Below are 144,179 nucleotides of genomic sequence, written 5' to 3' on the forward strand. Positions count from 1 at the left end.
ATGGTGTATGGGTGTCTGCATTAGTGCTAGGCAGCAGTTGCTACAATAAGGGTACTACCTGTGTTGTGCTGTGTGTCAAATCAAATACTGAGTCCGACTTCCAGTGTCTAAAGTATTGATAAAGGTCAATACATTACTCTAATATGAGGAAGACCTACAGTTGTCCAGAGAAGTCTGACAATGCAACATTTTCCTATTTATTCTCTGGACTATTTGAACATCATGTACTCACCTAACAGAATGCAAGGAACTTAAAACAAATAATAATATTTACTTACGGAACAATTATTAACTATTTTAATGGAAAATCTAAAATCTAAAAACTACCTACCCCATCTAATCTATACTAACTATCATTAGAAATATCCTATATGGTTGTATGACAGAGGCATGCATGGCTAAACCACGCGTGCCTCTACTATGCTGCCTAAACCACAAATGCGTCTGCAACACATTTCTTTACCACGCATGCCTTCACCGTACAATTCCGTGGTAAAGACATGACTGGTATAGAAATGTGTGGTAAAGATCACACCCTATGCCACCTGCCTTTAGCCCTAACAAGTACCTCAACCTCCCCTCTGAGCCCAAACATGTACCCCGGCCCCACCCTGAACCCTTACAACTAAACCAACCTCCCGAGCTGTAAAAACTTCTACGACCCCCCCAGCGGCCTAAACACTACCTCAACCCCCAAACCCTAACAACTACCCGACCCCAAGGCCTAAAAACTACCCAAGCCCTAAACACTACCCCAACCCTTAAAAACTCTCCCCACAAAACGCAGCCCCATTTACCTCACCCTGTCCTCTCGCTATTCTTTGTGGGCCGGCCCATCTCAGCATCTAGACCGCACATTGCCTTAACCACACATATGTGTGGTTAAGGCATATGCATGGTTAAGGCAATCATGGCTACGCTTGTGTTATAATGAAACTCATGGCTCTGCCTGCATTGTTCAGGCTGTTTTCCATTCTACACTACCTAATCTAACACTTACTCTATCTTGATACTGTTAATACATGACAAGATAAACATCAACCCCCCCCCCCACTCTGCTTAATACACATAGGTCAGTAAAATACAAACATAAACTACATCCTAAACATAAACCAAAAAGTAGGTCTTTTAATACTTTACACATTCCAATTGAGCTAACTTGATTAGCTCTGGGCTTATATGCAATACAATTGCTTTCTTTTCTGAAATTAAAGATGGATTAGCAGCCCCTAAAGGGCAGATTTCCCTTTGACTCTAACCATGCAGGAAATTCAAACCAATCTTCCTATAGTGGACGTTCACAGCCATATCCATTATCCTTGTGAGAGGGACCACCACATTAAGGCCACAGTCCTCACCATGCTTTAGTGCTGCTTCTAGGTCTTTTCTGTGAAACCTTCCAACCTTAACTAGATAACAAATAAAATCAGGCTCCAAGTCCATTGTTAGACATGCCTTGTTTTCCACCACAGGTCTAGATCACTGAGTTTTGAATACACCTCTATCATCCCTCTCCAAAGGTCTCCTTACCCAGTAAGTTAAATAATCATTCACATGGTCAAATGGCCACCACTCTGCACTAAGAGGATGTATAATTGCAGAGGAATGAAACAATAATTCACCTGATTGATCTCTCAGATTCTTTTTTCCAACAGAAGTCGAATTTTCCTTCACAAAAGACGTCTTCTTTCAGACTATCAATCCAAACTTCACTCTAATCTATTTCCTCAGGATTACTTAGAAAATCATGTGTGGACACTGTAATTGTGCCACCAAGGACAACAACCCTCTCTGTGGTGCTCAGACAATTCAAATCTAATAAACCCATTCACTACCTCATCATGGCTATTTCAATATTTTTCTCTTACCTGAGTCTCTTGTTCCCCTTTCTGAACTCTTCATACTCATCTTCAATCAAGGACTCGCACTCCTCATCATAAAAACATTCTGATCATTACTTATTCATTACAGTGTGTATTGCCCCCTTCACAGACATTTATACCTTATTGGCAATTAACCTCTTTATAATTTCCTTTTGGCGTCTTTCATTTGTCTCACCAGATGTGCCTTCTTTTGCTCCTGACATGTAAGATAACAAAAAAAATTCAAAATGAAAGGCCAACACTTCTCATTACACCTGTAGTCATGACAGTTATGCAAACGTCTTCCTATTATGCAAGATAAACTGCTAATCGCACTTGAGAAATTAATGTTAATAATATCAAGGATTTAATTGCAATCTTAGAAAATGACCTTTGTATGATAACTGAAAATATATATTTGTTATGCTATTTGGTTTTATATAAGGGCTTGAATACATACCCAAAGGTGTCTTGGTGCTGCTTTGATGGGTAAACTGTTTAAGACTGTGGTTGTTCCTTGAGAGTTTCAATTTGGATGGATTATTGAATGAAAAGCCATGTTATAAGAGCTTTTCTGAACTGCAGAAGGTTGTTGCTGTTCAGTCTTTTTCAGTTCAAGAGGGAGAGAATTCCATAGCTTAACTGTGCTGACCACAAAGCTACTGCCTACCCAGTGGGATTTTCTACCTTTGGGAACTACAAAATATTTGGTGGCCATGGTGCATAGAGATCTAGTGGGGATGTACCAGGGAAAGCTTTGAATGAATTAAATAATCTGGTCCTGTATTGTGCAGTGCCTTAAAGGCGATGCATAAAGCCTGAAAGGCAAATCTTTTTTTATAGGAAGCCAGTGCAATTTGTTTAGTGCTTGGGTTGCTAAATGTTGTTTGGGTAGTACAAACACCAGACATGCTGCTGGATTTTGCAGTGTATGCAATTTGGTTAGCAGCTTGTGTTGCATGTTTATATACCGTTCATTGCAGTGGTCCAGTTTAGGCAGGACTAGAGCAGTAATGACTGCTTTTTAGAGGTTGTAAGGTACGAAGGGTAACATTTTCCTAATTGTTTTTAAGATGTAAAAAACCAAGGAGGTAATTTGATTGACCTGGCAGGTGAAAGTCAGACAGTTGTCAAAGATGATGCCCAAGTTTCTTACTTTTATGACTAGTTTTGGTAAGGCACCCATATCCTGGGGTCATCAGCTGAAAGACCAAAAAGATGTATTATATCTGAAAAGAAGAATTTCTGTTTTTCCTGAATTGAGTCTCAAGCAATTGTCATTCATCCCTCTCTCCAATGCTTTTCATGCAGTTGTGGAATTTGGCGGCTGCATGACCTGAGTTGCCTGAGACTGAGACCGCGATTTGGGTATTAACGGCATAGAATATAACTGAGAATCTAAATGATTTTATTTTTGGTCAGGGGGTGATATAAAAAGAGTAGGTCTTAAAGAATCACCTTGTGGAAAACAACATGGAAGGGTGAAGGAGTGGGAAACAAAATAATCAATTGCTATATACTGCTCTCTTTCAGAAAAGAAAGATGTTAAAAGGGCAAGGACTCAACAACATAGATTGGGCTCCAAAAACCTTGCGTCAAACTTCAGGTAAGAATTCTTCTTGTACTATCCTCCACCCACAGGACGACCTTGGTTACATTAAATGTCCGAAGTGTAAGTATTCACTTATCAACCTGAAAGCCAAAGACATCTCCTTACTAGATTCAAGGACAAGAAAAAATGTAAAACACACAAAACCTGTGGAATGTACATTGATAAATGCAAGATCTTTGCATTCTCTTTCTCACTTCATCTGGATTTAAAATTCTAAAAGATACATTAGAGTCTTATAAAAAATGAACAAGAGGATTGCATGGCTATTTTTGTACTGCAATCTACTTTACAAATATTGAAGATACACCATTTTCCATGGACTCTTCTTAAAGATACATCATTATTTGAGCAGTATTGACTGGGCGCTCCGTAGCTTGCAATGAATAAGAAAGATGAAATGTATTCATAACTCTCTGTACAAACGTTTGAATTGTGCCCACCATTGCTATTTACAAGCCTGACCCTTCTGGGGTAATACAAAGCATAACATGGAAATTTTTAGTATTGTTGAAGACTAAACACAATGCCATTTTGTAGTTAAAGAAACAGTGCAATTATGTATCAATCACCCATTGTTCATGAATTCCATAGATCACTTAGTAATTTCAATGTGTTATTAAGCACATCTGAGACTACTAAGGGGAACTTTACTTATATTTGAGCAGGTTACCTTAAATTCTAAATGTAACTTTACTTTTCCACGAAGCAAATATTCACTTTCTGTAACACTGAAACCCGCTATTTTTCAGGTTTCTATTCTTATTACAAATTGATCTTCTTCAGTTTACTTTTCTTTTACATTTTGTTGATTATATGCGGGGTTCAATTACATGATTACTTATTGTGGTTTTGAATTTCTTCAGCCACCTCAAAAGCAACTATAGTGTTTCATTGTCTTAATATCAGCAGGTTTTCACATTTTGACACAGCAGTAAATGTAATTTCATCATTACTGAAACAAAACAGGCAGCTTCCAATTGACTCTATACTGCACACAGCTGAGACTGCAACATGAGTGACTCAGTCATCATAAACAAGGAATCCATCTGAGTTAATTGCTATTCTAAGCGCTATACTTCATATCTCCAACAATACGGGCATGAATACAATCTCATATCAAGTTTACAGAACAAATAAGTACTTTTCACTACACCATTGTCATTTGTTGTGGCACTTTGATTTTTCATTTCTAAAATTTTTTAATGCGTGACTCATGTCTTTATCATGGGTATGGGTGATTTTACTTCTGTTGCTTTCATAACATATGCTAAGGACAGTCGTGCTTAAACCTGAACTTTATCTCATAAATTGAACTTGGTTTGTACATGAGTCTGGAGTGATTGACTTTCGGCATGCTCATGGCATCCTCAACATGTGCCATTGAGGATGCCCCTAAAGGATCAGCTAAAAGCCCAATGTTTCTGAGCAAATCCTCAGCTGTGCAGAAAGAAGTGTGTGACGTTGGTTACCCTGTGGGCCTGATTCACACAGGTAGATTACACTTTTGAGTAAGTTTACACTTTTGAGTAAGTTTCCAACTTTTTGGTATTTACAAACAGTTCTGTTCTAATAACTTACTTTTGTAGTAACTTATAAGTCCAGCACTATACATGGCTCACCACTGGTACTGCAACACCCTGCCATAGAAAATAATGGAGGTATGAACCTACAATAAAATCCAATAGAAGGTAATGTTAAATTAAATTAAATTATTTGTAGTAGTTAAAATATAAATATACATTAATGTGTGTGTGTATATATATATATCTGTGTGTGTGTATATATATATATATATTTATATATATATATGTGTGTGAGTATATATATATTCACTGAAGTTACTGTTAGGAAACAAAATTTAAAAGACCGTAGACATTTAGTGAAAAAAATCTAAGGTTACAGGGATGTTATAGTTAGGCTGATATTTCACTCGTACAAAAACAGAGAAATTCAGCAATAATAGTTAGCTGACCTAACTATTACTCACGCCCCGTAATGCATTGCTTAAGACTTCACATATTACATCACTCAGGACATGGTCAGTGACTTCACTGATGACATTTCAAATGACATCATCACTGATGACAACGTCCAGTGACTGTGAGTGTTTTTAAAATATTTATGAGTGTTAAATATATATAACGAGGTGTATTGAGGAATCAGTGGCTATATGAGTGCCTGTATGGATGATTCAGTGGGTGTGTGACTGACTGTATATGTGAGTGATTAGGTGTCTCAGTGAATGTATGGATGACTGACTAGGTTTTGAGAATGTCTGTGTCTGTCTGTCAGTGGCTGTATGGGTTGGTGAGTGGGTACCTGAGTGGCTGTATGGGTGATTGATTGGGTGTCTGAGTACCTGTATGGGTGTATGAGTGTCTGTGTGGCTGGGTGAGATGGTGTGTGACTGCCTGCATGAATTAGTGAGTAGGCGGGTCAGTGACTGTATGGGTTAGTGAATGTGTAATTAAGGTGCTGCATATGTGACTGAGTGTGTATATGGGTGTGTCAGTGAGGGAATGTATGTGTCAGTCTTATATGGGTGAGTAACTGGATATGTGAAAGGCAGTATAAATGAGTGTTGGAGTATATGAGTGACTGTGTGTGTGTGTGTGAGTGAGGGACTGTGATTGGCTGTATAGGAGAGTGTGTGCTTGTCTCAGTGACTCTATAGGTGAGTGAGTATATGTTAGTATCTCTATGAATAAGTGAGTGAGTGTGTATAACTTTAAAGGTGAGTAAATGGCTGTGTGAGTGAATCTCTAGGTGTGTGAGTAACTCTATGAGTGACTGATAGTGTCTCTATAAGAGGTATTTTTATAAGCTTGTATTTTATTCAGTGGATTAATAGGCATTGGTTTTTTTCTTTCCATTTTTTATACTCGCGATGATGTCGCGATCCCCGTGGAGATGTTGTGAAAACGGGAAAGTTAATGACCGCCAAGACATCCAAAAATCATATCTAAAAAAATCCATTCTAAACATTGCCCTACACATATTACTATATACATACTTCTTTCAAACCATGATTCAACTAATATTTTTCTACTAAGTTTCTTGATACACCATCTTTTAGACCTATTTTCTATTTTCGCAGTTATTCAGGATGTCCCAATGACATCATTAAGCGTGACAATTGCGCAGTTTCCATTAAGTGAAAACACGTATGTGAACATATATTACAGTATTTTACACACTGGGAGTTGAATACTGTACACTTCACACTCATGTTTTTCTAGTGTATTTCTAGAACAACCTTCTCAAAAACTTATTTTACGTTTTCGTGGTGACTTCAGAGACCGGGATGACGTAGGTAATCGTGATTCCCCCAGACACGTCTTGAAAGCATAAATAAAATCAGGCATTCAATGGCCACCAACACATCCAAAAATAATATGTAAAAAAATCCATTCCAAACATTGCACTCCACATAATATACATACTTCTTTGAAAGCATGTTTAAACTGATAGTATGGCACTCATTTTTAAAAAGCAAAAAACATCTTTCAGACCTGTTTCTAGCTGTTGGGGTTATCACAAAGACGTCGTTAACCACAACAATCGAGTCTTTTCCAGAAAGTCTAAAATACATATATACACACTTACTATGGTATTTTACACACTAAGGGTTTCTTACAGTATTTGATAAACTCATGTTTTCCTGAGAGTTTCTATAAAAACAATCTCTAAAACCTATTTTATATTTTCGCGGTGACTCTGGAGATCGCAATGATGTCAGTAATGAATTTTTCTTTATCTTCATCTATTTATTTTGTTAGCCTATAATTTTCTATCATTTCTTCTTGTCATTGCTGTGGAAGATCAAACATTCTGCTGTAGAATGAAAGGATAGCCCATCTGACGCAGTGATTTCCATATCCCCAGCTGACACAGAAGAGCAGAGTGATTCCTAGGAATTATCTGGTTTTGGTGGGCTCTCTACCTGTATAACAATGAACAAACAAGATTTACAAATACTCAATGGATGCCTCAATGCTAATTGAGGAATGAATCAGCCATCATGAGGAAGAAGAAAGTCTGGAAGGGGAGTAGGGTTTACTGAAGAGCTTAGTTTTGAAAGGTTCCATGAACTTCTCATGATCCTGGGTGGTTTCCAGGTGCAGAGGTATCAAATTCCACTACACGATAGCCATATAGGAGGAAGACTTTCCCTCAGATCTACAGCACTTGATTTTTTGAATTGTCACTTTTTGTAGTGCAGAAAAAGCCAATTCACTCCCTGGAGTTTAGGGAATTATATTTTTTCTTGATGTACATTGGGCATGTCTTCCACACTCCTCTTTCAGCAAGACATGGTGTTTTATAAGATCATTTGTTTGCTCGTAGGTTGCCACAGTAGGTCCTTTAAATGTCTGAAAGCAGACTCTCCTGGAGGTGTATTAAGAACAAGCTAAGCCACAGAGTTCTGGATATTCTAAAGGCTTTGGATAAAATATTGTGAAACTCCAAGGAACTAGGATGTGTAATAATCCAATTGGGACATAACGAGGGGCTGCACCACCGTCTTATGAGATTTCAAAGGGACAAAAGAAAAGATGTTTATTAGCATTCTCATAATCAAGAGCCGTGAGGCAGGAATCCAATTTTCATGGGTTTCTAAACTCAATTGCTGGTCGAACCAAATACTAAGATTCTTGGCAGAGGAGAATGACATGGCTATGGTAACAACAATTTGAGTGTTCTCCACATGTGACAGGAACTTAAAGCCAAAAGACTTGACAACGGCAGCAAAGATGTCCATATAGGCCTTAATCAACCTAGACAGAGTGCAGACTCTGGGGAACACTACACTCTATGGAGAAAGGCTGAGATTGAAAACTTGGAAAACTGACAGCTGGCCTTCTGCCTGCTAAGGATTAGCGGAGCTGGCTCACAGATTTCTGACAAAACCCCACCTCCGCGAACTTGGGTATTAGGGTGGTATGGCAGACAGTGTCAAATGCTGCAGAGACTTCTAAAAGGACCTGAGCAGCCTGAGCTGTTGGTTTCAAATCGTTCAGATACAGAAATCACACTAATGGGCTTGTACAACTGTAGTGCGAAAAGTTCTGAGGTAACCTTGCCCTTGAAATTAGCACCAGGTATGGTATTTCTTAGATGCGGTATAACTGCACTAATTTGCCCCTGAGGTATGAGAATAACTGCAGTTATATGAGATTTGCAAATCCGAGCACACATATCATATGTTGCATGGCCGTTACAAAATTGTTATGTTAATTTTGGTGTAAGAATAGTTTTTATTGGCAAACGTAGATACCTGTATCATTCCAGTGAATCAGCCTGTGAGCTTTCATAGTGTATTTAATAATTGTCCTAGTGATACAGTAGTTGATGTGCGTAGAACTTTGTCTTATTAGTCAGTCACTGTAAGTTGTCTGATCTGGGTTTCAAATCATGCAAACTTGACCTAAAACCCGACAGAACAAACACTTTACATTGACTGCTCTCATTATACTTTTCTTCCCTGGGCTGTAGGCTCACACCCAGTGGAATGCAGCTCCCACACGCTCCAGTTTAAAAACACAACTTTGGGGTAGTGCCATCTTCCTATGTCAGCTTTGCAGCCCTGCCAAGTACCACGTACCAGGTTAGACTAACGCATTTTAGTGTTGGTGTCTGCATCACAGAACTGAAGTGCGTTAGTCATGCATATTATAGCTCCCAGAGGACCTTCAAGGTTCTGCATAAAATAACAAACCATAATGCCCTGCTTGCTGCCCAGGTTAGTAATCATGAACTCACTGTCAAATAAGGAGTGTTGAGCTATGGGTTGTGTCAAAGCTGTTAACGCTGTAATATTTTACGTAATTATCCGGTGTCAATGAATAGCTGGGTAGGATCCGGAGCCAACCAGGTGGGTCGATACAGCGCCTTTTGTTTTATGTCAGTGCACCCGCAGTGATTGGCCCAGGAGAGAGCACTTTGTGCATTTCTCATGTTGCCGCTCCTGCTTGGAGAAGGTGAGGTTGCATGACCCTCATATACTGTTCTGTGTGATGGTTGTGGTGTCACGATTCTGCTACGGAATCTGACGCCAGGATCATGCGGTGTCTTAATTACGCTTGGAAGCGCAGCATCAATTAAAGAATGCTCGGACACAGGGGTTCGTGTGTTGAAGCCGTCGCTGTACGTGAACAACCCCGTCACATCTGGCCGGCTGCCCTTTATTAATGGAGGTCACGTGAGGCAGTAGGGACCACCCTCAGGAAAACATGATGGAGGGGGCTAGTACGCCAGCTCTTTGTCCCTTGATGGAAAGCCTAAGGGATCACAGAAGTTGCCTAGTTCCATCACAGGGAGCCACATTACATTCCTCCCCAAAACTGATCCTAAAAAAACACAAGACAAATAACAATAATGTGCCAGCTAGGAATTAGACCCATCCTCTCAGGAGCCATGGCACTTCAGTCCTGGCAGCCAGATACATAACATGGGCATAGCTAGATAACAACAAGGAAAAGTCTTAACTGAAATGGGCCTTCAATCTGCAGGACAGTTCAGGATTCTGTCGAGTCCATACCAGGTGTAGGAACGATGCCCTGATGAGTTGCTGGAACGCACCTCCACAGAATCTCCCACCAGGAGACCACGGGTATCTGGAACCTCTGGCTCACTGATGGGTGTCACTGGTCAGTCACTTACAGAGCAGTCTCTCTCTCCAGGGTCCAGAGGGTCACTCAACATGGGTCGACTGACGCCCCCATCCGGAGACAGCTCCCTGGAAGGGTGAAATCTCTTGAAGAAGGACACGTTCCTGGTGACAGTCTCTTGACCTTGCTGAACGGTAAGTCTTGTACCATTTTGATGAGTGATGATCCAAGGCTCTCGTTCAAATGGCAGGTGAAACTTGCTGCTAGCACGATGATTCCACATTAACACGGTGTCACCCGCTTGGAGACTAGACACCCACGCTCCGCTCTGATGACTTGCCTGATATATTCGGCGCAGACCACGAGCCTGAACTCGGCCTTCGTCCACCCCATTGGGTTGCCATCGTGGATGATGCGAGATAGCATCCATGATCACTCGGAGCATGGACAGATACCCGGGGGCTCTGCCGGTTGTGGATTTGGGAGTCTGGCGAAATATTCAGAGGAAAGAAAGGATAGCTAGTTCACCTGCTGGCGGGCATGTGCAATGCGAATGACTTTGTTTAATATTGGCATGAACCTTTCAGCCTCGCCATTGGCTTGAGGCCATCGGGCGTGATCCTTTTGTGAGTGATGCTGAGCGAAGATAGATAACTGGCCAGTTCCTGGCTCTGGATTGGGGCCCATTGTCGGTTCTCAGTTATTCTATTAGTCCATGGGTGGCCATTACCTTCTCTAGCGTCAGGATCAAATCTCCAGCACTCAGTGACGGAATAACTTCTACTTCTGGAAATTTTGAGTGGTCATCGATTAATACAAACATGTACTTTCCGTCAGGGAGGCTCCCGAAATCAAGGCTGGCGCATGCCCACAGGTGCTACGGCCTGGGTTCAGTTGTCACTGGCACTGGTGGGCTGGGTTCCCCAGTGGCTTGACACCACTAGCTTGATCTCACTGCTTACTCCACTTTCTCATCCATAAGAGGAAACCACACCTTGGTCCTCAACCTGCTATTTGTTTCATTATCGGCTGGCGCCCCATACAGGCAAATTTTATTACTCGGGAACGTTAGGACAGTGGGGATGACCAGGCGATGGCCTCAGAGGAGACATCCTGTGGCATCCTCATTTAGATCTTCTCAAACGTGATATAAGCCTTCCAGTATCCCATGAGGCTCTGGCGTGAGAGTGTTCCATCCCTTCTTGGCCTTTTGCCATTGGTTGTGTCTCATGATTATCACGGCCCTCTGGAGGCATTCGTCCCACTGAGTTTCTTCTCTCAAGACATACAGGGACAGTGGAAGAGGACATGATCGGACCGTCACATAGTGGACATATGCCTCAGTGTCTTCAGCATCCTCTTCTTCCTCCTGTGTGGCGCCTGGGTGCCTTGAAAAGTAATCTGCAGTATTCTGCGACCCTGCATTGTATTCCACCGGACAGTTGTACTCCTGCAACTGAAGCGCCCATTTTTCAATCGTTGGGGCGGTTTACTGGCAGTGCCGGTGAACAATGGGAGAAGGGGCTTGTGGTCCGTTGCTACGACAAAAGGAGGTCCATACCCATACAGATGGTACTGTTGACAGCCCCAATGGATGGCAATGGCCTCTTTTTCAATCTGGGAATACCTCTGCTCAGTCTCAGTTAGAGAGCAACTGGCAAATGCCACCGGGATTCAATCTTCCTCTCCTTCTCCTCTCCGTAGTAAGACAGCAACTTATTCCTTCGGGCCAGCATCTCCGGCAATCATGGTGGTCTTCGGGGGGTCGGAGTAGGCCTAGGTCGTGGTGGACGATAGGGCATCCTTGATCGCCTGAAACGCTGCATCTTGTTCGGGACCCTAGGATCAAGGGACTGACACCTTAGTGAGCTCTCTTAAGGGCTGGGTGAGTATGGTGAGGTCTCGGATGAACCGGCCACAGTAGTTGACCATTCCTACAAAAATGTCTGACCTCTGTCACAGTGGTAGGAGCGGGCGCTCCCTTTTTGTCTTGCACCTTCCCCGAGTTGGGGGTCACACCAGATGTCAAGAAGACATATCTAAAGAACTGGAGCTTCTGTTTCAGGAATTCACACTTGTTTCAGTGTAAGGTAAGTACTGCCTCTTGAATACTTTGGAGCACCTTGGTCCTTTGAAGATTATGCTCGGCAATGGTCTTTGTGTGAATCAGGATGTCGTCACTTATGTTGACGACTCCTGGTAGATCTGTCAACAGTTCCTGAATGGTGTTTTGGAACACCTCGGAGGCGCTCGATACACCGAAGCAGAAACGGATGCAACTCTGCATGTCTACATGGGTGGAGAAAGTCGTGATGTATCTCGACTCATCATTGAGCACTAGCTGGTGGTATCCCGACCGGAGGTCAAGTTTCGAGAATCAGCGTGCTCTGCTCAGCTCCTCTATGAGGTCATCTATCGTGGGCGTTAGATGTCGTTCTCTCTTTATGGCAGCGTTGGGCAGCCGCATATCGACACAGATTCTCACCGCTCCTGGTTGCTTCAGTTTCCAGGTGATGACGATGGGGGACACCCACGGTGTTGGTCCAGTCACTTTCTCAATTATTGCTGCTGCTTCCAGCTTGGCCAGTTCCTTCTCCACCAAAGGCCTCAGGTGGACTGCGATCCGCCTGTGTCATAAGACAACTTGTTACACCTTGGGGTCAATGTGCAGGTGTATTTCCTTCCCCTTCAGCTTTCCAATGCCCTCAAAGACAGTTGGGGAATTCGGCCAGGATGTGCTGCACAGTTTCTTGGTGTATTCCCAAGGCTAAAATCCCAAGGTCTTCCTCCGCTCGACATCCCAACAGCATGCCATGCCCTTCCTCCATGATGTAGATCTGGGGCACTATGGAGTTGGAACCCTATGAGAGGTTTATTTGAAACTTTCCTAGCATGGCTTGTGGCTGATTTAGGCCGTATGCAAATACCTTGATGTTTGTGGTGGCTAGGGGTGGAACCGGCTTCAAGCTCTCATAGGTTTTAGCTGACATGAAGTTAATGGTTGCTCCCATGTCCACAACGTGTTGATTGGGCTGCCATGCCTATGGTGAAGGCTGAGTGGACAGTGTGCTTTTCTAACTCATCATTGTCCATGTCACTGTTTCTGCCCCTGACTTCCGGATCATGTTGACTGTAGGCCGGGAACCCCGACGTCTCCTAGATCGGTATACGTGCACGAAGTGGTTCATCTTGCCACATCCTGTGCACTTCTTCCCCTGCAATGGGCATTTTGTTGGGCCATGAGGGCTTCCTCCACAATATCCACACATCTGGACGCTCACGTTGGTCTTCCTGTGGGATTTGATCCCTGATTAGGAAGTGACGGTGTTGGCCTACTCTGTCTTTACCGAAACGTGTAAGGCATCTTCCATGTGGGCTGCTCGGGCCCACGATAACTCCTTTGTGCGACCTAGCGTAAGAATGTTTGCAAGGGGCTTTCGGTACTCTTCTAGGATTCTCTCCCAGAATTTGGCAGAGACGCACCCTTGTATAATTTGCCCATGTATCTCCTCATTTGAATCATGACACTCGCAGGTGCTTGGAAGGTCCTTGAGGCAAGCATGAAATGCATGTATTGACTCCTCCGCTTATTGGCGCGCTTGGCGAAATGCCAAGCGTTCGTAATCTTGGTTCTCCATGGGCTCAAAATGTGCAGAGAGTGCTGCGATTAAGGTACGATGGGTCTTGGGGGCTGCTTCCATGATGAATTTTGAAATCTTGTAGATGTCTTGTCCCCCTAGATGCAGGAGCATTGCTCTCTTCTGGTCACTGGCTACATTGGTGGCTTCGAAGAACAGAATAAGCCTCTCTACCCACATCTTCCATCTGGGCGCTTCCGCTGAGGGGGCCCCTTTCACTATGAAAGGTTCAATGGGCGGTATTGTAGCCATTTTCTGTTCACCTTGGGTGCCTTTGATATCCGACTGGTCTGTCCCTTAGGTGCTGGGTCTTCGCTGTGGTCTTGCTCCATTGTAGGGGTACAGCTGTGGTGGTATCTTGTTGTCCACCCCCCATGTCCACTGACAGCTGTCGGTGTCAGGCTGTAGTTGTCTCCTTCCCTTGCAGCAGTGAGCCCTGTGGGGCTAGTATCTCTCCCCGGTGTGTGAGAGGTGCCCTTGTTGTAGTGAGGCGCAGCACCCTACCAGCTGGCACTCACCTCTTCGCACTGTTATGCCCTGCTTCTTCTGGTGTCCTGTAGGAGACCCGCCTGCAGCAGCTGCTCAGCGTGCTGAGTGCTAGACTCGTTGGGGCAGAGGCACTTCCACAAGCCCCATTGCACGAGCACCGCATGCAGCGAATGCGCACTTGCTGCCACCACGGAGCCGGCGTGGTGGTTGGAAATACACACCTTCGTTGCCAATGTGGTGTTGCGATCCGCTCTGGAATCTGACGGCAGGATCATTCAGTGTCTTAATTACCGCATGGAAGTACAGAGTCAATTAAAGAATGCTTGAAGGTGCTGCCACTGGGTCCCTTCTCTCTTGCCACCCCTGGACAGATTTGGACCAGGCCAGATAAGATGGAAAGACATTGTCAATCCTTTCTACACCCTCCTCCCTCCACCTTCACACCTATTCTCCCTCATGCCTGTGGCCCTCATCCTACCAGTGAGTATGCCTTTGTTTCCTAGTGTCATGATAGACCCTCTGTAGTCTGCTGCGGTGGTGAGCATGGCACACACTCTAAAGTGCCTGCTCACCCTGCACTTCCTAACATCAGCTAGAAGTCCTCACAAGGAAGGGGCCTTTATCCCGAGATATCCCGAGATAAAGCGAGCCTGCCAGCAACGCGACAGTGCCAGAGCAGCTGCCATCACTGCAGTCAGCACAAGTGAGAGCGAAACCACCACCGTCCTCCAAGACCAAGAGGCTTGCTTGCCTGCAATCAGCACACAAGTGTGGCATCTGCTACCCGGTGGCACCAAGCACAGCCACAGATTTAAATACGCTGTCTGCTGCCTGGCAATCACTTCACATTAGGACAGGTGAGTCCAGACTCCACAAACTCGTGCGCTGCATTGGAGTAGTGTGTCAGAGTGGATGGGGAGGGGTGATTGACATGGCTAGAAATTATAACATAATTTTCTTATCTGCTGTATATTTTCTACTTTGGATAACTTATCAGTAAAACAACGGCACATGTACCTTAAAATGAAAGATACAATCAAATTAAAATAATCTGTAGGAAATGCGTCTTTTGACATCACACAAGCACAGTATGTGAAATTGACCTTTCATTTTAGGGGCAGTTTTAAGCCCTTTTTAGACCTTCATAATTCTTAAAGGGGACTCATTTCCACTACTTATCTCTTTACATGGCCTTCATTGCTTCATTTTCCTCATGATAAAATGTCATTCTAAGTGTCACACATTTGGCATTGAATCATCACTCCTACAGACACTGAAACTATGGAAACACATAAGCTATCTGAAAACTTGGCAGCTATGGATTTGGACCATACAAAATAAGGATTCAAAGTTTGTCCACCTGTTGTTGCATGTTTCCCCTCAATCCAGAAATTGGAAAAAACACGGAAGTTCATTCTTAGCAATTCTATCGGCATGTAATTTGGCACTCATTATGAGGACCAGAGTGATCTCTTATAAAGATCTCTCGTAGTAGATACTCTAACACTGGCTTTGTCAAATCAGATTATGCGGCATGAAAATCGCTCTTGATACGGCTGGCACATGTTCTAATGACGACAAAAAAATGGTCACAGCTCATCTTTGCATCATGCAAAGCAGTGTTTAAGATAAATGGGAGAAACTGTTGGGTGCCTGGCAGGAATATAGGGATTTTAAGAAGCACTGTACACATATTGGGGGACCAACAGCTGGATTGTTCCCAGGGATAGATGTTGAATGATAGGTACACAGAAGATGGGCCGTGATAGAGCCCCGGTCAATTGTATTCAAGATATGGCAAGCGGAGATGTGCACTTTGTAACTGCCATGTATGGTATGTATCATGAGACAACAGATGTTTTATCGTGTGTACTATTTAATGACCATGGTTTCAATAAAAAGAGTTCAAAAAAAGATATAAATTATTTTACTAGAAACTACATCCAGTGGCATATTTACAAGCCCCATCCACCACCGGAGCGTCGCTTTTTTTTATGCTCCTGTGGCATACAGTGTAAGCCCATATCTACAAGGCCACCCTGCGTGGCTTTTCATAGCCTTGTTGATAAGGTGTAAGGCCATGCAGTGCAAGTCTCCACGTTGCCTTACATTATGGCAGAGAGGCGTGCCATGGGTGTTGCTGTGGATGTTCCTACGCAACACCTATGGATTTTGACACTGCCCCAGATCTACAACATAGCATCAATCTGGGGCAGCACCAAAAACGTACGCCTCCCCAGAGCATTCTGAATCACACTTAGAATGAGGAAAACACCTCTTGTGATTGTCCCCTTCCTGCACAAAACAATCATGCCAACAACACAGACACCCTTGCACCATGGTTGGCACACAGCTGCAATTTTTAAGCCGGCTAAAAGGACAGAAATGCACTGTATCTTGTAAATATGGTGCATTTCTGTCTTTTTTGAGTTGGTGTAGGGCAGCACAGCAAAATGACTTGCGGCACTGCCCTACGCCAATTCATTGTATATATGCCCCTCAGTTTCTTTCTTTTGGGATGGAAACCAAATTTGCTTATTTAAATATTGACATTTTTTATTTTTCTATTTTTTTGAGTCCTTGAAACGGACGTGCATTTTTCTATGAAAGATACATGAGGACATTGCCAAGTTATTCTATTATTTTCATTTGGCAAAATGCCTTGTTTTTTCCTCATGGATGAAAATCCACTTAACCAAAAGTGGAATCATTACCTTCACTTATTTTGGTACACTTCATGAGCAACATCTGCACACAGCATATGTGCTTTGCTGGGAAACTCACCGTCTGTGTTATGAATTCTTCCTTAGGTCTGATAAAATGCATGGTCTAGCAGGTGCTGCTTTTCGGGCCCTTCTGTCTAATAGAAAAAAAGTGAAAATATCTTAAGAGGTGACAAGTAATGTAATGATATAAGTAGTGCTTATCAATTCTATAAGGCAGAAAGAAATATTTTGCCTTGGTTTTGCCATGCTGAAAGACAGGAGGAGAGGCCTTAACAACATAAACCAAATCACTGAGCTTGGGGCAACCCGCCAAAAAAATGATAATCACTGGAAGCATCCCTATGGGGAAGTCAAAATAGCGGCCTGTCAGAAATCTTTCGGTAAGAAACAAGCAAAATTGCAGGATTTATATCATACATTATCCATGTATGTAAACATATGAGTGTGAACTTGCAATGCCCAGGAACTCCTTTGTTAAATTATAAGAGGAAGCAAATCTGATCATTGTATAACTAAACTATATTTAAAATGGTTGACTTGCAATATCCTTTTAATGTAAAGCAAATGGAGCCACATTTCTCAAACAGTTGTGTTGCCCTTGTGACACGGAACAGGATGCAAGAGCGGCGCAACTCTTTAAGTTATATTTATCAAGTGACTCAAGACCATGCGTGGCCCTAATGGCTTGATAAATCTAGAGTAACTCAAGGCAAAGCAAATCGCTGCGTTGAGTTACTCTGCCCCAGGGAGGCTTTCCATGGGTGGAGCGTGTGTGTTCCCATGCATCCACTGGTGCATTCCCAGATTTACCATTACTTGTAGACCTGGGAATGCATCAAAATTCTGTGCATCCCCAGGGGAGGCATAACATAGAGAAATTCTTTATTTCTCCTCGTTTTTTGCTATTTCTATGTGTGATGCATTCTGCGGCATACACAGAGAGAGGAAAATGCCCCTAGGGGATTGTTTTTGTGCAGGAAGGTATCCGTTTCTGCACAAAAAAGAATCCTACTTACAATGCAGGCAACTTACATCACAGTGTCTGCATTGGCTCTAGGCAGCACATTGTGCATCAGCGCAAGAAAAAGACAGGAATGCACTGCATTATGTTAAAAATGGAGCAATCCCACCCTTTCCCTATTACGCAACACACGCTGCATGATTTGTTGCCATAAATGCCACCTTCCTGCTGATCGCTTTCCGTTTTAGAGAAATATATTGGAAGATGGTATAGCCAGTTCCCATTTCCTATTTTAAACAGCAGCTGTAATTATGCTGCATGGCCTGTCTTCCACCCTAGCTGTTGGCACTGGCAGCAGGCATTGTGAGGTGAGAAGTCAAATTTAATAACTTACTAATGTTGAGCAGCTACCTCATTTCTTTATTATAGGTGACTAGAGACTTCCAGACTTGACTGTAATAAGGAAATTAGAGACTATTGTTTAGACATAGTTTGCAGGTTCCCATGTATTATATTGTGCATTATGTACAAGCACACCATGTGAGTAAATATACTTTTTTGGTTCGTACGGAAATGGTTGTAAATTAGCAAAAATTTCACTCAGCATATTTTAGATATTTTTTTTGTCAGAGATGTGAATTTGGCCCACTTCCATGGCAACTTTAATGACCACTTCTGCAACATAATTTCTAACTTGGAATAGTATGCTGCTGAAGCAAGCGTGACTTGCTTTCGGATGAAAATGAGGGTCCGATTCACAGAACTAATCTGAGATAAAATCCTAAACTTACTACTTTTGGTTTTCACAGAAGGCATTTAGTAGTAGTAAAGTTAGGACTCCTACTATTTTTTTGCTTATAGTAAATAAGCCAATTTTGTAGCCAAGCCTCAGCCTGTCACACTAATTTCACAGTTGCAAGATGGTGATCCATGCCAGCAAAATCATATCCACCACAGCTGCAGAAACCACTTCTGAAATCAGCACATGGTTGTCCTTAAACAGAGAAATATTCCACAAATCAGTCAGTGGTTCAGGCGAATACAGCTTACGCCATCTGTTAGACACATAACAATGAGGACATCCCAGTTCTACCATCCACATGAGATTTTGCAAAGCCCCAAATGCTTTTGGTTTTATCAGTGACACTGCGCTGCTCTTTCATGAGGTAAAAGAGAGGGACACCTAACTGTTCCACAACGGGACAGGGAGAAGCCTGGCCTGGTTGGGGCCGAAATCTACTGTGCAAGTGTGGAGTCTGGTGGATGGGACCTGGGCCTGCCCATAACCCACTATGAATGGCCAAAGTCTGTGTAGTGCTGAGCTGGGTATGACAGGGTATGGGGAGGAATTTGCAATAGTCCAGGCCCTGTGCAGGTGACCATGAGAGCCATTGCATAACAGAACAACAAATGTGTGCCCATTGCTTTGCTATGCCTAGAGTACCCGTGTAGAAGTGTGGGTGCAGACTCATCACTCACTGCACAGTCAACTCACAGATCAGGATTGTGAATAGACACCTGCATTTTTTGAAACAGTGGCCACATATGTAAATGTGGCTATATTGCATCATAACTGTGAGGCCACAGCTTTATGAAGACAAATCCAATAATTTATTTTGTAGGATTCTGTCCTTATCAACAAGTCTTAAAATAGTCTTAGAAATGGCATTATGGCTGTCATTGCTGTGACTAATAAATGACTAATACTTTTATTTACCTTAAAGAGTTTTCCTTCCAGTAAAGTTAAAAGTACATATAAACCACACATTTTTATGTATGAATTGGTTTACCGTGCTCTGAGTCAGTAATTTCCCTTACCAAAGTCAGTTTCCTGCACACTGTATTTACAAATAAATAATTTTATAAAATTCCCACTACACCCAATCTGTCCGTTCTAAGCACTGTAAATAGCATGTTTGCCATTATGTCTTTTATTCATATCAGTGGATAGACCTCGGAAGGATGATAAACTGAGTTTTGCTCTTAGCTTGTTGCAGTGGTATATTTGTAGGTATATGGGCGCCACTAAGAAGAAATCCACTAATGAGTAATAAGGATATCTATATCTGGGTGACGGTGCTCGCAGGGTAGGGAGAACCACTGACCTCCTCAAAGTTAAATCTTTGTGACCAAGGTCAACAAAAAAAAAATCAAAATTTATATGCAAATCCCCAGCACTCGTCAAGACAGTAACTTCATAAGTGATAGATCAAAGTACAACAATAAGTACAAATGTCAGCAATGTAGGTGATGTTTCCTGTTGTTTATTCCTGTATGTCTCCAGGCTGAAAGATCTCTTAAAACAATGGCAGCCGACACGTGTTTCGTCGCAACATGGGTAGTATCCCGCGACTTTTTCAAGGCTGCAATGTACAAACACATCAATGTATCCCCTTACAACATCCGGAGAACATTAATCTAAATCACAGGTGTATGAGAGGCCATCTTGCGAAGAAACAGAAAAGATTCAAAATACATAGTTAAATTCAAATGCAGGGACTAAATAGTCCTGAGTAGAGATGTAGTATAAGGAACAGTATTTAAGTAAAAAGACGTGAGTAGCGACAATCGTGGATTGAGATTGGGATAATATATCAGTGAAAGTGAAAGAAGAATACTAATTTGCGAAAGAGGGGGTGAACAAGGCCAACGAAGGATTTGTGTGACCAATACGAATAGTGAAATTGTATCATTCACCAAACCTGACATGCATTGGTGCTGATATGAAGTGTCATGCAGATCATATATACAAGTGTCATCAGCAAATGTTTCACACACTGAGCTTTGCTGAGCTACAAATAGTTCTTTTTCCAACCTTCAACTTGTTTTCTACATTTTAATTCACTCTGTAGGTTATTCTGCATGAAACAGTTTATTGTTTAATTTATGTCATGTTTGTCAAAATAAACTTTACACAAATCTTAAAATATAATATAAACATCCCCTATAGAACCTCCCCTTTTTCTTAATTCTCTCTACAAATTGTAAGATGCTTTCCTATTTTAAAATACTATTGAAAATCTTTATAATTCATCGCATAGAATACAGTTTCCTGAAACCTCAGAATTTGTAGTTTTCTAAAAGTAGGCAAAGTACTACTTTGCTTGAATTAGCTTAGGAAATAATAATAATGCATCCGATATTGGGTGGACTCCTGGTTTAGAGGGAATGGTAAGTCTGCTCCCATTTGACATTTCCATTCACTTCTGATACTGGTAACAATTTCAATCTAGATATAGATGAGGTTTTCCTGAGCTCTTCTGATTCACTATCCAGTCATACTTTTCTTTTGACTGCACAAAACTCAAGGTCCTTCAAGTAGCTCTCCTGACTTATTGGAGCTTTCATTATTATTTGGGATTGTTATCATCTCTGATCTTTTTATACCTAGGTTATTGAGGGCTGAGACTGAGGTCTAGAGCTATAAGACATGCTTTTTTCATCATTAATAGGTTGTTTCGTGGTATCCTCTTTACATAAAAAAATGGCCATTTATGTGGTAATATAAAGGCTTAGGGGTATATTACAAGACCCTTCAGCCACCGGAGCGTTAATTTTTTTGGACGCTCCATAGGCACACAGTGCAGGCCCATATCTACAAGGCCACATAAAGCCACCCTGCATGGCCTTGTAGTTAAGGTGTAAGGCCAAGCTGCACAAGTCGTTGCGTTGCCTTTCATTGCGGCAGGGAGGCTTGCCATGGGCGTTGGTTTGGGTATTGCCATGTACAACATAGCTGAATTCTGGGGCAGCGCCAAACATGTATTCCCCCCAGCGCAGGTGTAACAAGGAGAAGTGTTGACCTTTCTCGTCATTTTTTCATCTTTCCACATGTGCTGCATTCTTCAGCATACATAGAACGAGGAAAACGCCTCTCGTGATTGTTGTTGTGCAAGAAGGTGCCCATTCCTGCACAAAAATAATCATGCCAACAACACAGACACCCTTGCACCAAGACTGGTTGAGCATTAGTATTTTTCATGGAGACCGAGTCATTATCTTTTAAAACTGCTTTTTCATCTGTAAGGCAGTCCAAAATCTTTCCTAAGAAATAATTGTTGATTCTTTTTAGGATTTTACAGAATATATTCCTGTGCTGACTTTTACGACTTTACTTTAGTTACTTCTATTAACTTTTTTCGAAGTTCAGTCATTTCTTAATTTCACACATGCCTACCACTCACTGCCAGTTTCCCATGGCTCCAGATTTAGAGTCTGGCAGACAGGCATCTTTATTTAGAATTGGACAGATCGTCAAGTTTCTGCTGGTGGGACCCCCTCCTGCTCTGCAAGTGTAAATCTTCCAATGACATCCGAAAGGACTTGGCGCCGTTTGCGTAAATACATCAGGCCCTCCCTCCACCCAATTAAAGCAGATGATCTGATGAAGTTTTCTTCCTTTTTGAGACCACCAGTAAATGCCTGGATGTATTGAACAAAGATAAATAAATGATCCCCTGTCCTGTGAGAAAATTCAAAGGTTGTAAGAGTTATTAGTTAGGAGAATGTTTTTGTAAAACAAAAAAGTTTACTGAGCGACAGTAGGAAACGTGGCTGTTGCACAACTAAAATGTTGTGCCGTCCGAGGAGCTGCTGTAGTTGGGTACAGAGGTAACCTAGTTACGTTACATATTGAATGACTGTAATGTAAGATTTCTGGTATATTTATCTCTGTTTCTATCACTACAAATCGATGTAGTGGAGGTGAGAGTTACCATATTTTTCGCGGGTAGCTGGATTTTTGAGAGAACAAGAAGGGGACATCTTGGCATTCCTGCAGGAATTGTAAACATTCAATTGTGGCAGCGCCTCTAAAATCCTTTAGGCTGGCTTCCTCCACCCATAAGTTTGTATTTTGTCTGTCATGCTCCTGAGCTCTGGTGGTTCTGAAGAGCAGTGGACCCCCTTCCCTGCATTCCCTGCATTCCCTGCATACCTTGCCAAACTTAGTAGAAGTGGGTGTGGTGTTACAGGACCACGCAGGACCGGCTTCTGAAGCCTGTACAGGGGCGCAAGTGGGAGTGCGCAGGAGTGGCAGTGTGGCATTGGCGGCAGGGAAAGAGTAGGTATGTGACGCCAGTGGAGATACATGCACTGAAGCAAGCAAAGCGTGCATGATTAGGGCATGGGAGAGCCACAAGCATGCCTGAATCACGTGTGAATAGTTCCAATCAAGTATTTTCTGACTTACCCGCTGGATTAAACATTAGCATCTATAATATAATCTAGAATGGGGAGCAATGCAATTAAGTGGGTCTTTAAGCTCAGAATCCTAATTCCATGTATTTATTAGCTGATTTTCTTTGGCCTATTTCTTAGGGGCTGTTTGGGAGTATGTTTGGAAGTATGTTAGTTGTAAATTGACCTATTTTAGAAAAAGCTTGAGTGCAGTGCGTAAGATAGTAATGTAGGATCGACATATTGTGTGCAGCTTCAATAGAGCATCCCCATGGATGCTGCAAAAAGTGTGAGAGACATATGCAGCCAGGTGTCAGGGTTTCACCAAACTGCATGCTGATGATGGCCCATACTTTTTTCACACTCCTGTCCTGATATTTTATTGATAAAAGCGGTTAGGCAGGATGTAGGGAAAATAAGGGAAGATTTTGGGAGAGGTACAGCACAGTGCCTCCTTCAGAATGGATAGAGGCTCCGTCATTAGGTCAGATAATCATGGTAGGTATACTTATACCCCCTCAGAAGGTCTTAAAGGTACAAGAAAAACATCTAACAGGGACAATTGTTTTGGACAAGTTATAGTTAATAACACATACACAAAAATAACATACCAGTCTCCACAGAAACAATAATGGTGACAAGTCAGTAGGGAGTACATGGATCCTGAACCTGCAGTTTGGGAATCTGGTAACTGAAGGGAAGACAGGAGCCAGTGCAGACAGCAGAAACTGAAGACTGGGGAGTGCCCAAATTGGAACACCTGCAGAAACTGGAACTGAAGGAAGGATAAAGGAGGGAAAATTGAAGAAACAAAGGTTTGGCTTGGGAGGCCAGGTGAAAACTTGTTTGCCCACAAAATGCCTGAGATAAGAATGATTTTTTGCCAGGCACCGTGTTTTTACCTTGAAGCATTCTCATTTTGCTTCTGCCAGTTTTGCCCCTAAAGGGCATGTGGTGACCAAGAAGTGACACTACTCTTTCCTCTGGTGGTGACCATGATTGTAGTTGTTATCACTGCAATTTAACCACACTCTCTCTCCTTTCTCTATAGCCATCAAGTTATTTCTACAGAAAGACAAGTTGTATGCCTGACTTACTGCAAATGGACCCTGAACGTGCCCCTCTCCTGAAAGCCCCCTTTTTAATGGCAAAAACCCGGAACCAAGTTTCTGTGGTTGTCTGTGATGAAATCTGGACATGTAGAAGGAAGGAGTTTGTACAAAATCAGCATGTTTTCACAATCTCTCTGAGATGTGATACCCTTTAAAGGCCACTGAATATGGAAGATATGGAAGTTGACCATGTTGTATATGGGATTCCAGGATCACAAGAGAAGGAGGAGTACTACTCAATCAAGACAGAGCTGGTTTTATCCTGGATACTTGGAACACTCGTTTTACTCTTCAAAGAGATGAGAAGGGGAGTCATAGGACTGGATAAATGTGACCTATTTGAAAATGTTAAAGGGGACCACAAACTTGGGCATCACCTAGGGTGGGAACTAGTTATGGACTGGAACCTTGTGGAAAGCCAAACTTTGTCTACAATGTTGTAAGAAGGAATAGGTACACGGTGCCTGTCAGAAAAAAATGTTTGGACTGTGCATTGCCATTTAGTAGATGCTGATGGAATTGCATAACTGCTTTGATCCTTGATAATAAGCTTGTCACAAAAAGTGTAATCAGCAGCAAAAGGGCAAGCACCCAAAGAGCTATGCAACATAGGAAACATTGTTCAGTGGTGTTATATAACCTTTCTCTCTGTCAATGTGTTTGTGACAGATACCTGCTGGATTTGAAGCTTACCATTGCTAGACTTTTCAAAGGAATGTTCCAAAATGGTAATGTAAACAGGGTTTCTCTTTTTGTAATGATTACAAAATGGAGTTTGAGTATATTGTTCAAAGAGAGTCTTGCAATTTCAGGTGCTGTGATAGTCCTTGGGAGATATATAATGTGGCCTGCTTTTGTTAAGTAGTACACTACAATTAACAAAGTATCGTACCTCTGAGATTCTGGAGGTTCAACAACGAAATACATAGCAACTATGGTCCAAATTGTGCAGGTTTTGGTAGAGGTTGAGAAGGCAAGGTAATGTTCTGGCTCAGCGTGTGCCACAGCTACACAATTAGATACATAGCTTATGAATTGATTTGGCTTCTAGCAAATCAACAGTCTAAGAGTTCCTTCATCTTCTACGGGTATTTTGGGGGAATTGTGACACCACCAATTTACTTTTGTGGTAGCTATTGTTCTGGCAAGTACTGTACTTTTTTGTGATACAGAAAATATCCTCCTTTACTTATGTCCCTTGACTTGACATTGATCCATTCATTCACATCTACATTACAGTGGCCTGAACGGCAATCAAGTGCTGTGGCAATCCTTATGACTGGTTTGACAGAGTGGTGAGAATTTATGGGAAAGAAATAGGCTTTATGAACCTTAGCCTTTTGATTAGCTTTACAGAGTGTTTGTTGTAATGAAAGTCTGGTAGCCGAGGTTTAGTCTTAGAAGATTTATTTATTTTAGTTGCAGGTAAGTACATCCATAGCTAGAACAGCCCCACCAGGAGCAGTCTCCCTGCTGCTCAGCCCATACTCCAACTGACACTTCTCACCTCACAAGTGTTCAAACATTCCATTGTATCACCACCACTCCAACATTCCACACAGCACATTCACATTGGCTCAACCTCAAGGGCCAAAGCACCAGGGAAGAGGTATAGATAAGTACGCAAGATATAACACATCCTCCCCCTTTAGAAAACACATAAAAATATACGAATGCAAGATGGAAATAAAGCATTTACATGAGGGAACATGCATAGTGAAATTACACCCAATGTAACACACCTTCCCCCTTTATAGAACACATACAAATATATGAATGCAAGAAGAAATAACACATTTACATGAGGAAACATGCATAGGGGAAATACATTCATTGTAACACCTTACCCCTTTATACAACACATGAAAATATAGCAGATGCAAGCTGGTCACCAAGCATTTAGTTTAAAACCACAGGTTGTTGAAAAAAAAACTGAGGAAGGAGTTAATCAGTCCTACTTCACCATACAACATAAAAAAGAATGCCACTCCTATTACCACCGCCAACCACCCCAACTGGCCAGACAAGCATGACAGGTGGCATAACACAGCACAGCACACCAACGAACAGTAGCAAACACACACACAATAAAAAACCTCTTCAAGTCAAATACTCAATCAAAGAACACACGTCCTCACACAGAAGTAATGGGTGAGTTTCACTCCACACAAGCAACCCCAATAAATAGCATCAAGAGTTAAACATAGAAATGGGTGACTTCTACCCGTGCAGCCATCCTTAATGTAAGGGCATCTAGTGTAAAATGTAGAAATGGGTAACTTCCACCCATACAGACATCCCTCATGTCAGGCATCTAGTGTAAAATGTAGAAATGGGTGACCTCCACCCATACAGCCATCCCTCATGTAAAGGCAACTAGTGTAAAATGTTGGAATGTAGCAATCCAACATAACAGTAAAATAAGTGGTGATTCCCATGTAATGGAAACTTGCACACCAGAAGGAATACACCACACCAGAAATGAAAATGTGACCACAGAACCTCAGAGGTGACATCAACGCAAAGGAAACTTGTGCACAGTAGGAAGTTACATATACACTGTAAATAAACTATCACAGCAGAACTGCAGTAAACATACTCATGCACAGGAAAACTCCACCTATAAGTAATACTGGGTATCTTTGAACCACCATATTCCCAGGCACGGCCGGCACAGTTAAGAGCTGTGGGTGGTAGGGCGATGCAGGGGCAGGGTGGGGGGAGTTAACAGATGACAGGATAGGTAAAATAAAATACAAAAATTAAGTAAAACAGTGAATAAAACCTCTTACCTTACACAAGCATAAGGCAAGTGGTTTTGTTTATTTTTCATTTAATTTTACCTATCCAGTTGTCTCTAGACTTCCCTGCCACCCCACTCCAACGCTCTTACCTGTGCCAGCTGCACCTGAACATTCCCACTCACAGGGAGTTTTAGAAAAATTTGGAAAAGTTAGCTTTCAAGCCACGTGCCTCACACTCCCTCAAACAATGCACCGGTATGAAATCACACACACTCAGGAACTCATATCTCAAGATTAAATGGCACAGTAAGCAAAATATTGAGGAAAACAAAGTTGCAAGAAAAGGTAGCAAATATGAATAGTATGTTAGTATGGAACAGGGCAAACATGCCCCCAAAAGTCACTGATGAAGGACATCTCACCCAAACTGCATACAACATCACTCAACCACCCTTAAGCAGATAACATACACTAAGCATAGTATGAATGTAAAACACGCAGCACTACTGCATAACTTGGCAAGGCACGTAAAATAAAACTCTACAACAGGAAAATCCTCGCCGGTGAGGGACTTCTCACCCAATTGAAAACAACACAATGACCAAAATTATCAGTTAAGTGCCTCAAACTGCCACGTTGCTGATGACAGGTGCAATCTAATATGCATTCCATGTTTTAAATTTTTTTTTGTCTCAAATGACAATGGATGTCAACCGGCAATGGGGTCAAAAACTGAGTGCATACCGTAATAGTATTCAGAGAAACTTCTCCACACCAAGTGACAGAAAGGCTCGAAAGCTTATCGTCGATCCACTTAGAATGTGTAGTTGATGCCAAATCATAATGCCAAGGCGTTGTCTTGATAAATACATGTTCACTAAAAGTTCTAATGAATACGCTCATTCCCAGATGGCGGACAAGAGATATCAACAGGGATCAGCACGTCAGCCGATCACCGAGCATTTACTTGTCACAAAATGATGGAAGCACGATAACAACGGAGCAACTCTATCATTAATGTTGGGCCAATACGTCGGACCCCATGCCCTAAAGAATAAGTTGTTGCAACTCCAGACAAGCTCACTAAGCGTTCACCGGCACATTGATGAGGCACCAAGGGTAAGAGACGCTCGATACATGGCCTGAACGGAAGACATACTACGTCAGAAAGTGAGGAATGGAAACAAAGTCTACATGCCAGTTCTCAGTATGATGTCACTACATTGACTTAAGTTCTGAAAATCCCAGTGATGCACATGCTATGGCTCCACAGAAACTGACAGTATCCTGGTGCATATATTCAAATGCCATCAAGTCCTTGCACAGTAACGGCAACCAATGTTGGGGTAAGGCAAAAAAAAAATCACTCATCACTGTTACTTGTTTTACCGAATGGTGCCCCCTACGGTCACCGGTTCCGTGCTCATCGGTATTTTCTAAAGTATGGTGCTGTTCAGATTGTGCAAGTTGTCTTCTTCACCGCACATGCAAAGTTGACTGCACACCCACCAATGTGCCAACATAACATGCTGTGAGCATAGTCCATCGTGTCAGCACTGCCAGGTTCCATGAAGCAAAAGCTGCCAGTTTTGTGTGATCCAAGTGCTGACAGATCCTTGAAAACACAAGCTTTCTTGTAATGCACAGAGAACTGTATATTGTCTTCATTCACATGAATGCCAGTTCATGTAACTAACAGATGCATGCCCTGGCTGGGGTAGTCCAATGTAAAGGCCACTGGTGGGGCTCCGGAGCATTCTGTTACTGTAAGATTTCATATTTCTCTGGGCACTTAGTTAAATCAGAACATGCTAGAAATAAATAGCACGAAAACAAAAACAATGGTCATAACGCGACGTCACAAACCATCACCAACCTTCTTAATAGATAATGTTAAACTGGAAGCGGTTGGAAGTTACAAGTATCTTGGGATACTGTTGGACAAGCACCTTAATTTCCAGGTACAATTCACTAGCATGGAAAAGAAGGGCATGGCCCTAATGCACGCCTTCATGAGTCTAGCAACTGAACTCTAAGGTCCTTTGGTTTCGCCTCTGCTAACAATAATGAAAGCTAAACTAATCCCAACTATAGCTTACGGGAGCGTACTGCATCATGGCAAGAGTGCACAACTTTTGGACAAAGTGCAAATGAAAATCTACAAATGCGTCTTTGCGCTACCAACTAACGCATCACCGGCCCAAGTAAGATTGGAATTCGGCCTGAAATCCCAAGTGCTGTTGAGAAAGTATGAGACCATAAAATTCTGGTATTATGTCTGTATGAACCAAGAGATCATGCTCTATCGAGCTATGTGGGAAACTATCTCCAAAAATCCAAACTTAAATCACGCCAAGTACTTCAAAACGTCAATGGAGTCAACAAATCTGGCCGGCCTCTGGGAATCTAAGCACCCAGTACCTTCATTCAAACAGTTGGTCAGGAAGGCAGCCATGAGACACTCATTGCTGGACGACAAAACAGCTTTTAGCCGCCGGTCACATGCCTGGATGACAATCCATTCCTACAAAAAACTAATCCCAGCGCTCTTCTTGGACCTTGCGTTTTCGCCTTTTATCAAACGCAAATACCTTAACATAAGGCTGGGCAATCTGCCAACTAACACTGAGCAACCAAAGTGGAAGCCCCAAGAAAGTGAAGGGTGCGGGTTATGTGGCGCAGCAAGGCAAGATTTCATCCACCTGATTTGTATATGCCCGGCTCTTATACAAGAACGTCGGAATTGGTTGAAAAACAAATTCAAGGAGTATGGACCACGTACATGTCGGTCCGCTGTCATACAAACCCTATGTACAGTAGACCCACAATTCATCTGCAGGACAATCAAATTCATTGAACACTTTGAGAAAAAGCAAAAAACATTAGCAAATTGCTGAACTTGGAATATGTTACTTCTACAGTAGAAAGACATCTGTTTTTATCTTCATTTTTTTAGCTTTTATCATATGCACGGTAGTGTAAATTTCTTGTTTTAACATATCGTCATATTTATATTTTGTAATGGTTTTTATTATCTATACAATAAAGCGTTTATCAGTAGTTCTATCTTCAGTTTCCTTAAAATGTCTTCAGTGGTTACACTCCTTATTCTTTCTCAGATCATCACCAAAATGTTGTAATGAAGGTCTGGTAGCCAAGGAGTAGTTTTAGAAGATTTATTTGTTTTAGTTACAGATAAGTACACCCATAGCTAGAACAGCACGCCAGTAGCAGCTTCCCTGCTGCTCAGCCCATACTCCCATTGACACTTCTCACCTCACAGACACCCAAACATTCCAATGCATCACCAGCACTCCAACATTCTACACAACACATTCACATTGGCTGCACATCAAGGGCCAAAGCACCAGGAAGATGTATAGATAAGTACACATGATATAACAGCGTTGATAGTTGATGTTACAGCTAAATGGAGAGAAGAATAATACCCAATTGTGTGACACTAGTTGACTCACTTCATGCCGTACCTCTTTAATCAAGCAGCTTTTTTTATTCTTCCACTACCACCAAAAGGGCAATTTCTATTCTGTGTTTTGGACTTAACCAGGTCTGGGTGAGATGGAGGACATTGTTTTCTTCTAAGAAGTCTGATAAGTATCGGTTTACATGTTTTCCTAGTACTTTACTCAGTCCAGGAAAAAGCAAGATGGGTCTATAATTTCCTGGACAAAGGGGATACAGGTTGGGTTTGGTCAGGTGGGATTTTACCATGGAATGTTTCCATGAATGGTGTACTATTCCCTTTGCAAGGGAAAGATTGACCAGTTCTAACATCCTGGGTAGAATAGAATCAGCTGCTCTATCTGGGTCAAGAAGGGAACCAGATTTGACTTTGAGGAAAAGGATTGCAAAGCTGTCTGGAATCAGGTGGGAGAAGTCTGCTTACCTCCATTCCCTGCTTACCATTAGTTAAACTGGGGCCTGAGTCTCTATCTGACTTGTGAAATACTGATGAATGTCATACCTTTTAAAGAAAAAATTATGCTAATTCATTACAGTGAGTTTGTGTGAGTTCAGGGGAGAAACTGGCTGAGGCGGGCTCCAGCAGTGATTTTATGGGGAATTGGATGCACCATTAATTTTAGATTCATAATATGCTGCTTGGTATTTTCAATTTCAGGTTGTTAACTCCTCAGGGATTCTCGATAGCGCAGTTTACTTGATTTACCAAAGTCTTTCCTCCACTTCCTCTAGGCTTTTTTGCACTCTTTTTTTTAGCATCAGGAGGTGTGGAGTGTACCTTGGCGTAGATTTATTTTTTGTATGTAAAGTTAGGGTTTTTATGGGAATAGCCATGCCTAATGATTGTTTGATCCACTGATTGATCTTATTATTTGCCACTTGAGGGTCCGAAGGGCAAGTTAGATCTTGTTGCACTACGGGTGAATGTCCATTCTTGGCTACTTAATTTTGACCAGCTGCTGTCTCTCCGAGTGGTTGGTCTGGGAAGAATACTAGGACTTGGAGCATTCAGGGTCTTTGGGAGTAATGAAGTGGCATGACCATACTTCAAGAAGCGGGACCAGCATGTTTGCTTGGGGGTCTTTATAAATGATAGGGTCTAGCAAGTGACCTTTTCATGTGTGGCTACATGTACATTTTGAAACATTTGTATAGCAGAGAGCTCTTGCAGAGCGCAGAGGCTTGCAAGCCTACTGGATCTTCCAAATGTAAATTGAAGTCACCCAATATGGTAAAGTTTGATTTTTTAACTGCCCAGCTGACAGTTGCGTCAGGGAGGGACTGGATTAACTGGGTGCATGGACCAGGGGTCTGTAAATCAGCACCCCTGAGAAGGTGAACGTCAGAGTCAGAGAGATAGCGAAAACCATGCTTTCGCATTCTGGGAGCTGCAGGGGTTCATGGAAGCATTTAAATTCTTTGTGTAAGGAAGCATTTAAATACAGCTAAGTGCTAACAGAGAAATACCTAATGTGAACAAGAAATGGTGCCATTTTGACCCCTATTTCTGCTTCCTATACACGTCTCGATAGGTGATGGCTCATTCCAGCAGGGTGCATAGGCCTTCACTCACTGAAGCTGCAAATACTGGAATATTTCCTGCACTCTGGTTAGGAGATCTACCTCTCTTGTTGTGTACTCTTGTTGACTCAGGGAGAGCTATTGGTGCATGAATGAAAAGACACATAAAGATGATTTGAAGTTTTTGACCCAGAGACAGCTCGTTCAGTTCAATTCAAATTTCTGAAAGTGCAGAATTTTACCCAATAACAGGTTCAATAAAAAATCTCTCTAAATTTTACCAAGCTAATTGATCTCTATAGTTGATTAAAAAATTAATTTAAAAAATCCTTCCAAACCCTTGTATGTTTCCTATACTTTCACTGGAGGATATCACTGTGATGTAAAGCACATTTTCAACTGATGTCCCCGGTGCTCTTTTTCCCCAGTCAGTTGGAGAAAGATAAGTACTTAGTCATGGCCAGTGCAGGTAAGAGTGGTGGGGTCGGGTTGGGGGGGTATTCAACAGACAACCACGAGGGGAAATTAAATAAATAATTCATTTTCCCTTGTCGTCTGTCAAAATCACCCCCCGACCCATCCCCAGCGCGCTTACCTGCACGGGCCGTGGCTGTAAGAACTCACACGTTTCCAAGAAAATTCTTCAGCTCAAGACACAAAATGGCCTCTTTGAGGCCTGCACTTAGAAACTGACTTCTTCAACTGACACTCCTTCATTCCTTGGCAGAACAAATGCCCGGTCTGTCCCACTAAAGTGAACATAAGAATTTCTTGCTTTTATTAGGGTGTCTCAAACGTTAGATTGTAAAATAAGAATCTGTATGGGTCAAAAGTATTCTTAAACAGGACTTCATTCTATAAGAAATTTTCCAACTGTGATTAAAAGGTTACAGGAAACTTGTCACCCTGGTAGAGAGCTGACACCATATTCTCAATTGCCAGTCTAATCTGATCTGTGGCATGTCATAATGTCTCTAAGTTTCAGGACAGCTGCTCCAACGTACACATTTCATCTATGGTGGAGGTAAAATGCTAAGTTTTAAAACTGGTACTATATAAGTATTCATTGGCTGCACTTTAAAGGAAGAAATCATAGCTCCTATTAGAATTGCAGGTCAAGAGGAAGCAAAAATTCCCAGACTAGAGAAAACCGCACTGTGCACTTATGATAGCAAGTGAATATAAAGTTACTTCTCTTACAGAACAAACTGTTTTCAAGTTGCATGCAGTTTCCTTATATGCGTAAACATTTCCAAGAAATTCTCAAACTACGCCAGCAATAGCAGTTGATAGCCAGACCAACCACATCTAACCACTTCTGAAGTTCACAGATGTATTTTTCAGTACTTGTTTCTGACTTTTCACTGTTTTCAGCTCATTCTCCAAATATGCACTTGCACTCAATGCATCAAATTATAGTCGCTGTTGAAAAAACATAACTTGCTGTTTTTCTTTCTTCCAATATTCCATATTGCTTTCAAACTCCACCCCGCTTCGCTTTGCAGCTTTAGCCTGTCTTGCGAGATTTGTTTTTTCCCAAACACTCATACATAGTATTCCCACAAAGTGCGTTTTTTGGTCAGCAGGCTTCCTCTATTGGTCTTTAAAATTGTCATTCACATTTTGCTTCTGGTTCTGGCCACCACTTCGTACATCATGGGGCAGTGGATCGGTCTTATTTATCCAATGGCTCACTTCACTTTGAGTGACTGCACAAAGCCTTTTCATATGGTACTCATCTGCTGAAAAATTGTATAGTAATTTTAAATACCAGCTATTAATTTATCCTGCACTAATTTTTAAAGCGTATATTATACATTGATTAAGTAAAGTAGTATTTGAGCTGCCTGCAACTGGAGTGCTTGGTTAGGAGGTGATGTAGTCTTGTCTCCTTCACAAACAATAGTAATAACATGTATGAGGCAATTGAAAAACTTGTTATATAAAACACATCACTAGTAAAACAGCTGCATTGGTGAAAGTTTTTTTTTTATTTAAGATGTTTATTCCGGGCATGAGGTGGCCACATTTAGTTGAAGGCTTTTTATTTCTGTGTCATAAGCATGCAAAAAAAAAACAAATCACAGCAGCTTGTCAAGGCAAGGCCTATTGACTTTGCCAGTGTTTTTTTAATTTAAAGTGCCAGTTTGAGATTTTATGAGCATTTGCTTCTCAATTCAGTCTATAGTGTTGTTAGAAATGGAGGTCTCTAGTTGGCAGAGGTAGGTACCTTTGTACAAATAGGGACCCGTCTTCCTAATCAGGGCAAGGGAGTTACGTGCTAAAGATAACCCCTGCTTACCCACTTGGTAGCTTGGCACGAGCAGTCAGGCTTATCCCAGAGGCAATGTGTAAAGCATTTGTGCAACACACACACAGCAGCGACACACTAGGCATACTACAAAAGAAACTCCACACAAGGTTATATCGAAAAAAGACTAGGAGGAAGGCAACAAGTTCAGGGATGACCCTGCAAAAAGGGCCAAGTCCAACAAGTCTGAGTTACATCTCGACTGCAAGGCTTTGTTCATGAAGCATTTTCTGTGAGTAGTTGTGACTCTTTCCAGCTTCGGTGGGCCATTCTCGTGTATACTTTAGAGTAGACTATACTAAACCACAGAAAAAATCTTTCCAAATGTTAAAACCCTCCATAGATGTGTTACACAAGCTCTCCACACTCGTGTAGGAGGCGCTCGTTGACTCAGTGCTGAAGCAGCAGGTGTGATAGTGTGTTGAACTCGTATCATGATGCAGGACTTTCAATAAACTTTTCAGAAGCTAATATAGGCTGTTAGCTTTAGCCACTACCATGTGCCATTAAAACAAACAGTGGGGTGTGGCTGTAATGAAATAATTAAGCTCAATGTACACACAGTGATGAATCCATGGCTTCAATAAGCACAGCAACATATTATAGCTGGCCATCTAGTTTTCCTGTACTTTTTACACAAGACCTCCTCTTAGATCAACTGCCTGTAAGCAGTTACTCCAAATTCAGAGTGCAGAAATATACGTTGCATAATACTGTGTTAGCTAATCACTTTTCAGTCAATAGCGTAGTATGCAGAAGATTATATAACATATTTAGGGTACCTCTTCATTGCATAACATTTACCCCAAATATACCATGAATCATTTCACTGCTATTTCAGATCTACCTGACTCTGATTTGAATGTATGCAGCACTACGGCCAACCTATATCCAACTCAACCAATAGCTTTATGCCCACAGCCTTTACATTGATCTGCAGAATAGATTTTCCACGCTTCAAAACCTGGCCGAATTGTCACCCACTGACTTGATTCCCCAGCAACCGATTTTTGTCCGGTTACTGACTCTTCTTGCTTTGACGAAACAATGATGATAAAGGAGGTTTGTGGCATTACGCTACATCCTAACTCCTGTAATATTATTAGTTTGATTATTGCGGGGTGTAAAGTTGAACCAACTTGAGTGGCTCTCTTTGATCAATGACTTTGAAGTAATCCCCCACCGGAGACATGGGCCACCTCCTCAGTAGTTTGTGATTGTTTCACAAGTTTTTCCAATTTGGTCACTTGGTCAAATTCAGGCAGAGACATAGGGGATCTTACATATTGGTTTAAGCTTATAAATATAAATATAAAATGTAAAAAATTTCTCTATCTGGATCAATTGTAGTAAGTGTTCTAGTGAGTGATCTGAATAACTTTGCCTTTTAATTAATTACTTTTTATAATTTTAATGATACCAATTTGAACAACCCAAATCTTTTAATGTTATTCAGACTTGTTGATGAACTGTTAGACTCTAAGGCCCTCATTTACAAGAAATGACGTATCGCTGTGCTTAGTCAGTGATGCCTCATAATGGCTTGACAAAGTAATTTTTAAATGCACCATATTTACAGTATGATGCACCATGGTTTAAGGATCAGTCAGCATAACGCTGGCGCCTGTGTGATGTAATAACGAAAACTGACACAGCGGCAGAAAAACTGAGGTAAGGCTGTTTAGATGCATGCTAAGTGACACTAACCACCCTAACATCACCTTTCATTGTGTCACGCTTAAAAAATATTTTAAAAAATTACGCCGTGGGAAAAAAACGTTGCTGCACTTCACAGAAGGCAGCCATGGAGTGAGGATAACAGAGCAGCAGCCAGGAAAACAACCCCAGCATGAGCGAGGATGTCCAGGCAGACTCCCAGGGAAAGAGGAGGTGCATCTACATCAAATTAACTTCTTGATCACTGATGTGACAGAGCATCAACATCAGCTGTTTGTCACCCAAAAATTGGCATTAGGAAAGAAAGAGGCAGTGCATAGTGGCCCAGATCAACAGTGTGGGACAAGTCAAGAGGACAGTTACAGACTGCAAGAAATTCTAAGCAGGAATAATGAGAAACTGACCAACAATTTGAAGGCAACCTTGCAGACCAGAGCTGGAAGGCTGACAAAATAGGAGAAGCTGGATGCCTTGGAGGGGTAGGTGGTAGCTGTCATCCCAGCGGAATCGGTGGCAGGAGTACCGGGAGAAGACAGTGCAGACTAGGACGAACAACAAGATTTACAGTGGGAGTCCCAACAAGGGGCAATGAGGGAATAAAGGTCATGTTGTGCAGTCAGCTAGCTAAGTCTGAGTGCCCCACTGCGCTATGTGCAGGGCAAAGGGCAGGAACTGGGTCATGTACCATTAAATATCACATAAGTGTAGGTTACACTGCCAAGTCACATGTGGCACAGCCCAATCACACTCCCTGACGTTTATAATGTCAGGGAGGCACATGAGAGTCAATTTATTATCCAGGCACAAACAGTGTGTGACAGTAAGTTGAGTGCCTGGGCCAAAATCAGGTCTGGCAGAAGAGGTATTTACATGTACAAGTGAGGGGGCAATAATGGAATGGCTTGAGTGTCAGTGTTAGCCATCCATTCCCTCAGGGGTGCTAAACAATGCCCACTGTCCACAAATATGGAGGCAACTGTATGTGCTATGGAATTACTGAGAATAGACAAATAAGAAACTCATGGCAAGTACATGCCCTCACACATTCCTGCGGTGTGGCAAGGTTGGAAGCAGTCTAGAGGTATGCAGGATATTTGTGAAAAACTGATCCCTTGGCCACATGAAAGCACAGTGTGCATTGAAGACAGCACAACAAGGCCTGGTGCCGTGGTATACTGTGTGAAGGCAGACTGCAGGATCATCACTAATTCATGAGCAAACCCACTTCACCTTCACATGAGCTGTGGGTGGGCTGAGTACTGGTTACAGGGAATGCAGGCACCCTGGGGACTAGGTGCAATGTGCACAGTAGTGGTGTCAATATGTTAAACCACTATTAGTATAGACATCATGAAAAAGAAAGCTAATCACCAAGGCAGAGGTGGACTGTACCTCATATCACAAATCCAGCAATGCAGGCCAGTGAACTATATAACTGTTGCCACATGTGTCCGTCCTGTCACACAGTAGTTCTGTGAACAATGCAGGGATACTGCCATCTGAAAAACAGTTACACTGCAAATTGTCCTCTAAATCTATGAGGAACAGATGTCCTAAGCATCAATGCTGACAGGTAATGAGCAGGAAGCCAGAGTGTAAACCAGATTACTCATGTCACCATCTAACATAGATTAACAACAACTTTTCTCTATGTCATTGTAGAGGATGTACCAACTACTCCCGCTGGGTGTCCCAGATGAGGATCCTGCTGACAGCCTGCCAACCCTCAAACAAGACACCTTCCAGGAAATCCTGTACTCCATTCAAACAGCATCTCCAGTCACAAGTAGGACCAACGGTGTTGCACCATCTCCAGAGTTTCGACCTGTCACCCAACAACACCACCAGCCAGCCCACCCCCAGCCCTGGACTCCGAGGACCCCCAAACTGAATTCCAATGTTGTGCAGTAGGAGTCTGGCGGGAGCTGGTAGATGCAGTGCGGGTGGGGATAGATAACATTGTGGGTACCCTAGAGTGAGTCTGAAGGTGACTCAATCCCAATAAGAACAACTCGGAGGCCATAAGAGGCACTGAGCTGCCGCTCCATGGCTTGGAACAGTCCCTGGCAGACATCGCTGGTGTCTTGAGGCAGAGGCATGACCAACTGCCCTGCCAAAGTGGCACCAGCAAGGTTGCCAACACGCTGGAGGTGATCTACCGCATTATGGAGTCCATCAACATATATAGCGACAATTGGTGCCTTACACCACAACGTTGTTGTTGTGCTGGCAAACCAGCAGGCCCTTCTAATTGCTGTGCTGCCTTGCTTGTTGGCACAGAGAAATGCTGCTGTGGACAGGGGATGTACATTTTCAGCCCCTGATGTGTTTGTGCCTCCATCACCACTGGCACCGACAACTTCCCAAGTTGGATGGTAGCATTTCTCTGTGACACATGGCCAGTTTCCCAATTTACCTCTGCTTATGGTCATGCCAGTGTCCTTCTCAACTGATACTGTTCTCCCTCTGCTTTCCCACCTGTTGATCTCACCCATTTGCATACTGGTTATGTGGGCTGTCTATGTGGGCTATCTAATAGCAATTTGCTCCTCCTCCTCACTGGAACACTCCTCTACTCCATATGTCCTATGACATGTATCCCCCATGGACACTGTCTGGACATCCAATGGCTCCCAAACTATGTTGGGGTTGTTGCGCCAAGGGCTGCTACTTTCTCCTTGGTTCACTTGCCAATAAAACCACTTACCAGAACAAGCGAGTTCTATTTCTGGTCATGATTGGACTAAGTAGACAATGGTAGATGTGCTGAGACTAAAGACACTATCTAACATCGAAAGGAAATTGTGTTTCATCGTCCCAGGGGCAAATCTGCACAGTCCATGTGGAATAGTTAATATAATTCTTATGCGCATCTAAACAAGTAAGTACTTACCAAAAGTCACATGCATGAAGTGCTACAATTAGCAATCAGTCAATGGTAGTACTAAAACTCTTTTCTGCCAAGGTGGGGATACTTCCATGCATGCTAGCCAGCAAACAACAGTGATGTCTCAACAAAATGGTGCTAGAGAGATTGTGTAATTGGCTGCCATTAGTGTGGCACCAAAACACATTATAGATTAGTCAAAATGGTTTGACTTGATCATCCATACAAAACATGCAGCATCATGTACACACACAGTACAACAGTGGGTTAATACATGTTTTGGGCTGTGTGTTCATTCTCAGCAGGAGTACCAATTACAGTGCACTATCACATTTGAAGATCGCTTAAGTGTCTCCATTGCAAACTTTACATGATCTACTGCTTAGGTGTTTCACCTAGAAACACATGTATTCAAACAGTGACAGAAAATCCTACACTGCCACACAGTTCGGAAGTAGGCAGTTGTGAAAGTGCAAAAGATAATTTAATGAACAAACCATAAATACCTCAACATCTAAAAATCTATGACCTACACTAGCTATTTCTTTCTAAACTATGCCTACACTAACCTAAACTAACTTACTCACACTATCCTGACTGAAAACTAACCTTACCTACCTAACCTTAACTAACCCTATACCCTACCCTACACATATACCCCAAAAAACAGATTAAACATAACCCCATTTAATACACATTTGCACATGAGACAAACATGAACTACACCTATACACAAACTAACTAAACGTTCAGACCTGAAAAAATATATATATATATTTTTTTAATTTTAAAAAAATGTTGTTTGTTATTTTTATAGCACAAACTAAACATTAACCCCCATCCCCTTCACAACCTACCCACCCATATTTCCACCTAAAAACGAATACAAAAAAAATGAAAACACAGAAAGTAACCTAACCATGTCAGTATCCTAGGACCTATCCTAACCAACCAATGACAACAAGCAATATGATATGTGGGTGCCGGAATGTTGGAGGGAGGGCCTAAATGTATTGGTCGATGTGGTCCACAGTCCGTTGTAAGCTGTGCACCTTTGCAGAAAGGGTTGCCACCTGCAATTGCACTCTTTCCAGCTTCAGATTTGTCTACTGCTGTGCCTTAGGCAACTGCCTCTCAAGCTCAGTGGGCTGATGAGAAGTACTGTCAACCACCTGTGGTGCCACTGCTCGTGGAGCTGTGGGGTACCGGAACTAGAGCAGGGTGACCACTATGGGGATCTTCCACTTGTGGCCTGGTGCTTGCCCAATCCATTCTTTTCTGTCCCTGTTAATGTAGTCTCCGTGCGCCTGAATGCATTGGCAACGTGCTGTATGTATCTGTACCTCTCTAGATGGCTACAACAGGACTTTTTCTGCCCAGAGGTCATGTTGTCTGTTGGAGAGGGAAGCCATATCTATCAGACTAAGCTGAATTGTCCAAATGACAATCAATGACATGCATGAATTACTATTAGCAGCTCAAGTGGCATGTCCAGGCCACAAATGACATCTATGGAACGAATCATAACCAATCGTCATAAAAAGAATATACTTTCCCTAAAATTGCAATGCTAAAGTACTCAGGGCTTGACCTTGTAGGTGCACAAAATGGCAGTGTGTGGTCTCAAAAACATATAACTGTGTGCATATGAATGCGGATTCTGAACAATGATGTTGTGAACACATGGAATGGTACACATGGTCCACCTAGTTACTCCCTGGAGATTGTCATGCAACATGCTAGAGGATTACATCTTTGGCCAATCACCTATGTTTAATGAGTGATGTGTAGCGGTACTCATATTGTTCCTTAGTCATTCTTCACTGTTATGGAATATACACAAGGCCACACACATTGCAGCATAGATTGACTCTGTGCCAGGTGGTTGAAACATAGACGGAGTGTTGCTCGCTACCTCCGATTCAACAGGCCTGTTGGACACTTTTCCAAGAATGAACATGGACATACCTGGAGCACTTTAACATGGATCATGTAATAATAATAAATCCAGAGCATGTGCTCCTTTACATACCCAATAGTCTGTCCATACATTTCCGTACAGATTCTTACCGAGATGTACATCACTAATACCTACTCCATGTGATGAGTATGTGCATGCATGCTGTAGATGTCAGGTAATTCCCCAAAAATGTTCAATGGTGAAAAAACCTGGGAATACAGTATGGGTAACGATAGAAGTTGGTGGAATGTGAAATGGCCTGAAAGCTGACAACACAGTGCATACATGCCAGTGGTACTTAACCCCTTCGCTGCGGCGGGAATTCCGCCGCAGCGCTGGGGGGGGTTTGGGGGCAGCGCGGTGGCGCTGTGCTCATGACGGAGCCACTCCGTCATGAGCCACGGTTGAGCTGTGCTCATGACGGAGTGGTTCCATCATGACTCCGCCCACTGCGCTAATCACCCGCACAGGCGGGGAATCAGCGCAGAAGGAGCGGCGGCCAACGGCTGCGGCATGACGGAACCACTCCGTCATGAGCACACGGCACCCGTGGCTCACGACGGAGTGGCTCCGTCATGAGCGCTGAAGGGGTTAATACATTGGTCTTATTCCTCACAAAACACTACAAAGGTATGGGAACGTGTCTATTATTGGGCATTGGGTATATGAGGGCATGAGTCAGGCATGTAACAGGATTGGCATATGTGGACTGATGATATGTCCCACATTGACAAATTTTTATTTAGTCTGCACTGAGGTAGGAATGATCACAGCTTGTGTGGACCAGCCCCACAAAATTCGCCATACATTGCCATGCGGCATGTGCATGGTGCATCAGACAGAAAAATTGAACTTCATCCCTCCAAATCTATGTGCACATTGAGTTTCATGACAACATCCTTAATACCATCATGCCATTTTGGCCAATGCTCCTCTGTCACCTATCTAGCATGTCCCCAATATGCAGTGCTCTAAGGGATACGCATATACCCATGATGCTGGATGACAGTTCCCACATATCATGATAAATGTGGGCTAGGGGGTGAACCCAAGTACGTCACTGGTTTGGACATGGACTGACAAATTGACTGCAAAATTGTAGATATGTAACTTGACCACTGGTTTTGTTCGTATGGATTGTACATTTGAACTACGGCACATCACAAATACATCTATAGCATTTATACTATTAAGGAATCATGTTTTGGTATGCCAGGCCTGCTCATGTGGTCAACCGAGTCCATTGGAGTCCAAACTTTGCCTAATCGCTGAACAACAGATACATGTATTGATCCCTGAACAATTTACAGTTTAAGTTGCATTAGTGTCTGACATACCTTCAAACATTTAGACTTTATTAAGTTTGGTAGGGTGGAGAAACGTATTCTGCAGGCATGTGCATGGTATGATGTGAAAAAACAAAAGGAGGACAAATAATTTTGAAAAGCTGTTCACTGTGCACATGCAACATTATATGTGCTGTTGACAATTGTTAGTGTTTTTACACTCCAACGACACCTGTGTCCTGCAAAAACTTGGATTTGGGATACTAATCGTGTCAGGAAAATCACGGCCTATGCCATGCAACACTGTTGTCACATATTCGGGGTAACATGTTGACACTTTCTGTTCATATTATATGTGAGAGGGACATTTGAACTAATGATCCATCATTTGGGTTTGGGTCAATTTTCATATTGTTGAAATTGCACTTGCTATCCATATATATATATATATATTCCCTGCATTAGAGTCAAGCCCTCCACACAAGAGTAGTTCCAAACATCTTTTAATCAAGCAGGTAGGTCAGCAGCAAAGCATGCATAACGCGTTTCAATCCGATGGGCCCTTAATCATATGCAAATTCGAGGAACAGGTGCTGGAGGAGTTTTAAATGCACTTTAAAGTCAGACAGAGATGAAGGACAAAGTATTTGTGCTTTTTCCATTTTGTGAATTACACTAAAATTCAATGCGTGCAGTCCACTGATTTCTCATATTTGGGTCTTCACAAGACATTAATACAAGTCCATAGTCTATTAAATGTTCTGCAATTGCACTCTTTAACACAGTGTTCGAGTTGGACAGTCCATGACCATATTTTCTAATTTACCAGAACTCCAATATCCACAATGCTTTGCACCCGTGATTCAAAATCACTGCAGGTTTCCCCCAAGTCCAAAGTACTTATTTGCCTTGTTTATTATCCTGAAAAGAACAGTACCTTCATATGCCTCATGTGGAGTGATTTCCATGTACGGCTGAATGGTATAGTTTAATTCAGATAATTTCCCAGGCATTCATCCCCGTGTGTTTATTTCTTTCATTACCAGTATTTATCTGCTTGCTTCAGAGATTGTTAGTCGATCACTCCCATCGTGCAAGAGTCAATACACCTGCAAACCCTGGCTGCTTTTAAATTCTTGTCAAACAATTAGCAGGCAGGCCTATATATATAAAATGATCTAGAACTGCTCAAACGCCGTAAGCCTGCCTTTATGTGCCAGTGCCAGCAGTGGCTGCAGAAGCCACTCAATTTCAAAGCAAATCTTGTCATGAACGGAGTTAAAGCAGCACACCAATTCTGTCCACAAGTGTTTTATTCATGCAAAACAACACGACTCAGCCGGAACGGCCTTTGTCAAGTTTGCATAAGAAATCCAACATAGCCAATAAATACTCATGATGTCACTAAAAACATAGAAAAAAATCTCTGCATGAACGTAGACTGATTACTATTGCTACAATTCCATGTTCAAATCTTTACAATTCTCATTATGTGTCATGATTCTCTTGTAAGTAATCTTTACTAAAAATGAAACAATTTCTTGTGCTAATTCATCACTCCGTACAGCAATAGATATAGAGGAAAGACTTAACGTATGGTCCAAACCAATGTTATTTATATCTATTTATTTTGTCAATAACTTTGCCATCATTTGATGGATCTTCACGAAATTTCCAGAACTCGTTTACCACTCATTCCAGTGACTTTCTTGAAAGACTCCAGGTGATTCATCAAGCGAGGGGGCCAGAAAAAAGGAGTGATTCCAAAACACGTTTTTCCTATGCAATTTCCCATAGGGATTTTATACACAATTACAGCTAGAACCGCTGAACAGAATTACACCAAATTTGGCAGAAAGCTAGAACCTGGTCCAAAAGCCTGCTTTTTGTGATTTGGTGTAAATTGTTTAGTAGTTTTTGGGCTCTGAAAGAAAAAACTAATTTGTATATCTAGAGGCGCGTACCCTACACAAATCCTTAATAGTGCTTTCCAAAACCGCGACCCCACAGAACTGCTGTGGCTGTCTGGCCGGAACCTCATTAGAAAGTTGCGGTCACTATTTTAGACATCAGGGTGCAGTTTTTGGCAGCAAAACTAAACATGAAATGTAGTGAAAGGGGGCAGGGTAGAGGTACCCTGACCCCCTGAATGCAATATAGGGGTCTATGAGGGACGCCTGATGGGCAAGAAACTGGCCAGAAATGTTTTTTACTATGTGCAAGGATTCACTAACCTGTTGCGATGTTCAGCAAAGCTGCCATGTAGCTTCACAATGGATTTGCAAATACCTACTGAAAAAACTATATTCACTCACTTACTCATGCACCCACTAAGACACTCTCACACCCACTGATATACCCACTAAGACACTCTCACACTCATTGACAGACCCAATCAGGCACTCACACATCCACTCGAAGACCCACTCAGACACTCTCACACTCACTGACTGAACCACTCAGTCACTCATACATCCACTCACAGACCTACTCAGACACCTATGCAGCCACTCACAGATGCACTCAGATACTCCCACACCCACTCACAGATCTACTAAGACACTCACACACACACTCACAGAGCCACTTGGACACTTATGTGCCCACTCAGGCACTTACTCATCTACTCATAGTTCTACACAGACACTCATGCACCCACTCAAACACTCTCACACTCACTGATAGATCCACTCAGACACTCACACAGCCAGACACAGACCCACATAGACACTCACACACCCACGCAAATGCCTACTCAGACACTCTTACTCACAGACCAACTCAAACACTGACACCCACTCTCAGACAGACTCAGACACATATGCACCCACTCACAGAACCACTCAGACACGTATGCATCCACTCACTGATTCACACAGGCACTCATACACCCACTCACAGCCCCATTCAGACACCCACTCAAACCCACTCAGACACTTATGCACCCACTCACTCATGCACGCACTCAAAAAACCACTCAGATACTCTCACACCCATTGACGGACCGACTCAGATACTCCTACACCCACTGACTGACCTATAAAGCCAGTCACACACCCACTCCCAAAGGTTACAAGTTACAGTTAGGAAAGACAATTTAAAAATCCTTCAAAACTCACGAAAAAAACTAAGGTAACAGGGATTTTATAGTTAGAAAACAGCTTAAAAATGGAATTTCACTGAAAAAAGTAAAGGTTACAGGGACGTTATAATTGGGCTTCGATTTTACATGCAAAACACTCAGAAATTCTGCTGTTATAGTTATGTGAGCTAACAATATCTTATGCACCCTCAATGCACTGCTTATGATCACACATATTACATCACTCATGACATAATCAGTGACATCACTGATGACATCATTGATGACATCTGAGGTGTGAGGGTATGTGAGTGACTGTATGGGTATGTGAGTCAGAGTGTGTGTGCCAGGGGTTGTGAGGGACTGTGAGTCATTTTGTGGGTATATAAGTGCTTGTGTGAATGTTTGTGTGGATCTCTGAGTGTGTGACTGGGTATGTGAGTGGGTGTGGGATTATCTGTGTGGGTCTGTAGGTGGGTGTGTGAGCATCTGTGTGGATCTATGAGTAGGTCTTTGAGTGGGTGATGCATCTGTGAGTGAGTATGCTTACCCCTGCACCAAGGAACTTTTTCTAAATAGGCATTTACATAGCTGTAAGGATTTTCTGGAAACAAACATGCTTCAGCTAAGGAACACATGTGAGACTTGTAGAAATTGTCTGTCCTTTTTTGTAGGTCACATAGGAATCCCCATGGTGTTTAGGTATGACTATGATAACTATGTTAGTTTTATTATCCCTAGTCTGAAAATATTTAGTCTCAAACATGTCTGCTTGTAAAGCATGCAAAATATCATTGTGAGCGCTCATCCTTTGTTTAGATAAAAATGTGGGAGAAATCAGGTCATGCAAGGGCTTTACACTTTCAGCATAGTGAGGCAAATAAGTATGTCCAAAGTTGAGAAACTGCAGCAGGTACTGCAAATTTCAGTGTATCGGGGGGCTGCGAGATAGTACGATTCTGAAGGAAGTCTGAAGCTAAACTCTTGCCCTCACTGGATAACTTGTATCCTGACAAGGTCATCGCCAGGTAGATAATTTTTGATTTCTTTAAATTGGTTTTGTAACCATGTGATATTATTAAGGTCACCGCTCTGTTCACCCTAGTTAGGTGTAGATCCAAATCATCGAGATAGATATATTCAATGTATGACAATAGCTTGGGATCCGGTTGTAAGATCTACATGATGCATGCAGAAAAAAAGCCAGGATTGTTTTATATTGCCTACAGGCACGTTTCCAAATGAGTATTACACCCAGTTGAAACTGAAGGCTATTAGACAGTCACTTTCAGGTGCTATATTTTGACTAAAACAACCATTGGAAATATCCAGGGACATTTTCTTTTTTTCAGCACCATTTTGTTCATGAAACCCGTGCTATGTGCATTTTGTAGCACCTATTTTCACACATGCAAATTCAGATTTCTATAGTCTAAATGTATTCTACAGGATTCATCTGGTTTGGAAACAAGAAAAAGGGGTGTGTTCACTAGTGAAAGACAAGGTGCTATTATGCCCTGCTATTGTAATTGAGCTAATATTGCTTTTATACCATGTTTGCTTCTGGTTTTATAGGGTATTGTGCTTGTGGTTGAGGCTTGCTGCGTCAGGGAATGACATGTGGACTTGAGTATTTGTCCCATCCAGCTTGATTTCTGTAGAAGGCTGGAACCTGTCTTACAAACCATTCACTGATGTAAATTTACCTGACATCTTCTGAAAGTATGGGAGAAAAAATTACCATTATGACTTTAAAGGATCTGATGCACTACTGTGACTTCTTCTGCACTGCTTAGCAGTTCTCTCACCCAAGTCCTGTTTCACAGGAAGACCGTTGCTGTATTTTCATGTTTTTTAGAAAGTCCTGCTACTTTTTTCTTCTTTACTGCGGTTTTAGAGTCCATTTCTTTCTCCTCCCTCTTAACGCTGACATCAGTCTCCCATCCTGCTTAACTTTTCCTACTGTAATCCTCTGTTCTTCGATACTCGTATCAATTCCCCCTCTCTGTTCTTTTACCGTCAGTGTCCTGAATAGAATGTGAAAAGCGACTATCAGCCTACTGATAAAATTAAGGTTTTCTAAACAAAATGTATCTCCTAAATTGTAACCACACTACCAGATTACAGAGACGCAGACGATCCAGGCTGTCTTTTTTCTTTGTCCTTCAGTTTCTTCTTCCATTCAATTGAATTCCATTTCTCCTTAACAGAACTCTTGGTGTCAACTTAAGGTTTTAAGCGTGGTTTAATGGCTTGACTCCCCAAGGTATCTTTAGCCACAGAGCTATAAACCTCCACAATTATTTTTGTAGCTCCCTGAACTGGAATTGCTTCCACTCTTTGACGTATAGCCAGAACCAAAGCTTCTCCCTTAACATTGCTGAGGAAGATAGAGGAGACTATAAGTTTCCCATTTTAGCTTCATTCCTACATCTAGAGCTGGTGCTACTGTATGTTGATTTTGTACTTGCTTAAGTTCATCAGGGAGAACTGCCAATGAAGGAATGCCATTTGTGCTAGAGTAAATGCATGCAAAGATGCTTCCCCAGGTAATACATGTATTTACAGGACCACTATCCCAGGAGGAAGACACATGGTCATACTTCTATGTTTGTCTTGGGGCTTAGTGTACGGGTACACTGTTTCTAAGTGGTTGGTCTTGTGAACTATACAGAACGGCATTTTATCACGTTTCATGGATGCCTTTTCCATGATGGCAATAATAGCCTGCGGACTTCTGCTTTGTACTTGGATAAAAATGGCTGGTCCTGCTGCGAGAGCAGACCTGGAGCTCAAACTATGTTGTACAAACTGTATGAGCCTTCTGTATAAGGTGACTGTAATGGTTAAAACCTTGACCAACACAGCTGTATTAGGTTTTCGGTGTGAGGAACAGGTGTGTAGCCAGCCAAGACTGGCCATGTAGCCCCTTCATTGCTCAGAGGCTCCACATGGACATTTCTGTGAATATGTGGTAATTGACCACCAAACCAGTTATGGTGTTCCTGGTAAGTCAAAGGTATTTCAAAATCTTTGTAAGCCCTGTAATGTGCTGGCAGGTCTATGGCTGTATATACACAAAACTGCCCTGAGGCAGTATCAGTAATTTCAAACTCTACTCATAAGTAAAATGTCTCAAAGGCTTACACCACATGTGCAGCTATTATAAAAGTAACTGCCCTGCCCTCATCAAGTACTCCTCGAGTTTTGAGATGCTGTGTAACTGCTTCCCTGCAATTGACTTATTACAAAATGCTGCTCCCATAGTGAATGGATTCAATTGAATTTGGAATCAAAAAGTAAGAAAACCCACAAAATGAGGAATAACCTTTTATGAGTCAAGCTAGAAAAACCTACAGAAATAGGTGCACTCTTTCTCCAGTAGGCGGTAACCTTAATAATGACATAACAATGATTTATGTGTGTGTGCATAGTGAAAAACTACTCAAGGTGTAACCGTAAGATATGAGCCGTACCTCGGGTGCCACCTATTGCATAAGCGACAACTTTGGTGTAGTCCTACAAGGTGTGCTTTCCCACCTACGGGTGACACAAGTGAACTTAGTTCAATGCACCAGCGCTGAATATGAAGGACAGGTTAATATAGCTCCCCGGACCACTACCCAATACATTGTTGAAGTGGAGTTATTACTTTTGGGTTACAAACAATCCCTATTAAGGCATCACGGGCACCGTGGTAACAGAAAGACACCAATGTCATGATTCACAATATGGCACAAACACTGCACTAAGAAGAATAGACACATAAAAACAGCAAGAATGTAAGTTGTTAGCAACAAGAATAAAATTAACATTTCTAACATGATTAAAATGTAATCTAAAATCTAACACCCTCAAACCTACTTCTATGCACTGCACTGAGGGATCATGGAAAGCAGAGCTATTTGTAGTTCAGCGTTTCTTAGGGAGAAGCAACGCACTGCATACCTTGTTGACAGCAAGAGCTATCATTATCAGCAGAGGCATGAAAGCAATGTCCCCAACGAACGGCAAACACGCACTGCGGTAGAGGCCTTCATCCGGTACGCAGCTTTATTAGCACTGGATAAACTATTCAAAATGCTGCAACAAGAGCTCTGCTCAGTATCTCAGAAAGATCAAGCATTAAACAACATCTACAGGACCTACACTGGCTCCCTGAGGCGCAACGTGTCCAGTTTAAAGCCCTCACTCTTGCCCAAGGAGCTCTTCGCAAATCTGGGCCGCCTTATCTTAGGAGACACTTTGGTTTTTACTCCCCTCGAAGACAATTGCGTTCAGCCTCACAGCGCCTAGCAGTGATTCCCCGTTTTCATCTTACTCAAATGGGGGCAGCTTTTTATCTTTTAAGGCAGCTGAAGCCTGGAATTCCCTTCCATATGAACTGCGAAATACTCAAGACCCTAGGCTGTTTAAGAAGCAACTTAAGACTCTGCTTTTTAATTAATCCACAGCTGCTCTTAGCTCTGTTACATTGGCAGTTGGTTCACGCGCCTGGGACACTCTTGAGTATCCGTGCGCGATATAAGTGTTAATAACATAACATAACATAAGATGTAGCATCTTCGAAGTGCACTGCCAGTTGGTGAGACCGCCTACTGCAAAAGGACTTCTCCTGATGAGTGGTCAAGTGGCTGTTCTTATATACTAAATCTTATCAGAGATTGGAGTTTCCGACATAAGTTTGGGAATGTCTGACTTAGATTATGTGCTTCATGGTGTGCGTCCCAAACGTTTCCATATGAACATGTAAGGTGAAAGGACGTCAATTCAGACTATACTCTTTTGGTTTTATATCTGTACTTGTTTTTATTTGACCATGACATGGTGATAAGTAGACACTTATCCCAGACTGATATCCCACCAGGAGGTGTATCTATGTCATTAGCCGAAAGACAGGACACTTTAATGGTTATTTCACAGTTCTTCCAAAGATAAGGTCGGACCACATCCGCGTCATGCAGTGAACATGACAATGAATAAATACATTGAGAAAGATATTGACCTCCATTGTCTAAAGATGATGACTTCCATTGTCTAAAACGGCAACCTCAATTATCTACAATGGCATCATCCATTGTCTAAAGATGGCGACAGGGGCTGCTAAAAATTAAATCAGACTAGTAAGATCTTAGGGGCTTAACGCCACCTATTGTTACACATGGGACAGCATATGGGGCAATGCTATCTGTCTATCTTTACAGTTTGAAGAAAATTGTTTCTGCAGGTGTCTTGTCTCTCTGCCTCCTTGTACTTTGCACTGTGTGTCACGAGGAGCTTTGCCTGACAAATCACCATTAAGCTAGCACTGTTAATGGTATGGAATTCTATTTTGCTAACTCCGCATCCCATCTTACATTATGCTATCATCATGGACTGCTTTACTTGTGATAAGGGACTGACTGGTCCCTGGTTGCTGTATTTTAACTTAAATCTAATAAAGTTGGGCCTCTCATTGCCCTTTGAAGATCGCACATCATTCTCAATAAAAAGATCATTTATGGTTTAAAAGAACTTTCTTGAACACTTGGTCAGAGCAGAGAAGAAATTGAACTTCAAAAGTCATCTGTTAAACAATAGGTGATGCTTCAGTACTGTAAAGGCATGGAACCCTCCTTGTCACTGGTTTCCGGGGTATTGGGAACATCTCTTCTCTTTCGTTTCAGGTCTGTCACCATACAGAGACTATTATTTCTTCCCTTAAGTCAATTCTATCTTTCCAATATGTGCACATGTCCCTGCGATGGCATGTCCAGCCGAACTCTGTTACATTTTACTTGTTTTTGTTAATTTTTATAGTATTTTCACTCAACACTTTTTAATACAACTATTAAGAAGTATAATTTATTGATTGAATGTATTTTGAATACCTATGTCCAAAATAGGTTCAGGTGAGCTGGATCCATGCTAGATTGTTAGGATTGTCACTGTGTATATGAGTGCTGAATCATTACAAGTGAATGTGGGTAGCCTGAAAATATGGCATGTATCTGGCCATCCTGGATCAAAGTTGGATACCAGTGGAGATGAAAAATTAAAGAATTAATTTAGAAACTAGTGCTAAAGCTCAAGCACATTTCTTAAGAAATCTGTAAAGAAAAGAGAATGGGTGAGCTAAATCAATAGCTTTTTTGAGGAGGAATTTGAATGCAAAAATGAAAAAAATGCAGTAACATTACAAGATTTGATGAAGCGTACTAAGACTGAATAATTACCTAAATAATATTATCCTCCACTTTTTTTCAAAATTTGTTTTTTTTACAGAGTTTTACATAGCGCAAACTTGACCCGAAGGTATCGGGTATCAGAGTGCTTTACATAGCACCAGTTGCGTTACATTAGGACTCATTCATTTTTGTTAGGCAGGGGGAGATTAAGTCATTTGCCCTCTGTTGTTTGCAAAAACACTTGGGATGTTATTGGCTAAGGTATCAAAGAGGTATTAGTCAAAAGAGATGAGCTCCTTGTAAAAATATAAAGGTCTGCCAACAAGGACAGGTATTTGGAAAAAATATTGAGTTGGAAATAACGGGAGACAGAAATATCGGGGAAAAACATGATACAAAAATATCATGATGCAAAAATATTGTTGGCAAGAATATTGGGCCTTATTAGGATGACGGCAGGACCACTACCGACATCCAGCAGAGTGGTCTGGCTGCTGCATTATGATGCAGTCGGTTATACTGCATCAGTCGGAGGGACTGACTCAAGGAGCCCATTGGGGCTTCCATCACATCGTAATCTCTACATTAGAGCCTGTGCCGGTGTAGGCACCACCGTAGGGATTGCATGTCCATTTCTGACAGCCTTTCCATGGTGTTATGACCGCCATGGAAAGGCTATCAGAAAGGGACTTTGGAGGCCCCTAGCAGGGCCCCGTGGGCATCTGTATGAGGTCTGTATGAGGTCACCTGTGATGCCCTCCTAAACATCCATACCCTGTGTGCCAGGCACGACATGGTGCCTGGCACTCGGTGCATGAATGTTTAAAAACATCCCTTTTTCTATTGCGGCTTGTGCTGTGGCACTTTTGGGCTACAGTACAAGCCGCAATGGAAAAAGTCATTATTCCGACCGCCTACATGGCAGTTGCATCATCATTTGGTGGCTGGTACTGCTGACTACTTGTCATCGGTCCCAATGCCACTCTAATGTCAGTCGGACGCTTGTCCTACCGCCATCATAATGGGACCATTGTGTTTTCAGGTAAGTTATATCGTTGTTAAGAATATAGTTGTTGTAAATATCATTTTAAATAATATAGTTGTAAAGAATATCATTTATCAGTTAATTTAATGTGTTTTACTATATACCTTAATTTTATGTGTTAGTATTGGTTGTATAATAAATATTAAGTTTTGTTTAAATATAGCATGTAATTTTAAGTGCGTAAGAATTTTCATGCAACTGTTAGTAGTAATTTATAGCGTTGTAATGGGTAGTCGGGTTTGTAGGGGAATAGGGTGGGAAGTTAATTAAATAATAATTCATTAATAATGAATCAATCATTGTTAAGTAAGTATGTGAATGATATTTATTATGTGTATTGATGTATTTTACTTATAAAGTAGATGCAGGTTGCAATGTTTGTAGGGTGGGAAGTTAATGCAGTAATAGTTTATTAACAATTAATATATGATTTATCTTTAATTATTTAATAGATTAGTATTATGTAAATTGGGCAATAATCATATTTTAGTTATATTTTAGGTGCAGGGTGTTGGGTTTGTTGGGGTATAGGGTCGGATGTTAATTAAGTATTAATAATTAACAAATAAATATTACATTATTATTAATTATTTAATTGATTAATAATTATATACATCATGTGATATTGATTTATTTTAGTTATATTTTGGTTGCTAGGTTTATAGAAGTATTGGGTGGGAAATAATTATTAATGTATAATTAAATATTATGCGGATTAAAAATATGCAAATTGTGTAATAATAATATTAATATTAATATTTTTCGGTTATAATTTAGGTGTATACTGCTGAGTTTGTAAGGATGAAGGATGGAAAGTTAAATAAGTAATAATTAATAATTAACTATTAATAGTTATTTAATTATGTAATTGATTATCAATGATGTAGATTGTGTTATACTTAGTTATTTTCATGATATTTTAGGTGTGAGTTGCTGGGTTTATAGGAGCATAGTGCAGAAATTAGGTAAAAAGTAAATAACCATTATTTATGATTGAAAAATAATAATTCTATTGTTTATGAATTGTGTATATTGGATAAAAATGCTTTTTTAAAATTCATATTTGTATGTTAGGTAATAATGTTTCTATTTAGAGTTTTATATTTTGTGTAACTTAATAGGGTTATTTAAATATGTAATGTGTTTAAAGTGAAGTAGTTTACTGATGCCTGATCTGGAGTGGTAATAGTAAATGGTATCCCTCTAAAGTCCAGCGCTTTCCATACTGTTGCACATACTGGAGTGGGAATAGTAAATTTAACCTGTCTGAAGTCTAAAAGATTCCCTACTGTTACATGTATTGGAGAGGGAATAGTAAATCTTATCCCTCCGAAGTCCAATGTTTTTCGTACATACTGAAGTGGGAATAGTAAATTTAACCCCTCTAAAGTCAAGCACTTTCCCTACTGTTGCACAGACTGGAGTGAGAATAGTAAATTAAACCGCTCTGAAGTCCAATGTTTTCCCTACTATTGCTTAGACTGGAGTGGGACTAGTCAATTTAACCCCTCTGAAGTCCACCTCTTTCCCTACTGTTGGAGTAGGAATAGTAAATGTAACCCCTCAGTCCAACGCTATACCTACTATTCCACAGACTGGAGTGGGAATAGTAAATTAAACCCATATGAAGTCCAATGCTTTCTATACTTTTGCGCTGTTTGGTGTGGTAATAATATATTTAACCCCTTTGAAGACCTATAATTATACTATTCCTAGATGCCAATACATTTCCTAATATTGGTTAAGTATATTTTGATTAACATTTGTTTATAATTTTAATCTTACAGTATTTGTTTATATTATTATTTTGTTTAAAAAATGTTTGATATTTTTTTAATGTGTTTTTTTCAATTTTTGTTGTATTATGTCCTTGTTAATTTATTCAATGTTTTGGAATTGAATTGCTGATATTTTTTGAGTTTCACCACCTCCATGGGGCTATCTTAAATATGGAGCATGGGGGCTTTCGTTTTTTTTTTAAAGAAGGAGGGAGACAGTGCATCCCCATCCCAGGCCATTTGCAGACCCAGGGACCACCACCTCCTTGTGTCAGGCCCATGAAAGTGAAAAGAAGGGGTCTGCACGGATCCAATAATGTTCCTGGGCCCCGCTGCCCCCAGGGCTGCCTCATTCTATGTCCTGGGGTGCCCACCCGTAGGACATAGCTGTTTGCTATTGCTTAACAAGAGCTGACAAAATTCTCTCGCTTGCTGGAACAGATGAAATAATTACTCTTACAGTCAGGGAGCTGCATTTTTAGGAGCAATAGAGCTGGCAGGGACCAGGGGTCCTTGAGTCTTCCCTCTTGGTCCCTGGGGAAAAAAGCAGAATGAGGCAAAATAAAGGTAAGAAAAGAGCAGAAAGAGGCAGAATATAGGTCAGAAACAAGCAGAAAAGGCAAAGTAGAGGTAAAAAATAAGCAACAAGAGGCAGAATAATGGTGAGAAACGTTCAGAAAGAGGCAAAATAAAGGTCATAAATGAGCAGAAAGATGCAAAATAAAGGTGAGAAACATGCAGAAAGAGACTGAATACAGGTGAGAAAGGAGCAGAATACAAGTCAACAATGAGCAGAATGAGCCAAGAAAAAGGTGAGAAATGAGCAGAAAGTGGCAGACTAAAGTTCAGAAATTAGCAGAGAGAGGCACAATAGAGATCAGAACTAGCAGAAATAAGCAAAATAAAGGGCAGCAATGAGCAGAAAGATGCAAAATGAAGATCAGAAATGATCAGAAAGAGGCAAAATAAAGGTCAGAAGTGAACAGAAAAAATGCAGACAATGATAAGAACCCACTCAGGCACTCATGCAGCCACTCACAGAACAGCTCAGACACGTACACCCACTCATAGACACTCATACATCCACTCAGAGATCAACTCAGATACATACACCCACTCACAGATACTCATGCATCCACTTACAGAATCACTCATACTCTCTCTCACCCACTCATAGACGTACTCAGAGACTCACGCACCCACTCATAGACTTACTCAGAGACTCATGCACTCACTCAGCACCCACTCAGACACTCACACTCCTACTTACAGTCCCCCTCAGACACTCACCCACCCACTCACATACCACCTGAGACACTCATGCACTCACTCACACACTCACTCTCAAAGGTTCCAGGTTACAGTTCGGAAATATCATGAAAAAAACCAAAGGTTACAGAGATGTTATAGTTAAGAAATGTAGTTTAAAAAATCTTAGAAATTCACTAAAAAAAACAAAGGTTACAGGGACGCTATAGTTAGGAAATAGAATTAAAAAAACCTTAGAAATTCAGTGAAAAAAACCAAAGGTCACAGGGACGTTATCCTTAGGCTCAGACTTCACTTGTACAAAACCATTGAAATTCAGCAGTTATAGTTATGGGAGCTAACTGTTAGTTACGCCCCCACAATGCACTGCTCATGATCTCACATATTAAATCACTCATGACATGGTCAGTGAAACCACTATAACATCACTGATATCATATAGAATGACATCACTGATGACATCATCCACAGAACCACTCACACACCCCAACAAGACACGTTTCATCCAATACGGAGGACTTGGTCACATGGACAAATTAGGATAAAACAATTGTGTTAAATAAACGAAAATATAAAGAACGGACTATCAGATAGTGATCAGTGCAACTGAAAAGATAAGCACCATCATAGAACAATCAGTAAAAGCATACACCACTAACATAGTAGTCACCTGAGCAGTATAGTAATGAATGGATAATGATGTGGTGGGGCACTAGACAAATACCACTGAGATTACTGACATCTTTCAAACAGCCGTAAGTAGAGAAGTGCGTCCAAGAGAGATCATGCCCCTGGTTAACCAATTGGGTGTGATGCAGGCTGAGAAAGTATGATCACCAATCACTGGTAAAGACAAAAAGTGCCTCATGACATGCTGCGGCCACAGATGTGACTTGGAAGCTGAGCAAATGCCCAGGTAGCAACATGTATCAGTAAATGCCCCACAAAAAATGACCAAGTGCCACAGAGCCACGTCACAATACACATACACCAGAGAGTAAAGAGGCACACATCAATACATAAAGGCTGCATGAAAATGTACCTATGTAGTTGTGACGGACACCACTTCATGCAGATAAAGTATCACCAAAATGATAAAATAATTGTAACTTAAAGAATATTTTGCATCGTGAAAACACTTCACTGATTGTCTCAGTGTGATGCTTACAGGATAGCCTACAGGGTACATGCCCCCGACAACCATTGCACCTGTGACCGCGCTCACCATCAGGCCCAAGTGGGCAAAGAACACATGGTGTAATTGTTCATGCCATCAAATGCACACATATACAGAAAAAGGGAATACATAAAACATCAGATGAATTCTCTGTTATATAGAATCTATGTGGGATCCAAATATGTATCATCACACACCAATCTGTACAGATTCCTCTGTGAGTACAGACTAAAACAGAAGTGCAAAGGGTATATCACAATCATCATTTAAGTGAGTACTGTTCATGGGCTGTTGGGCAAATGCAGGTGATGATAGGAGTAGGGGACACCTTCAGAAATTATCATCAAACATAGTAAGATACAACAAAAGTAGCACTACGTTGTTGTGCAAAATAACTAAACAAATTACAAAATAGAAAATAATTGCAGATTCTTATCTGATGTGCAGAAATGCCACAATGTGATATGAAGAAAAGGATGGGGGAACCAAACTACCCTAACTGCAGAAATAAACAAAAAAAACAGGTTATAATGATATCAATGCACCAACACAGAAAAGTAATACAGTGACATATACTTGCTCAGTGAGGTAAAACAGAGTAAATGTCACTGTAATACTTTTTTATGTTGGGTGCAAAGTAGTCCTCCCAGCATGAAAAAAGAATATTTTTTTTCTATGAGATTGTGCCAGCTCCCTGTCCATGATATAGAAATACAATTAGGGGATGCTCTAAATTGGCTGATCTATTTTTGTGCTGGGAGGACTACTTTGCACCCGTTGTTTATGTTGATGGTTTTTTCCATCTAAATACCAGCTAATAACAAAATATGCCCATATGGATCAGGCCTTGGTGATGCCGAAACACGTTGGGATGTTTTGGCATGTCTGCATGAATAAATCAAGCATTTGTTCTATAAAGTAACTTTGGAGTTAATTTATATACCAGAGTAGGTGTTTCTGATAGTTGAAGATGATTGGAAGAGGATTTATGTTGAAATCGGATTCCTCATCCTAGCACACACCACTGTTGAAAGGGTCCCGGCTGCGAGGAACGGTGAGGCTGTTGATATATCTATATCTATATAGATAAATATATATATTACTCCAAATTGGTTCCTGAAACAGAGCGCTCGCTCAAAAGGTGCAGGTGTTCAGGGCGGAACCATGCCCTGCAAATACTCATCCCCATGAAGTTATATACCGCACTCCAAGAGTAAATTGCAAAAAAATATTTATCCAGAGGCCATCTGTTGCCACATAGCACACCAACAGCACCACATTTCAACTACCACGTCTTGTTCATGGTTAGGTTAGTCCCTTTTCAGTTTTTCTTTTTATACAGAATTCACACTTTTGCTCATGATGAAGCATTGTGGGATATGTAGTTTGACAGTATAAAAACAATAGTATAAATATTCAACACAGTGATATAATCATTTCATACAATACAATTTGATATACACAGTTATTGGCGTTCCTTTTTCCTATTTTTCAAGCCTTATGTGTGTTATTGTCTTATTTTTTCAGAAAAATATTGATATTATTTAGGGAGATGATGTATATGCTGATAGTTTGAAATTATACCGTCATTATGTACATTGAGGAGTTTATTCCTCATTGTTAAGCCGTACGCCCATTGTATGTTTTTTGTGGCCCTTAAATCTCCTGCATGGCTCTACTGTCCTGTTACTGAGATATCAGTGACTATGACTCATGGGCTTTCATATGTGGTTATACTGTACTTCTCTCTTGTCACTCGGTTTTCACTGTGTTATCATTTTTAGGGTTTTATATTGGATTGTACTAATTTGAATTTGTATGTGTTACACACCCTTGACGTGTCATTATTTTACATGTGGCAGCTCATTGTAGTTGTCTTTCAGGTTGCTCATATTACTATTACCAGGAGTTAAGCTTATTTCATTCCATATCAATTCACAAATAGACATAAAGTTCTTCATCTCCGTTTAACCCATGAGGATGCTTAGTCCTGAATCTTATGATGAGACAAGACTCTAAACGTCTCAATTTTAATGTTCTGTCCCCTCCTCTCTCACTTCTAGGTATACTGGCTATGACATAGAATCTCATCTGTTGTCAATCATATCCTGAGTGTATTTCCAAATGCTTGGTCATGGCATAGTTCATGTCCTTGTTTTGTACTGCACGAATGTGTTCCAGCATTCTCTCTTTCAAAGGTCAGATGGTACTGCCTATGTATTTTAGTCCGCACTGTCATTCAATCATGTATACTACATAGGTGGTTTCACATGTTATCCTTTAATTAATGATGAACAATTTCCCTTTAAAATCTGGAATCTTTCGTGCGTTTTAGCCTATCCGGCATATTTTGCATTTGTCACATTGCATGAATACTATTTGCTGTTTTGTCAACCACGATTTTGGTTTGGTATTCTCTAAGTGGCTTCTCCCTAGTTGATCTTTGAGTGAGGGAGCTTTACAGTACGTTATGTCAGGTCTATTTCCCATCATGTCCCCAATATCTGTATCTTTCTTCAGTATGTACCTATAATTTTTCAATATATGAATAATCTGTTGGTTCTCTTTGCTGAAATTGAATATCATTCTGATTGTGGGATCTTCTTTGTCTGAGATTTAGCCTGACTTCTTACTTATCAATGTCTATACCCGTTTCTGTCATTCTTTGATGGCTATTGATTCATATCCTCTTTGTAGGAAATTCTGTTCTGTTTCTTCCAATTTGATTTCCAGTACCTTTCTGTCAGAGCCCTCTAAAAAAAGTATCCCCTATGGAGACTATTATAATGCATTGCGGTGACATTTTTTGACACACTACCAGTTGTCTTGGGCCACCGAATGGACCCGCAAATATTGGTGTTGTCATGACAAGTGCTGAATCAGTGAGCCCACAGACTGCAGGTTGGGAAGAGTTAGTAGAGGAATGGTGTGTGGAGGGGGTGAGGACTCTGCGTGGGAAAGCCGTGCGACTTTCAGCGCGGGCACCCCGTCCTCCACCCATGGACCTGTAACCTCACTCAGAAGGCCGGCTGTAATTTGGTGACTGGGCACCGTGTGAGTATGACTTGTGCGGTGGGGTCTAAGGACAGACAAATTATTGTCATTTTCCGGCAGGCACCTCTCGACTCTGCAATAATAGTATTAACTGTGCTGCAAACAATGGAGAACTGTAAAGATCCAGGTAACTCACTTGTGAATTATGGGACTGGTAGTACGAAATCAATAAAGGTGATTAAAGAGGCATGATCCCAGATTTTACACTGCCGGTCAGCCAAAATGGTGTCATTAGGCAGAATTGTGGAGTCATCTGGCATGAGCTGTAAAATCAGAGAATGAAAGGAAGCACAGGTTGTGTAGTTTAGCTATGTGTCCGTGCAACGTTAGTGGACAAAAGAACACAGGAAATTGACTCTGCTATTGCAGTCCTGATAGGTGAGTCCCGGTTTTCAATAGAACAAAGAAGAAATTAATTGATATGAATGATTGGGCCAACAAAAGAACAATATTCATGTGTTTGTATTTTTCTATTCAGGGCTGATATATTGATTAAATCTTTACATACCTGCAGTACATGAGAAAATGTGGTGTGACTACCCAATGGGACGGACTGCAAGCAAAATGACAAAATGAGAGAGTGCATATTCTATGTTCGTTGTTTTTAAGTATTTAAGTGAAGGACTTACATGGTGGTTTTAGATTGACAAAGGCAGTTGAACTGCCGAAATGCGTCTCTCTTCTTTTAATTGCTGGGTCAAGGGAGGCCCAACACAATAAAGACATTGAAGTATTCTGCAGACTTCGGATGTGTGCCCTCTTATATCTGGGAGTAGGCTGTGAGTGGATTTATAAAGCATTGCAGTGACGCTTTTTGACACACCACCAGTTGTCTTGCGCTACAAAATGAGACTGCAAAAATTGGAGTTGGGGCGGCAAGTGCTGAATCGGTGAGCCTGCAGACTGGAGATTGGGGTGAGTCAGTGAAAGAATGGTGTGTGCAGGGGGCGAGGACCCTGTGCGGGTAAGCCATGCGACTTTCAGCGTGGGCACCCTGTCCTCAAGCCATGGACGTGAGGCCTCACTCAGAAGGCTGGCTGTAATTTGATGAACAGGGCACCATGTGAGTATGACTTGTGCGGTGGGGTCTAAGGACAGACAGATTAATGTCATTTACGGGCCGGAACCCCTACGCTCTGCAATAATAGTATTAACTGTGCTGTAAACGATGGAGACCTGTAAAGTTCCAGGTAACTCACTGGTGGATTATGGGACTGGTAGTACAAAAGCAATCAAGGTGATTAAAGGTAATGTTGCGTCCATTGATATATTGGAAGGGACTATGGTCAAATGATGAGTTGGGATTCTACCGTGAGGAATTCAAGGGAGTCTGGTCCCAACTAAAGAGCAAGAATATCCCCTGGCTGAGATTCGTCAGGGATTCTTGCACTAAGATTGGCCTTCCTGAATTATGGACCACTCCGGAGGTCTCATGCCTGGTCCTACCCAAAGCAAAATTGGTTGAACAGTTCAAAAACTACCATCTTGCGCGATTGTATTCCAAATTAAAGATAATTACAGTAAAGAGGAGTTTTTAGACCTGGTCAGTCCACCGGCCGCGAGGAAGCTTTATTGCCAACTGAGAATGGGTTGTCTCCCGCTCAGGTCATTTACAGCTGGATGGGATGCCAACAAAATCACTGCTTGCCCGGCCTGTAGCTATATATTGGAGGATGAAAAACATTTCTTCTTTTTCTGCCCAATATATCTACCCCAAAGGAAACGCTGGATTAAGCCCCTATGCAATAATCTTGGTTTCAGAGAATGCGAAAAAGCAATGAGAGTCTTAAAGTATGACACTAAACCCCCGATAGTTTTTGCAGTCTCCCGGTTCCTCAACTCTGTTTGGTTATTACGTAGGAAATTTTTATAATCAACCATCCTGTCAAATACTTTTCTGTTTTACTTGAATGTACTGCAATATCTTTGAAAATGATTGGATTGGTTGTGTTTTCTATCTTTTCTTTTATTGTATTATCTATTGTGAAATTGCATGTTGCTTTTATGGTCATTGAACCGAAATAAAGTTTAATGATGATGATGATGATGATTAAAGAGGCATGATGCCAGATTTTCCACTATCGGTCAGCAATATGGTGTAATTAGGCAGAATTGTGGAGTCATCTGCCATACAAAGGAGCTGTAAAATCAGAGACTGAAAGCCAGCACAAGTTGTGTAGTTTAGCTATGTGTTCATGGAACATCAGTGGACATAAGAACACAGGAAATTGACTCTGCCATTGCAGTCCCAATAGATGAATCCCGGTGATCAATGGAACAAAGCAGAAATTAATGGATACTGACAGCATGATTGATTGGGCCAAGAACAATATTCATGTGTTTGTATTTTCACATTCAGGCTGATATATTGATTAAGGGCCAGATGTACAACCCATTTTTGAATGTGCAAATGAGTTTGCAAACCCGTTTGCGTGTGCAAAAACATCATAGGCCATGTACAAAGCCTATTTAGTGAGTCGCAATTTATTTGCGACTCGCTAAATAGGTTTTGCGACTCGCTATTTGGAAGGGGTGTTCCATTCCAAATAGTAAATCTCAAAACCATGTCCTAATGTTTTGCGACCACAATTGTGATCGCAAAACACTTGCAGTCACCACCTACTTCATGTAGGTGGTAATGCATTTGCAAATGGGAAGGGGTATTCAAATGTGTGCGAAAATATTTTTTAAGGGCAGGCAGTGGCCCCAGGGACCACTGCCTGCCCTTAAAAAATGAAACGAAAACGTTTCTTTTTTTTTAAACATGCTTCCCGTTTTCCTGCTTCCCGTTTTCCTTCAAGGAAAACAGGCTGCATTTTTTTAAAAGAACTGCTTTATTGAAAAGCAGTCCCAGATATGGTGGTCTGCTGAGTCCAGCAGGTCACCATCCCTGGGAGGGCCTGTCATTCCCAATAGGCTCACACATTGCGAGAGGCTCATTAATATTAATGAGCCTCGCAATTAGTGACCCCATTGGGAATCGCAAGTAGTGTTAAACAAACTGTTGTACATTTTATTTTGCGTCTCGCAAATTGCGACTCGCAATTAGTCACAAAATAAAATGGTCGTACATCGGGCCCTATCGGGCCCTAAATCATTACATACCGGCAGGACATGAGAAAACATGGAGTAAATTCCCAATAGGACTGACTGCAAGCAAAATGACAAAATGAGAGAGTGCATTTTCCATATTCATTGTTTTTCGTTATTTAAATGAAGCTTTTTCATGGCGGTTTTAGATTGAAAAAGGCAGTTGAACTGACAAAACGCGTCTCTCTTCTTTAAATTGCTGGGTCGTGGGAGGCCCAACACAATAAAGACATTGAAGGATTCCGCAGACTTCGGGTGTGTGTCCTCTTCCTTCTGGGAGTAGGCTAGACAGACAGACAGACAGATATAGATAGATAGATAGATAGATAGATAGATAGATAGATAGATAGATAGATAGATAGATAGATAGATAGATAGATAGATAGATGGATGGATGGATGGATGGATGGATGGATGGATGGATGGATGGATGGATGGATGGATGGATGGATGGATGGATGGATGGATGGATGGATGGATGGATGGATGGATAGATAGATAGATAGATAGATAGATAGATAGATAGATAGATAGATAGATAGATAGATAGATAGATAGATAGATAGATAGATAGATAGATAGATAGATAGATAGATAGATAGATAGATAGATAGATAGATAGATAGATAGATAGATAGATAGATAGATAGATAGATAGATAGATAGATAGAGATGTATTACCTACTGGCAGTCACCAGTAGGTAGTTATAGTTAGGACCTATTATCTATAGGAAATCCGCAACATTCTATTTCGAATAACTTTGGCGCCGGTTGACAAATCTTCGTGAAATTTTCAAAACTGGTGGGGCGGTCCGGTCTGCTTCTATCCTGAAAGGCTCGGGGTGATTCATCAAGCGGTGGCTGAGAAAAAAGGGGGGTTCCAAAATGTGTTCTCCCCATGCAATTTTCCATAAGAACCTTTAATCGCAGCTACAGCCCGAACTGCTGAACGGAATTACACCACATTTGTCAAAGGGGTAGCCCTTGGTTCACACTCGTGCCTTTTGGTTACATGGTGTAAATCCGTTCAGTAGTTGCTGAGAAAATCAAAAGTAAAATCACATATATATCTATGGCCTCGGAGGATCAGCGCACCCTATGCGCACCCAGCACGGACCCTCCCGATCATGAGCTGCATGCTAATTGGCTGTCAACTGGCTGTCAACACTCCAAACCAGGAAGTGTTGGCAGCAATTTTGTGCCTCGGTAGAAGCGAGGCTAAAGAAATCGGTGGATCAAGTGTGCAAAACGTGTAAAGGGGGCAGGGTAGAAATACCCTGACCCTCTAGACCTGCTGAGGGGGTCCCACAAGGACCCCCAGGGCCCCCCCAATTTTTTGGGGTTTTGAACAAATGGCAAAATGCACGCTTCTTTAATAATTAGCCCCCGGGGGGCCAAATCCCAGGTGCAAAAATATTAAATTTGATGGGACCGCCACCCCCGGGGCTACAAAATAAATGGGTGGGGTGGCTCAAAGGCCCCCCAAGCCCTGGGGATGGAGACCCCCAGGGCTACAAAATAAATAGGTGGGGGACTCAAAGGCCCCCTAAGCCCTGGGGACCACCACCCCCGGGGCTTTCTATATTGTGGGAGGGGGGCCAAGTTGTCCCCCTCCTGGAACTGTTTATGGTCTTGGGGTGCCCACCCCGGGGACACTGCTGTTTGCTACGGCAGGGTGTGAGCCGAGGCCCCCGCCCTGTCATAGCAAACTTGGTTTGGATTTTCAAAGAGAGAGCAGGAAACCTGCTCTCTCTTTCAAAATGCAAACCATATTGCTTTTCCACACGGGGATCTGTATGTTAGCACCTCCCCGTGTGGAAAAGCAATGCCGGCTCCCAAAGGATGTGGGGAGACGACAGGGACCGTGGGGGCATTGGGGCTCCCCCCATGGTCCCCAACATGGTATATAGGCCCCGGGGGATGGGGTCCCCGTGGAGAATAGAAATAAGTGATAGGTGCTAAAAAAAAAATTACAGGCAAATTAGGAGTCGCGCACCCAGCGTGGTGCTCAGCGTGGCCCCCTGGTGTGCACGCGTTGGGTGCACAACTCCTATCGCGGCCCCCTGGTGTGCACGCGTTAGGTGCACGACTCCTCTCGCATTGGGTGCGCGATTCCTAACGTGTCAGGTGCGCGACTCCAAGCAAAAAAATAGTGATATTTTTCAGATATACATCAAGCTTATGCGTTTAGATCTTGAGTGGCTCTAAAAATAGCCATTGTGATTATTGAGAGATTTTGGTACTTATAAGTAAGTACCTATGCAGAGTCTAAAGTTGATGAGGAAGACTCGGTTACCCTCATCTGTAAAATGTACACCATCTCTCCTATAGATGCCATACATATTTAAATGCAGATTGTTGTGGTAAATGGACCCCATCCTATAATCTCGGAGAAAAGCAGAAACAGCTTTTTTGACATGTTTTCTAGCTTTCTAAAAATGTAGACACAATTGATTGGATCAGTTCCATTTCTGTCTTTGGCATATATTGGAATAGTCAAAGGCAGATTGGGGGAAAAGTGACATCAATTCTCCAAAGGTGTCCTTCATAAGCATTTCCAGACCTACCCCAGTCAAAGTGCCTAGGTCATTGCCACAACAGTGCACAACTATGAGGTCGGGGTGCTGGAGATGCAAAAAGGATTTAACCAATGGCATCAATTGGTGCCACTCTAATCCTCTCTGACCAATCCATTTAATGTCTACATTTGGCAAAGCTAGGTATTTGTCAATACCTCTGCTTTCAGCATACGTTTGGCTCCAGAAAATATAGCTGTATCCCACAAGCCACACTTTAAGCATCTTGAAAGGAGGTCTGGATGCACTCAGAAGGTGTTTGTGAAATGGCAGTTTGAAAAGTAAGATTTTTCTAAAATGGTGGATAAGATGCAGTTTTGAAAAAAGAAAAGAAATGATTGGCTGATTGAGAACATTCTAGACTGAAAAGTAGGGTGCGTGTTTGTATTTGTTAAAAGCATGTTTCCTATTGGTTAACGAAAACTATTTGAAAGGAACATTACATTGGATAAGCTGATATTTTGTAAAGTCAAGCACACTTGCTGTTTGGATTAGCAACATTGTGTGCTGAAATTCTGACCTGTGTGCTCAGTTGACTGTTCCATGAACTATTACTGTGGTAACAGGCAGTAAGCAGATTGGGGGTAGGGTTCAAACTAATGTCAATTGGAAAGGGTTGAAATGTGTAACCAATAGAAATGTGTGTTATCTTTTGAACTAATGTGGGAAGCAATGTGATTTGATATTTACATGTATATGTGTGCAGAATGAGAGGGAAAGTTTGCCATTTTTTGGTTTTGCTGAGAGCATTGCTGTACAGACATTCTGTATAAGAAAATCTTGTGTGTGACAAACATACTTCTTAATCTACAATCAATTTGAAAGGTGAGTTATTAATTTGTGAGGGCTTATATGTGGTGCCTTTGTTTTTAATATAGTATACACATAACTGCTTAAAAACCTATCCTGTTCTCAAGTTTTGGTAGAATTAGAAGCCAGTCATTGCTTATGCATTCGGAAAATGAGTCAGGCTTTGACACTAAAGTGCAGTACTGAAATATGTAGAATGTGTGCAGTTACCTTATCCCTTCCAGACTAGTGAATGTGTCTTGGTAAAGTACAAGGGATAGTGTTGCTTGTCTAGAATCACACTGTGAGTCTGTGTGCATTTGGGCAACCATTGTGAGAGAAGCATTTGGTTACATCAGGTATTTGCTGACAGATAACTGCTTTAAAACCTGTCATGTTGTGAAGTTTTAGTAGCTTTAGAAGCCAGTCATTGGTTATGCAATCGCAAAATGAGTCAGGCTTTCACAGTAGTGTGCAGTATTGAAATATGTAGAATTTGTGCAGTCACCTTACCCCTTCCAGACTAGTGAATGTGTCTTTGTAAAGTACAAGGGATAGTGTTGCTGCTCTAGAATCACACTGGGAGTCTGTCTGCATTTGGGAACCATTGTGAGAGAAGCATTTGGGTACTTCATGCCTTTGCATACACATAACTGCTTAAAAACCTTTCCTGTCTCAATTTTTGGTAGAATTAGAAGCCAGTCATTGCTTATGTGTTTGGAAGATGAGTCAGGCTTTGACACTAAAGTGCAGTACTGAAATATGTAGAATGTGTGCAGTCACCTTACCCCTTCCAGACTAGTGAATGTGTCTTGGTAAAGTACAAGGGGTAGTGTTGCTTGTCTAGAATCACACTGTGAGTGTGTGCATTTGGGCAACCATTGTGAGAGAAGCATTTGGTTACATCATGTATTTGCTGACAGATAACTGCTTTAAAACCTGTCATGTTGTCACGTTTTACTAGCATTAGAAGCCAGTCATTGATTATGCAATCGCAAAATGAGTCAGGCTTTCACAGTAGTGTGCAGTATTGAAATATGTAGAATGTGTGCAGTCACCTTATCCCTTCCAGACTGGTGAATGTGTCTTGGTAAAGTACAAGGGATAGTGTTGCTTGTCTAGAATCACACTGTGAGCCTGTGTGCATTTGGGAACCATTGTGAGAGAAGCATTTGGGTACTTCATGTCTTTGTATACACATAACTGCTTAAAAACCTATCCTGTTCTCAAGTTTTGGTAGAATTAAAAACCAGTCATTGCTTATGCATTTGGATAATGAGTCAGGCTTTGACACTAAAGTGTAGTACTGAAATATGTAGAATGTGTACAGTTACCTTACCCCTTCCAGACTAGTGAATGTGTTCTAGTAAAGTCCAAGGGATAGGGTTGCTTGTCTAGAATCACACTGTGAGTCTGTGTGCATTTGGGCAACAATTGTGAGAGCAGCATTTGGGTACTTCATGTCTTTGTATACACATAACAGCTTAAAAACCTATCCTGTTCTCAAGTTTTGGTAGAATTAGAAGACAGTCATTGCTCATGCATTCAGAAAATGAGTCAGGCTTTGACACTTAAGTGCAGTACTGAAATATGTAGAATGTGTGCAGTTATCTTACCCCTTCCAGACTAGTGAATGTGTCTTGGTAAAGTACAAGGGGTAGTGTTGCTTGTCTAGAATCACAATGTGAGTCTGTCTGCATTTGGGAACCATTGTGAGAGCAGCATTTGGGTACTTCATGTCTTTGCAGACAGATATCTGCTTTAAAACCTGTCATGTTGTCAGATTTTAGTAGCATTAGAAGCCAGTCATTACTTCTGCATTCACAAAATGAGTCAGGCTTTGACACTAAAGTGCAGTACTGAAATATGAAGATTGTGTGTAGTCCCCTTACCCCTTCCAGCATAGTGAATGTGTTTTGGTAAAGTCCAAGGGATAGTTTTGCTTGTCTAGAATCACACTGTGAGTGTGTGCATTTGGGCAACCATTGTGAGAGAAGCATTTGGTTACATCATGTATTTGCTGACAGATAACTGCTTTAAAACCTGTCATGTTGTCAAGTTTTACTAGCATTAGAAGCCAGTCATTGATTATGCAATCGCAAAATGAGTCAGGCTTTCACAGTAGTGTGCAGTATTGAAATATGTAGAATGTGTGCAGTCACCTTATCCCTTCCAGACTAGTGAATGTGTCTTGGTAAAGTACAAGGGATAGTGTTGCTTGTCTAGAATCACACTGTGAGCCTGTGTGCATTTGGGAACCATTGTGAGAGAAGCATTTGGGTACTTCATGTCTTTGTATACACATAACTGCTTAAAAACCTATCCTGTTCTCAAGTTTTGGTAGAATTAAAAACCAGTCATTGCTTATGCATTTGGATAATGAGTCAGGCTTTGACACTAAAGTGTAGTACTGAAATATGTAGAATGTGTACAGTTACCTTACCCCTTCCAGACTAGTGAATGTGTTCTGGTAAAGTCCAAGGGATAGTGTTGCTTGTCTAGAATCACACTGTGAGTCTGTGTGCATTTGGGCAACAATTGTGAGAGCAGCATTTGGGTACTTCATGTCTTTGTATACACATAACAGCTTAAAAACCTATCCTGTTCTCAAGTTTTGGTAGAATTAGAAGACAGTCATTGCTCATGCATTCAGAAATTGAGTCAGGCTTTGACACTTAAGTGCAGTACTGAAATATGTAGAATGTGTGCAGTTATCTTACCCCTTCCAGACTTGTGAATGTGTTTTGGTAAAGCCCAAGGGATAGTGTTGCTTGTCTAGAATCACACTGTGAGTCTGTGTGCATTTGGGCAACCATTGTGAGAGAAGCATTTGGTTACATCAGGTATTTGCTGACAGATAACTGCTTTAAAACCTGTCATGTTGTGAAGTTTTAGTAGCTTTAGAAGCCAATCATTTGTTATGCAATCGCAAAATGAGTCAGGCTTTCACAGTAGTGTGCAGTATTGAAATATGTAGAATTTGTGCAGTCACCTTACCCCTTCCAGACTAGTGAATGTGTCTTGGTAAAGTACAAGGGATAGTGTTGCTCGTCTAGAATCACACTGTGAGCCTGTGTGCATTTGGGAACCATTGTGAGAGAAGCATTTGGGTACTTCATGTCTTTGTATACACATAACTGCTTAAAAACCTATCCTGTTCTCAAGTTTTGGTAGAATTAGAAGCCAGTCATTGCTCATGCATTCGGAAAATGAGTCAGGCTTTGACACTAAAGTGCAGTACTGAAATATGTATAACGTGTGCAATTATCTTACCCCTTCCAGACTAGTGAATGTGTTTTGGTAAAGTCCAAGGGATATTTTTGCTTGTCTAGAATCACACTGTGAGTCTGTGTGCATTTGGGCAACCATTGTGAGAGAAGCATTTGGTTACATCAGGTATTTGCTGTCAGATAACTGCTTTAAAACCTGTCATGTTGTGAACTTTTAGTAGCATTAGAAGCCAGTCATTGGTTATGCAATCGCAAAATGAGTCAGGATTTCACAGTAGTGTGCAGTTATGAAATATGTAGACTGTGTGCAGTCACCTTACCCCTTCCAGACTAGTGAATGTGTCTTGGTAAAGTACAAGGGGTAGTGTTGCTTGTCTAGAATCATAATGTGAGTCTGTCTGCATTTGAGAACCATTGTGAGAGCAGCATTTGGGTACTTCATGTCTTTGCAGACAGATATCTGCTTTAAAACCTGTCATGTTGTCAGATTTTAGTAGCATTAGAAGCCAGTCATTACTTCTGCATTCACAAAATGAGTCAGACTTTGACACTAAAGTGCAGTACTGAAATATGTAGATTGTGTGTAGTCCCCTTACCCCTTCCAGCGTAGTGAATGTGTTTTGGTAAAGTCCAAGGGATAGTTTTGCTTGTCTAGAATCACACTGTGAGTGTGTGCATTTGGGCAACCATTGTGAGAGAAGCATTTGGTTACATCATGTATTTGCTGACAGTTAACTGCTTTAAAACCTGTCATGTTGTCAAGTTTTACTAGCATTAGAAGCCAGTCATTGATTATGCAATCGCAAAATGAGTCAGGCTTTCACAGTAGTGTGCAGTATTGAAATATGTAGAATGTGTGCAGTCACCTTATCCCTTCCAGACTAGTGAATGTGTCTTGGTAAAGTACAAGGGATAGTGTTGCTTGTCTAGAATCACACTGTGAGCCTGTGTGCATTTGGGAACCATTGTGAGAGAAGCATTTGGGTACTTCATGTCTTTGTATACACATAACTGCTTAAAAACCTATCCTGTTCTCAAGTTTTGGTAGAATTAAAAACCAGTCATTGCTTATGCATTTGGATAATGAGTCAGGCTTTGACACTAAAGTGTAGTACTGAAATATGTAGAATGTGTACAGTTACCTTACCCCTTCCAGACTAGTGAATGTGTTCTGGTAAAGTCCAAGGGATAGTGTTGCTTGTCTAGAATCACACCGTGAGCCTGTGTGCATTTGGGCAACAATTGTGAGAGCCGCATTTGGGTAATTCATGTCTTTGTATACACATAACAGCTTAAAAACCTATCCTGTTCTCAAGTTTTGGTAGAATTAGAAGACAGTCATTGCTCATGCATTCAGAAAATGAGTCAGGCTTTGACACTTAAGTGCAGTACTGAAATATGTAGAATGTGTGCAGTTATCTTACCCCTTCCAGACTTGTGAATGTGTTTTGGTAAAGCCCAAGGGATAGTGTTGCTTGTCTAGAATCACAATGTGAGTCTGTGTGCATTTGGGCAACCATTGTGAGAGAAGCATTTGGTTACATCAGGTATTTGCTGACAGATAACTGCTTTAAAACCTGTCATGTTGTGAAGTTTTAGTAGCTTTAGAAGCCAATCATTTGTTATGCAATCGCAAAATGAGTCAGGCTTTCACAGTAGTGTGCAGTATTGAAATATGTAGAATTTGTGCAGTCACCTTACCCCTTCCAGACTAGTGAATGTGTCTTGGTAAAGTACAAGGGGTAGTGTTGCTTGTCTAGAATCACAATGTGAGTCTGTCTGCATTTGGGAACCATTGTGAGAGCAGCATTTGGGTACTTCATGTCTTTGCAGACAGATATCTGCTTTAAAACCTGTCATGTTGTCAGATTTTAGAAGCATTAGAAGCCAGTCATTACTTCTGCATTCACAAAATGAGTCAGGCTTTGACACTAAAGTGCAGTACTGAAATATGTAGATTGTGTGTAGTCCCCTTACCCCTTCCAGCGTAGTGAATGTGTTTTGGTAAAGTCCAAGGGATAGTTTTGCTTGTCTAGAATCACACTGTGAGCCTGTGTGCATTTGGGAACCATTGTGAGAGAAGCATTTGGGTACTTCATGTCTTTGTATACACATAACTGCTTAAAAACCTATCCTGTTCTCAAGTTTTGGTAGAATTAAAAACCAGTCATTGCTTATGCATTTGGATAATGAGTCAGGCTTTGACACTAAAGTGTAGTACTGAAATATGTAGAATGTGTACAGTTACCTTACCCCTTCCAGACTAGTGAATGTGTTCTGGTAAAGTCCAAGGGATAGTGTTGCTTGTCTAGAATCACACTGTGAGTCTGTGTGCATTTGGGCAACAATTGTGAGAGCAGCATTTGGGTACTTCATGTCTTTGTAAACACATAACAGCTTAAAAACCTATCCTGTTCTCAAGTTTTGGTAGAATTAGAAGACAGTCATTGCTCATGCATTCAGAAAATGAGTCAGGCTTTGACACTTAAGTGCAGTACTGAAATATGTAGAATGTGTGCAGTTATCTTACCCCTTCCAGACTAGTGAATGTGTCTTGGTAAAGTACAAGGGGTAGTGTTGCTTGTCTAGAATCACAATGTGAGTCTGTCTGCATTTGGGAACCATTGTGAGAGCAGCATTTGGGTACTTCATGTCTTTGCAGACAGATATCTGCTTTAAAACCTGTCATGTTGTCAGATTTTAGTAGCATTAGAAGCCAGTCATTACTTCTGTATTCACAAAATGAGTCAGGCTTTGACACTAAAGTGCAGTACTGAAATATGTAGATTGTGTGTAGTCCCCTTACCCCTTCCAGCGTAGTGAATGTGTTTTGGTAAAGTCCAAGGGATAGTTTTGCTTGTCTAGAATCACACTGTGAGTGTGTGCGTTTGGGCAACCATAGTGAGAGAAGCATTTGGTTACATCATGTATTTGCTGACAGATAACTGCTTTAAAACCTGTCATGTTGTCAAGTTTTACTAGCATTAGAAGCCAGTCATTGATTATGCAATCGCAAAATGAGTCAGGCTTTCACAGTAGTGTGCAGTATTGAAATATGTAGAATGTGTGCAGTCACCTTATCCCTTCCAGACTAGTGAATGTGTCTTGGTAAAGTACAAGGGATAGTGTTGCTTGTCTAGAATCACACTGTGAGCCTGTGTGCATTTGGGCAACAATTGTGAGAGCAGCATTTGGGTACTTCATGTCTTTGTATACACATAACAGCTTAAAAACCTATCCTGTTCTCAAGTTTTGGTAGAATTAGAAGACAGTCATTGCTCATGCATTCAGAAAATGAGTCAGGCTTTGACACTTAAGTGCAGTACTGAAATATGTAGAATGTGTGCAGTTATCTTACCCCTTCCAGACTTGTGAATGTGTTTTGGTAAAGCCCAAGGGATAGTGTTGCTTGTCTAGAATCACACTGTGAGTCTGTGTGCATTTGGGCAACCATTGTGAGAGAAGCATTTGGTTACATCAGGTATTTGCTGACAGATAACTGCTTTAAAACCTGTCATGTTGTGAAGTTTTAGTAGCTTTAGAAGCCAATCATTTGTTATGCAATCGCAAAATGAGTCAGGCTTTCACAGTAGTGTGCAGTATTGAAATATGTAGAATTTGTGCAGTCACCTTACCCCTTCCAGACTAGTGAATGTGTCTTGGTAAAGTACAAGGGATAGTGTTGCTCGTCTAGAATCACACTGTGAGCCTGTGTGCATTTGGGAACCATTGTGAGAGAAGCATTTGGGTACTTCATGTCTTTGTATACACATAACTGCTTAAAAACCTGTCCTGTTCTCAAGTTTTGGTAGAATTAGAAGCCAGTCATTGCTCATGCATTCGGAAAATGAGTCAGGCTTTGACACTAAAGTGCAGTACTGAAATATGTATAACGTTTGCAGTTATCTTACCCCTTCCAGACTAGTGAATGTGTTTTGGTAAAGTCCAAGGGATATTTTTGCTTGTCTAGAATCACACTGTGAGTCTGTGTGCATCTGGGCAACCATTGTGAGAGAAGCATTTGGTTACATCAGGTATTTGCTGTCAGATAACTGCTTTAAAACCTGTCATGTTGTGAACTTTTAGTAGCATTAGAAGCCAGTCATTGGTTATGCAATCGCAAAATGAGTCAGGATTTCACAGTAGTGTGCAGTTATGAAATATGTAGACTATGTGCAGTCACCTTACCCCTTCCAGACTAGTGAATGTGTCTTGGTAAAGTACAAGGGGTAGTGTTGCTTGTCTAGAATCACAATGTGAGTCTGTCTGCATTTGGGAACCATTGTGAGAGCAGCATTTGGGTACTTCATGTCTTTGCAGACAGATATCTGCTTTAAAACCTGTCATGTTGTCAGATTTTAGAAGCATTAGAAGCCAGTCATTACTTCTGCATTCACAAAATGAGTCAGGCTTTGACACTAAAGTGCAGTAGTGAAATATGTAGATTGTGTGTAGTCCCCTTACCCCTTCCAGCATAGTGAATGTGTCTTGGTAAAGTACAAGGGATAGTGTTGCTTGTCTAGAATAACACTGTGAGCCTGTGTGCATTTGGGAACCATTGTGAGAGAAGCATTTGGGTACTTCATGTCTTTGTATACACATACCTGCTTAAAAACCTATCCTGTTCTCAAGTTTTGGTAGAATTAAAAACCAGTCATTGCTTATGCATTTGGATAATGAGTCAGGCTTTGACACTAAAGTGTAGTACTGAAATATGTAGAATGTGTACAGTTACCTTACCCCTTCCAGACTAGTGAATGTGTTCTGGTAAAGTCCAAGGGATAGTGTTGCTTGTCTAGAATCACACTGTGAGTCTGTGTGCATTTGGGCAACAATTGTGAGAGCAGCATTTGGGTACTTCATGTCTTTGTAAACACATACCAGCTTAAAAACCTATCCTGTTCTCAAGTTTTGGTAGAATTAGAAGACAGTCATTGCTCATGCATTCAGAAAATGAGTCAGGCTTTGACACTTAAGTGCAGTACTGAAATATGTAGAATGTGTGCAGTTATCTCACCCCTTCCAGACTAGTGAATGTGTCTTGGTAAAGTACAAGGGGTAGTGTTGCTTGTCTAGAATCACAATGTGAGTCTGTCTGCATTTGGGAACCATTGTGAGAGCAGCATTTGGGTACTTCATGTCTTTGCAGACAGATATGTGCTTTAAAACCTGTCATGTTGTCAGATTTTAGTAGCATTAGAAGCCAGTCATTACTTCTGCATTCACAAAATGAGTCAGGCTTTGACACTAAAGTGCAGTACTGAAATATGTAGATTGTGTGTAGTCCCCTTACCCCTGCCAGCGTAGTGAATGTGTTTTGGTAAAGTCCAAGGGATAGTTTTGCTTGTCTAGAATCACACTGTGAGTGTGTGCATTTGGGCAACCATTGTGAGAGAAGCATTTGGTTACATCATGTATTTGCTGACAGATAACTCCTTTAAAACCTGTCATGTTGTCAAGTTTTACTAGCATTAGAAGCCAGTCATTGATTATGCAATCGCAAAATGAGTCAGGCTTTCACAGTAGTGTGCAGTATTGAAATATGTAGAATGTGTGCAGTCACCTTATCCCTTCCAGACTAGTGAATGTGTCTTGGTAAAGTACAAGGGATAGTGTTGCTTGTCTAGAATCACACTGTGAGCCTGTGTGCATTTGGGAACCATTGTGAGAGAAGCATTTGGGTACTTCATGTCTTTGTATACACATAACTGCTTAAAAACCTATCCTGTTCTCAAGTTTTGGTAGAATTAAAAACCAGTCATTGCTTATGCATTTGGATAATGAGTCAGGCTTTGACACTAAAGTGTAGTACTGAAATATGTAGAATGTGTACAGTTACCTTACCCATTCCAGACTAGTGAATGTGTTCTGGTAACGTCCAAGGGATAGTGTTGCTTGTCTAGAATCACACTGTGAGTCGGCGTGCATTTGGGCAACAATTGTGAGAGCAGCATTTGGGTACTTCATGTCTTTGTATACACATAACAGCTTAAAAACCTATCCTGTTCTCAAGTTTTGGTAGAATTAGAAGACAGTCATTGCTCATGCATTCAGAAAATGTGTCAGGCTTTGACACTTAAGTGCAGTACTGAAATATGTAGAATGTGTGCAGTTATCTTACCCCTTCCAGACTTGTGAATGTGTTTTGGTAAAGCCCAAGGGATAGTGTTGCTTGTCTAGAATCACACTGTGAGTCTGTGTGCATTTGGGCAACCATTGTGAGAGAAGCATTTGGTTACATCAGGTATTTGCTGACAGATAACTGCTTTAAAACCTGTCATGTTGTGAAGTTTTAGTAGCTTTAGAAGCCAATCATTTGTTATGCAATCGCAAAATGAGTCAGGCTTTCACAGTAGTGTGCAGTATTGAAATATGTAGAATTTGTGCAGTCACCTTACCCCTTCCAGACTAGTGAATGTGTCTTGGTAAAGTACAAGGGATAGTGTTGCTCGTCTAGAATCACACTGTGAGCCTGTGTGCATTTGGGAACCATTGTGAGAGAAGCATTTGGGTACTTCATGTCTTTGTATACACATAACTGCTTAAAAACCTATCCTGTTCTCAAGTTTTGGTAGAATTAGAAGCCAGTCGGTGCTCATGCATTCGGAAAATGAGTCAGGCTTTGACACTAAAGTGCAGTACTGAAATATGTATAACGTGTGCAATTATCTTACCCCTACCAGACTAGTGAATGTGTTTTGGTAAAGTCCAAGGGATATTTTTGCTTGTCTAGAATCACACTGTGAGTCTGTGTGCCTTTGGGCAACCATTGTGAGAGAAGCATTTGGTTACATCAGGTATTTGCTGTCAGATAACTGCTTTAAAACCTGTCATGTTGTGAACTTTTAGTAGCATTAGAAGCCAGTCATTGGTTATGCAATCGCAAAATGAGTCAGGATTTCACAGTAGTGTGCAGTTATGAAATATGTAGACTGTGTGCAGTCACCTTACCCCTTCCAGACTAGTGAATGTGTCTTGGTAAAGTACAAGGGGTAGTGTTGCTTGTCTAGAATCACAATGTGAGTCTGTCTGCATTTGAGAACCATTGTGAGAGCAGCATTTGGGTACTTCATGTCTTTGCAGACAGATATCTGCTTTAAAACCTGTCATGTTGTCAGATTTTAGTAGCATTAGAAGCCAGTCATTACTTCTGTATTCACAAAATGAGTCAGGCTTTGACACTAAAGTGCAGTACTGAAATATGTAGATTGTGTGTAGTCCCCTTACCCCTTCCAGCGTAGTGAATGTGTTTTGGTAAAGTCCAAGGGATAGTTTTGCTTGTCTAGAATCACACTGTGGGTGTGTGCATTTGGGCAACCATTGTGAGAGAAGCATTTGGTTACATCATGTATTTGCTGACAGATAACTGCTTTAAAACCTGTCATGTTGTCAAGTTTTACTAGCATTAGAAGCCAGTCATTGATTATGCAATCGCAAAATGAGTCAGGCTTTCACAGTAGTGTGCAGTATTGAAATATGTAGAATGTGTGCAGTCACCTTATCCCTTCCAGACTAGTGAATGTGTCTTGGTAAAGTACAAGGGATAGTGTTGCTCGTCTAGAATCACACTGTGAGCCTGTGTGCATTTGGGAACCATTGTGAGAGAAGCATTTGGGTACTTCATGTCTTTGTATACACATAACTGCTTAAAAACCTATCCTGTTCTCAAGTTTTGGTAGAATTAGAAGACAGTCATTGCTCATGCATTCAGAAAATGAGTCAGGCTTTGACACTTAAGTGCAGTACTGAAATATGTAGAATGTGCGCAGTTATCTTACCCCTTCCAGACTTGTGAATGTGTTTTGGTAAAGCCCAAGGGATAGTGTTGCTTGTCTAGAATCACAATGTGAGTCTGTGTGCATTTGGGCAACCATTGTGAGAGAAGCATTTGGTTACATCAGGTATTTGCTGACAGATAACTGCTTTAAAACCTGTCATGTTGTGAAGTTTTAGTAGCTTTAGAAGCCAATCATTTGTTATGCAATCGCAAAATGAGTCAGGCTTTCACAGTAGTGTGCAGTATTGAAATATGTAGAATTTGTGCAGTCACCTTACCCCTTCCAGACTAGTGAATGTGTCTTGGTAAAGTACAAGGGAAAGTGTTGCTCGTCTAGAATCACACTGTGAGCCTGTTTGCATTTGGGAACCATTGTGAGAGAAGCATTTGGGTACTTCATGTCTTTGTATACACATAACTGCTTAAAAACCTATCCTGTTCTCAAGTTTTGGTAGAATTAGAAGCCAGTCGATGCTTATGCATTCGGAAAATGAGTCAGGCTTTGACACTAAAGTGCAGTACTGAAATATGTATAACGTGTGCAATTATCTTACCCCTACCAGACTAGTGAATGTGTTTTGGTAAAGTCCAAGGGATATTTTTGCTTGTCTAGAATCACACTGTGAGTCTGTGTGCATTTGGGCAACCATTGTGAGAGAAGCATTTGGTTACATCAGGTATTTGCTGTCAGATAACTGCTTTAACACCTGTCATGTTGTGAACTTTTAGTAGCATTAGAAGCCAGTCATTGGTTATGCAATCGCAAAATGAGTCAGGATTTCACAGTAGTGTGCAGTTATGAAATATGTAGACTGTGTGCAGTCACCTTACCCCTTCCAGACTAGTGAATGTGTCTTGGTAAAGTACAAGGGGTAGTGTTGCCTGTCTAGAATCACAATGTGAGTCTGTCTGCATTTGAGAACCATTGTGAGAGCAGCATTTGGGTACTTCATGTCTTTGCAGACAGATATCTGCTTTAAAACCTGTCATGTTGTCAGATTTTAGTAGCATTAGAAGCCAGTCATTACTTCTGTATTCACAAAATGAGTCAGGCTTTGACACTAAAGTGCAGTACTGAAATATGTAGATTGTGTGTAGTCCCCTTACCCCTTCCAGCGTAGTGAATGTGTTTTGGTAAAGTCCAAGGGATAGTTTTGCTTGTCTAGAATCACACTGTGAGTGTGTGCATTTGGGCAACCATTGTGAGAGAAGCATTTGGTTACATCATGTATTTGCTGACAGATAACTGCTTTAAAACCTGTCATGTTGTCAAGTTTTACTAGCATTAGAAGCCAGTCATTGATTATGCAATCGCAAAATGAGTCAGGCTTTCACAGTAGTGTGCAGTATTGAAATATGTAGAATGTGTGCAGTCACCTTATCCCTTCCAGACTAGTGAATGTGTCTTGGTAAAGTACAAGGGATAGTGTTGCTTGTCTAGAATCACACTGTGAGCCTGTGTGCATTTGGGAACCATTGTGAGAGAAGCATTTGGGTACTTCATGTCTTTGTATACACATAACTGCTTAAAAACCTATCCTGTTCTCAAGTTTTGGTAGAATTAAAAACCAGTCATTGCTTATGCATTTGGATAATGAGTCAGGCTTTGACACTAAAGTGTAGTACTGAAATATGTAGAATGTGTACAGTTACCTTACCCCTTCCAGACTAGTGAATGTGTTCTGGTAAAGTCCAAGGGATAGTGTTGCTTGTCTAGAATCACACCGTGAGTCTGTGTGCATTTGGGCAACAATTGTGAGAGCCGCATTTGGGTAATTCATGTCTTTGTATACACATAACAGCTTAAAAACCTATCCTGTTCTCAAGTTTTGGTAGAATTAGAAGACAGTCATTGCTCATGCATTCAGAAAATGAGTCAGGCTTTGACACTTAAGTGCAGTACTGAAATATGTAGAATGTGTGCAGTTATCTTACCCCTTCCAGACTTGTGAATGTGTTTTGGTAAAGCCCAAGGGATAGTGTTGCTTGTCTAGAATCACAATGTGAGTCTGTGTGCATTTGGGCAACCATTGTGAGAGAAGCATTTGGTTACATCAGGTATTTGCTGACAGATAACTGCTTTAAAACCTGTCATGTTGTGAAGTTTTAGTAGCTTTAGAAGCCAATCATTTGTTATGCAATCGCAAAATGAGTCAGGCTTTCACAGTAGTGTGCAGTATTGAAATATGTAGAATTTGTGCAGTCACCTTACCCCTTCCAGACTAGTGAATGTGTCTTGGTAAAGTACAAGGGGTAGTGTTGCTTGTCTAGAATCACAATGTGAGTCTGTCTGCATTTGGGAACCATTGTGAGAGCAGCATTTGGGTACTTCATGTCTTTGCAGACAGATATCTGCTTTAAAACCTGTCATGTTGTCAGATTTTAGAAGCATTAGAAGCCAGTCATTACTTCTGCATTCACAAAATGAGTCAGGCTTTGACACTAAAGTGCAGTACTGAAATATGTAGATTGTGTGTAGTCCCCTTACCCCTTCCAGCGTAGTGAATGTGTTTTGGTAAAGTCCAAGGGATAGTTTTGCTTGTCTAGAATCACACTGTGAGCCTGTGTGCATTTGGGAACCATTGTGAGAGAAGCATTTGGGTACTTCATGTCTTTGTATACACATAACTGCTTAAAAACCTATCCTGTTCTCAAGTTTTGGTAGAATTAAAAACCAGTCATTGCTTATGCATTTGGATAATGAGTCAGGCTTTGACACTAAAGTGTAGTACTGAAATATGTAGAATGTGTACAGTTACCTTACCCCTTCCAGACTAGTGAATGTGTTCTGGTAAAGTCCAAGGGATAGTGTTGCTTGTCTAGAATCACACTGTGAGTCTGTGTGCATTTGGGCAACAATTGTGAGAGCAGCATTTGGGTACTTCATGTCTTTGTAAACACATAACAGCTTAAAAACCTATCCTGTTCTCAAGTTTTGGTAGAATTAGAAGACAGTCATTGCTCATGCATTCAGAAAATGAGTCAGGCTTTGACACTTAAGTGCAGTACTGAAATATGTAGAATGTGTGCAGTTATCTTACCCCTTCCAGACTAGTGAATGTGTCTTGGTAAAGTACAAGGGGTAGTGTTGCTTGTCTAGAATCACAATGTGAGTCTGTCTGCATTTGGGAACCATTGTGAGAGCAGCATTTGGGTACTTCATGTCTTTGCAGACAGATATCTGCTTTAAAACCTGTCATGTTGTCAGATTTTAGTAGCATTAGAAGCCAGTCATTACTTCTGTATTCACAAAATGAGTCAGGCTTTGACACTAAAGTGCAGTACTGAAATATGTAGATTGTGTGTAGTCCCCTTACCCCTTCCAGCGTAGTGAATGTGTTTTGGTAAAGTCCAAGGGATAGTTTTGCTTGTCTAGAATCACACTGTGAGTGTGTGCGTTTGGGCAACCATAGTGAGAGAAGCATTTGGTTACATCATGTATTTGCTGACAGATAACTGCTTTAAAACCTGTCATGTTGTCAAGTTTTACTAGCATTAGAAGCCAGTCATTGATTATGCAATCGCAAAATGAGTCAGGCTTTCACAGTAGTGTGCAGTATTGAAATATGTAGAATGTGTGCAGTCACCTTATCCCTTCCAGACTAGTGAATGTGTCTTGGTAAAGTACAAGGGATAGTGTTGCTTGTCTAGAATCACACTGTGAGCCTGTGTGCATTTGGGAACCATTGTGAGAGAAGCATTTGGGTACTTCATGTCTTTGTATACACATAACTGCTTAAAAACCTATCCTGTTCTCAAGTTTTGGTAGAATTAAAAAACAGTCATTGCTTATGCATTTGGATAATGAGTCAGGCTTTGACACGAAAGTGTAGTACTGAAATATGTAGAATGTGTACAGTTACCTTACCCCTTCCAGACTAGTGAATGTGTTCTGGTAAAGTCCAAGGGATAGTGTTGCTTGTCTAGAATCACACTGTGAGTCTGTGTGCATTTGGGCAACAATTGTGAGAGCAGCATTTGGGTACTTCATGTCTTTGTATACACATAACAGCTTAAAAACCTATCCTGTTCTCAAGTTTTGGTAGAATTAGAAGACAGTCATTGCTCATGCATTCAGAAAATGAGTCAGGCTTTGACACTTAAGTGCAGTACTGAAATATGTAGAATGTGTGCAGTTATCTTACCCCTTCCAGACTTGTGAATGTGTTTTGGTAAAGCCCAAGGGATAGTGTTGCTTGTCTAGAATCACACTGTGAGTCTGTGTGCATTTGGGCAACCATTGTGAGAGAAGCATTTGGTTACATCAGGTATTTGCTGACAGATAACTGCTTTAAAACCTGTCATGTTGTGAAGTTTTAGTAGCTTTAGAAGCCAATCATTTGTTATGCAATCGCAAAATGAGTCAGGCTTTCACAGTAGTGTGCAGTATTGAAATATGTAGAATTTGTGCAGTCACCTTACCCCTTCCAGACTAGTGAATGTGTCTTGGTAAAGTACAAGGGATAGTGTTGCTCGTCTAGAATCACACTGTGAGCCTGTGTGCATTTGGGAACCATTGTGAGAGAAGCATTTGGGTACTTCATGTCTTTGTATACACATAACTGCTTAAAAACCTGTCCTGTTCTCAAGTTTTGGTAGAATTAGAAGCCAGTCATTGCTCATGCATTCGGAAAATGAGTCAGGCTTTGACACTAAAGTGCAGTACTGAAATATGTATAACGTTTGCAGTTATCTTACCCCTTCCAGACTAGTGAATGTGTTTTGGTAAAGTCCAAGGGATATTTTTGCTTGTCTAGAATCACACTGTGAGTCTGTGTGCATCTGGGCAACCATTGTGAGAGAAGCATTTGGTTACATCAGGTATTTGCTGTCAGATAACTGCTTTAAAACCTGTCATGTTGTGAACTTTTAGTAGCATTAGAAGCCAGTCATTGGTTATGCAATCGCAAAATGAGTCAGGATTTCACAGTAGTGTGCAGTTATGAAATATGTAGACTATGTGCAGTCACCTTACCCCTTCCAGACTAGTGAATGTGTCTTGGTAAAGTACAAGGGGTAGTGTTGCTTGTCTAGAATCACAATGTGAGTCTGTCTGCATTTGGGAACCATTGTGAGAGCAGCATTTGGGTACTTCATGTCTTTGCAGACAGATATCTGCTTTAAAACCTGTCATGTTGTCAGATTTTAGAAGCATTAGAAGCCAGTCATTACTTCTGCATTCACAAAATGAGTCAGGCTTTGACACTAAAGTGCAGTAGTGAAATATGTAGATTGTGTGTAGTCCCCTTACCCCTTCCAGCATAGTGAATGTGTCTTGGTAAAGTACAAGGGATAGTGTTGCTTGTCTAGAATAACACTGTGAGCCTGTGTGCATTTGGGAACCATTGTGAGAGAAGCATTTGGGTACTTCATGTCTTTGTATACACATACCTGCTTAAAAACCTATCCTGTTCTCAAGTTTTGGTAGAATTAAAAACCAGTCATTGCTTATGCATTTGGATAATGAGTCAGGCTTTGACACTAAAGTGTAGTACTGAAATATGTAGAATGTGTACAGTTACCTTACCCCTTCCAGACTAGTGAATGTGTTCTGGTAAAGTCCAAGGGATAGTGTTGCTTGTCTAGAATCACACTGTGAGTCTGTGTGCATTTGGGCAACAATTGTGAGAGCAGCATTTGGGTACTTCATGTCTTTGTAAACACATACCAGCTTAAAAACCTATCCTGTTCTCAAGTTTTGGTAGAATTAGAAGACAGTCATTGCTCATGCATTCAGAAAATGAGTCAGGCTTTGACACTTAAGTGCAGTACTGAAATATGTAGAATGTGTGCAGTTATCTCACCCCTTCCATACTAGTGAATGTGTCTTGGTAAAGTACAAGGGGTAGTGTTGCTTGTCTAGAATCACAATGTGAGTCTGTCTGCATTTGGGAACCATTGTGAGAGCAGCATTTGGGTACTTCATGTCTTTGCAGACAGATATGTGCTTTAAAACCTGTCATGTTGTCAGATTTTAGTAGCATTAGAAGCCAGTCATTACTTCTGCATTCACAAAATGAGTCAGGCTTTGACACTAAAGTGCAGTACTGAAATATGTAGATTGTGTGTAGTCCCCTTACCCCTGCCAGCGTAGTGAATGTGTTTTGGTAAAGTCCAAGGGATAGTTTTGCTTGTCTAGAATCACACTGTGAGTGTGTGCATTTGGGCAACCATTGTGAGAGAAGCATTTGGTTACATCATGTATTTGCTGACAGATAACTGCTTTAAAACCTGTCATGTTGTCAAGTTTTACTAGCATTAGAAGCCAGTCATTGATTATGCAATCGCAAAATGAGTCAGGCTTTCACAGTAGTGTGCAGTATTGAAATATGTAGAATGTGTGCAGTCACCTTATCCCTTCCAGACTAGTGAATGTGTCTTGGTAAAGTACAAGGGATAGTGTTGCTTGTCTAGAATCACACTGTGAGCCTGTGTGCATTTGGGAACCATTGTGAGAGAAGCATTTGGGTACTTCATGTCTTTGTATACACATAACTGCTTAAAAACCTATCCTGTTCTCAAGTTTTGGTAGAATTAAAAACCAGTCATTGCTTATGCATTTGGATAATGAGTCAGGCTTTGACACTAAAGTGTAGTACTGAAATATGTAGAATGTGTACAGTTACCTTACCCATTCCAGACTAGTGAATGTGTTCTGGTAACGTCCAAGGGATAGTGTTGCTTGTCTAGAATCACACTGTGAGTCTGCGTGCATTTGGGCAACAATTGTGAGAGCAGCATTTGGGTACTTCATGTCTTTGTATACACATAACAGCTTAAAAACCTATCCTGTTCTCAAGTTTTGGTAGAATTAGAAGACAGTCATTGCTCATGCATTCAGAAAATGAGTCAGGCTTTGACACTTAAGTGCAGTACTGAAATATGTAGAATGTGTGCAGTTATCTTACCCCTTCCAGACTTGTGAATGTGTTTTGGTAAAGCCCAAGGGATAGTGTTGCTTGTCTAGAATCACACTGTGAGTCTGTGTGCATTTGGGCAACCATTGTGAGAGAAGCATTTGGTTACATCAGGTATTTGCTGACAGATAACTGCTTTAAAACCTGTCATGTTGTGAAGTTTTAGTAGCTTTAGAAGCCAATCATTTGTTATGCAATCGCAAAATGAGTCAGGCTTTCACAGTAGTGTGCAGTATTGAAATATGTAGAATTTGTGCAGTCACCTTACCCCTTCCAGACTAGTGAATGTGTCTTGGTAAAGTACAAGGGATAGTGTTGCTCGTCTAGAATCACACTGTGAGCCTGTGTGCATTTGGGAACCATTGTGAGAGAAGCATTTGGGTACTTCATGTCTTTGTATACACATAACTGCTTAAAAACCTATCCTGTTCTCAAGTTTTGGTAGAATTAGAAGCCAGTCGATGCTCATGCATTCGGAAAATGAGTCAGGCTTTGACACTAAAGTGCAGTACTGAAATATGTATAACGTGTGCAATTATCTTACCCCTACCAGACTAGTGAATGTGTTTTGGTAAAGTCCAAGGGATATTTTTGCTTGTCTAGAATCACACTGTGAGTCTGTGTGCATTTGGGCAACCATTGTGAGAGAAGCATTTGGTTACATCAGGTATTTGCTGTCAGATAACTGCTTTAAAACCTGTCATGTTGTGAACTTTTAGTAGCATTAGAAGCCAGTCATTGGTTATGCAATCGCAAAATGAGTCAGGATTTCACAGTAGTGTGCAGTTATGAAATATGTAGACTGTGTGCAGTCACCTTACCCCTTCCAGACTAGTGAATGTGTCTTGGTAAAGTACAAGGGGTAGTGTTGCTTGTCTAGAATCACAATGTGAGTCTGTCTGCATTTGAGAACCATTGTGAGAGCAGCATTTGGGTACTTCATGTCTTTGCAGACAGATATCTGCTTTAAAACCTGTCATGTTGTCAGATTTTAGTAGCATTAGAAGCCAGTCATTACTTCTGTATTCACAAAATGAGTCAGGCTTTGACACTAATGTGCAGTACTGAAATATGTAGATTGTGTGTAGTCCCCTTACCCCTTCCAGCGTAGTGAATGTGTTTTGGTAAAGTCCAAGGGATAGTTTTGCTTGTCTAGAATCACACTGTGTGTGTGTGCATTTGGGCAACCATTGTGAGAGAAGCATTTGGTTACATCATGTATTTGCTGACAGATAACTGCTTTAAAACCTGTCATGTTGTCAAGTTTTACTAGCATTAGAAGCCAGTCATTGATTATGCAATCGCAAAATGAGTCAGGCTTTCACAGTAGTGTGCAGTATTGAAATATGTAGAATGTGTGCAGTCACCTTATCCCTTCCAGACTAGTGAATGTGTCTTGGTAAAGTACAAGGGATAGTGTTGCTCGTCTAGAATCACACTGTGAGCCTGTGTGCATTTGGGAACCATTGTGAGAGAAGCATTTGGGTACTTCATGTCTTTGTATACACATAACTGCTTAAAAACCTATCCTGTTCTCAAGTTTTGGTAGAATTAGAAGACAGACATTGCTCATGCATTCAGAAAATGAGTCAGGCTTTGACACTTAAGTGCAGTACTGAAATATGTAGAATGTGTGCAGTTATCTTACCCCTTCCAGACTTGTGAATGTGTTTTGGTAAAGCCCAAGGGATAGTGTTGCTTGTCTAGAATCACAATGTGAGTCTGTGTGCATTTGGGCAACCATTGTGAGAGAAGCATTTGGTTACATCAGGTATTTGCTGACAGATAACTGCTTTAAAACCTGTCATGTTGTGAAGTTTTAGTAGCTTTAGAAGCCAATCATTTGTTATGCAATCGCAAAATGAGTCAGGCTTTCACAGTAGTGTGCAGTATTGAAATATGTAGAATTTGTGCAGTCACCTTACCCCTTCCAGACTAGTGAATGTGTCTTGGTAAAGTACAAGGGAAAGTGTTGCTCGTCTAGAATCACACTGTGAGCCTGTTTGCATTTGGGAACCATTGTGAGAGAAGCATTTGGGTACTTCATGTCTTTGTATACACATAACTGCTTAAAAACCTATCCTGTTCTCAAGTTTTGGTAGAATTAGAAGCCAGTCGATGCTTATGCATTCGGAAAATGAGTCAGGCTTTGACACTAAAGTGCAGTACTGAAATATGTATAACGTGTGCAATTATCTTACCCCTACCAGACTAGTGAATGTGTTTTGGTAAAGTCCAAGGGATATTTTTGCTTGTCTAGAATCACACTGTGAGTCTGTGTGCATTTGGGCAACCATTGTGAGAGAAGCATTTGGTTACATCAGGTATTTGCTGTCAGATAACTGCTTTAACACCTGTCATGTTGTGAACTTTTAGTAGCATTAGAAGCCAGTCATTGGTTATGCAATCGCAAAATGAGTCAGGATTTCACAGTAGTGTGCAGTTATGAAATATGTAGACTGTGTGCAGTCACCTTACCCCTTCCAGACTAGTGAATGTGTCTTGGTAAAGTACAAGGGGTAGTGTTGCTTGTCTAGAATCACAATGTGAGTCTGTCTGCATTTGAGAACCATTGTGAGAGCAGCATTTGGGTACTTCATGTCTTTGCAGACAGATATCTGCTTTAAAACCTGTCATGTTGTCAGATTTTAGTAGCATTAGAAGCCAGTCATTACTTCTGTATTCACAAAATGAGTCAGGCTTTGACACTAAAGTGCAGTACTGAAATATGTAGATTGTGTGTAGTCCCCTTACCCCTTCCAGCGTAGTGAATGTGTTTTGGTAAAGTCCAAGGGATAGTTTTGCTTGTCTAGAATCACACTGTGAGTGTGTGCATTTGGGCAACCATTGTGAGAGAAGCATTTGGTTACATCATGTATTTGCTGACAGATAACTGCTTTAAAACCTGTCATGTTGTCAAGTTTTACTAGCATTAGAAGCCAGTCATTGATTATGCAATCGCAAAATGAGTCAGGCTTTCACAGTAGTGTGCAGTATTGAAATATGTAGAATGTGTGCAGTCACCTTATCCCTTCCAGACTAGTGAATGTGTCTTGGTAAAGTACAAGGGATAGTGTTGCTTGTCTAGAATCACACTGTGAGCCTGTGTGCATTTGGGAACCATTGTGAGAGAAGCATTTGGGTACTTCATGTCTTTGTATACACATAACTGCTTAAAAACCTATCCTGTTCTCAAGTTTTGGTAGAATTAAAAACCAGTCATTGCTTATGCATTTGGATAATGAGTCAGGCTTTGACACTAAAGTGTAGTACTGAAATATGTAGAATGTGTACAGTTACCTTACCCCTTCCAGACTAGTGAATGTGTTCTGGTAAAGTCCAAGGGATAGTGTTGCTTGTCTAGAATCACACCGTGAGTCTGTGTGCATTTGGGCAACAATTGTGAGAGCCGCATTTGGGTAATTCATGTCTTTGTATACACATAACAGCTTAAAAACCTATCCTGTTCTCAAGTTTTGGTAGAATTAGAAGACAGTCATTGCTCATGCATTCAGAAAATGAGTCAGGCTTTGACACTTAAGTGCAGTACTGAAATATGTAGAATGTGTGCAGTTATCTTACCCCTTCCAGACTTGTGAATGTGTTTTGGTAAAGCCCAAGGGATAGTGTTGCTTGTCTAGAATCACAATGTGAGTCTGTGTGCATTTGGGCAACCATTGTGAGAGAAGCATTTGGTTACATCAGGTACTTGCTGACAGATAACTGCTTTAAAACCTGTCATGTTGTGAAGTTTTAGTAGCTTTAGAAGCCAATCATTTGTTATGCAATCGCAAAATGAGTCAGGCTTTCACAGTAGTGTGCAGTATTGAAATATGTAGAATTTGTGCAGTCACCTTACCCCTTCCAGACTAGTGAATGTGTCTTGGTAAAGTACAAGGGGTAGTGTTGCTTGTCTAGAATCACAATGTGAGTCTGTCTGCATTTGGGAACCATTGTGAGAGCAGCATTTGGGTACTTCATGTCTTTGCAGACAGATATCTGCTTTAAAACCTGTCATGTTGTCAGATTTTAGAAGCATTAGAAGCCAGTCATTACTTCTGCATTCACAAAATGAGTCAGGCTTTGACACTAAAGTGCAGTACTGAAATATGTAGATTGTGTGTAGTCCCCTTACCCCTTCCAGCGTAGTGAATGTGTTTTGGTAAAGTCCAAGGGATAGTTTTGCTTGTCTAGAATCACACTGTGAGCCTGTGTGCATTTGGGAACCATTGTGAGAGAAGCATTTGGGTACTTCGTGTCTTTGTATACACATAACTGCTTAAAAACCTATCCTGTTCTCAAGTTTTGGTAGAATTAAAAACCAGTCATTGCTTATGCATTTGGATAATGAGTCAGGCTTTGACACTAAAGTGTAGTACTGAAATATGTAGAATGTGTACAGTTACCTAACCCCTTCCAGACTAGTGAATGTGTTCTGGTAAAGTCCAAGGGATAGTGTTGCTTGTCTAGAATCACACTGTGAGTCTGTGTGCATTTGGGCAACAATTGTGAGAGCAGCATTTGGGTACTTCATGTCTTTGTAAACACATAACAGCTTAAAACCTATCCTGTTCTCAAGTTTTGGTAGAATTAGAAGACAGTCATTGCTCATGCATTCAGAAAATGAGTCAGGCTTTGACACTTAAGTGCAGTACTGAAATATGTAGAATGTGTGCAGTTATCTTACCCCTTCCAGACTAGTGAATGTGTCTTGGTAAAGTACAAGGGGTAGTGTTGCTTGTCTAGAATCACAATGTGAGTCTGTCTGCATTTGGGAACCATTGTGAGAGCAGCATTTGGGTACTTCATGTCTTTGCAGACAGATATCTGCTTTAAAACCTGTCATGTTGTCAGATTTTAGTAGCATTAGAAGCCAGTCATTACTTCTGTATTCACAAAATGAGTCAGGCTTTGACACTAAAGTGCAGTACTGAAATATGTAGATTGTGTGTAGTCCCCTTACCCCTTCCAGCGTAGTGAATGTGTTTTGGTAAAGTCCAAGGGATAGTTTTGCTTGTCTAGAATCACACTGTGAGTGTGTGCGTTTGGGCAACCATAGTGAGAGAAGCATTTGGTTACATCATGTATTTGCTGACAGATAACTGCTTTAAAACCTGTCATGTTGTCAAGTTTTACTAGCATTAGAAGCCAGTCATTGATTATGCAATCGCAAAATGAGTCAGGCTTTCACAGTAGTGTGCAGTATTGAAATATGTAGAATGTGTGCAGTCACCTTATCCCTTCCAGACTAGTGAATGTGTCTTGGTAAAGTACAAGGGATAGTGTTGCTTGTCTAGAATCACACTGTGAGCCTGTGTGCATTTGGGAACCATTGTGAGAGAAGCATTTGGGTACTTCATGTCTTTGTATACACATAACTGCTTAAAAACCTATCCTGTTCTCAAGTTTTGGTAGAATTAAAAAACAGTCATTGCTTATGCATTTGGATAATGAGTCAGGCTTTGACACGAAAGTGTAGTACTGAAATATGTAGAATGTGTACAGTTACCTTACCCCTTCCAGACTAGTGAATGTGTTCTGGTAAAGTCCAAGGGATAGTGTTGCTTGTCTAGAATCACACTGTGAGTCTGTGTGCATTTGGGCAACAATTGTGAGAGCAGCATTTGGGTACTTCATGTCTTTGTATACACATAACAGCTTAAAAACCTATCCTGTTCTCAAGTTTTGGTAGAATTAGAAGACAGTCATTGCTCATGCATTCAGAAAATGAGTCAGGCTTTGACACTTAAGTGCAGTACTGAAATATGTAGAATGTGTGCAGTTATCTTACCCCTTCCAGACTTGTGAATGTGTTTTGGTAAAGCCCAAGGGATAGTGTTGCTTGTCTAGAATCACACTGTGAGTCTGTGTGCATTTGGGCAACCATTGTGAGAGAAGCATTTGGTTACATCAGGTATTTGCTGACAGATAACTGCTTTAAAACCTGTCATGTTGTGAAGTTTTAGTAGCTTTAGAAGCCAATCATTTGTTATGCAATCGCAAAATGAGTCAGGCTTTCACAGTAGTGTGCAGTATTGAAATATGTAGAATTTGTGCAGTCACCTTACCCCTTCCAGACTAGTGAATGTGTCTTGGTAAAGTACAAGGGATAGTGTTGCTCGTCTAGAATCACACTGTGAGCCTGTGTGCATTTGGGAACCATTGTGAGAGAAGCATTTGGGTACTTCATGTCTTTGTATACACATAACTGCTTAAAAACCTGTCCTGTTCTCAAGTTTTGGTAGAATTAGAAGCCAGTCATTGCTCATGCATTCGGAAAATGAGTCAGGCTTTGACACTAAAGTGCAGTATTGAAATATGTATAACGTTTGCAGTTATCTTACCCCTTCCAGACTAGTGAATGTGTTTTGGTAAAGTCCAAGGGATATTTTTGCTTGTCTAGAATCACACTGTGAGTCTGTGTGCATCTGGGCAACCATTGTGAGAGAAGCATTTGGTTACATCAGGTATTTGCTGTCAGATAACTGCTTTAAAACCTGTCATGTTGTGAACTTTTAGTAGCATTAGAAGCCAGTCATTGGTTATGCAATCGCAAAATGAGTCAGGATTTCACAGTAGTGTGCAGTTATGAAATATGTAGACTATGTGCAGTCACCTTACCCCTTCCAGACTAGTGAATGTGTCTTGGTAAAGTACAAGGGGTAGTGTTGCTTGTCTAGAATCACAATGTGAGTCTGTCTGCATTTGGGAACCATTGTGAGAGCAGCATTTGGGTACTTCATGTCTTTGCAGACAGATATCTGCTTTAAAACCTGTCATGTTGTCAGATTTTAGAAGCATTAGAAGCCAGTCATTACTTCTGCATTCACAAAATGAGTCAGGCTTTGACACTAAAGTGCAGTAGTGAAATATGTAGATTGTGTGTAGTCCCCTTACCCCTTCCAGCATAGTGAATGTGTCTTGGTAAAGTACAAGGGATAGTGTTGCTTGTCTAGAATAACACTGTGAGCCTGTGTGCATTTGGGAACCATTGTGAGAGAAGCATTTGGGTACTTCATGTCTTTGTATACACATACCTGCTTAAAAACCTATCCTGTTCTCAAGTTTTGGTAGAATTAAAAACCAGTCATTGCTTATGCATTTGGATAATGAGTCAGGCTTTGACACTAAAGTGTAGTACTGAAATATGTAGAATGTGTACAGTTACCTTACCCCTTCCAGACTAGTGAATGTGTTCTGGTAAAGTCCAAGGGATAGTGTTGCTTGTCTAGAATCACACTGTGAGTCTGTGTGCATTTGGGCAACAATTGTGAGAGCAGCATTTGGGTACTTCATGTCTTTGTAAACACATACCAGCTTAAAAACCTATCCTGTTCTCAAGTTTTGGTAGAATTAGAAGACAGTCATTGCTCATGCATTCAGAAAATGAGTCAGGCTTTGACACTTAAGTGCAGTACTGAAATATGTAGAATGTGTGCAGTTATCTCACCCCTTCCAGACTAGTGAATGTGTCTTGGTAAAGTACAAGGGGTAGTGTTGCTTGTCTAGAATTACAATGTGAGTCTGTCTGCATTTGGGAACCATTGTGAGAGCAGCATTTGGGTACTTCATGTCTTTGCAGACAGATATGTGCTTTAAAACCTGTCATGTTGTCAGATTTTAGTAGCATTAGAAGCCAGTCATTACTTCTGCATTCACAAAATGAGTCAGGCTTTGACACTAAAGTGCAGTACTGAAATATGTAGATTGTGTGTAGTCCCCTTACCCCTGCCAGCGTAGTGAATGTGTTTTGGTAAAGTCCAAGGGATAGTTTTGCTTGTCTAGAATCACACTGTGAGTGTGTGCATTTGGGCAACCATTGTGAGAGAAGCATTTGGTTACATCATGTATTTGCTGACAGATAACTGCTTTAAAACCTGTCATGTTGTCAAGTTTTACTAGCATTAGAAGCCAGTCATTGATTATGCAATCGCAAAATGAGTCAGGCTTTCACAGTAGTGTGCAGTATTGAAATATGTAGAATGTGTGCAGTCACCTTATCCCTTCCAGACTAGTGAATGTGTCTTGGTAAAGTACAAGGGATAGTGTTGCTTGTCTAGAATCACACTGTGAGCCTGTGTGCATTTGGGAACCATTGTGAGAGAAGCATTTGGGTACTTCATGTCTTTGTATACACATAACTGCTTAAAAACCTATCCTGTTCTCAAGTTTTGGTAGAATTAAAAACCAGTCATTGCTTATGCATTTGGATAATGAGTCAGGCTTTGACACTAAAGTGTAGTACTGAAATATGTAGAATGTGTACAGTTACCTTACCCATTCCAGACTAGTGAATGTGTTCTGGTAACGTCCAAGGGATAGTGTTGCTTGTCTAGAATCACACTGTGAGTCTGCGTGCATTTGGGCAACAATTGTGAGAGCAGCATTTGGGTACTTCATGTCTTTGTATACACATAACAGCTTAAAAACCTATCCTGTTCTCAAGTTTTGGTAGAATTAGAAGACAGTCATTGCTCATGCATTCAGAAAATGAGTCAGGCTTTGACACTTAAGTGCAGTACTGAAATATGTAGAATGTGTGCAGTTATCTTACCCCTTCCAGACTTGTGAATGTGTTTTGGTAAAGCCCAAGGGATAGTGTTGCTTGTCTAGAATCACACTGTGAGTCTGTGTGCATTTGGGCAACCATTGTGAGAGAAGCATTTGGTTACATCAGGTATTTGCTGACAGATAACTGCTTTAAAACCTGTCATGTTGTGAAGTTTTAGTAGCTTTAGAAGCCAATCATTTGTTATGCAATCGCAAAATGAGTCAGGCTTTCACAGTAGTGTGCAGTATTGAAATATGTAGAATTTGTGCAGTCACCTTACCCCTTCCAGACTAGTGAATGTGTCTTGGTAAAGTACAAGGGATAGTGTTGCTCGTCTAGAATCACACTGTGAGCCTGTGTGCATTTGGGAACCATTGTGAGAGAAGCATTTGGGTACTTCATGTCTTTGTATACACATAACTGCTTAAAAACCTATCCTGTTCTCAAGTTTTGGTAGAATTAGAAGCCAGTCGATGCTCATGCATTCGGAAAATGAGTCAGGCTTTGACACTAAAGTGCAGTACTGAAATATGTATAACGTGTGCAATTATCTTACCCCTACCAGACTAGTGAATGTGTTTTGGTAAAGTCCAAGGGATATTTTTGCTTGTCTAGAATCACACTGTGAGTCTGTGTGCATTTGGGCAACCATTGTGAGAGAAGCATTTGGTTACATCAGGTATTTGCTGTCAGATAACTGCTTTAAAACCTGTCATGTTGTGAACTTTTAGTAGCATTAGAAGCCAGTCATTGGTTATGCAATCGCAAAATGAGTCAGGATTTCACAGTAGTGTGCAGTTATGAAATATGTAGACTGTGTGCAGTCACCTTACCCCTTCCAGACTAGTGAATGTGTCTTGGTAAAGTACAAGGGGTAGTGTTGCTTGTCTAGAATCACAATGTGAGTCTGTCTGCATTTGAGAACCATTGTGAGAGCAGCATTTGGGTACTTCATGTCTTTGCAGACAGATATCTGCTTTAAAACCTGTCATGTTGTCAGATTTTAGTAGCATTAGAAGCCAGTCATTACTTCTGTATTCACAAAATGAGTCAGGCTTTGACACTAAAGTGCAGTACTGAAATATGTAGATTGTGTGTAGTCCCCTTACCCCTTCCAGCGTAGTGAATGTGTTTTGGTAAAGTCCAAGGGATAGTTTTGCTTGTCTAGAATCACACTGTGTGTGTGTGCATTTGGGCAACCATTGTGAGAGAAGCATTTGGTTACATCATGTATTTGCTGACAGATAACTGCTTTAAAACCTGTCATGTTGTCAAGTTTTACTAGCATTAGAAGCCAGTCATTGATTATGCAATCGCAAAATGAGTCAGGCTTTCACAGTAGTGTGCAGTATTGAAATATGTAGAATGTGTGCAGTCACCTTATCCCTTCCAGACTAGTGAATGTGTCTTGGTAAAGTACAAGGGATAGTGTTGCTCGTCTAGAATCACACTGTGAGCCTGTGTGCATTTGGGAACCATTGTGAGAGAAGCATTTGGGTACTTCATGTCTTTGTATACACATAACTGCTTAAAAACCTATCCTGTTCTCAAGTTTTGGTAGAATTAGAAGACAGTCATTGCTCATGCATTCAGAAAATGAGTCAGGCTTTGACACTTAAGTGCAGTACTGAAATATGTAGAATGTGTGCAGTTATCTTACCCCTTCCAGACTTGTGAATGTGTTTTGGTAAAGCCCAAGGGATAGTGTTGCTTGTCTAGAATCACAATGTGAGTCTGTGTGCATTTGGGCAACCATTGTGAGAGAAGCATTTGGTTACATCAGGTATTTGCTGACAGATAACTGCTTTAAAACCTGTCATGTTGTGAAGTTTTAGTAGCTTTAGAAGCCAATCATTTGTTATGCAATCGCAAAATGAGTCAGGCTTTCACAGTAGTGTGCAGTATTGAAATATGTAGAATTTGTGCAGTCACCTTACCCCTTCCAGACTAGTGAATGTGTCTTGGTAAAGTACAAGGGAAAGTGTTGCTCGTCTAGAATCACACTGTGAGCCTGTTTGCATTTGGGAACCATTGTGAGAGAAGCATTTGGGTACTTCATGTCTTTGTATACACATAACTGCTTAAAAACCTATCCTGTTCTCAAGTTTTGGTAGAATTAGAAGCCAGTCGATGCTTATGCATTCGGAAAATGAGTCAGGCTTTGACACTAAAGTGCAGTACTGAAATATGTATAACGTGTGCAATTATCTTACCCCTACCAGACTAGTGAATGTGTTTTGGTAAAGTCCAAGGGATATTTTTGCTTGTCTAGAATCACACTGTGAGTCTGTGTGCATTTGGGCAACCATTGTGAGAGAAGCATTTGGTTACATCAGGTATTTGCTGTCAGATAACTGCTTTAACACCTGTCATGTTGTGAACTTTTAGTAGCATTAGAAGCCAGTCATTGGGTATGCAATCGCAAAATGAGTCAGGATTTCACAGTAGTGTGCAGTTATGAAATATGTAGACTGTGTGCAGTCACCTTACCCCTTCCAGACTAGTGAATGTGTCTTGGTAAAGTACAAGGGGTAGTGTTGCTTGTCTAGAATCACAATGTGAGTCTGTCTGCATTTGAGAACCATTGTGAGAGCAGCATTTGGGTACTTCATGTCTTTGCAGACAGATATCTGCTTTAAAACCTGTCATGTTGTCAGATTTTAGTAGCATTAGAAGCCAGTCATTACTTCTGTATTCACAAAATGAGTCAGGCTTTGACACTAAAGTGCAGTACTGAAATATGTAGATTGTGTGTAGTCCCCTTACCCCTTCCAGCGTAGTGAATGTGTTTTGGTAAAGTCCAAGGGATAGTTTTGCTTGTCTAGAATCACACTGTGAGTGTGTGCATTTGGGCAACCATTGTGAGAGAAGCATTTGGTTACATCATGTATTTGCTGACAGATAACTGCTTTAAAACCTGTCATGTTGTCAAGTTTTACTAGCATTAGAAGCCAGTCATTGATTATGCAATCGCAAAATGAGTCAGGCTTTCACAGTAGTGTGCAGTATTGAAATATGTAGAATGTGTGCAGTCACCTTATCCCTTCCAGACTAGTGAATGTGTCTTGGTAAAGTACAAGGGATAGTGTTGCTTGTCTAGAATCACACTGTGAGCCTGTGTGCATTTGGGAACCATTGTGAGAGAAGCATTTGGGTACTTCATGTCTTTGTATACACATAACTGCTTAAAAACCTATCCTGTTCTCAAGTTTTGGTAGAATTAAAAACCAGTCATTGCTTATGCATTTGGATAATGACTCAGGCTTTGACACTAAAGTGTAGTACTGAAATATGTAGAATGTGTACAGTTACCTTACCCCTTCCAGACTAGTGAATGGGTTCTGGTAAAGTCCAAGGGATAGTGTTGCTTGTCTAGAATCACACTGTGAGTCTGTGTGCATTTGGGCAACAATTGTGAGAGCAGCATTTGGGTACTTCATGTCTTTGTATACACATAACAGCTTAAAAACCTATCCTGTTCTCAAGTTTTGGTAGAATTAGAAGACAGTCATTGCTCATGCATTCAGAAAATGAGTCAGGCTTTGACACTTAAGTGCAGTACTGAAATATGTAGAATGTGTGCAGTTATCTTACCCCTTCCAGACTTGTGAATGTGTTTTGGTAAAGCCCAAGGGATAGTGTTGCTTGTCTAGAATCACACTGTGAGTCTGTGTGCATTTGGGCAACCATTGTGAGAGAAGCATTTGGTTACATCAGGTATTTGCTGACAGATAACTGCTTTAAAACCTGTCATGTTGTGAAGTTTTAGTAGCTTTAGAAGCCAATCATTTGTTATGCAATCGCAAAATGAGTCAGGCTTTCACAGTAGTGTGCAGTATTGAAATATGTAGAATTTGTGCAGTCACCTTACCCCTTCCAGACTAGTGAATGTGTCTTGGTAAAGTACAAGGGATAGTGTTGCTCGTCTAGAATCACACTGTGAGCCTGTGTGCATTTGGGAACCATTGTGAGAGAAGCATTTGGGTACTTCATGTCTTTGTATACACATAACTGCTTAAAAACCTATCCTGTTCTCAAGTTTTGGTAGAATTAGAAGCCAGTCATTGCTCATGCATTCGGAAAATGAGTCAGGCTTTGACACTAAAGTGCAGTACTGAAATATGTATAACGTGTGCAGTTATCTTACCCCTTCCAGACTAGTGAATGTGTTTTGGTAAAGTCCAAGGGATGTTTTTGCTTGTCTAGAATCACACTGTGAGTCTGTGTGCATTTGGGCAACCATTGTGAGAGAAGCATTTGGTTACATCAGGTATTTGCTGTCAGATAACTGCTTTAAAACCTGTCATGTTGTGAACTTTTAGTAGCATTAGAAGCCAGTCATTGGTTATGCAATCGCAAAATGAGTCAGGATTTCACAGTAGTGTGCAGTTATGAAATATGTAGACTGTGTGCAGTCACCTTACCCCTTCCAGACTAGTGAATGTGTCTTGGTAAAGTACAAGGGGTAGTGTTGCTTGTCTAGAACCACAATGTGAGTCTGTCTGCATTTGGGAACCATTGTGAGAGCAGCATTTGGGTACTTCATGTCTTTGCAGACAGATATCTGCTTTAAAACCTGTCATGTTGTCAGATTTTAGAAGCATTAGAAGCCAGTCATTACTTCTGCATTCACAAAATGAGTCGGGCTTTGACACTAAAGTGCAGTACTGAAATATGTAGATTGTGTGTAGTCCCCTTACCCCTTCCAGCGTAGTGAATGTGTTTTGGTAAAGTCCAAGGGATAGTTTTGCTTGTCTAGAATCACACTGTGAGTGTGTGCATTTGGGCAACCATTGTGAGAGAAGCATTTGTTTACATCATGTATTTGCTGACAGATAACTGCTTTAAAACCTGTCATGTTGTCAAGTTTTACTAGCATTAGAAGCCAGTCATTGATTATGCAATCGCAAAATGAGTCAGGCTTTCACAGTAGTGTGCAGTATTGAAATATGTAGAATGTGTGCAGTCACCTTATCCCTTCCAGACTAGTGAATGTGTCTTGGTAAAGTACAAGGGATAGTGTTGCTTGTCTAGAATCACACTGTGAGCCTGTGTGCATTTGGGAACCATTGTGAGAGAAGCATTTGAGTACTTCATGTCTTTGTATACACATAACTGCTTAAAAACCTATCCTGTTCTCAAGTTTTGGTAGAATTAAAAACCATTCATTGCTTATGCATTTGGATAATGAGTCAGGCTTTGACACTAAAGTGTAGTACTGAAATATGTAGAATGTGTACAGTTACCTTACCCCTTCCAGACTAGTGAATGTGTTCTGGTAAAGTCCAAGGGATAGTGTTGCTTGTCTAGAATCACACTGTGAGTCTGTGTGCATTTGGGCAACAATTGTGAGAGCAGCATTTGGGTACTTCATGTCTTTGTATACACATAACAGCTTAAAAACCTATCCTGTTCTCAAGTTTTGGTAGAATTAGAAGACAGTCATTGCTCATGCATTCAGAAAATGAGTCAGGCTTTGACACTTAAGTGCAGTACTGAAATATGTAGAATGTGTGCAGTTATCTTACCCCTTCCAGACTTGTGAAAGTGTTTTGGTAAAGCCCAAGGGATAGTGTTGCTTGTCTAGAATCACACTGTGAGTCTGCGTGCATTTGGGCAACCATTGTGAGAGAAGCATTTGGTTACATCAGGTATTTGCTGTCAGATAACTGCTTTAAAACCTGTCATGTTGTGAACTTTTAGTGGCATTAGAAGCCAGTCATTGGTTATGCAATCGCAAAATGAGTCAGGATTTCACAGTAGTGTGCAGTTATGAAATATGTAGACTGTGTGCAGTCACCTTACCCCTTCCAGACTAGTGAATGTGTCTTGGTAAAGTCCAAGTGATAGTTTTGCTTGTCTGGAATCACACTGTGAGTGTGTGCATTTGGGCAACCATTGTGAGAGAAGCATTTGGTTACATCATGTATTTTCTGACAGATAACTGCTTTAAAACCTGTCATGTTGTCAAGTTTTAGTAGCATTAGAAGCCAGTCATTGATTATGCATTCGCAAAATGAGTCAGGCTTTCACAGTTGTGTGCAGTATTGAAATATGTAGAATGTGTGCAGTCACCTTATCCCTTCCAGACTAGTGAATGTGTCTTGGTAAAGTACAATGGATAGTGTTGCTTGTCTAGAATCACACTGTGAGCCTGTGTGCATTTGGGAACCATTGTGAGAGAAGCATTTGGGTACTTCATGTCTTTGTATACACATAACTGCTTAAAAACCTATCCTGTTCTCAAGTTTTGGGAGAATTAGAAGCCAGTCATTGCTCATGCATTCGAAAAATGAGTCAGGATTTGACACTAAAGTGCAGTACTGAAATATGTAGAACGTGTGCAGTTATTTTACCCCTTCAAGACTAGTAAATGTGTTTTGGTAGAGTCCAAGGGATAGTGTTGCTTGTCTAGAATCACACTGTGAGTCTGTCTGCATTTGGGAACCATTGTGAGAGCAGCATTTGGGTACTTCATGTCTTTGCTGTCAGATAACTGCTTTAAAACCTGTCATGTTGTGAAGTTTTAGTAGAATTAGAAGCCAGTCATTAGTTATGCAATCGCAAAATGAGTCAGGATTTCACAGTAGTGTGCAGTATTGCAATATGTAGAATGTGTGCAGTCACCTTACCCCTTCCAGACTAGTGAATGTGACTTGGTAAAGTACAAGGTATAGTGTTGCTTGTCTAGAATCACAATGTGAGTCTGTCTGCATTTGGGAACCATTGTGAGAGCAGCATTTGGGTACTTCATGTCTTTGCATACACATAACTGCTTAAAAACCTTTCCTGTCTCAATTTTGGTAGAATTAGAAGCCAGTCATTGCTTATGTATTTGGAAGATGAGTCAGGCTTTGACACTAAACTGCAGTACTGAAATATGTAGAATGTGTGCAGTTACCTTACCCCTTCCAGAGTAGTGAATGTGTTTTGGTACAATAATTGATAAGTATAATTCATAAATGTATTAAAATACATTTATTTATGTTTATTTTTTACAGATATTGTTTATCATAATTAAAATAAAGTTATCATGCCTGAAAAATCAAGAAAGAGAAAAGAACAGCTAAAGGACAATTATTCGAAGAAAATTCAACAACAAGAATTGGATGACCAACATCATGTGGGTAAAAAGAAAAAGTCTTCCGGTAAGACAACAAAAGCATTCATTAAAAAACTTTCAAAGCCTAGAAGCAGTTTGCAGAATATGCAAACTACTGAGAATGGTTCGACCACAAAAAAGAGAATGAATAACAGGAAAGTAAAAAAAGAACATTTAAATTCAAAAGATTCGATGTATGGTAAAAGAAGGCAAAATCAGTATAAAGAAATCCGTAATTTTTTTTGTATAATAAGTGGTTTTTAACTTGCTCAAAGATTTGAAAAAATATAGAAAAAGAGCACTATTTCATAAAAAGAAGAAGCATATTGAATCCATTGTTCAAAAGGCTTTTGACGTAAAAAGGAAACTATTCATTTTAGTTTTAAACAGAATTTGATCATTGGATAAACCAATCCATTTAATGAAGGCCAAAAGTAAGAGGAAAAGAGTAATTAACAGAACTAATTTTTGTGATTTTTTTTGGGTGAATGGAAAAAAAGTTCAAGTTCAAAGCCTTTCTTTAATGAAGAGAGTTATTTTCAGACCAATAATTTATTGCATGCAGTTGATACCAGTGGTCGAGCTTATGAGGTTAGAAATGGTTGTCCAATTGAGAAAGAGAAGATGGTTCCCAGAAATGTAGAAGAAGTGTTAGCTGGTGAAGTTCTAGGGTGACGTCCTAAAGCCCCAGTGTACACTTGGGATTCCAGTAGTATTTGTAGTGTACAACAAGAATCTATTGATATTTTACGCAATTTCTTACGAGAATATAGTAAAAAAAAGTGTTAAACAAAAGATTAAGATGTTGCAAGGACTAGACCCTTGCAGAGTGAGAAAAAATACTGGTCTGCAAGGTCATTCTCTGGCTTGTCTTTCTAGGAAAGTATATCAAAGTGTTTTTCGCCATTTCAGGATGTCAGCAGTACATCATTCTCAGATGCGGAAGTTAGTCAGAAGATTGTATTATGCAGAAAGTCCAGCACTAATGTTAAATGAGTTGAACAGTGCTCTTTTGCATGGATCAGTATCAGATGTTAAGAAGGTTTGTGATGAAATTGAGTTTTGTTACTTTGAACCTGAAAAAGACAGTGCAGAAACTGACACATTAGTAGAAGAAAATGTTGAAGAGAATGTGAAACATAGTACTACAAAAAATTACAAAGTTTAAGGTGATTTCAGGTGAAAGGCCAAATTATTATGGTATTTGTTGTCGGCGAACTCACTATAAAAATCAGACTACGACTGTTGATCTAAATTTAAAACGTGAAAGAGAAAATAATGATAAGTGGAAGGAATTTGCAACGTATTTGTTGGTAGAGAATTGTTTTGATTTGGGTTCTGATCAGCGTATTTGTAAATATTTTTATAATAAATTAGATGAGAATAAAAGGCCTGCTAGAGCTGTGCATAATAATCTAGAGTTGGTAACTATTCCTCCAGAACTGATAGATTTAAATACCTATGAGTCTATTCTCATTCAATGTGTGCACCCATCTCAGGATATTGTTCGTATGGAGCCTAAAACAGGTAAATTGCCTCCTTCAGATTTACACAGAGGATTAAAAGGAAGAGTTGTATATTTACTTCTAGATTTAAAGAAAAATATTGAAACAATTGGTGTAGAGAATGTAGAAAATGAACCACTAGTTATTCTAGTTAATGGCGTTCCTACTAAGAGTAGGAAAATCTGGCAATAATTAGTGGATGTTAGGAAATTGCAGAAGGCAACATTGTATCTGATTAAAAACAATGAGTACTATAAAAGTGTGTATGTGGGAGAAGAAGAAATACTTTCAGCAGAAGATACTGAAATGTCAAGTGGACAAATTGAAAAAGTGGACATGTCCAGAAGTGAAGAAATCTATGAACATTACAGTGTACATCCACTTCATTCCAAAGAAGTGATGGGGAATACTATTGAGTTATTCCAAAAAAAAAAAAAGCAAAGGGAACTCCCATGAAAAAAGCCTGGAAGCTCGTTGTTTTCCGCAGTGGTTCCCAACAGGAAAACGTGGACGATATGATGAACGACCTGTGCAGATACCTGTATCTGAATATCGCACAACAAGATTTTATGCAGAAGATCCAAGATTTCGACAATGTATCCCATATATATTTCATCTTTTGTTTGAGAGTGACTTGTCTGGACTTTCATATGCAGTGAATCACATATTGAGAACAGGAGTACATCTTCAAAATGTTTCTGCAAAGGAATTTATTGATAAAGTACATTAGAGAGATGATCATTTAGAATCTCAGCTGATTAATCTGATGGCATGTCAGCGTGCCACTAATGAGTATTGGTACCGTCGTCATGCAGAATTTAAATGTATGCTAAGGAACTTAGCAACTCCTACGTGGTTTCTTACCCTAAGCTGTGCTGAATACGCTTGGGATGATTTACTTGAATTTCTTTGAGAGGCAAATTCGAATATAAAAAATATTGAATACAAGACACCTGGAGAATTGTGCTCTTTGGATCCTGTTAATGTATGCAGGTATTTCAATCATAGATTTGAAGCTATGATGTCTTTTATCTGCAATAAAAAGAATCCTCCTCTTGGAGAAGTTCTGGATTTCTTTTGGAGAAAGGAGTATCAAGCTTGAGGTGCTCCTCACATACATATGCTCATATGGATCAAGGATGCCCCCAAATTCGGAACTGATTCCGATGATACTGTTTTGTCTTTCATTGAAGAATATGCCACATGTGCCATGCCCAAAAGCACAGAAGAAAACAACTTAAGACAACAAGTCTTACGATTCCAAAGACATCGATGTGGAAAATGCTGTCGATGAAAGTACAAGTCTAAGGAAAAGTTTTATACCAAATGTCATTCTGGATTTCCACGTCCTGTAATATCAAAAGGAAGAGTAAACAGTTTTATGTCAGCTATGAGACATACCATCACTAGAAATTCTCCAAAAAATTCCATCAATTTGAGAAGATGTGAAGAATCTAAATACATAAATGATTACAATCTGGTTATTTTCTCTATGTGGAATGCTAACATGGATATTCAGTACGTAGTGGATAATTCCATTGCTGTCGCTCGGTATGTAACATCCTACATTACAAAATCAGAAAAGACGGAATTGAAAGAAACATGGGAAGAGATTTCTCATGAGAAGAGTCTAAGTAAGAAATGATACAGTTCCAGTTTGAAGATGTTTTCCCATCGAGAAATTGGAGCGTATGAATGCTCAGATCGGTTATCATCTGCAAGTTTATACTCCAAATCTAGAAGAATCATTTGGGTGAGTCTAGGTCTTGCTGCAACACGAAATCGAGTACTTAAATCTGTACAAGAAATTGAATATTTAGCATTAAATGAACCAGAAAGTAGAGATATTCTGAAAACAAATATTTTGAACACATATTATCCAAATAGAAGTCATCATCTTGAGAACATATGTCTCTATGAAGTGCTGCAAAACTACACTTTTAAGCAGAATACTACAGAAAACATCAATGATGGAAAATATGCAGTTATTGGTTCCGAAGGATGTTTGGTGAAACAAAGGAAAAGAAATTTAATGAATCACAGGAAACTGAGTTGCGACACTCCTGATTAAAGGGAATTTTACTATTTAGTACTTTTGCAACTGTTCAAACCGTGGCGTTCAGAATTGGAATTACTTGGAGGTTTTCACAGCTATGAAGATTCCTTCAATGCTTTTAAAGATACCATAGAATGTACTGTTTTTGCAAATTATGTGAAAATGTTGAACGATGAAATTGATCAAGAAGCTACTATTGCAGCTGAGATTGATAGAGACAGTTCTCAAGACAGTCAAAGCTCTGCTCCACTGAGTCAAGATCCACTCGGACAACCAATTGTTGAAAATAAAGCAGCAATCGCCATGAATGAGGTGGAAACAGCAATGCATCAAGCTCAAGAAGATATTATGGACTTAGCCAACTTGGAAGAACAACTAAATGTTGAACAGAAAGAAATATATCAGCTAGTGAGACAGCAGATTGACCATGGATTTCTTCATGAAAAGAAAGAATGCACATGCACCTAATTTCTACCTATATGAATGTATGTGAGTGGACAAGATGGAACAGGAAAAAGTTTCTTAATTAAAGTAATCACCAGTTATCTGCAGAAAACAACTGACTCACATTTGTCTTGTGTTGTAACTGCTCCAACTGGGTTGGCAGCACACAACATTAAAGGAATTACATTGCATCGTTTACTTATGCTACCTGTGGAGCATGGAAACAAATTTGAATATCGCAAGCTATCTGGAGAAGCTTGTTATGAAGTTTCAAGAGTGCTAAAGAAAATGAAACTTATGATTATTGATGAGGTAAGCATGGTCTCAAACTTAATGCTTGCTTTTGTGCATTTAAGAATGCAGCAAATTCTTAAAACAGAGTACGATCTCTTATTTGGAGGAAAACATGTCATAGTTTTTGGAGATCTACTGCAACTTACTCCCGTAAAAGGACAACCAATATTTAAAACACTTGCGCATGAAGACACCAGAAAGTCCTTGGGAAGTGTTGGAAATGTTAACATTTGGTCATATTTTGAGTACAAAGAACTCACTAAAAATATGTGACAGGCAAATGATGCTGAATATGGAAGTATTCTTCAAGATATTAGAATTGGAGTACTGACAGAACACGGCAAAAAAGCTTTGCAAAGTCGACTACTTACAAACTTGTTTCCAAATGAAAATAAAGTTCCTGAAAAAATATATTAAAAAACTGCAGAAAATAAATCTATAATCTGCTTAATGCCAACAGTGTGCGAGTGTTCTATTTTCAATGAAGAACTTTTGAAGCTAGAAAATGAACACATAATAAAAATGGAAGCCATTGATAAAATAGAGCATGAAGGAATCACTCTTATTTTGACAGAAAAATTGAAAACAAAATTGGATTCTTTAGAAAAATCTATTTCTAAAACTGCAGGTTTAGAAAATAATTTTTATGTATGTGCAAACTGTCGGGTTATTTTGCGGCGTGATTTGGATGTGGAAAAATGTTTAGTGAATGGGAAAAGTTGTTGATTTTGTGAATTGTCAAAAAAAAGATGGAATTGAATGTTTAAAAATCAAATTTGATCAGATTGAAGAAGTGAAACAAATTGCTTGTTGTTCTGTTCGTTTTTTGCTTGTTAAAGATTTGTATGTACGTAGAAAACAGTTTTCTTTGGCATATGCAGTGACTATTCATAAATCTCAATGATTAAGTGTAGACAGTGCTTTGGTGAACATTGGAAGTACCGTGTATAAAGAGGGTATGGCATATGTTGCTTTGTCCCGAGTCAGAACTTTATGTGGTTTGTTTTTGATTGATTTTGATGAGTCAAAGATTACTGCAGATGCAAACTGTGTAAAAGAGTATATTAGGTTAAGAAGAGCGTATGCTCCCAATTTAGGTCAATATCCTGTATTTGAAAAGCGTGTGATAGGTCGAAAAAGAAGATATGAGAATATCTGTAGTGAAGTTATAGAGAAGGAAAAAAATCAAGATAATGTTAAGATTGCAAGCAAAAAGAAAAAGGACACTGTTGAAGAGATTGTTGGTTATCAGTTTGAAAATAGTTCAGGTATCAACTGCTATGCTAATGTAATGGTCAATGTTGTTTTTTTTCTACAAATTTTGCAACAGCAAATTATGGAGAATCAGGAAAAAAGATTTTGTTCCTTGTTGCATTCTCTTTATGAAAAATTGAGAACTGATAAAACTAAAATGCAAAGCGTTTCTGATATTCGTAATATTTTGGATATATATTCTGGTTCTACACAATTTACGCAGAATATCCAACAAGAGGCTCAGGAATTTCTAAAGTATATACTTACTGTATTGGAAAATGAAGGCAGAGAAATTGAAAATCATTTTGGCCTTCGTTATAAATGGGAACATCAATGTGAAAATTGTATGTTTACATGTACCACTGACATAGACACTGAAAGATTTATATATTTGACATTACCAGACTGTAAATCAGTGTCTTTCAACAAACTAGTTAAAGCAGCAAATCAAAACATGGAGTGTAGCCAATGCAAATCAGAAATGTTATCAACATAATTTATATAAAGATATGGACAATATATAATTTTAATGATGGAACGTTGCACAGCTGATGGAAGAAAATTGGTAACTTTAATAAAACATTTTGTATTAAGTCAACTATCAATATCAGGAAGAACTTTTGTAGTAGTAGCAATAATTTTCCATGATGGTCCTTCTACAACATCTGGACATTACACTGCCTATTTAAAATGTGATAAAGGATGGACATATTGTAATGATACTCAATTGGTTTTTAAACAACGTTTGCCTAGCGAATTACCAAATTCCTACCTAATATTTTTAAAGCCAAAGTTTTAGGAACATAATTCAGGGTATTAGTTAAAATGTCTTAATATGATTACTATTGGACAATTTCAGTTTAAAGAATTTCAGTAGTATAATTTGGCCCAGAGGAAAGGTATACATTTGAATTATGGACTTTTTGTTGCACATTCTCACAGCATATATTTTTTTTAAAACATCATTTACAGTGTACAGAAATTATAAAAATAATTCTTTATTGAATCATTATTTGAGTATTTTCATATTCAAGTAAACAAATTCGCTTAGAAGGAACCATTTTATATATGTGTGATTTGTATTATATGGTTTGTTATTGACGATGTATGAATAATTGTTCATCGTATTATTTGATTTCTTTCATATTCAAGTAAGAAATTTCTCTTAGAAGAAAGCATTTCACATATGGGTAATTTGTATTATATGGTTTGTTATTGAAGATGTAGTTTTTGTGGAATGTTCAAAAATAGTTGGATATATGATAAATATGTTAGATATTGTTTTTTTTTTAAACAATCTAATTGATTGGTTTTATTTTGCCCGCTGTTATGTGATGAGTACGATTGAAATCACTGTTTGTAGTGAAATTCAATATATTCTGAGAACAGCAAAAAAGGCAAAGAAAATAATTTATAAAATGTTAAAATTATGTTGTGTTGTAAAAAATATATTATTATATATTATAACTGTATTTTTTCTTCTCTTTCACAGATACTAATTCTAAAATGTGAAATTTTCAGAAATGTAAATTATAAAAAACAACTGAAAGAAATGTGTAGCATTTTTTATTTCTATTACTGTGAAGGTAAGTTTAACGAAGTATTAATATGCACAATGGGCTGTGTTTGCACACTGGTGAAGAAAGGGGGGATGGACGGAGTAGATATGTGTGGAAAGATGCTCAGTGGGCATTTTAAGTTACAGGATAAAGTTAACATGAATACTGAGTGTCCCTGGGGCCAACTAACCCACCAGATATGTGCAGAAAGTGCCAAATACTTGCTTTGGAGAGAGGTATAAAATGGGACATGGTTTCAGAGCACCTCAGTGCAATGCAGCTGTATGGTGTTCAATAGAGAGACATGGTGGGTTAGTAGGGCCCAGAGACTTTCAGGATTAAAAGACACTAAATTCCTCAACTTAAAACACGTCACAGAGTGTGTTTGCACATGTCACATCAGGCCCCATCCCTTCCCTTCACCACTCTATAAACATGTCACATCACTTTGCCAAAACCTAAGTAATTATAAATGTATCTTGTTGTCTCTTTGCAGTACTGAAATTACTCTATTTATTAGTCATATAGTTAAGGATTGGCCTAGCCATTAACCCTAGTACAAGTTAATTTATTTCTATACTATGCAAGCAGATCTGCCAGAAGCTACAAAGTATTAATACAGGTTTTTATACCTATGTAGTTTTGGAATGTCCCTGTCATAGGATATCATGTGACCTGAAAAAAAAAAGATTTGATTGGTTCAAAATATTTATCATTGTACCTATTGAAGGACTGCAATCTTTTCAATCATTCTTCTTTGAGCTTCTTTGGAGACATAAGTCTGTGCTTACCTCCTATCATTCACGTGCAATTTTTCAAACAATGTACTAGCAAAATGTTCTTATTGTAATAGTCTGCCAATACCTAAGCACTTATGGGGCAATTTTAGAAGCATCCTGTGCCACAAATATGTCACTTTTTGTAACATAGTTATAGCGCAAGACACTCTTTCATATTTACAAAGAGAGGAAAAGGCACTCTGTGTACCTTTTCTTCTCCATGTAAATACAACCTCATCATACACAAACATTTGCGTCGAAAGGGCGTTCTATAGGTGTAGCAGTGCGTATTTGCACAGAACACTCATAGAACAAGACACATCTCCAGATTTATCAGAAATCATGAATTTGTTTTCATTTCTCCTCATTTTTCTCTTTCAATATATGCTACAATGCACAGCATACATTGAAGGAGAAAAATGACTTTACTGATTGTTTTTGTGCAGGAAGGTGTGTCTTCCTGCACAAAAACAAACTCCACACGACACAGATATACTTGCACCATGGTGCAAGGATGCCTGTGTCACCACATGGCTGCAGTTTAAGAAGCAGTGCAGAGGGTAGCATAGACTTGCAACATATTTATGTACATATATTGCATCCCTGTGCATCAGAAGTACCGCAGCACACTACAGCTAAAGAGCTTACAGTGTCATGCTGCAGCACTTCCTTATAGTTCTGCACTTATACATTCACCATACACTACTAATGCATTCTTTCAGTCAATTATGCACTACGCATACAGTCATCTAAACTTTCACACACTATCATACAAATATAGCTCTTTTTTTAACCAGAGAAGTTAGTTCTAAAAATAACTTTTTTTTCTTCTTTTTTTTGTTTTATATATTTTTTTTGTTTTTCCTGAACAATGTTTTGATTTTTGGGGGGTTTTTTCAAAAGGAAAAAAAGGGAACTGGAGGAACAAAACAATGAACTTCAGGGAAAAAAAAAACTCTAGCACCGATGTATTTCCTCTAATCTGCAAATCAAATCCACGCACTGCTCTCCGTAACAGAGCAATCTGTTGCACTTTATGCAGTGCACCTTCAGGTTGGCGAATTGTGAACGTATGTCCAGATGTTGTGTAGATGGAGATGTCCCGGAAGTACTGGGTACTGCAGGTTGTGGATTTACACGCAGTCTTCTGCACTCCTCGTGTGCCAGGTTTGCAGAGTGCAGAGTTTTTAGGTGCTTCAGCAGAATTGCGGTCCCTCAAGAGTACTTTTTGGTTGGATCTCCACGTGACAGGACCCTTTGGCAGATTTTTCACGTCACTTTTGTTGCATTCGTTTTATTATGTCCTTCTGGAAACGTAAAATATTTCCACACGACAGCAGATGTGTACCTCTCAGGGCTTGGAGGTTCAGCCACTAATCCATCATCTGATGAATGTTCAGACTCAGATGATGGCTGCTGTCCTGAAACCATTGTTTTGCAATGGAAAGCAATACTAAGTGTGCACTTAGCAAAAAAAAGGTTCTTCTCAGTTCAGAGATGCTCCTCCAAAAAAGGTCTAAGAAGAATGATTGAAATGGGTGGGGTCCTCCAATAGTTAGAATAGGAAGACTAATAAACCAATTAAATCTCTTTTTTTCAGGTCACATGGGGTCCGCGCACCCTGCGCATAGGCAGCACGCACCCAGCGCGACTTCACGAAATCGCATTAAAAACTAATATAGGTTTATTAAAAGTAAAGTATATTATTTATATTTATATTATTTATTATTTATACTTTATATATTAAGTATATTGATTAGCACAGATAATGTCTTGCCTTAATATTTATATTAAATACATATATATATATATCATTTGTGACATTAAAAAATTTCGCGGGACTCGCGCACCCACCGCATCAAACACGTATATGACGTCACACAGAAGCGCGCGAGCGTCGCATAACATAATATGTATCTGTCACGTATGCGCCTGAAGTTGCATACGGGTCACATAGCAATCATGCAGGGTCGTTATAGTTAGAAATTAGCATTTATAAAACCTTTGAAATTCACTGAAAAAAACATAGGTTTCAGGTACGTTATAGTTAGTTGGACAGTTCACTCATACAAAACCGGAAAAATGTGTCCGTTATAGTTAGTTGAGATAACTATAACTCGTGCCCCCGCAATGCACTGCTGATGACGTCACATATTATATCACTCATGACATGGTCAGTGACATCACTGATGACATCTCAAATGACATCACTGATGACATAATCCATGTGATATTCTGATGCACCTCCTCACACCATAACATAACCTTTGATACACGCACTCTAAAATACAGACTACCATTGCCAAAACACTAGACACACCAATACCAGTTACTACATACCCACTCACTGACTCCTAGGTCCACAAACACATGCACTCATTCACCAATACAGTCACTCATACATGCAGTCACTCATCAAAACAGCACTATCATTTGCACTCTTACACCTATACAGACACTCACACACTGCCACTCATCCGTAGAGTTACTCACACATCTAGTCAGTCATGCAAAGAATCAACAACACTCCCATTTACTCACCTATACAGTTATATACACACCACCTCACTTATTCATACAGATACTAACACATACTTATTCTCTTATACAATCACTGATACAAGCCCACACCCAACCGTACAGCCACTCTCACAATCACTCACTCTCACGTACAGTCATTTATATGCTCCAACACTCTCATATACTGCCTTTCACATATGTAGTTACTCACACATGTACCACTGAGACATCCATTCACTCACCAACACACCCAAACACACACTCACCCACCCATACAGCCCTGCACAGATATACTCTTGAAACCATACACCCAGTGAATCACCCACTCACACATCTATGCACAGTCACACACACACCCACCCACTCACACAGACACTCAGGCACCCATACAGATATTCAGACAACCAATCAATAACCAATATAGACACTCATGTAGCTACTCACCAACCCAGGCAGCCGCTTACACACCAACTGACTGATACAGACATTTACACAGATTAGTCCCTAACGCATGCATTCAGTAAGACACGTTTAATCACTCACTTATACAGTCAGTCACACACCTACTAAATCATGCATTCAGACATTTATACACCCACTCATTCTTCAATACACCTTGATATATATACATATATATATATATATATATATATATGTATATGTTCAAAAAACGAAGTTCCACTCGAGCTCTCGGGCGGCATATGCAAAGAAATAGCGGACTCAGATCCAAAAGTAAAGGGGGTTTATTACATCATAGACCCGCCGTGACGCGTTTCGCCACTTTCGTGGCTTGTTCACACAACGTTGTACATACAAATGACACCATTACATACTTTTCAAATATCATGGAAAAAGAAAGAGGCTGTCACTTTTAATGTTGCATTGCATTGAAAGTAAGGAAGCAACACGAGCGCCATCTTAGCCTGTATATTACATTATGGCATTTATATATTATTTCTATCCCTCGTTCTAGATAGCGCACTCGCGAAAATAACATTGAACAGAAATGTTAAATAAAGGATACTCAATATTAACAGTACCATTTTGACCAATTAACGAAAATAATCGTTGTGTGTCGTTGTTTTGCATTTTTTCCTTTACGATGATTGTGGACAGCAATTAATACATTTATAAAGCAGTCATGTAAGTCATAATAATATCATCGTTTCGTGAATTACGTGCAGACCATAGTTCATTTGTAAAATAAAAAAAGTTTTTTCTCTCACTGCGTCAGAGGAAAAAATGTCTGGTTGCCAGGTTACAACATTAACATTGTTCGTCAAATGCGAGTTTAAGAATCATGTTAGCGACGATACTTGCTTCCTTAGAATACTATGAGCCTCCAGTTGCCTGAGTGTTAATTCCCCTTGTTAGTGGGTAAAATCGAGGTTGTACACATTTTATGAACAGGAAGCTTAAATTCTTATCTCCTGTGCTTAATGGACTTCTAATCTTTACATTGTACCCTGATTAGTGGGTAAATACGATTTATGTTATTCTCGATTACTGGTAAATTAATGCAAGGTGTCATGTGTTACCCTTATTTCACCTACTAGTGTTTAAACTATGAAACCATATTGTTTTATCTTACACCAAGGGACGTCGGATGATCTGATGAGGAGAAAAGGGATGGGAGATCTCAAAACTGGGTCAGCCAAAACACCCTTTCTCTTCTCCTCCTGTTAAAAAGATACCACATAAAAGAGAAGAAAGAGAATATGTAAGAATATACATCTCATAGCAGTCATTAATATAACATATTCATTCATTATGCAGATGTATTGCCATTTCTTCATCAAGATTATGGCCGTTAGGGAACAGGGTGCACATGCTTATGATGTGTTTTGATTCACGCTGTCTCAATCTTAACACCCTGTTACCTCCTCTCACTTTGGGTGTGATTTGTTCAATGGCATAATAGGTGAGTTTAGAACAATCAGAGAAATGGTAACTTGAGAAATGACGGGCAATGGGATATTGTTTATCCTTATTTGTAATAGCCCGCATATGTTCCAGCACACGTTTTTTTGCCATATGAACGGTGCTGCCAACATACCGGAGTTTACACGGACACTCCAAAACATAGATCACAAAATTACTCGTACATGTCAAAAATTGTGAAATACTGATCATTGTATTCGTACTGGTGTTCATGTATTCTTTGACCATTTTGCTGTTCCTGCAGACTTTACAATGGCCACATGGAAAAAAGCCCGGTAGATCAATGCCTCTCACCTCAGGGTTGAAATTAAGATCACTATGTACAAGAGTGTCCCTGAAACTGCGTCCCTTCCTATATGTGATCATAGGTTTTGTTGGTAAATTATTACCTATAATGGTGTCATTCCTCAGGATTTCCCAGTGACGTTGTACAATCTTGCGGACTTCAGTAGAATGACCATTGAATGTCATGATCAATCTAGTTTTGTCCTCTTCTTCCTGTGTGTCACATTCTGGGGTCAACAGGGTGCTAGATCTCTCAACTGACTTTATTCTTTCTGCAGCTTTTCTAAGAACCCATGATGGATAGTCTCTTGCTTTGAACCTCTCCATCATTATTCTTTCTTCTTTCTGATAGTCTGATAATAAGCTACAGTTTCTTTTTGCTCTGAGTAGTTCTCCATATGGAATGCTCCACTTCAAATTATCGGGGTGACTACTCAGAGCATGAAGCAAAGTATTGCCGGCAGTACTCTTGCGGTATAAGATAGTGTGTAATTCGTTGTTCTTCACCTGCACACAAGTATCTAGGTAATCGACTTTCTCTTTACTGATGGTACTAGTTAGTGTGATGTTTTTGTTGTTCTGGTTAAGTTTGTCAATGAACCGTACAGCCTCACTCTCTTCACCTTGCCATACTACAAAAATGTCATCGATATATCTTAGCCATAAAATGACTTTGGTGTGAAATTCTTGTAGGTCTGGTCTCGCTAGGATCTCTTCCTCCCATGCCCCCATGAACAAATTCGCGAAACTAGGCGCGAAACATGTACCCATCGCGGTACCGTGATTCTGTTTGTAAATCATATCATTAAACAGAAAATAGTTGTTCGTGAGACAAAATCTGATCATGTCCAGGATCATACCTGTGTGTTCCAATAGATCAATACTTCTGCGTTTCAAAAAGCCTGCGCATGATTGAATCCCTTGCTCATGGTCTATTATGGTGTACAATGAATTAACGTCTAATGTTATCAGAACGTAATTCTCTTGCCACACTAGTTTAGAGATTTTATTGAGAAAGTCTTTTGTGTCTCTTACATAAGATGGAAGTGTAAAAACAAATTCTCGCAAGAAATGATCTGCGTATCGTGAGATGTTTTCTAGGGAACTGCCTCTGGATGAGATAATCGGTCTGCCTGGGGGATTGTCCCTATTCTTATGTATCTTTGGCAACAGATACATTACCGGTAAAATGGGACAGTCTTTTTTTAGGAAACAAAATTCCTCCCACTCTAGCAGGCCTTTATCTCTCCATTCCTTAAGCAACTCCCACCCTTTGTTGATGCTGTCATTGTATTCCACCCGTGTCACATTGTTATATGTCTTACCATCCTTGAGTTGTCTTAATGCCTCATTAACGTACATGTCTTTGGGCAAGATCACAATATTGCCCCCTTTGTCGGCAGGTCTTATTATGATACTCTCATCACAGGCTAGATCTTTAATAGCTTCTTTCTGAGTTGCAGTAAGATTATATTTAAACTTTTTCATTTTCTTTGCCCAATTGTTTTTCCTGAACTTAAGCATGTCGGCACTCACTAACTCCTGAAAAGTATCGATGTTGTCATGTCCCATTTTAGGAATGAAAGTGGATTGGGGTTTGAAATTACTACATGCCGCTTTGTCATGTTGTATTTCCAATTCATTCAGAATGAGTAGGGAGTCTTGGCTCATACCCATTTCATCTGAATTGTTTTGGAGCTCATGCAGGATGATCATTGTATCTATGTCACCAATAGTCAATGGCTCTTCCTGCGTATTATGTATTTTGTGATGGGTTTCTCTACTTACTGTTGGTTTCAATTTATGCCATTTTTTCAATTTCATTTTTCTGCAGAATTTAAAAACATCAATTTTACTTTCGGTATAGTTCATTGGTGTTGATGGACAAAAGGATAGTCCTAGACAAAGGGTTCTTTTAGTTTTTTGGCTGATGGTTTTGGTACTCAAGTTTATGATAGTTTGATTTACCATTGTGTCATCCATCATTAGTTCTTTTTGGAGCGAGTTTGTCTTTTTCCCATGTACTCCGTAGTTTTCTCTCCTCTTCCTTCTTTGTCCGGTCCTTTTCCTCCTCTTCCTCTGGTACCCCTTCCTCTTCCTCTGCCCCTTCCTCTCGGTTGCGGTGTATCTTCCATCCGGTTCTCTTTCGTCACCGATCGTGTTGATTGCCGGTTCTGTTTCATCAACCGGTATTCGTCTAAAAACGTGGGTTTTGGGTAGGTTATTCTTTCAGTACTTGAGGTTGAACTTTCTGATGTTCTTATCATAGATTCATCCGTGTTGGTATCGCTGAGGTCTACAGCTTCCTCCACTTGTGACTCATGTTGTACACTGATGTTCGTTTCCGCTGTGTTTCTATTGTCATACAGATGATCATACTTTTTGCTGTATGTCAAGACTCTACCGGCCTCGTAGTCCCCACAGTCTCTATGAAGTTTACGCTGTTTTCTCTTTTTAATGTCATCTTCCATAATTCTTAGACGTTTTTTCATTTCTTCTAAGAATTTGACAATTATATCTTGGTCTTCATGTACATCCAATTTCTTTTTTATTTCTTCTATTTCTAGTTTGATTTTTTCTCTATCTGACCATGCGTATTTTACTAGTATTTCTAGCATATTCTTTGAGCTGCAGGCTGAATTCATGGACCATTCCTCCAGCATTTTGGGGTCTGGAGAGTCATATGACGGGGTTATATAGATTCTTAACCCTCTAGGTATCATAGATTTCTCAATGTAGTCCTGGAGTGATGTCGCCTCCCACCACTTAGAGATTTCTTGTTTATGGAGTTTTTCCAATCTTTTCAGTGTATTGTAAATTGTATTTTCGCATGCTGCTCTTGTCTGTACATTTTTAGCCACCCCAGGTGCCCTTGCAAAGAGAGCTGTTGCTGCCTCTCTGCGCTCCCTTTCCTCATCCATCCGACTTCGGAAAGTGCAAAATGTTCAATTTGAAATGTTCGTGATTTTTGAAGTGTTCGTGATTTTTGGAAATATGTCCGCACAACTGTGCATATGCTAGCCCCCTTGTTGATACAAGGTTCCCCCAGGCTAAGGGAAAATATCTATCTTTGATTCTAGATATATAGCGCCACAGAGATCGTCACTTCTCATTCCAGAGTTACCACATTTCAGATCAAATATTATGACCTCAAAAGGTACTCTTCGATGCTCTATAGTTCAGAAACCCCGCAAATATAAAACTGAACACGTATCTCTCTTACCTGCACGGTGTACCCCGGTCCTCATGGGATAGCGTGAGGTCTCTCTAGTTCAGTAGCGCGGCTTGTGACGTGTTTCCTGTGATCACCGGATCCATTAGTCGATCAAAAGGGCACTCAATTTCAATTAAAGCCGAGATCCTCCTTCCTGGTGTCCTCAATCTTTAGGGGGTGGCTCGAGACCGGCGGAGCAAAACCGGCTAAAAATATGTTCAAAAAACGAAGTTCCACTCGAGCTCTCGGGCGGCATATGCAAAGAAATAGCGGACTCAGATCCAAAAGTAAAGGGGGTTTATTACATCATAGACCCGCCGTGACGCGTTTCGCCACTTTCGTGGCTTGTTCACACAACGTTGTACATACAAATGACACCATTACATACTTTTCAAATATCATGGAAAAAGAAAGAGGCTGTCACTTTTAATGTTGCATTGCATTGAAAGTAAGGAAGCAACACGAGCGCCATCTTAGCCTGTATATTACATTATGGCATTTATATATTATTTCTATCCCTCGTTCTAGATAGCGCACTCGCGAAAATAACATTGAACAGAAATGTTAAATAAAGGATACTCAATATTAACAGTACCATTTTGACCAATTAACGAAAATAATCGTTGTGTGTCGTTGTTTTGCATTTTTTCCTTTACGATGATTGTGGACAGCAATTAATACATTTATAAAGCAGTCATGTAAGTCATAATAATATCATCGTTTCGTGAATTACGTGCAGACCATTGTTCATTTGTAAAATAAATAAAGTTTTTTCTCTCACTGCGTCAGAGGAAAAAATGTCTGGTTGCCAGGTTACAACATTAACATTGTTCGTCAAATGCGAGTTTAAGAATCATGTTAGCGACGATACTTGCTTCCTTAGAATACTATGAGCCTCCAGTTGCCTGAGTGTTAATTCCCCTTGTTAGTGGGTAAAATCGAGGTTGTACACATTTTATGAACAGGAAGCTTAAATTCTTATCTCCTGTGCTTAATGGACTTCTAATCTTTACAGAAGACTTACATGACTGCTTTATAAATGTATTAATTGCTGTCCACAATCATCGTAAAGGAAAAAATGAAAAAAAAAAAAAAATGCAAAACAACGACACACAACGATTATTTTCGTTAATTGGTCAAAATGGTACTGTTAATATTGAGTATCCTTTATTTAACATTTCTGTTCAATGTTATTTTCGCGAGTGCGCTATCTAGAACGAGGGATAGAAATAATATATAAATGCCATAATGTAATATACAGGCTAAGATGGCGCTCGTGTTGCTTCCTTACTTTCAATGCAATGCAACATTAAAAGTGACAGCCTCTTTCTTTTTCCATGATATTTGAAAAGTATGTAATGGTGTCATTTGTATGTACAACGTTGTGTGAACAAGCCACGAAAGTGGCGAAACGCGTCACGGCGGGTCTATGATGTAATAAACCACCTTTACTTTTGGATCTGAGTCCGCTATTTCTTTGCATATGCCGCCCGAGAGCTCGAGTGGAACTTCGTTTTTTGAACATATTTTTAGCCGGTTTTGCTCCGCCGGTCTCGAGCCACCCCCTAAAGATTGAGGACACCAGGAAGGAGGATCTCGGCTTTAATTGAAATTGAGTGCCCTTTTGATCGACTAATGGATCCGGTGATCACAGGAAACACGTCACAAGCCGCGCTACTGAACTAGAGAGACCTCACGCTATCCCATGAGGACCGGGGTACACCGTGCAGGTAAGAGAGATACGTGTTCAGTTTTATATTTGCGGGGTTTCTGAACTATAGAGCATCGAAGAGTACCTTTTGAGGTCATAATATTTGATCTGAAATGTGGTAACTCTGGAATGAGAAGTGACGATCTCTGTGGCGCTATATATCTAGAATCAAAGATAGATATTTTCCCTTAGCCTGGGGGAACCCTGTATCAACAAGGGGGCTAGCATATGCACAGTTGTGCGGACATATTTCCAAAAATCACGAACACTTCAAAAATCACGAACATTTCAAATTGAACATTTTGCACTTTCCGAAGTCGGATGGATGAGGAAAGGGAGCGCAGAGAGGCAGCAACAGCTCTCTTTGCAAGGGCACCTGGGGTGGCTAAAAATGTACAGACAAGAGCAGCATGCGAAAATACAATTTACAATACACTGAAAAGATTGGAAAAACTCCATAAACAAGAAATCTCTAAGTGGTGGGAGGCGACATCACTCCAGGACTACATTGAGAAATCTATGATACCTAGAGGGTTAAGAATCTATATAACCCCGTCATATGACTCTCCAGACCCCAAAATGCTGGAGGAATGGTCCATGAATTCAGCCTGCAGCTCAAAGAATATGCTAGAAATACTAGTAAAATACGCATGGTCAGATAGAGAAAAAATCAAACTAGAAATAGAAGAAATAAAAAAGAAATTGGATGTACATGAAGACCAAGATATAATTGTCAAATTCTTAGAAGAAATGAAAAAACGTCTAAGAATTATGGAAGATGACATTAAAAAGAGAAAACAGCGTAAACTTCATAGAGACTGTGGGGACTACGAGGCCGGTAGAGTCTTGACATACAGCAAAAAGTATGATCATCTGTATGACAATAGAAACACAGCGGAAACGAACATCAGTGTACAACATGAGTCACAAGTGGAGGAAGCTGTAGACCTCAGCGATACCAACACGGATGAATCTATGATAAGAACATCAGAAAGTTCAACCTCAAGTACTGAAAGAATAACCTACCCAAAACCCACGTTTTTAGACGAATACCGGTTGATGAAACAGAACCGGCAATCAACACGATCGGTGACGAAAGAGAACCGGATGGAAGATACACCGCAACCGAGAGGAAGGGGCAGAGGAAGAGGAAGGGGTACCAGAGGAAGAGGAGGAAAAGGACCGGACAAAGAAGGAAGAGGAGAGAAAACTACGGAGTACATGGGAAAAAGACAAACTCGCTCCAAAAAGAACTAATGATGGATGACACAATGGTAAATCAAACTATCATAAACTTGAGTACCAAAACCATCAGCCAAAAAACTAAAAGAACCCTTTGTCTAGGACTATCCTTTTGTCCATCAACACCAATGAACTATACCGAAAGTAAAATTGATGTTTTTAAATTCTGCAGAAAAATGAAATTGAAAAAATGGCATAAATTGAAACCAACAGTAAGTAGAGAAACCCATCACAAAATACATAATACGCAGGAAGAGCCATTGACTATTGGTGACATAGATACAATGATCATCCTGCATGAGCTCCAAAACAATTCAGATGAAATGGGTATGAGCCAAGACTCCCTACTCATTCTGAATGAATTGGAAATACAACATGACAAAGCGGCATGTAGTAATTTCAAACCCCAATCCACTTTCATTCCCAAAATGGGACATGACAACATCGATACTTTTCAGGAGTTAGTGAGTGCCGACATGCTTAAGTTCAGGAAAAACAATTGGGCAAAGAAAATGAAAAAGTTTAAATATAATCTTACTGCAACTCAGAAAGAAGCTATTAAAGATCTAGCCTGTGATGAGAGTATCATAATAAGACCTGCCGACAAAGGGGGCAATATTGTGATCTTGCCCAAAGACATGTACGTTAATGAGGCATTAAGACAACTCAAGGATGGTAAGACATATAACAATGTGACACGGGTGGAATACAACAAAGGGTGGGAGTTGCTTAAGGAATGGAGAGATAAAGGCCTGCTAGAGTGGGAGGAATTTTGTTTCCTAAAAAAAGACTGTCCCATTTTACCGGTAATGTATCTGTTGCCAAAGATACATAAGAATAGGGACAATCCCCCAGGCAGACCGATTATCTCATCCAGAGGCAGTTCCCTAGAAAACATCTCACGATACGCAGATCATTTCTTGCGAGAATTTGTTTTTACACTTCCATCTTATGTAAGAGACACAAAAGACTTTCTCAATAAAATCTCTAAACTAGTGTGGCAAGAGAATTACGTTCTGATAACATTAGACGTTAATTCATTGTACACCATAATAGACCATGAGCAAGGGATTCAATCATGCGCAGGCTTTTTGAAACGCAGAAGTATTGATCTATTGGAACACACAGGTATGATCCTGGACATGATCAGATTTTGTCTCACGAACAACTATTTTCTGTTTAATGATATGATTTACAAACAGAATCACGGTACCGCGATGGGTACATGTTTCGCGCCTAGTTTCGCGAATTTGTTCATGGGGGCATGGGAGGAAGAGATCCTAGCGAGACCAGACCTACAAGAATTTCACACCAAAGTCATTTTATGGCTAAGATATATCGATGACATTTTTGTAGTATGGCAAGGTGAAGAGAGTGAGGCTGTACGGTTCATTGACAAACTTAACCAGAACAACAAAAACATCACACTAACTAGTACCATCAGTAAAGAGAAAGTCGATTACCTAGATACTTGTGTGCAGGTGAAGAACAACGAATTACACACTATCTTATACCGCAAGAGTACTGCCGGCAATACTTTGCTTCATGCTCTGAGTAGTCACCCCGATAATTTGAAGTGGAGCATTCCATATGGAGAACTACTCAGAGCAAAAAGAAACTGTAGCTTATTATCAGACTATCAGAAAGAAGAAAGAATAATGATGGAGAGGTTCAAAGCAAGAGACTATCCATCATGGGTTCTTAGAAAAGCTGCAGAAAGAATAAAGTCAGTTGAGAGATCTAGCACCCTGTTGACCCCAGAATGTGACACACAGGAAGAAGAGGACAAAACTAGATTGATCATGACATTCAATGGTCATTCTACTGAAGTCCGCAAGATTGTACAACGTCACTGGGAAATCCTGAGGAATGACACCATTATAGGTAATAATTTACCAACAAAACCTATGATCACATATAGGAAGGGACGCAGTTTCAGGGACACTCTTGTACATAGTGATCTTAATTTCAACCCTGAGGTGAGAGGCATTGATCTACCGGGCTTTTTTCCATGTGGCCATTGTAAAGCCTGCAGGAACAGCAAAATGGTCAAAGAATACATGAACACCAGTACGAATACAATGATCAGTATTTCACAATTTTTGACATGTACGAGTAATTTTGTGATCTATGTTTTGGAGTGTCCGTGTAAACTCCGGTATGTTGGCAGCACCGTTCATATGGCAAAAAAACGTGTGCTGGAACATATGCGGGCTATTACAAATAAGGATAAACAATATCCCATTGCCCGTCATTTCTCAAGTTACCATTTCTCTGATTGTTCTAAACTCACCTATTATGCCATTGAACAAATCACACCCAAAGTGAGAGGAGGTAACAGGGTGTTAAGATTGAGACAGCGTGAATCAAAACACATCATAAGCATGTGCACCCTGTTCCCTAACGGCCATAATCTTGATGAAGAAATGGCAATACATCTGCATAATGAATGAATATGTTATATTAATGACTGCTATGAGATGTATATTCTTACATATTCTCTTTCTTCTCTTTTATGTGGTATCTTTTTAACAGGAGGAGAAGAGAAAGGGTGTTTTGGCTGACCCAGTTTTGAGATCTCCCATCCCTTTTCTCCTCATCAGATCATCCGACGTCCCTTGGTGTAAGATAAAACAATATGGTTTCATAGTTTAAACACTAGTAGGTGAAATAAGGGTAACACATGACACCTTGCATTAATTTACCAGTAATCGAGAATAACATAAATCGTATTTACCCACTAATCAGGGTACAATGTAAAGATTAGAAGTCCATTAAGCACAGGAGATAAGAATTTAAGCTTCCTGTTCATAAAATGTGTACAACCTCGATTTTACCCACTAACAAGGGGAATTAACACTCAGGCAACTGGAGGCTCATAGTATTCTAAGGAAGCAAGTATCGTCGCTAACATGATTCTTAAACTCGCATTTGACGAACAATGTTAATGTTGTAACCTGGCAACCAGACATTTTTTCCTCTGACGCAGTGAGAGAAAAAACTTTTTTTATTTTACAAATGAACTATGGTCTGCACGTAATTCACGAAACGATGATATTATTATGACTTACATGACTGCTTTATAAATGTATTAATTGCTGTCCACAATCATCGTAAAGGAAAAAATGCAAAACAACGACACACAACGATTATTTTCGTTAATTGGTCAAAATGGTACTGTTAATATTGAGTATCCTTTATTTAACATTTCTGTTCAATGTTATTTTCGCGAGTGCGCTATCTAGAACGAGGGATAGAAATAATATATAAATGCCATAATGTAATATACAGGCTAAGATGGCGCTCGTGTTGCTTCCTTACTTTCAATGCAATGCAACATTAAAAGTGACAGCCTCTTTCTTTTTCCATGATATTTGAAAAGTATGTAATGGTGTCATTTGTATGTACAACGTTGTGTGAACAAGCCACGAAAGTGGCGAAACGCGTCACGGCGGGTCTATGATGTAATAAACCCCCTTTACTTTTGGATCTGAGTCCGCTATTTCTTTGCATATACCGCCCGAGAGCTCGAGTGGAACTTCGTTTTTTGAACATATTTTTAGCCGGTTTTGCTCCGCCGGTCTCGAGCCACCCCCTAAAGATTGAGGACACCAGGAAGGAGGATCTCGGCTTTAATATATATGTATATATATATATATATATATATATTACCTACTGGCGGTCGCCAGTAGGTAGTTATAGTTAGGACCCCTTTTCCATAGGAAAACCTCAACATTCTATTTTGAATAACTTTGGCGCCGGTCGACGAATCCTCGCGAATTTCTCAAAATAGGTGGGGCGCTATGCTCCGCTCCTACCCTGAAAGTCTCGGGGGGATCCGTCAAGCGGGGGCTGAGATAAAAGGGGGGTCCCAAAACGCGTTTTTCCCATGCATTTTTCCATAGGACCTTTAGAACGAGCTACAGCCCGAACGGCTGAACAGAATTACTCAAAATTTGGCAGAGAGGTAGTCCCTAGGTCAAGGAAGTGCCTTTTGTAGGTTTGGTGTAAATCTGTTCAGTAGATTCTGAGAAAATAGCCTTTAAATCAATATATATATCTGAGCCCGCTTACGGTACGCTTACCGTACGCTTACGGTAAGCTTACGGTACGCGTACGGTGGCGTGCGCGAGCACGATTCTGATTGGCTCTTAGATCTTAGTAAACATTCGAATCGGCCGAAACCAGGAAGCGGCGGCCGCCATTTTCTGTGTTTCACTCTGAAAAAAAAAGAGTGAAAACAAGAAAAGGGGGCAATGAGGAGAGTTACAGACCCCCTTACATTTGTGAGGGGGTCAAAGAAGGACTGTAAAGTACAAAACAAACATTTATTGATTTTTAAAAAAAATCACGGGGTACGCGTACGGTAAGCTTACGGTAAGCGTACGGAAGAAACATGGCGTGCGCGAAGGAGATTCTGATTGGCCCATAGATCTTAGTAAACATTCGAATCGGCCGAAACCAGGAAGCGGCGGGCGCCATTTTGTGTATTTCACTCTGAAAAAAAAGAGTGAAAACAAGAAAAGGGGGCAATGAGGAGAGTTACAGACCCCCTAACATTTGTAAGGGGGTCAAAGAAGGACAGAAAAGTACAAAAAAAACATTTATTGATTTTAAAAAAAATCACGGGGTACGCGTACCGTAAGCTTACGGTAAGCGTACGGTAAAAAAAATAAAAATAAATAAATGAAAAGTAGATTTAAGAGTTTAGAAATTAGGGAGCTCTAAAAAGAGCTGTTGTGTTTACGAAGTCATTTTTTTAGTGGTACCTACAAGTAAGTACCGATGCAGAGTCTAAGGTTCAAGAGGAAGACTCTGTTCCCTTCATCAGTGAAGTGCACACCATCTCCTCTATAAATGTCTTGCATGTCATAACGCAAGTTGTTGTGGTAAATGGCACCCATACCATAGTCACGGAGGAAAGCAGAAACAGATTTGTTGACGTGCTTTCTTGCTTTGTCAATCTGCGGACAGAAATGATTGGACCAGTTCCATTTTTGCCTTTGGCATATGTTGGAAAACACAAAGGCAGTTTTAGGGAAAAGTGTAAACAGTTGTGCAAAGGTGTCCTTCATAAGCATTTCCAGACTTACCCCAGTCAAAGTGCCTAGGTCATTGCCACCACAGTGCACTATTATGAGGTCAGGGTGTTGGATTTGAATGAAGGATTTCACCAATGGCATCAATTGGTGCCACTTTAACCCTCTCTGACCAATCCATTTAATGTCTACATTTGGCAAAGCAAGGTCTCTCACCATACCTGTTTTCTCTGCAAACTTTTCACTCCAGAAGACATAGCTGTGCCCTACAATCCACACTGTGAACATCTTCAAAGGAGAACTGGATGCACTCAGGAGGTGTCTTTCAGTAGAATGGCAATATGAAAAGAAAGACAGTTTGGAAATGGAGGCATACATATTTTTTTCAAAACAAAAAGAACTGATTGGCTGTTTCATACCATTCTAGAATAAAAACTAGGCTGTATGTGTAAATTAATAGAAGCATGTTTTGTATTGGTACAAAAAAATGTGTAACCAAAGAACAGTACTATGGATTTGCTGTAAGGTTTGAAAAGTCAAGCACTCTTGCTCTGTGGAATTGAAACATTGTGTGTCGAACTTCTGACCTAACTCTACACAGCAGTGTTCCATGAGCTGTTGCTATGGTAGCAGGCAGAAGTCAAGTTGGGGGAAGGGTACTAGGCAGAAGTCAAGTTGGGGGAAGGGTACTTTTGGAAAAGGGTTGGTTTTCAACCAATAGAAATGTGTGATTACATTTGAAAAAAAGGGGGAAGCACTGAGATTTGAAACTTACATGTATATGTGTGGAAAAATAGAGGGAAAGTTTGCCATTATGTGGTTCTGCTGAGAGGAGAGAGGTGAACACAACAGAGATCCTGGCTCTGATAATCTGCTGTTTGAGTGTCACATTTCTTTCACAACTAACTAATTTTAAAGGTGAGTTTACAGTTTGAGAGGGGATGTATGTGGTAACTTAAGAAATGAATAATAGAAATGGGAATTGTTTTTGTTGTAGTTACACATGGTGGTTTCATAATGTGTCAGTCTGTAAAAGTGATTTACACTTGCCCCGAAAAAAAAAAGAGCAGTAAGTGTGCTTTCAAATTGGCAAAGAAATTTCGTTTTGGGACTAATGTGAAAACATGACTCTGTGTGCATAGAAGAATTATAGGCAGAGATTTATTGCGTCTTGCTCTGGTGATTTCATAGTTGCATTAGATGGAAAGGGGGAGCGAATTTTTGGGGGAAGAAGCAGAGTCTTAGCACACACCCATGTGCTTGCCATGTATAGTCATGCACAGTATTTAGAAGCGAGTGGGGTTTTCAGGTTTAAGTCTGTAATGCAAATACATTCAGCATCACTAAGGCTGGTTGCCCTTGCTGGAGTGTAGGCAGTCACAGAGAATACACATGGTGGTGGTCTGAAAAAGCAGTCTGGACATGGGCTTTTTAAAAAAAAACTGAAAAGTGGTTTCATAATGTGTCAGTCTGTAAAAGTGATTTCCAATTGTAAAAAGTGATTTTCACTTGGCCCGAAAAAAAAAGAGCAGTAAGTGTGCTTTCAAAATGGCAAAGAAATTTCGTTTTGGGACTAATGTGAAAAAATGACTCTGTGTGCATAGAGGAATTATAGGCAGAGATTTATTGCGTCTTGCTCTGGTGATTTCACAGTTGCATTAGATGGAAAGGGGGAGCGAATTTTTGGGGGAAGAAGCAGAGTCTTAGCACACACCCATGTGCTTGCCATGTATAGTCATGCACAGTATTTAGAAGCGAGTGGGGTTTTCAGGTTTAAGTCTGTAATGCAAATACATTCAGCATCACTAATGCTGGTTGCCCTTGCTGGAGTGTAGGCAGTCACCGCGAATACACATGGTGGTGGTCTGAAAAAAACAGCTTGGACAAGTGCAATTAAATAAATTTAAAAAAAAGGTTTCATAATGTGTCAGTCTGTAAAAGTGATTTTCACTTGCCCCGAAAAAAAAAAGAGCAGTAAGTGTGCTTTAAAAATGGCAAAGAAATTTCGTTTTGGGACTAATGTGAAAACATGACTCTGTGTGCATAGAGGAATTATAGGCAGAGATTTATTGCGTCTTGCTCTGGTGATTTCACAGTTGCATTAGATGGAAAGGGGGAGCGAATTTTTGGGGGAAGAAGCAGAGTCTTAGCACACACTCATGTGCTTGCCATGTATAGTCATGCACAGTATTTAGAAGCGAGTGGGGTTTTCAGGTTTAAGTCTGTAATGCAAATACATTCAGCATCACTAAGGCTGGTTGCCCTTGCTGGAGTGTAGGCAGTCACAGAGAATACACATGGTGGTGGTCTGAAAAAGCAGTCTGGACATGGGCTTTTTTAAAAAAAACTGAAAAGTGGTTTCATAATGTGTCAGTCTGTAAAAGTGATTTCCAATTGTAAAAAGTGATTTTCACTTGCCCCGAAAAAAAAAAGAGCAGTAAGTGTGCTTTAAAAATGGCAAAGAAATTTCGTTTTGGGACTAATGTGAAAACATGACTCTGTGTGCATAGAGGAATTATAGGCAGAGATTTATTGCGTCTTGCTCTGGTGATTTCACAGTTGCATTAGATGGAAAGGGGGAGCGAATTTTTGGGGGAAGAAGCAGAGTCTTAGCACACACTCATGTGCTTGCCATGTATAGTCATGCACAGTATTTAGAAGTGAGTGGGGTTTTCAGGTTTAAGTCTGTAATGCAAATAAATTCAGCATCACTAAGGCTGGTTGCCCTTGCTGGAGTGTAGGCAGTCACAGAGAATACACATGGTGGTGGTCTGAAAAAACAGCTTGGACATGTGCATTTAAAAAAAACAAAAAAAGTGGTTTCATAATGTGTCAGTCTGTAAAAGTGATTTCCAATTGTAAAAAGTGATTTTCACTTGGCCCGAAAAAAAAAGAGCAGTAAGTGTGCTTTCAAAATGGCAAAGAAATTTCGTTTTGGGACTAATGTGAAACATGACTCTGTGTGCATAGAGGAATTATAGGCAGAGATTTATTGCGTCTTGCTCTGGTGATTTCACAGTTGCATTAGATGGAAAGGGGGGCGAATTTTTGGGGGAAGAAGCAGAGTCTTAGCACACACCCATGTGCTTGCCATGTATAGTCATGCACAGTATTTAGAAGCGAGTGGGGTTTTCAGGTTTAAGTCTGTAATGCAAATACATTCAGCATCACTAAGGCTGGTTGCCCTTGCTGGAGTGTAGGCAGTCACAGAGAATACACATGGTGGTGGTCTGAAAAAGCAGTCTGGACATGGGCTTTTTTAAAAAAAACTGAAAAGTGGTTTCATAATGTGTCAGTCTGTAAAAGTGATTTCCAATTGTAAAAAGTGATTTTCACTTGGCCCGAAAAAAAAAGAGCAGTAAGTGTGCTTTCAAAATGGCAAAGAAATTTCGTTTTGGGACTAATGTGAAAAAATGACTCTGTGTGCATAGAGGAATTATAGGCAGAGATTTATTGCGTCTTGCTCTGGTGATTTCACAGTTGCATTAGATGGAAAGGGGGAGCGAATTTTTGGGGGAAGAAGCAGAGTCTTAGCACACACCCATGTGCTTGCCATGTATAGTCATGCACAGTATTTAGAAGCGAGTGGGGTTTTCAGGTTTAAGTCTGTAATGCAAATACATTCAGCATCACTAAGGCTGGTTGCCCTTGCTGGAGTGTAGGCAGTCACCGCGAATACACATGGTGGTGGTCTGAAAAAAACAGCTTGGACAAGTGCAATTAAATAAATTAAAAAAAAAGGTTTCATAATGTGTCAGTCTGTAAAAGTGATTTTCACTTGCCCCGAAAAAAAAAAGAGCAGTAAGTGTGCTTTAAAAATGGCAAAGAAATTTCGTTTTGGGACTAATGTGAAAACATGACTCTGTGTGCATAGAGGAATTATAGGCAGAGATTTATTGCGTCTTGCTCTGGTGATTTCACAGTTGCATTAGATGGAAAGGGGGAGCGAATTTTTGGGGGAAGAAGCAGAGTCTTAGCACACACTCATGTGCTTGCCATGTATAGTCATGCACAGTATTTAGAAGCGAGTGGGGTTTTCAGGTTTAAGTCTGTAATGCAAATACATTCAGCATCACTAAGGCTGGTTGCCCTTGCTGGAGTGTAGGCAGTCACAGAGAATACACATGGTGGTGGTCTGAAAAAACAGCTTGGACATGGGCTTTTTTAAAAAAAACAAAAAAAGTGGTTTCATAATGTGTCAGTCTGTAAAAGTGATTTCCAATTGTAAAAAGTGATTTTCACTTGGCCCGAAAAAAAAAGAGCAGTAAGTGTGCTTTCAAAATGGCAAAGAAATTTCGTTTTGGGACTAATGTGAAACATGACTCTGTGTGCATAGAGGAATTATAGGCAGAGATTTATTGCGTCTTGCTCTGGTGATTTCACAGTTGCATTAGATGGAAAGGGGGGCGAATTTTTGGGGGAAGAAGCAGAGTCTTAGCACACACCCATGTGCTTGCCATGTATAGTCATGCACAGTATTTAGAAGCGAGTGGGGTTTTCAGGTTTAAGTCTGTAATGCAAATACATTCAGCATCACTAAGGCTGGTTGCCCTTGCTGGAGTGTAGGCAGTCACAGAGAATACACATGGTGGTGGTCTGAAAAAACAGCTTGGACATGTGCAATTAAATAAATTAAAAAAAAAGGTTTCATAATGTGTCAGTCTGTAAAAGTGATTTTCACTTGCCCCGAAAAAAAAAAGAGCAGTAAGTGTGCTTTAAAAATGGCAAAGAAATTTCGTTTTGGTACTAATGTGAAAACATGACTCTGTGTGCATAGAGGAATTATAGGCAGAGATTTATTGCGTCTTGCTCTGGTGATTTCACAGTTGCATTAGATGGAAAGGGGGAGCGAATTTTTGGGGGAAGAAGCAGAGTCTTAGCACACACCCATGTGCTTGCCATGTATAGTCATGCACAGTATTTAGAAGCGAGTGGGGTTTTCAGGTTTAAGTCTGTAATGCAAATACATTCAGCATCACTAAGGCTGGTTGCCCTTGCTGGAGTGTAGGCAGTCACAGAGAATACACATGGTGGTGGTCTGAAAAAGCAGTCTGGACATGGGCTTTTTTAAAAAAAACTGAAAAGTGGTTTCATAATGTGTCAGTCTGTAAAAGTGATTTCCAATTGTAAAAAGTAATTTTCACTTGGCCCGAAAAAAATAAGAGCAGTAAGTGTGCTTTCAAAATGGCAAAGAAATTTCGTTTTGGGACTAATGTGAAAAAATGACTCTGTGTGCATAGAGGAATTATAGGCAGAGATTTATTGCGTCTTGCTCTGGTGATTTCACAGTTGCATTAGATGGAAAGGGGGAGCGAATTTTTGGGGGAAGAAGCAGAGTCTTAGCACACACCCATGTGCTTGCCATGTATAGTCATGCACAGTATTTAGAAGCGAGTGGGGTTTTCAGGTTTAAGTCTGTAATGCAAATACATTCAGCATCACTAAGGCTGGTTGCCCTTGCTGGAGTGTAGGCAGTCACCGCGAATACACATGGTGGTGGTCTGAAAAAAACAGCTTGGACAAGTGCAATTAAATAAATTAAAAAAAAAGGTTTCATAATGTGTCAGTCTGTAAAAGTGATTTTCACTTGCCCCGAAAAAAAAAAGAGCAGTAAGTGTGCTTTAAAAATGGCAAAGAAATTTCGTTTTGGGACTAATGTGAAAACATGACTCTGTGTGCATAGAGGAATTATAGGCAGAGATTTATTGCGTCTTGCTCTGGTGATTTCACAGTTGCATTAGATGGAAAGGGGGAGCGAATTTTTGGGGGAAGAAGCAGAGTCTTAGCACACACTCATGTGCTTGCCATGTATAGTCATGCACAGTATTTAGAAGCGAGTGGGGTTTTCAGGTTTAAGTCTGTAATGCAAATACATTCAGCATCACTGAGGCTGGTTGCCCTTGCTGGAGTGTAGGCAGTCACAGAGAATACACATGGTGGTGGTCTGAAAAAGCAGTCTGGACATGGGCTTTTTTAAAAAAAACTGAAAAGTGGTTTCATAATGTGTCAGTCTGTAAAAGTGATTTCCAATTGTAAAAAGTGATTTTCACTTGGCCCGAAAAAAAAAGAGCAGTAAGTGTGCTTTCAAAATGGCAAAGAAATTTCGTTTTGGGACTAATGTGAAAAAATGACTCTGTGTGCATAGAGGAATTATAGGCAGAGATTTATTGCGTCTTGCTCTGGTGATTTCACAGTTGCATTAGATGGAAAGGGGGAGCAAATTTTTGGGGGAAGAAGCAGAGTCTTAGCACACACCCATGTGCTTGCCATGTATAGTCATGCACAGTATTTAGAAGCGAGTGGGGTTTTCAGGTTTAAGTCTGTAATGCAAATACATTCAGCATCACTAAGGCTGGTTGCCCTTGCTGGAGTGTAGGCAGTCACCGCGAATACACATGGTGGTGGTCTGAAAAAAACAGCTTGGACAAGTGCAATTAAATAAATTAAAAAAAAAGGTTTCATAATGTGTCAGTCTGTAAAAGTGATTTTCACTTGCCCCGAAAAAAAAAAGAGCAGTAAGTGTGCTTTAAAAATGGCAAAGAAATTTCGTTTTGGGACTAATGTGAAAACATGACTCTGTGTGCATAGAGGAATTATAGGCAGAGATTTATTGCGTCTTGCTCTGGTGATTTCACAGTTGCATTAGATGGAAAGGGGGAGCGAATTTTTGGGGGAAGAAGCAGAGTCTTAGCACACACGCATGTGCTTGCCATGTATAGTCATGCACAGTATTTAGAAGCGAGTGGGGTTTTCAGGTTTAAGTCTGTAATGCAAATACATTCAGCATCACTAAGGCTGGTTGCCCTTGCTGGAGTGTAGGCAGTCACAGAGAATACACATGGTGGTGGTCTGAAAAAACAGCTTGGACATGTGCATTTAAAAAAAACAAAAAAAGTGGTTTCATAATGTGTCAGTCTGTAAAAGTGATTTCCAATTGTAAAAAGTGATTTTCACTTGGCCCGAAAAAAAAAGAGCAGTAAGTGTGCTTTCAAAATGGCAAAGAAATTTCGTTTTGGGACTAATGTGAAAACATGACTCTGTGTGCATAGAGGAATTATAGGCAGAGATTTATTGCGTCTTGCTCTGGTGATTTCACAGTTGCATTAGATGGAAAAGGGGGCGAATTTTTGGGGGAAGAAGCAGAGTCTTAGCACACACCCATGTGCTTGCCATGTATAGTCATGCACAGTATTTAGAAGCGAGTGGGGTTTTCAGGTTTAAGTCTGTAATGCAAATACATTCAGCATCACTAAGGCTGGTTGCCCTTGCTGGAGTGTAGGCAGTCACAGAGAATACACATGGTGGTGGTCTGAAAAAACAGCTTGGACATGTGCAATTAAATAAATTTAAAAAAAAGGTTTCATAATGTGTCAGTCTGTAAAAGTGATTTTCACTTGCCCCGAAAAAAAAAAGAGCAGTAAGTGTGCTTTAAAAATGGCAAAGAAATTTCGTTTTGGTACTAATGTGAAAACATGACTCTGTGTGCATAGAGGAATTATAGGCAGAGATTTATTGCGTCTTGCTCTGGTGATTTCACAGTTGCATTAGATGGAAAGGGGGAGCGAATTTTTGGGGGAAGAAGCAGAGTCTTAGCACACACCCATGTGCTTGCCATGTATAGTCATGCACAGTATTTAGAAGCGAGTGGGGTTTTCAGGTTTAAGTCTGTAATGCAAATACATTCAGCATCACTAAGGCTGGTTGCCCTTGCTGGAGTGTAGGCAGTCACAGAGAATACACATGGTGGTGGTCTGAAAAAACAGCTTGGACATGTGCATTTAAATAAATCAAAAAAAGTGGTTTCATAATGTGTCAGTCTGTAAAAGTGATTTCCAATTGTAAAAAGAGATTTTCACTTGGCCCAAAAAAAAAAGAGCAGTAAGTGTGCTTTAAAAATGGCAAAGAAATTTCGTTTTGGGACTAATGTGAAAACATGACTCTGTGTGCATAGAGGAATTATAGGCAGAGATTTATTGCGTCTTGCTCTGGTGATTTCACAGTTGCATTAGATGGAAAGGGGGAGCGAATTTTTGGGGGAAGAAGCAGAGTCTTAGCACACACTCATGTGCTTGCCATGTATAGTCATGCACAGTATTTAGAAGCGAGTGGGGTTTTCAGGTTTAAGTCTGTAATGCAAATACATTCAGCATCACTAAGGCTGGTTGCCCTTGCTGGAGTGTAGGCAGTCACAGAGAATACACATGGTGGTGGTCTGAAAAAACAGCTTGGACATGTGCATTTAAAAAAAACAAAAAAAGTGGTTTCATAATGTGTCAGTCTGTAAAAGTGATTTCCAATTGTAAAAAGTGATTTTCACTTGGCCCGAAAAAAAAAGAGCAGTAAGTGTGCTTTCAAAATGGCAAAGAAATTTCGTTTTGGGACTAATGTGAAACATGACTCTGTGTGCATAGAGGAATTATAGGCAGAGATTTATTGCGTCTTGCTCTGGTGATTTCACAGTTGCATTAGATGGAAAGGGGGGCGAATTTTTGGGGGAAGAAGCAGAGTCTTAGCACACACCCATGTGCTTGCCATGTATAGTCATGCACAGTATTTAGAAGCGAGTGGGGTTTTCAGGTTTAAGTCTGTAATGCAAATACATTCAGCATCACTAAGGCTGGTTGCCCTTGCTGGAGTGTAGGCAGTCACAGAGAATACACATGGTGGTGGTCTGAAAAAACAGCTTGGACATGTGCAATTAAATAAATTAAAAAAAAAGGTTTCATAATGTGTCAGTCTGTAAAAGTGATTTTCACTTGCCCCGAAAAAAAAAAGAGCAGTAAGTGTGCTTTAAAAATGGCAAAGAAATTTCGTTTTGGTACTAATGTGAAAACATGACTCTGTGTGCATAGAGGAATTATAGGCAGAGATTTATTGCGTCTTGCTCTGGTGATTTCACAGTTGCATTAGATGGAAAGGGGGAGCGAATTTTTGGGGGAAGAAGCAGAGTCTTAGCACACACCCATGTGCTTGCCATGTATAGTCATGCACAGTATTTAGAAGCGAGTGGGGTTTTCAGGTTTAAGTCTGTAATGCAAATACATTCAGCATCACTAAGGCTGGTTGCCCTTGCTGGAGTGTAGGCAGTCACAGAGAATACACATGGTGGTGGTCTGAAAAAGCAGTCTGGACATGGGCTTTTTTAAAAAAAACTGAAAAGTGGTTTCATAATGTGTCAGTCTGTAAAAGTGATTTCCAATTGTAAAAAGTAATTTTCACTTGGCCCGAAAAAAAAAGAGCAGTAAGTGTGCTTTCAAAATGGCAAAGAAATTTCGTTTTGGGACTAATGTGAAAAAATGACTCTGTGTGCATAGAGGAATTATAGGCAGAGATTTATTGCGTCTTGCTCTGGTGATTTCACAGTTGCATTAGATGGAAAGGGGGAGCGAATTTTTGGGGGAAGAAGCAGAGTCTTAGCACACACCCATGTGCTTGCCATGTATAGTCATGCACAGTATTTAGAAGCGAGTGGGGTTTTCAGGTTTAAGTCTGTAATGCAAATACATTCAGCATCACTAAGGCTGGTTGCCCTTGCTGGAGTGTAGGCAGTCACCGCGAATACACATGGTGGTGGTCTGAAAAAAACAGCTTGGACAAGTGCAATTAAATAAATTAAAAAAAAAGGTTTCATAATGTGTCAGTCTGTAAAAGTGATTTTCACTTGCCCCGAAAAAAAAAAGAGCAGTAAGTGTGCTTTAAAAATGGCAAAGAAATTTCGTTTTGGGACTAATGTGAAAACATGACTCTGTGTGCATAGAGGAATTATAGGCAGAGATTTATTGCGTCTTGCTCTGGTGATTTCACAGTTGCATTAGATGGAAAGGGGGAGCGAATTTTTGGGGGAAGAAGCAGAGTCTTAGCACACACTCATGTGCTTGCCATGTATAGTCATGCACAGTATTTAGAAGCGAGTGGGGTTTTCAGGTTTAAGTCTGTAATGCAAATACATTCAGCATCACTAAGGCTGGTTGCCCTTGCTGGAGTGTAGGCAGTCACAGAGAATACACATGGTGGTGGTCTGAAAAAGCAGTCTGGACATGGGCTTTTTTAAAAAAAACTGAAAAGTGGTTTCATAATGTGTCAGTCTGTAAAAGTGATTTCCAATTGTAAAAAGTGATTTTCACTTGGCCCGAAAAAAAAAGAGCAGTAAGTGTGCTTTCAAAATGGCAAAGAAATTTCGTTTTGGGACTAATGTGAAAAAATGACTCTGTGTCCATAGAGGAATTATAGGCAGAGATTTATTGCGTCTTGCTCTGGTGATTTCACAGTTGCATTAGATGGAAAGGGGGAGCGAATTTTTGGGGGAAGAAGCAGAGTCTTAGCACACACCCATGTGCTTGCCATGTATAGTCATGCACAGTATTTAGAAGCGAGTGGGGTTTTCAGGTTTAAGTCTGTAATGCAAATACATTCAGCATCACTAAGGCTGGTTGCCCTTGCTGGAGTGTAGGCAGTCACCGCGAATACACATGGTGGTGGTCTGAAAAAAACAGCTTGGACAAGTGCAATTAAATAAATTAAAAAAAAAGGTTTCATAATGTGTCAGTCTGTAAAAGTGATTTTCACTTGCCCCGAAAAAAAAAGAGCAGTAAGTGTGCTTTAAAAATGGCAAAGAAATTTTGTTTTGGGACTAATGTGAAAACATGACTCTGTGTGCATAGAGGAATTATAGGCAGAGATTTATTGCGTCTTGCTCTGGTGATTTCACAGTTGCATTAGATGGAAAGGGGGAGCGAATTTTTGGGGGAAGAAGCAGAGTCTTAGCACACACGCATGTGCTTGCCATGTATAGTCATGCACAGTATTTAGAAGCGAGTGGGGTTTTCAGGTTTAAGTCTGTAATGCAAATACATTCAGCATCACTAAGGCTGGTTGCCCTTGCTGGAGTGTAGGCAGTCACAGAGAATACACATGGTGGTGGTCTGAAAAAACAGCTTGGACATGTGCATTTAAAAAAAACAAAAAAAGTGGTTTCATAATGTGTCAGTCTGTAAAAGTGATTTCCAATTGTAAAAAGTGATTTTCACTTGGCCCGAAAAAAAAAGAGCAGTAAGTGTGCTTTCAAAATGGCAAAGAAATTTCGTTTTGGGACTAATGTGAAAACATGACTCTGTGTGCATAGAGGAATTATAGGCAGAGATTTATTGCGTCTTGCTCTGGTGATTTCACAGTTGCATTAGATGGAAAGGGGGGCGAATTTTTGGGGGAAGAAGCAGAGTCTTAGCACACACCCATGTGCTTGCCATGTATAGTCATGCACAGTATTTAGAAGCGAGTGGGGTTTTCAGGTTTAAGTCTGTAATGCAAATACATTCAGCATCACTAAGGCTGGTTGCCCTTGCTGGAGTGTAGGCAGTCACAGAGAATACACATGGTGGTGGTCTGAAAAAACAGCTTGGACATGTGCAATTAAATAAATTAAAAAAAAAGGTTTCATAATGTGTCAGTCTGTAAAAGTGATTTTCACTTGCCCCGAAAAAAAAAAGAGCAGTAAGTGTGCTTTAAAAATGGCAAAGAAATTTCGTTTTGGTACTAATGTGAAAACATGACTCTGTGTGCATAGAGGAATTATAGGCAGAGATTTATTGCGTCTTGCTCTGGTGATTTCACAGTTGCATTAGATGGAAAGGGGGAGCGAATTTTTGGGGGAAGAAGCAGAGTCTTAGCACACACCCATGTGCTTGCCATGTATAGTCATGCACAGTATTTAGAAGCGAGTGGGGTTTTCAGGTTTAAGTCTGTAATGCAAATACATTCAGCATCACTAAGGCTGGTTGCCCTTGCTGGAGTGTAGGCAGTCACAGAGAATACACATGGTGGTGGTCTGAAAAAACAGCTTGGACATGTGCATTTAAATAAATCAAAAAAAGTGGTTTCATAATGTGTCAGTCTGTAAAAGTGATTTCCAATTGTAAAAAGAGATTTTCACTTGGCCCAAAAAAAAAAGAGCAGTAAGTGTGCTTTAAAAATGGCAAAGAAATTTCGTTTTGGGACTAATGTGAAAACATGACTCTGTGTGCATAGAGGAATTATAGGCAGAGATTTATTGCGTCTTGCTCTGGTGATTTCACAGTTGCATTAGATGGAAAGGGGGAGCGAATTTTTGGGGGAAGAAGCAGAGTCTTAGCACACACCTATGTGCTTGCCATATATAGTCATGCACAGTATTTAGAAGCGAGTGGGGTTTTCAGGTTTAAGTCTGTAATGCAAATACATTCAGCATCACTAAGGCTGGTTGCCCTTGCTGGAGTGTAGGCAGTCACAGAGAATACACATGGTGGTGGTCTGAAAAAACAGCTTGGACATGTGCATTTAAATAAATCAAAAAAAGTGGTTTTATAATGTGTCAGTCTGTAAAAGTGATTTCCAATTGTAAAAAGTGATTTTCACTTGGCCCGAAAAAAAAAGAGGAGTAAGTGTGCTTTCAAAATGGCAAAGAAATTTCGTTTTGGGACTAATGTGAAAAAATGACTCTGTGTGCATAGAGGAATTATAGGCAGAGATTTATTGCGTCTTGCTCTGGTGATTTCACAGTTGCATTAGATGGAAAGGGGGAGCGAATTTTTGGGGGAAGAAGCAGAGTCTTAGCACACACCCATGTGCTTGCCATGTATAGTCATGCACAGTATTTACAAGCGAGTGGGGTTTTCAGGTTTAAGTCTGTAATGCAAATACATTCAGCATCACTAAGGCTGGTTGCCCTTGCTGGAGTGTAGGCAGTCACCGCGAATACACATGGTGGTGGTCTGAAAAAACAGCTTGGACAAGTGCAATTAAATAAATTTAAAAAAAAGGTTTCATAATGTGTCAGTCTGTAAAAGTGATTTTCACTTGCCCCGAAAAAAAAAAGAGCAGTAAGTGTGCTTTAAAAATGGCAAAGAAATTTCGTTTTGGGACTAATGTGAAAACATGACTCTGTGTGCATAGAGGAATTATAGGCAGAGATTTATTGCGTCTTGCTCTGGTGATTTCACAGTTGCATTAGATGGAAAGGGGGAGTGAATTTTTGGGGGAAGAAGCAGAGTCTTAGCACACACCCATGTGCTTGCCGTGTATAGTCATGCACAGTATTTAGAAGCGAGTGGGGTTTTCAGGTTTCAGTCTGTAATGCAAATACGCTGAGCTTCACTAAGGCTGGTTGCCCTTGCTGGAGTGTAGCACTCTGGACATGGGCTTTTTAAAAAATCTGAAAAGTGGTTTCATAATGTGACAGTTTGTAAAAGAGATTTTCACTTGCCCAAAAAAAAGAGCAGTTTGTGTGCATTCAAATTGGCAAAGAAATTTTGTTTTGTGACTATTGTGAAAAGAAATGTAGTAATATATTTAAATACAATAAAGGATTTTTTTTTAGTTTTTTTCAGGTATTGCTGAAGAACAGTGAACAAAATTTAAGATGCCTACAAAATCTCGAGTTCAAAAAACGCTAAAAAAAAAAATATATTTGAAGACAACTGGAGGACCAAAGTTAGTAGAAGATGCTCATGTTGGGAAAAAGAAAAAATCTTCTGGTAAGCAGAAAAAACAATTTCTTAAAAAAATATTCAAAACAAAGAAAAATGTACAAAATGTCTGTCCTGGGAAGAATGTAACAAAACGAAGAGAACAGCAAAAAATTGAGAATTTAGTTAATGCAAATATACCTTCTGCAACTGAAAAGTTTTACATAAACAGAAAAACAGCGTTTAAAGAGATACGTAGAAAAATGTTTCAGAGAAGAGTTATGTCCAATTTGATAAAGGATGTGAAGAAATATAAGCAAAAGGCAAAATATTACAAGAGAAAAAAAGAAATTGAAGCCATTGCAGCAAAAGCATTAGAATTAAAAAGGAAACTATTCATATTAATTTTGAATAGGATGCGTACATTAGATAAAATGGTTAATGTACTGAAATCACAAAGCAAAAGCAAAAGAGTAGTGAACAGAACAAACTTTTGTAAAGTGTTTTTAGGAAAGTGGATGCATAGTTCAAGTAGTGAACCTTTTTTTAATGAAGAGAGCTATTTTCAAAGTAATAGTTTGCTGCATGCAGTTGACACCAGAGGTCGTTCATACGAAGTAAAAAATGGTTGCATAATGGAGAAGGAGATAATGGTTCCAAGAGATGAGGTACAAGTGATGGCAGATGAGGCAATGGGGAGACGTCCTAAAGCCCCAGTGTACACTTGGAATTGTAGTAGTATTTGCACTGTGCGTCAGGAATCTATTGACAGATTTCGAGAGTTTCTAAGAGAATATAGTAAAAAAAGTGTAAAACAGAAGATTAAGGTGCTTCAAAGTCTGGATCCATGCAGAGTGAGAGAGAATACTGGTTTGCAGGGTCATTCTCTGGCTTGTCTATCTAGAAAAGTGTGCAATAGTGTTTTCCATCATTTTAGGATGCTGGCTGTTCATCATACTGAAATGAGAAAGTTTGTGAGACGGTTGTATTTTGTCAAAAGTCCAGCAATAAAGTTAAATGAATTGAATAGGGCTCTGTTCCGAGGAACGGTATCAGATGTAGAGAAGGTTGTTGATGAAATTCAGTTTTGTTACTTTGGTCCTGAACAAAACAGTGCAGAGAAGGACACAGTAAATGAGGAAGAAGTGGAAGAGAATGTAGAACCTTCTGTAAGTAAGACATTTAATGATCACATAACAAAATTTGCAATAGTCTCTAATGAAAGACCAAATGTTACTTGTATTTGTTGCCGCAGAACTCATTATAGAAAACAAACTAGGAATGTTGATCTCTACAGAAAGAGTGAAAATGAAGATAATTATAAGTGGATGGATTTTGCCACATATATATTTCTTGAAAATTGTTTTGAATTGGGTGAAGATCAGCGTATTTGTAAATACTGTTACAACAAGTTAGAGGAAAATAGAATGCCGACCAGAGCTGTACATAATAATTTAGAATTGGATGCTATTCCTGCTGAACTTTCTGAATTAAATACATATGAGTCTATACTCATTCAATGTGTTCATCCGTTCCAGACCATAGTACGTATGGAGCCCAAAACTGGTAAATTACCTCCTTCAGATTTACTGAGAGGTTTAAAAGGTAGAGTGGTGTATTTGCCCTTGGATTTGAAAAAAAATATGGAAACTATTGATGCGGATACTTTGGAAACTGAACCATTAATTATTCTGGTTAATGGTGTACCTACAAAGAATAAGAAGATTTGGCAGGAGCTGGTAGATGTGCGGAAAGTACAAAGAGCAAATTTGTATTTGAAAAAAAATAACAAATGGTATGAATCAATTTATATAGAAGAAGAAGAAGAAGACGAAGATTTTCAAGAAGACACAGAAACACCAACTGGACAAATTGAAAAAGTGGACAAGACAAAGGAAGAAGAAATTTATGAACATTTTAGCATACATCCTCTTCATTCGAAAGAAGTTATGGGAGACAATATTGATCTCTTTCAGATGAAGAAAGCAAAAGGAACTCCCGTGAGTGTATGGGAGGAGAGCTTGGAAGCTCGATGTTTTCCCCAGCTGTTTCCTACGGGAAAAGGAGGACGATACGATGAACGTCCAGAACAGATTCCAGCTTCAGAGTATCGGACTACAAGACTATATGCTGAAGATCCCAGATTTCGACAAAGTATTCCTTATTTGTTCCATCTTTTATTTGAAAGCGACTTGTCTGCACTGTCTTATGCAGTAAATCACATTTTAAAAAGTGGAGTACATTTACAAAATGTGTCTGCTAAGGATTTTATGGAGAAAGTGCAGCACCGAGATGATCATTTGGAAACACAACTGATCAATCTGATGGCTTGTCAGCGTGGGACAAATGAATATTGGTACCGACGCCATGGTGAACTAAAATGCATGTTACGCAATTTAGGAACACCAACATGGTTCCTTACCCTAAGCTGTGCCGAGTACGCTTGGGATGATTTACTGGATTTTCTACGAGAGGCCAATTCAAACATTAAAAACATCGAATACAAGACAGCAGGAGAACTGTGCTCATTGGATCCGGTTAATGTTTGCAGATATTTCAATCATAGATTTGAGGCTATGATGTCCTTCATCTGCAATAAAAAAAATCCACCCCTTGGAGAAGTAGTGGATTTCTTTTGGAGAAAAGAGTACCAGGCAAGAGGTGCTCCTCATATTCATATGCTGTTGTGGATCAAGGATGCCCCAAAGTTTGGAACAGATACTGATGAAGCAGTGTTATCTTACATTGAAGAATATGCAACATGTGGTATACCAAAAAGCACAGAAGAGAACAAGTTAAAGGAGCAAGTTTTACGTTTCCAAAGTCATCGGTGTGGAAAATACTGTCGACGGAAATACAAGAGCAAAGAAAAATACTACACTAAATGTCGATTTGGATTTCCTAGACCTGTTCTTTCAAATGGAAGAGTAAACAGTTTTATGTCAGCTGTGAGACATACTATCACAAGAAAATCACCTAAGAATACCTACAACCTTAAAAGAAAAGAAGAATCAAAAAATATAAATGACTACAACCCAGTCATTTTATCCATGTGGAACGCTAACATGGATATACAGTATGTAGCTGACAATTCCATTGCTGTTGCACGATATGTAACGTCTTACATTACGAAATCAGAAAAAACAGAATTGAAGGAAATGTGGGAAGAGATTTCTCACGAGAAGACTGTTAGTAAGAAGCTGTACAGTTTCAGTTTGAAGATGTTATCGCATCGAGAAATTGGATCCTACGAATGTTCAGATAGGTTATCTTCTGCAAGTCTCTACTCAAAGTCAAGAAGAATAATTTGGGCAAGTTTAGGCCTTGCAGCAATGAGAAATCGGGTACTGAAATCTGTTGGAGAAATTGAATATTTGGCCGAGAATGACCCAGAAAGTACAGATATATTGAAAACAAACATGTTGGACACATATTATCCCAAGAGAAGTCATCATCTGGAGAACATGTGTCTCTATGAAGTGTTGCAGAACTACATTTATTCACGGAAAGCTGCAGAAGACATTAATAATGGAAAATATAAAGTTGTTGGTGAAGAAGGATGTTTGGTGAAGCAAACCAAAGGAAGTTTGATAAATCACCGGAAGCTGAGTTGCGACACTACCGACAAGAAAGAATTTTACTACTTGGCTCTTTTACAGTTGTTTAAACCATGGCGTACAGAGGATGAACTACTGGGAGAATTTCAAAGCTATGAGGATTCATTTAATGCTTGCAAAGACAGCATACAATGCAATACATTCACAACTTATCTGCAAATGTTAAATGAAGAAATTGAACAGGAAACTACAATTGCAGCAGAAATAGCTAGAGACAGTTCTCAGGACAGCCAAAGTTCAGGAACACACAGTCAAGATCCCCTAGGACAACCAATCGTTGAAAATGAAGCATCAATAGCCATGAATGAAGTGGAAACAGCTATGAATCAAGCTCAAGAAGAATTTATAGACTTAGAAAATTTGGAAAGACAACTGAATCAAGAGCAGCAACAAATTTATGAAGAGATCAAAAACAAAATTGATCACGGATTTCTACATGTAAAAAAAGAGTGCTCATGCACATCATTTCATCCAATCAGGATGTATGTAAGCGGACAAGCTGGCACTGGAAAAAGTTTCCTAATTAAAGTCATCAGAAGCTACCTAAAGCAAAAAACGGATTCTACGTTGTCTTGTGTGGTTACTGCTCCAACTGGGTTAGCAGCATATAACATAAAAGGAATCACCTTACATCGTTTGCTAATGTTACCAGTGGAGCATGAGAACAAAATACAATTCAACAAGCTAACTGGAGAAGCATCCTTGGAAGTTTCACGAGTATTGAAGAAGATGCAAGTTCTCATTATTGATGAGGTGAGCATGGTATCAAACTTAATGCTTGCCTTTGTGCATTTAAGAATGCAGCAAATTTTGAAGACAGACTATGACGTGTTATTTGGTGGAAAACACGTCATAGTTTTTGGAGATCTTTTGCAACTTACTCCAGTTAAAGGACAACCAGTGTTTAATACTGTGACACATGAAGACACGAAGAAGTCATTGGGAAGCATCGGTAATACAAATATTTGGTCCTTCTTTGAGTACAAGGAACTTACAACTAATATGAGGCAAGCAAACGATGAAGAATATGGAAGTATTCTGAAAGATATCAGGATTGGACTACTCACAGAAGCTGGCAAAAAAGTATTACAGACTCGGCTGCTACATAATTTATTTCCAAAGGAAGAAATAGTTGCAGAGAAGATATACAAGAACATTGCAGAAAACAAAAGTGTCATCTGCTTAATGCCTACTCTACGTGAATGCTCAATATTCAATGAGGAGCTTTTGAAATTGGAAAAGGAAGAGATCAGGAAATTGGAAGCAGTGGACAAAATTGAGGATGGAAGAATTACTGTCACAGTAACAGGCAAACTGAAAAATAAATTGGACTCACTAGAGAAGAACATCTCCAAAACAGCTGGATTAGAAAAAAATCTATATGTTTGCATGAACTGTAGAGTGTTTTTAAGGAGAAATTTGGATGTTGAGAAAGGTTTAGTTAATGGAGCGATGGGAAGAGTTGTGGGTTTTATTAATTATCAGAAAAAAGAAGGAATTGAATGTTTAAAAATAAAATTTGATCAGATAGATGAAGTTAAAGATATTTGTCGTTGTACAGTTCGTTTTATGCTTGTGAAAGACTTATATGTACGTAGGAAGCAGTTTCCGTTTTCTCTAGCATATGCTGTAACTATTCACAAGTCTCAAGGATTGACTGTAGATTGTGCATTTGTGAACATTGGTTCAACTGTGTTCAAAGAAGGTATGGCATATGTTGCTTTGTCACGAGTCAAAACATTATCAGGTTTATTCATGATAGACTTTGAAGAATCAAAAGTTAGTGCTGATACAAATTGTGTAAAGGAGTATAATAGATTAAGAAGAAGCTATGCTCCTCATTTAGGTCAGTATACTGTGTTGGAGAAACGTGTAGTTTCTCGTAAAAGAAAAAATGAGAATATCTGTAGTGAAGATGTAGAGAAGAGGAAAAAAAAGAGGAGTGATGTAATTGCAAGCAAAAAGAAAAAGGAAAATGAAGAACAGGTTGTAGGATGTCATTTTGAAAATAACTCTGGTGTCAACTGCTACGCAAATGTAGTGCTGAATGTTGCATTTTATCTGGAAAGTTTGCAAGAGCAGATAATAGTAAATCAGGGAAAAAGATTCTGTTCAGAGCTGAGTCTCCCTTTTCAAACGTTGAGTAAAGATAAAACTCAAATAGAAAGTGCTACTGACATTAGAAAACTTTTAGATGTATGTTCAGGACGAACACAGTTTTCTCAAAATGAACAGCAAGATGCACATGAATTTTTGATGTATTTTCTTCAGGTAGTGGAAGAAGAAGGAGTTCCCATTGACATTTTTTTTGGTCTCTCTTATAAATGGGAACATAGTTGTGATAATTGTTATAATATATGTGGCTCTATTGTTGATAATGAAAGGTTTATTTATTTGACATTGCCAGAGAGTAAAACAGTCACTTTTGCAAAATTAGTTAAAGATGCTAATCATAGCATGAAATGTGGTGAGTGTAATTCTGACATGTTTTCAACATTAATTTTAAAGGAATACGGACAGTATGTAATTTTAATGATGCAACGATGTAGAGCTGATGGTTCAAAATTGGATACTTTAATAAAGAAGTTTACAGGACAGCAATTATCAATTTCAGGAAAAACTTTTGTAACTGTTGCAATAATTTTCCATGATGGACCTACTGTTACTTCTGGACATTACACAGTTTATCTAAAATGTGAAAAAGGCTGGACACTGTGTAATGATTCCCAATTGATTTTCAAACAACGTTTGCCTTTTGATTTAGCAAATTCCTATCTAATCTTCCTGAAACCTAAATTTTAGAGAGACTTGGCAAGATCTGGACAAAATAATTTTACCATTTTACTGGATTACCATTGCAATTTTGTAAAAAAAAAGATTTTTAAAATTATCATTTGGCCTAATGGAAAGATAACCAATTGTAATGTGGACTTTTTTAATTTTTAATGCAATTTTGAAAAACCAATAATTTAGAGATTATCGGTAACTTCTGCACATTTTAAATTTTGGAATGTTATTGGACTGCCATTGGAAATTTTTTCAAAAATGATTTAAAAAATTACTATTTGGCCATGTGGAAAAGTAACCAATTCTATTGTGGACTAAATAAATTATTCAAAAAATTTTCGTGAACCAAAATGTTACAGAGAATCGGTGAGATCTGGACAAATTAAACTTTTGAATTTTATTGGATTTCCGTAGGAAATTTATTCCAAAAAAAAAATTAAAATTACTATTTGGCCTAAAGGAAATGAAATCAGATGTATTTTGGAGTTAAATGAGATATAATACTGTGATTATAGTTCTGAAACAAACATATCAGACGGTATTTTAAAGAAATAAGTATTGGTATTAGATGATATTTTTTTACAATATTATGCATTTCTATAATGTTAAGTTTAATTAAAAAAAGAATCAGGGCTTTTTTAATACAATCTTTGTGATTGGTATTTTTTTTTGCCCGCTGTAAAATGATGAATGCAATTGCTTTCACAATTTATAGTGAAATGCAATATATTCTGAAAACAGCAAAAATAAGGCAAAAAGATTTTTTGGTAAAAAATGTAAATATGTGTACTGTATTATCAAATGTTTAAAAAATATTAATACTTTTTTCTT

The sequence above is a fragment of the Triturus cristatus genome, chromosome 2_1 (assembly GCF_964204655.1).
Source record: "Triturus cristatus chromosome 2_1, aTriCri1.1, whole genome shotgun sequence".
NCBI classification, from domain to species: Eukaryota; Metazoa; Chordata; class Amphibia; order Caudata; family Salamandridae; genus Triturus; species Triturus cristatus.